General features: G+C 38.5%; 2 protein-coding genes across 5 annotated transcripts; both read left to right on the top strand.

Annotated features, from left to right (window-relative positions):
* Window positions 1-60,807: 60,807 nt before the first annotated feature.
* SLC39A10 (solute carrier family 39 member 10) lies at window positions 60,808-125,032 on the top strand. 2 transcript variants are annotated; one of them, XM_086751334.1, is made up of 11 exons: window positions 60,808-60,888; window positions 100,427-101,497; window positions 102,558-102,759; window positions 107,853-108,022; window positions 109,050-109,268; window positions 110,656-110,776; window positions 112,724-113,092; window positions 114,928-115,008; window positions 116,838-117,028; window positions 121,472-121,640; window positions 122,537-125,032. In XM_086751334.1, the coding sequence occupies exons 2-10, from the start codon at window positions 100,436-100,438 to the stop codon at window positions 121,628-121,630; spliced, it is 2,574 nt and encodes an 857-aa protein (XP_086607460.1). In that variant the 5' UTR covers window positions 60,808-60,888; window positions 100,427-100,435; the 3' UTR covers window positions 121,631-121,640; window positions 122,537-125,032. The 2 variants fall into 2 exon arrangements, with proteins under 2 accessions (XP_086607460.1, XP_086607459.1); XM_086751333.1 differs by lacking the exon at window positions 60,808-60,888 and adding an exon at window positions 82,389-82,524.
* On the top strand, window positions 123,463-138,584 carry LOC104482202 (baculoviral IAP repeat-containing protein 5.1). 3 transcript variants are annotated; one of them, XM_086751336.1, is made up of 6 exons: window positions 123,531-123,578; window positions 124,015-124,067; window positions 125,297-125,384; window positions 136,809-136,918; window positions 137,376-137,490; window positions 138,100-138,584. In XM_086751336.1, exons 3-6 carry the CDS (start codon window positions 125,328-125,330, stop codon window positions 138,286-138,288), a joined length of 471 nt encoding a protein of 156 aa, XP_086607462.1. In that variant the 5' UTR covers window positions 123,531-123,578; window positions 124,015-124,067; window positions 125,297-125,327; the 3' UTR covers window positions 138,289-138,584. The 3 variants fall into 3 exon arrangements, with proteins under 3 accessions (XP_086607461.1, XP_086607462.1, XP_010121928.2); XM_086751335.1 differs by lacking the exon at window positions 125,297-125,384 and having other exon boundaries at window positions 123,463-123,578; XM_010123626.2 differs by lacking the exons at window positions 123,531-123,578; window positions 124,015-124,067; window positions 125,297-125,384 and adding an exon at window positions 135,709-135,846.
* The last annotated feature ends 5,595 nt before the right edge of the window (window positions 138,585-144,179 follow it).

The raw sequence follows: 144,179 nt of genomic DNA, 5'->3' as shown, positions 1-144,179 counted from the left end.
GAGGTATAGCCCTTTTTCTCAGGAAAAGAGATTACTGGCCTCTAAAATCTGCGGAAATTCTGCTGTCAATACAAAAAACAAGTGGTCTATATGAGCTTGGATGAATGTAATCTAAGTTTGTTAGAAGGCCCCAAGTAAATGAGATCAGAACAGTATCTAAAAAAATGCAAATCATACCAAAATATTTAACCATGTTACTTGTATACTTGCTTCACTAATACACTCTGTTATCCAACATCACCAGTGTTATTTTTCCCCAGAGCTGTGCTTTTTTGCAAAGGCTACTCTGAATTTCTAAAATGCTATTTGGAATATATGGACTTTATTGTTGTCTGGCTGATGCCTTCCATGCAAAGAAATATACCTTGAATGGGATTTTTTCTGCTGTACTATTAAGAAAAGCAGACAGAGCTTAGGTGATTCATGGTTCGTTCTCTTTCTGCATTTGGCTGTGCTAGTAAACCAACAGTAAATATATATATATATATATATAAAAATATATATATATAAACTGCAACCTCAATGTCCTCTGTAAATTTTTTCCCTCTCCTCTAAAGACATATTTCTATGTATCTTAAATTGAACTTGTAACTAGGTAAATCAGCCTGTCAGCAAGGCACAAAACAACTATCCCAAATTTCAACACTGAGTTTGATACCTTAGAAACAAGTCTACCATTTGAGAATTTACAAAAAGTTAGTGGGAAATGAAGGCCACTGTTCCACTGAGAAAGGTTACAAGATGGACAAAAACCACAGGGAAACATTGGTTCAGCATTTTGTCTTAGGTGAGAGGCAACAGAGAGCTAGTGATTTTAAGGAGAGCTCACAGCCAAAGAACTAAGAGGGAGGAGCCTTCCTTTATTTCTGAATTTACTCTCCCACAAGATGCTGGGTATTTAAAGACAAACACATTTACCACTTGTCTATATGTGAAAAATACAATAAGGCAAAGAAGAGTGGAATACTAGAAGCCACACTAAGTAAACCTGAAGTGATTTTATAGCAAAAAATTCCAATTTGGCCTCCAAAATATTGAAGTTGCAGAAGAATCATAAAATAAAATTTAGGAACTTCTGCTTAGTGCAGCTTCTGCTGCACTATTGAAAATCAGTTCTGTAGGAAACTGGGATGTTTTTTACATGATTGGAATATTCATAAGTCGGTGACTAGTACAACTAAATCTCTTCTAAATGAGATCCTTATAGATTTACAATGGATGTCTCTCAATGGAAGTTGCCATGGTTACAGCACAATTCTGCATGGAGCACACTTTCATCACAAATTGTTGCACATTTATATACAAATAGTTTGAACACATTTTTTTCAACTTCTTTTGAAATGAGAGCTACAAGGATAGTCTTGAAGGAAAATTCCATGTTTGTGCCTGGGCACAGTGATGGTCCAGCTGTGCTCAGAGTCAGTGGATAATCCAGGATGGGGAGGAGCTCAGGAGGCCTCTGATCAACCTCCTGCTCAAAGCAGAGTCATCTATCAGATAAGACCAAGTTACTTTGGGCTTTATGCAGTTGGATTTTGAAAGCCTTCAAGGTTGGAGAGAGAACAATTTCCCTGGGCAATAGCCCTGTGTGCAAGAGATGGTACTGCTGCGTTGAAAAGTCTTCCTCTTTCCTTCTTGTGGCTGGGGTAGAAAGCACCTTTATACCATCTGTCCTGGGAGAAAGACCTTACTGACTTGTACTCAGTCAGCTTTGCACTTTAAGCCTCTCCCTTTCTATTTTCTGCTGTCTTGCTCACAGTATGGAGTACAAACAGTAGAACCCTTGCTCCAAGCTCCTTTCTTGTAGCGGTGCTCAAGGGTAACTTCAAAAGCCTCCTTGTGTAAAGACAAATGTCGTCTCAGTGGCCAGTTGTCCTGCTGAGCAGGTGCTATTAAAACCATTTTTTTCTTTATTACTCTGCTGCATTTTATTGTTCTTCCTGCATGAGACTGTGCCATGCTTACTGAACAGAACAGTAACTCCTGTTTAATCTCATGTCACAAAATGCCTAGTATTCAAGAGATCTTCTTGCTCGTCAGTGTGGGTACTGGATGATCTATCAATGTGTAAGATAAAATTCGACATCTAAAAACCCATCTGTCTATTTTTATCCAACAGTCTTCATGGTTGTCAGTGTCTGGACAAGTCTTTTTTTATAAGGTTGTGTTAAAGTACTGAGGATTAGTTTGGGTGAAAGGCTTCATGCTATAATTTTAGGTTGAAATAAGACATTTCTGAAAATTTTGCTTTATGATTCAAAGGAGAAATTGAAAGAAAAATTGAAAGAAATTGCTAAGAAAAAGCAAAAAGGCAGGGCATCATTGGTTAGGAACTATTAAGCTGGCAACTCTTATGCAATGCTTTCTTTAACTGATTGCAGTACTCTGGGAAAATATTTTGTTTGACTTTTGCTTGGTGAGTTCAATGGTCAGCAAACCATAAAGAATGTTGTCACTCTATAGGTTTTCATTATGCCTATCTGCAATGTCCTGGCTCTTCAGGTAGCCAGAGCGCAGGCTTGCTGGGTTGCTATGGGAACTGCAGAAGGCTTATGCGGGATCTCTGGTGCTGTGATGTGACTAGAGGTGCTGTGGAGGGTATAGAGTGGCAAAATTTATTGGTGAGGGAGAGTGTTTTTGAAAAACAGTAAGAGAAGGTCATCGCATTTACAAATCATATGATAGTCTTAGTTCTTCAGAGCCATCTTGCTGGAACCAAGCCACAAAACCTGTTCTTCATTCATCCTTTCATGATATCCTTAACTCCTGTAATGGATTTCTCCATTTGTATAGTGTCAGACATAGATGTTTAGAATATTATTTCTGATACAACTCTGAAAATAAGGGAAGACTATTTCTTTTCAGTAGTTTGATAAATTCAGAAGTAAACCAGTCTTTTTAATGACTTCGCCTGAGATTCTCATGTGACTAATTTGGCTCAAGGCTGCTTGGGATCATTTAGGAGACAGTGCACAATCTTTTTTCTTCTTCTCCCCACCTCCCTGACCAGTCTCTGATACATAACATAAATTAGAAAAGCCTGCAGGAGGCCTAGCTCTTCTCTGAATCTGAGCTAAATTTTCAACATGTGATTCTTGATGGTTTAATTGCAAGTACAGTCTCAGAGGAAAAGCTAAGTTTCTAAACATACTGACATGTAATGGAAATCAGGCACCAAGTTCTGTCTGTGCCTATTCCTAAATCTCTCTGTTTTGCCTGGTTTTTTGCCTGTTTACAAAGATGTGTCCATCCAAACACTTGGACATTTAATGAAAAATTATCTCACAGTTGTGCTGTGAAGAACCCTGATCTTACTAAAGTGCTTGGAATCAGATTTGTCTCTGTTGAAAACTAAGTTTGCCTTTTGTTCCTCTTTGGAGTGTGAGATTTTTAAAAATAATTATTGAAACAATTCTGCAAAAAAAGTCGGCTTATCACTTTCTGCAAGTCCAGCAAAAACCTCCGCTGTGTGAAACGTTGTTTTCTATGTGTGTGTCTACACAACATGCACAGATCTTTCCTCATATTAATCATAAAACAAACATTGGCTTTGTTGTTTGATATGCAGGGTTTTCAAAACACTCTCTGGTCAGCTCTGCAAATGACCCTTTAAAAATAAAACTCTAAGCTTATTTAATGATCTCACTGTTGAACCTATCATTCATTGGCACTGTTTCCACTACTTTAATGTCTTTCAGAATCTTCCAGTAGAGAAGATGGGATTTTAGTAGAGTTATTTTCTTTACCTTTCAGCAATTGAAAAATCTAATCGCTACTTAAAATCTTCTGGGCTTTTATTAAGTGAGCTCTGATTTATGTAATTTGCCATAAAGTTCATTAAAGACTTCATTAATTTTTCACCAATCTGTAACAGTCTTATCACTGCTGTTCTTATTAGCTGAGATATAATTAACTAGGTTTGACTTTTTAAATTTGGGGGCAAGTCATTTACCTGCCCTATCACCACTTTTATACTAATTACATTTTGCTTTGTCAGATGTGAAATGGTTCTCTTCTTATCCATCAGTTCCAGTGATTAGGATCCTGTATTTCAGAGCAAGTGCTTGTACTGACATTTTGATCTCAGCAATTTATGTTCTCATTAGCTGACTGAATCTTTCACCTTTCCAGAAGAATCACGGTTTTTGATACTCCAATGCCAAAAAAAACCCAAAGAAAATTCCTATTGACCTGTATCTCAACCATCAACCCTGAATGGATTGATGTGAACCTGGAATTCATTTGGTATTTGCCCATCTGCCTCCCCTACAGCTCAGTGGCCTTTCCTGGGAAGAAGGAAATATGAAAACCCTGCAAAGGTATCTTGCATGTCAGACCACAAGTCAGGGCAGTGATTAAAAGCATTTTGCAGAATAGGATTCTTTAGCAATTTTCTGCACTCTGTGAAAATGTTCCACTCCCTCATGCACCGTCGTCTGTGCTGTAACATCACCCATTTGCACTTGACTTCAAATCTCTACCAGTGATTTCTGAAGAGACTGTCATTCTAGTGCTGTTGGGTGTATGGACCCACTAATGGCCTGTCAGGTCAACTGGACCATTCTGTTATGGACCAGTACCCAGTGCCTACCAATTTTAGCAGGCCACGTCTCAATGCATGATAAGCCATATACTTCTTAAATAAATTTGTAGGAGGTAAATAATAAGGATAAGTAGGTATTAAAGGCAATGTTGGGAGGTGAAATGGAAGAGGAAGGAAAAACTGACAGTTCTCTGTTCTACCTCAAACCAAAGATTATTGACCTTTTTCATTCAAATGGCTACAAGAAATTAATAATAAAGGTATTTTCAAAGGAAAAATGAAGCTAGTACTCATTCTCTTTTTCTTTCAGAATTGGTACTTCATAGTTATTTCCTCTAATACTAATTAGTAGCAATTAGGGAAGAAAGATGATCTTGCAAGAGAAACCCTGTTTTATTCAGAATTATTGTTATAGTTTCAAATTTTCTTCCTTTGCTGCTTTCCATTTGTACTCATCCTTGCTAGAGCAATATAGCTGCGTAAAAGGTATCAACCCTATTTGCGTGATAACTCTGAGCTTTCTGCCACCGCAATCTTTGGAGCCCTATGTGTCAAAGGAATGATTCAGTGCAGAGAGCAGACCAATACACTTTGCAGGCACAGAGGCTATTTGACACTGTCCTGGTTCTGGCCAGGATAGAGTTAATATTTACCTGAGCTGGGTGGAGAACTGAAGCTGGTAGCCCCTATGGCTGGGATAGTTAACTAATTAGCTAACAGCTGGGGTTAATTTACCCAAATTAGCCAAAGGGCTATTCCATCCCATCTGACATCATGCTCAGTATATAAGTGAGGAGGGTGCTGAAGGGAGGCTCTCCTAGTTGGAAGAGACTGGATGTAGAGATCTGTTGTGAGCTATTATACTGTATTTGTGTTCCATCACTCTATTGTTTTCTTGTCATTACTGTTAAATTTACTTTTTGTTTAATCTCAACCCGCGTGTTTGTTTTTTTTTGTTTGTCAAATCTCCTCCTATTCTCTCGGAGAGTGGGGGGAGTGAGAGAGAGAGACTGCGTAGTCTGGTCCCCGTTGGGGCTGAACTACGACAGACACAATCAGGTGAACTCTGTTACAGACACAGTGACCTGACAAATAACGTGTATTGTCTCTAATACCTTAAGTTCAGTGGTTTTAGACCCTGCCTTTGTGAGGATTTTGACAAACCGTTCATTTGAAGGACTTCTGGAATGCACAGGTAACTACGGTTCACATGGTGATTTTAAAGCTGTGTCGCTTGTGTTTACTTTTTAATACTGCAGAGAAGGCATGCAGAGAGGCTGGGAAGGACCCTTTGCATTGGCAACTCTGCTCTGAAGCAGAAGTGTATTCTGACATTTAACTGAGAATTTATTCAGGGATAGATCCTTTTAATTTAAACTTTATTTAGCAGCAAAAGAGTGAAAGCATCTCAGTTAACCATACTTTTGACTTTTCCCTCTCAACAGACGGGATATTATTAATATAGCTTGGTTCTAATTCTCATGATTGTTACACATAGTGCTTTCCTCCTGCACAACAGTTTTGATCTGAAGAGCTAGAACAGTCTGTGTCAGCCTGGGAAACAGAATTGCCATCCTGCATCAGGATCTTCTGATCATAGTCTCTGGTGATAATATACTCCAAAATGCAAAAGTTTTTAGTAGCTACTCATCATTTCCAGCACATGAAAATGAAATCAGACTTGATTGAATGCCTAAATTAAAATACCTTGTTCTATTTAGGGTTCTTGATTAATAGTTTTAAAATTATTCTTCAGGTTTTCTCTAAATTAGCAATATTTCCTCTTCAAATTGCTCCTAAGAGGGAGGCCTTATATCTGCACCAAGCAGCATTAACTCCAATGGGAACAAGAGCTTGCTCACACAGAAATCACAGCTTTGATGACAAAGATTTAACCTTCTGATAGCATACATGTCAGATAAACTAACTTCCCTGGAAGGAAACTGCAAGATTAGGATTTCTTATTGTGTACTTGAAACTTTGAATTCACAAAGATGAAAAGAAAACAAACAGAAAGAAAAAAAAAAACAACAAACAAATGACATCCAAGAAACACAGAAGAGGAGAAAAGGAAGTGGGAATTTTGTCTGTTATTTCATGCCTTTTTTCTAATTTGAAAGTAAAACAATGACATTATTGTGATAAATTCTTAATGGCAAAAAAAAAATGAAAGAAAGTCTGTCAGTCTGCAATGAAAAATAAGCAATCTCAGCTTTCCAATTGAAAGAGAATTGAATTCTTTTCATATAAATACAATTTTAGGAAGATTTATTTGCAGTTCCCTTTGAGCCTGATTGGAGTTTCAAGGGCTGAGCACCTCTCGAATCAGAATTTAAAAGCTTTTTAATAGCCAGCATCTTTCAGGACAGGGAATGCTGAGAGCGAGCCTGAAAAGCTGGAGAGAGCTGCCTGTGTTGTGTGCCGGTTTGCGAAGACGTTCTCCAAGGCTGAGAACAGGCACGCAAGCCACAGGGGAGGAAACACCCTTACTGATTCAGCAGCGCTGCTCTTTGTTTTCTTTCCGATTTATATGTGCAGCCCTGCATCGTTCTAGCCACTGCGCAGCTGTGCTTTATCTTTTTGGATGGCCATACCAGGACCTGTTGCTGCAGCAGCTGACCAGATGAGGCTGAGGTTCTCCAGCAGTGACTAGTCCTTTCTGATGCACTTGGCTGTGTGCCTGTAACCCCTGGTGCTTCTTTTTCCATATACCTCATGAGCTCCCAGGCAGTTGCTGCCCACTTTTCCCAGCTTCTGCTGTCACTGAGCTCATGCTGTCCCATGCCTTCCAGACCGGGGAGATTTGTTGCACTCTGCTACCTGTAAGGACCCTGTCATTGCTATCTTAATCTGCTTCTTCCATCTGCTCCTTCTGTACTTCAGAAGCCCTCTCCCGCTCTAGACCATCAAGAAGATACTCCTCGCTGTCACTGCTGTTGAAAATAGAGACGTGCACAGTCTGAATCTTGCACTTGTCAGCAAACCCTAGCTTGGTGATTCTTCTTTTTATTTTCCTTTTTCTCGAGTGGGTATTGCACTGGTGGAGATTTGAGAGTGACCCGAGCAAGCGTTGGAGGATTTTCCACGTCCCGCATTAATCTGTTATTCCAGCCTTGCACTTGTCTTGCGGACAGAATGACAATCAACCAAATTGCTTGCTGATTTCACTGAGGCACACCCACATAACAGACAAAAATTCTTTACAGAATATAAAAAACTAACAGACTCTTTTGAAACAAGATAGATAAAGGGTGGTCTTTAATGGGAGCAGCTGATACGTTATTCTCTCTAGCTGCTGGCTTAACAGTAACACGTTCTTTCTCCAATGAACGCTTCTCTTCATCTTCATGAAATTTTTGCTTAGCCTTCTTTGGTACCCTTGTGAATATTTTAAACTGTCTTCTACCTGCAGTACTCCTCCTACATATTATTTCCCCTAAGATTAGTTATCAATTTCCATGCTGCTCATCTGGCAAATGTCTTGCTCAGAACAATCGTGCACTCTAATTCAGAGAAGCATTTGATGAGGCATAAGCTTTGAACATGTGCACAAGTATCCTGTGAACCAGGATGCAGTAAAGTAAGGGAACAAAGATCTGTCCGTGCACACATGTAGATTTTTCTCAGTATCTTCTAGATCCTCTATGTTTTAAATGTGTTTTGTGCTGGGACACAAGAGCAGAATAATTTTGGAGGACAAACAGGATATGGAGCCTTGATCTTAGTAGAGTTGTTTGGAAGGAACAACAAAACTTATTTATCTGGACGTGATAATAACAGATGAGTTGCCACCTAGCCTTAAGAAAGTGATGAAGAGCTGGCAAAGCACTTGGACTACAGAGTGGGAGGTAATGGGAGGTAACTGGGAGTACAGGATAAGTGGAGGTGATAAAGGGAGAGCATGTCTTTTTGTATGTTTGGTCATCATTCAGAATCTGGGTTGTGTTTCTTCTCCCATCCTTATGCTGTCTTCTAGATGTAAGGTTGAAAAGAGTACTTGGATTTCCTGTGAGAATTGCCTTTCGCAAGAAATTTTAGGAATTTGAGAGAATGAACTGAATTTGAGGCTTTGACTTTTTTAATTCTAATTGAAGAGAAACAGAATATCAATATTTTTCATACAATAGAATTCTGCAAAATCCTGAGGTGGCTATTTTAAGTACTGTATATTTTGGCAAGACTGTCTTTCATTTCAATTCAGGATAAAAATAGGATACAGTCATTTAAATGTATTGTGTGACACAGACATTTTAACATCTAGTTATTTGTTGAACAGCAAGTAAAAGAGTGACTAAGTTTTCTGAAAGTATTGCAGAAACAAAAAAAAATATTAGGAACATACTAAAAATAAGCTAATTTTTGTGCTTCTGATTCACTGATTCATTTTGACATGGTGCTGTGCTCCCTAAGTGGAGCCTTAAGTTTTCCTGAGTAAACCAATGGTGAAATTCTGTGGATGGAACTCAAGATTACAAGATACTTTTTAAGCTAATGAACTGGTGCAACCTTCAAATATTTGGGGGAGAATTGTTGCATATACACATATGTCTGAGTTTACACAGGTCCTGTAGTCCTGAAATTTTCATGCCATGCAGAAACTTGTCTGAATATAAATGTCATCAAAATCTGGTGCATTCAAATCACAGCTTCTCAACTGAATGTTATTTCTGTAAAAAAAACTGCTTCAAAACTCAGATCTAAACACATCTAATCTTTATTTAGACTCAGATCTAAATTTCAAAGCTAACACCAATCTGTCCTATTCTTAGTATTCTACCCTTAGTGGATCCATCTCAAATCTGCAAGAAAAATTGATGATATTTTTAAGTAAATACTAATCACATGTCTGTAATAGTGCCCAGTGCTCTTGATTTTGAGAGCCTTCCTTTAAATATGAAGAAAAAAAAAAATTTTTAATTCTGTCCTGAGATCAAATTGCTTCTCTGGCTGAGCTGTGTTTGAATAATCAATCTGTTGCATACAGTTCTTAGAGTTATAATTTGTGGCTTTCAAAAGTAATTTTTCTTCAAAAATTATGTAAATCCCTGTACAAAGGATTTATTTTTCAAATGTCTTCTCTTTGTTTTTCACAGTTGAAATGAGAAATATTTCTATTTTCTAGTGTGCCAGAATAATCTAGCTTTTGTGTCCTCTAAGATGGAACCTACTTCAACCACGTGAACGTTTCCCTGTTCATATAAACAGGAAGAGGTGCAATGCTGAGTTCAAGTTTCCAAAACATGAATGAGAAGACATTTTTAGAATTTTTTTCACTATAATATACAGTTCTTATAGTTGCTACTTGCATGCACATATGGAAATAGTGGCCAGTAAAAGACAGCAGAGGTGTGATGTATTTGCATGTAACAGATCTTTTCTGTTCTCTTCCCACAGCTATATTTCTTTGGGTTTTAATCTAGTGCCTTAAGCCCCTAACCAATCTCCAGCAGCCAAGAATTAAAGCTCTGTAAAAAATGCTTCCATTTCTCCTAAGTATGGAATTTCCCCTAGTCTTGCATATATTAGCTTAGTGGGTGGCTTGCTCTTGGTGTGTTTTTAGAGCTGTACCTCAAAAAAAATGGTGATCATATAAGTAACAAAGCAACTTGTGGAAAAGAGTGGGAACAGAAATGCAATCGTCTCTCTGATTCCCTATAACTGAAATCTAGAGCCTAGTTTCAGTTCAAGGCAGTGGGAACGTCAATGTTGTAGTAGCTTTAAACTCGTCTGCTCCATCCCCATTTCAAGCCTGCCTTTCCTGACATTTCCTCTCTCTGGTCCTTGTACACATCTTCTCTTGTTTAACACTTCACCCAAGTTCTTGGCCAGCTTCTCTGTGCTCCTGCAGGACCTTGAGATCTGATAACTTCTGCTCCCCTCCAAATTTTCCTCTGTTCTTTGTCCCTTGCCTTCTCATATGCCTGGACATTGCACATTAACACCAAAATAAAATCACCGTTATTTACTTACAGAATAGGCGGTGGTGCAGCTCACTGCTCATCAGCACCGAGGCAACTATGCAAGACTCACTCACAGAAAATAAAGGTAAGTTGCCATTTTAACTTTGCTAAAGGTTAAATGAGCGGGTATCCTGGAAACAATTCTAGGGCCAATTCTGAATTTCACCATGACACAGAAGACTTGGCTGTTTAGGAAATGCAGCTCAAGACAGGAAATACAGCTCTTTGACAATCTCTTGATGTAACGCACTGCAGAATTCTGCCAGAGAGCTATGAAAATAAATACTAGGTTTCTCTTTAAAAGCAGGCTATGAAAAGGAGACAATACACAAGATTATTCCAGCTATACAGCAGAGACTGGTTTTATATTAAACAGTGACAAGCTGCACATATTTCTTAAACTCATTACAATTATTTAAGAACGTGTGCTCTGGTTGGATAAATCATGGAAAACAATGCTCTGTCATAAAGGTAGTCCATGATTAACATTGAATAACTGCTTTTTTCAAGCACCTCTTGCTTCTCCTAAGATAACAGAGGTAGCTACTTACTCTCCATTATACAATTATCAGGATGTAATGCTTTTACAGACCATAATCTAGCTTTTGGCCTTTCCACATCCATAGCTATGCCTCTAATTGAGTTTACTTAGGAAGTGAATTATGCAGTTGTCAGTAACAAAACTGACAGACTAATTTTTCTGCTTCTCAAACAGCTAGCCATGCAAACAGCCATAATATCTGGCAGAATCTTGGTATTTGTCTGTCAGCTCAACATTTTTTCCTCATTGTCTGTCTAAAATACCTTCTATCTCTAAAATAATTTACAGGTTTCTATGGCTTCCCCAAAGGTAGGACAGTCTGTTAAGATGCTATCAATGTGGTGTTCAACAACAAAACCTGATTTAGTCATTGTAGTAGTCTGCTATTTTTTTTAAAAAGGAACCTTATTTACCTAAACCAGTCTACCCAGAATCTAACAGGACTTGGAGCTGCTATTCTGTCTCAGTTCCATTCAGAGAAATTATGTAAACAAATCAGAGGAAGACAAGTTCTCCTCCCTTTGAAGCCAATGTTGAACCTGGAAATGGAGATAGAAAATACAATTTTGTCATTGACTCGAGTTGAAGTAATGCAGATCCGGAAGGCAATTCTAGTTTCAAGGAGCTTTCAAATGGAACTGCAAGAAGGAGCAGATGGGTGCAATGCAGGGACAATATCTTAGAGGAACAATATAGAAAGAACTAGCATGGTTTAGACATCACTCTGGACCAAGGGAAGTGATTAGCATAGTTTTGGCAAATGTTTTCCACTTCTAGAGTTCTCTTTTTTGAGATGTATGCACCAGAAGAGTACCTTCATCCAGTTTGCCTTTCTGGCTGTTACTGCTCTGTTCAGCAAAAATCATGCTTCTGCCTGCATTAACTTCCAGCAGGTGTTTATATTTTTTTGCTTGTATTTCAAAAGTGTAAAAACAATGTGAATTTTAAAACTTAATTCATTGCTTTCCTGGATAGTGCCATAATGCCATTAAATAAAGCTGTTCTCGCCAGTGCTTTAGCTTCTCTGAGATTAGTTTTACAGTATTTTATAATTGAGTTAAAAAATATTTCCAGAGAGTTACAGTAGAACATAAAATCTTCTGTTCATCTAATCTCCTGATCATTTGCAAGTATGATTGGCACTTCTAACACCTGCCAGAATAATAATAACTACCTTTGGTTTTTGGGACACTTTTAGTGTCTAAAATGAGAAATCTTGGCTTCTAAAGAGTTTTAGAAACAATTTCTTTTTTTTTTTTACAAACTTTTAGAAACAACATAGCAAAACGGGCTAGTATTTGTATATAGTGTGTGTGTCTTTCTGAGTGCTGCAGTTTATCTGGCTAACTATAAATGGTAATTAATCACATCAATATTTTCATCATAATATTACCTGCTTTCCGTTTTTAATGCCAAGTAGCTTTTCTGGGCAAGATGAATTTACAAATATCAAATCCCAGAAATTACAAAGCATAATTTTTCCAGACACTGAGCTTTTCCAAAACTGCTAATTCCTATGACTGTAATTAATAAGAGTAGTACTAGATATGGTATCCTTATCATTGAAGTACATTCTTGAATAAAGCTCAGTGTATCTAAAATATTTCTTCAGATTCAGTATATGAAAGTACTGCTTCTAATGAGTCAGAGAATAACTAACAAGCGATTGCAGTTCATTTTACTTGAACAATGCCTCAGCTCAGAATTAGTATACATTTCTTCTAGACAACCAAATGAGATTCCCTCAATAGAACTAAAATCAGAATTTAGTCACACACAAAAACATGAAAAAGTGAAAGTTTGTTTCTTAAGATATTGCTTGTTTTTATTTCATGCCAGTGAACTATGCAGGCATCCAAGAGCACTCAAGTGTGATCATGAAGTATGTAAGTAGTACTGAGTATCAGGGACTTGGGAGAATCAGAGATAAATATGACCTTCAGAGATACAGAAAATTTGCATAGACCAATAGTTTGTACAAGATTTTTTGTGTTACAGAACCCCAGCAAACTGCAAATGTAGATATGATTTTATTATGTAATGATCAACATTAAAAATTCCATTATCAGAGCTAATAGTTTTGTGGTTAGTAAGGCATGATCAGAATATGTTGTTTTTATTGTCTGTACTAATGTAGTCTTTCCATCTTTTTATTAGGAGGTTAGGCAGGTTTGACTTGGAAGATACACATACACTCTGATATGCATGACATTGTTGAAGGTGCTTTTTCCTCCTTAAGATTAAAATGTGGTTTTCCCCAGTAAATTCCCTGCGGTATATACATTTTTGTTTAAAACGTGTAGCTGCTCTTCTTGTTTGAGGCAAAATTGCGAGGCAATTTCTTTTATTTTAATTTCCTTTTGGATTAAACTTTAATCTACATCTGCTAGAGGCACAAGAAACTCCAAAGTGAGATCACTGCTGGAAAATTCTTTTGGGATTTTTTTTTTTTCCAGAATAAAATTAAAGTTTGGGGAGAAGAGAAGAGGCACTCTACTGCAGCACATCTTCCTCTTGTTGCTAAGTAATATTCCTTTAACTTTGTTCTTGGTATAGTCTACATAGACTTTTAAGACACACCAAGAGTGAATATAATTTTTAAACTCAATTTTCCATTGATAACAAGTACTGCATATTTTTTGTTTTGATGAATCTAATATCTAACGCTACTTACCAACAGATGAATTGTGTACTTTTGTCAGCAAGAGATCTTTCCTCTTTGAGCAGAAAACATCGCGAAAGCCAGGTGTTCCCCTCAGCCCTTCACAAAAGAAGTCCAGAGAGGTTCGGTTCTTTTCCTTTCTCTCATTCACCTGTATGAAGCTGTCGTTGGAAATGATGCTCTGTAAAGAGCAGCAAGGCAGGGACAATGACAAAGCACAAGGAAGGGGTATTGCCTTAAAATACCATTTGCAAACTGAAATTTATTAGAAGCCCATTGAAGAATATGACTGAATTTGAAGAGACAAAGAGAACTGGTGGTAGAAAATTAGCATAAACATAGTTAAATCACTATACCAGAGGTGTGTGTCCTCTGTTCATGTAAGAAATGTGCTATCCAGAGATCTTTTTTACTGCATCCAAGCATCCACAGTAGTGGTTGCTAAAATGTCACCTTCTTTCTGCAGAGCACCAGAAGATTGTCCTCTATTATCAGACTCTAATTTGGCAACAGCGATGTACACACACGACTCCTAGGCTTGATTATTGCAATTCATTACAGCTAGGAATGAAGCCATTTGCCTGGAGACAGCTCCAGTTACATCAACCCACTCATTCAGCAGCCAGAGCTGCCAGCTCCCTGCCGTCAACTTTCTGCCCTATTCTCTGCCCTGGCTCTCTGCAAAATACACAACCCAATCCCAGGGTCTGATCTTTCCCAATGGGCATGGGCTGCCTCATCAGAAACCATGACCTGATCTAGTGGGGGATGTCCCTGCTCCTTGCCAGGGGGGCTGGACTAGATGACCTTTGAAGGTCCCTTCCAACTCTAACCATTCTATGATTCTATGATTCCATGACTGGAGCTGGCACTGACTGGTGCCTGTGCTGGCACCAGCTGCTGAGCACTGGATGCACCTGGAGGTTGAGCTGACCCCTCCCTTACAGATAGGCGCTCTCCACCTACTTTCCAAGTCAGCTCCTGCGTTCTTTGCTACTTAAACCGCCCACTGGAATGAGAATGTTTTGTATGCACTCAAAATGAGCAAGATCTCAATCTCTTTCTTCTGAAGAAGAATATTTAGTTAATTAAGATGCTGAAATAAAACTGAGCCATTTATAGTTATTATCTAAATTATTATTATATGTCAATGTTTTTATCTGAAAATAGTATCTCATGGTTTTGGGGTTCATAAAAGGCTGTGCAAGTGCTGCTTGTCGCTGTTATTATACAAACATAGATTCTGTGATCAGAGACTCCTGAGATTGAGTCGCTGATCACACAAGATGGACCAAAAGTGTCTGACAAGAGCTAGTGACAGATGTCTAAACAGAGTGGTGAAATTGGGTAAGCATAAAGGGACAGCTTCCATGATATTCCTTCCCAGTTTCCTACAGTCTCTTCCTTAGGAACTTCCTGAAGGGATTGTCCATACTTTTGTGTTTGATAGACTTTTGGTATATTACATATAAATTATATATATTATGTAGAAAACGGTTATGAACAAATAGTTGTTCTTGCCAAAGACATGACAAGAATAGACATAAGCATGAGACTACATTAGTATAGTAAAACAAAAAATAAAATTGAAGGGTCATCAGATCCACAGCAAGCCAAACACAGATCAAAACTTCAGTTTGTTTTCTTCATTCTGCAGTCTATATATGTTCTATAGCTCTGTTAAGGAACGGAAGCTCCCTGACAATTTTCAAATTCTCTCCTAGGAAGGAACAGCAGCGAGTATATTGATGCTGGTTACACACACAGTTCAGCCATGCTGAAACCAGAGCAAGACCAAGGTAAACATTGCTTACAGACACAGCAAACCCCATTGTGTTAGTAATGAATGAAGAATTGCAGTCGTAGTTCTATCGATAATCTTTATATTCCCCATATATAAATATCCTCTCTTTATATATTGCTGAAAATAGGAACGTGGTATGGCTGTACTAGGTCACACCAGAGGTAGTTTCTCTTCCATCTGTGATGCCAAGGGAAGAACGTAGGAATAGATGGAGTGTATGTATACGTACAAGTAGTATTTCCCAACCTGCAATCATTTGCAATCCTGGGGCATTTTGAGATTAGCATAGTCTTGGTGAATGTTTTCCACTTCTAGAGTCCTCTTTTGAGATGCATGCACCAGAAGAGTACCTTCATCCAGTTTGCTTTTCTGACTGTTACTGAGCACTGAGTAGACTTTTTCATACAACTGTTGTAACACCAGTATTTCTGAGTCATAATATTCAGCCTGGAACTCATCATTTCATGCATGACTGCTGTGCATAATTTATTTAATTTATTTATATTCAATTTCACCTGCCATTTACTTGCCCAGTTACTTAATCTTGTTAAGGTTCTTTTGCAATTCTGGCTGTGTTTTTGCAAATTACGAATCTCAGAACAGACAGGAAGTATTGTATGGATGCTGAAAATTAAAAAAAAAAAAAAAGCCATAATAGAAATGCCATACAATGAAAAAAATAAAGTGTATTCGCATTTTGGGAAACAAATGGAGATTATGTAAGAGCACAAAAAAAAAAGCAACAGAATTTGACGGATTTCTTCTAAAACACAGAAGATAGTTTATGCAGCATTACAAGAGGAGTAGATGTGATCCACTATGTTTGGATCAGCTTCTTTTTAAGTAGTAGCACAAAGAGTTAAGTTAGAATCTGATAAGAAAGACCATATTCTGATCACATTAAAGGAAGGCGTACTGGAAATCTAGTGAATGGCCTGTCCCATTTTACCTACTCCACAGCCACTGGTCTTCAGATGGTTTATCTCCAAACTTCTGGAGATGTTTTATTACTAATTTTCATACTGGTTGTAGAGAAAATAGGCTTTAATATTTAAACCCCAATCTTTTGATAACCAAAAGAGTTGTAGAAAACAAGTAAAGGACAAACGATGGGATCTTTTTAAAAGATATTATTGAATTTTAGCAGGTAGTACACTAATTCCTTGGAAATGTGGCCATTAAAGGCAACTCCCTATCACAAAGCTCAGACAAATACAGTTCTAGGAAAATTGCTTGCTTTTCACTGTGTAATTGGCATTTCTCGGGGCAAGGATTTTGAATCAGTGACCAAGTAGAAATATCACTGTGACACCAGCCTCCTTAGCTACCTACATGTAACGACAGATGCTCAGGTGAAGCGTGAGTTAAGTTTCTCCTTTGATTGGACAGGTATTATAGCACACAAGCAGGTAAGAGGTCTCTTCTGCTGTTTGGCTGAATTTCAGTGATGACTGGGCCAGCTGTTGTGCAGCCTCCTGGCAAAGCCTTGCGCAGCTTACTACCAAAGTATCCCCTATCGAGGCGATAATAACCAAAGGCTAGGCTACACTAGGCTTGAGCTTGGAGGGTAAGACTGCAGCCATGGAAAAGCAGCTGTTTCATCATTGTCTTCCTCAGTGGCTGACACAGAAGGGAAGACAATCTGGGACATTGACTGCAGTAAAAATAGTCAAAAGCAAAGCTGAAAAATGTCAAGTGTGGACTGTGAAGTAGCTAGAGAAAATCAAAGTGCATTTTAAAACGTTAAAGCATGCATACTTACATGGTTGGCTGGATTTTCTCCTGAAGGCTTCGTAGACATACTGGAATGCAAGATTTCCTGGTTTCCTCATAATACCTGGTGTAATTTATTAGGTTGCCATCTATGCTGTTAGTGCTAGAAGCAGGATTGAATCTGGAAGCAGTGTTCCTTTAAATCCATATTAGAAATCAATATCCGGAAGTTTTTTCAAGACTAGAATATGATGTGGTTGTAAAGCAAACAATGGAGCAGCAGCATGAATGACAGCTTTACTAAAACACGAGGCTTCACCTAAGGCCAAATTCATGTGTAAGTGGAATAAAATTGCCAGTAATTATCTTGGTCATTAATGTTTAATTATGCATTTCATTATGTAAAGTTCTTATTGTAAAAGGAGTTCACTAGTAACAATTAGAGTGCCTCTCTTCTAATTTATATGCACCTGTTCTTAATTACCATGGAATTGAAATCAATAGGTACTTTACATTCTACATAATGTGCTGTATACAACTAGGATTACACCTTCAATGAGCTCTGCTGACATTGGATATACTTCTGCTGTTCTGCTGTTCAGCACCACACGGTTATTAGCTGAAGATCAAGTTAACTTAACATCTGCTAAAATATCATCCTCTTTGTTCTAAAATGAGGTCAAATCATATCTTCCCATAACATCCAAGTTTCATATTGAAGGCAGAAGTTATCTGAATGAGTATTAAATTGATCTTTTAAAGCCTTTTTAAAAGAATCCTTTTTTTTCTGTTTTCTATAGTTTTTAACTTCTCGGCTCTAGAGTCTCTGTCACTATTATATACCACTGCTATACATAGTGTACATAATACAACTTTTAAGTTAACTTTCACGGCATTCATTACCATATGACGTCCTGACAGAAATAGTTGCTAGGGATAGTAACTATGCGCCAACAGCAAGAAAGCTTGCCTCAGACATTTCATGTGAGACTGCAGACTAAAAGCCCATTATCAATTCACTGCTCACACATACCGGTTCGACTCTAAAAATAGTTCTTATTCTTTGTAATTTTTCATACAGAGACAGGTGTTCTATAGAGAAAGTCCAGTTTCTATAATATTTAACTTTAAATGGGTAATGGTGCTTTCTCGTGTAATTAATGAAATTTTTTCTTGATACGTATCGGTGATTATATTTAACGAGCAACCCTTCAACAAGTAAGCAATCCTTAAAATAGTAACCCTTTTAACTTCAGCAAAGCATCAGTGAGGTTATAGAGCCGTGCCCTAAAACTACTCGGACCCAGCAACAAACACAGGAGTAGGAGGAGAACCCTCCCAAGTTCTCTTTCTCCTCTGGCATTTTGGTTTTGAAATCATATAGTCCACTGAGATTTCAAACACGTTGCTACTTCAACCCATCAAAGTTAAGAAATGGTTTGTGGTAAATTGAACCTCAAGCATACCGGGCACCTGGAGGAAGCTAGGTGTGACTTTCTAGATTGTATCTGATTCCTCAATTGTCAGGCAGGTATTAGGCATGCTCTAGGCAAAATGTGCCTTAAGATGTGCTTCCAGGTACTAGACCTGTTCTGGTTCAGTTTAGGCGTACTCGAGTCAGACCGAGCAGACTGCCTTTCTCTTTCTCTCTTCCCTGGCCACCCTCCCACGTATTCAAGCTACTGCAGCATTAGGGCAATGGCTTTATGTGATGAGTGGTCTTTAAGCCACTTAAATCTCCGGAGTGATCCATGTGGTCACTCATGTTCTAAGCGAAAGGATTTTGAAATATGCTGTCTTGCACCTGTCCCTGATTCACAGTATGCTCTTCCCCTGTAAAAGCAAAAACATGGAAAGTGAGGTAATATCATAGCACCGATATGCTAGCAGGAAGTATTAGAATAGTCCACGCAGCCTTTTTAGCACTAAAAAGAAAAGTGACCCATGATACGCTAATACAGACAAATAACAGAATCAACCTATTTTTCACAGGAACCCAAATGAAATTTCACTCCCAGTTATGACTTAAAGGTATGACATGCCCGTAATAAACTATAGCATCTTTTTTACATGAGAATGGAGTTCTCAGACACATTCTCTTACACAAATTGAAGATTTTCAGTACATCCTCTATTAGATATACTAAAAATTTGCTGGTATCTCAAGACAATGCCACAAATTTTGCCTGTGAGATTCACAAGAAGGTGAAAGAGTGTGAAACTGTCTTCATAATATGAGTCTAGCAGGAGGAACCTTCAAAGAAAAACTGAATGATGTAGCAAATAGACAAAAAGCATAAGAACAAAGCAGTAATCTCAATTGTGGGGAAGTCAGGATTTGGATCTGAATACTTTACTTCAGTCTCAAGTAAACATTAACAAACCAAATTCACACTAGCAAGCAATAGCTAGGGCTCGCTTCTAGTGCAAATTAAAGGCTATTCTTTAGAGGGTTTTTTTTCTGAAATATGATTTATAGATGCTACATCTGCAAGGCATATCTTAATTGCATTGCTCTGATGGTCTGGCTTTCATGTACATTTTTAAACATGAAGCTGACAACCCAATAGCATTCATTTAAAATGTTTGTTTAAATTACTGGTTTACATCCATTTATTTAATTTTTTTTTTATTTAAAATAGCCATTCAAATGAACAGTCCTGAAAGATCACTTTGTTCAGAAGGATAATATCAACACTGCAAAAATGTCCACAATGTAATTACATTGTCAATGTATTTTAAATTAGGCAGATAATTACAGTTTATCTTCACAGAAAAATACTCTAGACGAAAATAGTTGTCAGATGTAATCACATAATCTACTTAATTCTCTTGCTCAGAAGTGGCAAATGTTGTTTTAGGTCTTGGTTTAGTGCTTGCGGAAGACCAAGGAAGATAAGCGGGTAACATCCCTGCACTGGACAAGCATTCCTGCTTTTATCCTCCAGTTCACTGGAGACTGGTTGTTTCTATTACTGGGCCTTTCCTTTGTAAACTGCTAGTTATATTGAACTGTGTAGCAATTTTGTGACCTGCACAAATTAGGTATTGGTCTCCCATTCTCTTTGTATAGAATCCCAGCATTGTGATGCAGCACAAGGCTTTTGTCTGGTTTGGGATCAATCACTGAGACACTGCTGCTGTAAAGTGACTGGAATTGTTCATTAATCTTTCAGTCCAATGGTTTTATCTTTCATGAAGTAAAATTGATTTCCTTATCTGAGCTTGCGAAGAACTGGCATGTGCACCTTTCTTGATTCATAGCTCAGGATAGGCAGTAACGGAGAAGCTATGAAAGCAGCAGCTTTTAGGACACCAGAAACAGCAGTTTTAGGTGCAAGAAGTCTGTTATTTACTCCTGGGTGGACTGCATATTGCAAAGTAACTAGATAGCACTTTGAAAATAGGAGAGTATTTTTACTTCTGTGATGACAGAACGTCTCTTCACTCATAAATAGATATTTATATTTTGGCAAATGAGATCCTTGGGGAGCATTAGCTTTTTTTACAGATAATGGTTTATTTATTCTCTGCTGAAGAGCTTCACGGCAGTTTATATAGTACAACAAATCTCTTCAGTTGCAAGAAGGATAAATTTATTCCACTGTGTTTGAATCAGCTGGTAAAATGAGAAGAAACTTTGAGTTGAACTACTGAATAATTTATAGCTTCTTTTTCAAGGACCAGCAGACCCAGGAATAGACAGCATTTCCATGTTACCTATTTACTGGCCAGATGGTAGCAAGAAGCATTGGAGATCTGATTAATATCCTGTGGTGTTTCTTACCAGCTCCATGGTTACTGACCTTTCGCGTACTTCTCTAAACCTTTTGAGATTCTTCTGTTAGTAATATTAATACAGGTAACAGCTGTACCTAATATCCCTTTGGACCACTACAAAAAGGGATCAAATCTTGGATCTACAGTCTTTGATGTAACAGAAGTTCTTGTGAGAGTGTCCTGCCTAGAAACTAGCATTTGAGGAGCTATATTGTTTTCCATTCCTTTCCAATGTAGTCTGGGAATAGCTGTACAATCCTTGCCACCAACACAAATTCTTGAATCAGTGCCTGAAAAAGAGAGTCTGAATTACTTTGTATTTTGTCTAGACTTTAAACTTTTATCCATCATCTACCTCATCTACTTTGCATTAAAAATACAAATTATTTAAGCCTAGAGTATAATTAGTGTTGCAGACCTGGATCCCAGTTCTACATGGCTGCTCTTTGACAAAGCTCTTATTTTGTCCATTTTCTTTTCACTGAGAAGATACTCAAATGGACAAAGTTCTTATTTTGTCTGTTTTCTTTTCACTGAGAAGATACTCAAAGCACTGCATTGATGTTCTGTGGGCAGAAAAGAAACAGAGATAAATCAGGTAGGAATGCCACAATTATTCCCTGGTCTGCAAAACAGCCATTTTTCTTACTGTTTGCTCCTACTTTCAGAAGCATCTGCATTAATAATGAGGGTGTGCATCTAGATATTACTATAGCAAAGTTTAACAGTCACTATGTGTGCAAAGATTGTCTTGTCTATGGATTCTGCCCACATGGTTAGTTAGAAGAAGCAATAAGGAGTGTACTTGCATTTATACAGCATCAATAAACAGAGCAGGGAATTTGTACCACTAATGACAAATTATCACACCCACAAAAGGACAAAAATGTAACACAGACCTTTGATGGTTCTAGATTCTATTCCTCACTCATGTTAATAACATAGTCCTTTATCCCGTATAAATACTTGTGACTACAGAAAGATAAATCTTTTAAAGAGGTGATACCCACCAGATGGTTGTGTCACTGTTTATGGTTGTTTCCAGCAGCTGGAATAAATATCTGATCTACAAGTCAGACACTGTAAAACTAAAAACTCTGAAAGTATGTTTTACCACAGCTTGGAATTGCAGCACTGGAATCTCTGACCCGTGTGCATTTGCAATTTGAGGTCTCCTGACATCGTGGTTCTTCTGTAATTTCTTGTAGCATCAGCACGACTGCGGGACTTAGCTAAGCATGTAAAGAACAAGCTTGAAATAAATACCCTTCATGTCCAACACAGCCAGAGTATGAAGGTCACCTTAGGAAAAGGAAATCAATATATGCCAAGAACAAAGGGCCAGCATAAAATATAACATACTATTATCCCAACGCACAGTGCTGTACACAAATTGCTGTCAACAAATGCTCAGAAATAACAAGAGAGACAGAGTAAAATCCCTCTTATCACAGCTGTTTGGAAGGCAAAGCAACTGGAAACAAACCCATTCCACCAGAGAGAAGTCTTGATCTCCTCCTGTGAAATGGCTGACAACTGAGTTGTCTTAAACCAGGGCAGAGGAGGGGAACCATAAATGGAGTAAGCTGGTTTTTACATTCCGTAGTTACTTCTTTCTTCAAAATAAATGTTTTGCATTTCTTATTTCAATCTTCTTATTACCGTGAGATCTACTATGCATACATTTTTTATATTATAAGCTAGTGGTGTGCTAGATGTGGTTTGTAGGATCTGTTAAAATGCCACTACATGGAGAAGACTCAAACAAGACAAGGTTAATCAGTAATGCCTTTTTCTGGATTACATCTTCATTTACCACATTCTTAACTGACTTTCAAATTGCGGTGGAATTGACTGCAGGCTAGGGTCCCCGCAGGACAGACAGGGTAAATATAGTGCATGAGACATTAACTCATTCAGCTCTACAGATACAGAAAGGCGTAAGCAGCTGTGCCATTCAGAAGGCATTACCCAAATTCCTCTCAGAAGAGAACTGCACGGCTAACGTACCACACAACGTCTACATGAGATTTCAGAGTGCTAAGTGTTTAACCTCAAAAAATCATGTTTTGGTCATCACTTCTGCAGGGATGAGTGAGATTGGGTGCTTTTGGAAGTGCACAAAACAACAGTGCAGTTGAGAAACTAGAACGTTGGCACTTCCCACGTGCTTTGTCAGCCTAACAGAGTCAAGATGGAATGAGGTGTTAGGTGTCATTACTATGGGCCTGAAGTGGAAGGCCTTTATCTACAAATGGCAGCATGAAAAGTGATGGGAAATCCAACTACCAGTGCAAGGTAAATTCCTGCATAAGGGAAGAATATCAATTAGCTATGGCAGTTGTATGAAAACCTTATTAGTTCAATGAATCACATTTATATAGACACTAATAATTATAAGTAAGGCAGTCAGAATAATGTAAAATAGCCCATCCTATAATACCCAGTATGTCAATGTTATTACTATAGAGTTACAATTACTGGAGTTTGATAGAGAAATATGACACACACACAGAAAGTAATTGAGATGAAAGAGCACAGCAAATTGGTATGGTAATGCAGAGAGTGATGAGCCACAGTTATTAGGTTCAACAATTACAAACTTAGAGAGTAAGTTCTGCTTCTCTTATCCCAATGAATAATTGTGCTAAAGCAAATGGTCCACGCTTCTAATATAATTCCCCTACTTCATAAACCTGGAAGGTTTGTGAAACATCCCACCTGGATTTTCTGAAATGCTGTGCTGCTTGTGCTTGAGTGTTTCATCCACAGGAGTAATTGAAGATGAAGAAATTCCCTGAAGTGCTGTAGAATGACTCTGCCCTTTGAAGTGTCTGGCCTGAATGTAGCAGACATGCCATCAGCCTGCCTCAGAGCTAAGGACATTCATGAATCTCAAATAAAACAAACTAATTTTTTTTTTCTGTTTCCCTTACACTACCTCTCCTTTACTATCCCTGGAGTTATCTCATGTGCTCCTGCCCTTTTGAGTGGCTTCTTAGGAGAGAGGTAAAGAAAATTGACTGGCTGTCAAGACAGCATTAGGAAAGAAGAAGAAGAAAAAGGAGGAAATAATCCAGTAACATACAGTAATGGTCATGTTTCTACATTTCAAAGAGGAAAAAGCAGGACAGAGGTTTTGCATAACCAAAATAATTGCCATAATAAGGAACAAGTCAAATCCAGAGAAATACTAAAAGTCTAACATGCAAGTCAACCTGGTGGCACCTTGGTATGATTTACGTCAGACAACATTTCCTGGAGAATAATTTCCATTGAAGAGGGACAGGGAGAGGCTCTGCTTGTGGTTTAAGGAGCAAAGGATACTGCCTGACTCGGCTGGCTTTGGAAGTCAGCTGAGTGAGATTTTATGATTAAGCAGAAAATGGACAAAGTGAAGTGCTTATATGGTATGAGATGCACCAAAAATCTTGTTGAGCTTACACATGCTGTGAGCTCTCCCACTTATTTAGATGTCTATGACTTTTCTAAAAGCCTCATCAAAACTTTCTGGCCTTACTGCACTACTGATTTGTGAGTAGTTATCTGATCTTAAAATAGTATGAAAAATGAGGCTGACCTAATTTTCCACACGCCCACAACATCCAGCAATTAATTCTTCTGTTCCCAAAACAATCTTCCCCCTTCTAGTAGCACATGTGTTCCTTCTGCAGCTTTTTCCTCATGCCACCTTCCTTAATCCCAGAGGGCTGCAGATCATCAACCTGACTGCTGCACAGAGCAGGAAAAAGTGAGAGAAGAGAGCATAAGATTTAGCGTGTCAGTTAGGGGCAGAAGCAAAAAAAAAAAAAAAAATTGTAATGAATGAAATTGTACCGTGAATGAAATGCTTTCAAAGAGAGAAGGAAACAATTTTTTACATGTTTGCAAGTTCAATTTAGTAATTAATACTTTACATAGATATTAATAGGGGAACAACTAAAGCTAGATGAGACTGAGAATGCCTGTTCTGAATTTGAATTTTTGTAGGCAATCAGAAGGGCAATTAAATAGGATAATCTGCAAATAAGGAGGGAAGATAACAGCTTAAATATTCACTGAAGTAGAGCCTCAAAATCCTTTGATTTGCAGAACCTCTCCAGTGCAATATTTAATAACTTTTGCAGCATTCCTAGGATTTACAGTTGGAAATCTTTAGATCAGAGATTTGTGCTGTTTAACAGTATCAGCTATGAGTCTTGATATAAGAAAAAAAACATGTAAAGCTGGGGAGAGGGAATTACTGCTGGGACATATGTATGCATTTTCCTGCCACTGTAGGAACACACAGATTATCAGCCTGGCTCACTTTGTCTCTGGAAGAAATTCAAGAATTCATCCATAGGCCTTGTTTTTCCATCTGCTGTTCTTCAAAGGTATGTAAGTGAGCTCTGCCAGCATAAAACTTTCCGTGAAAGCATCCTGCCCCATAATGTGTACACCATTTTCCAGACTGCTTCATGGGAGATTAGCTGTCGTGTCTGAAGGGAAGGAGCAGTGGCAATTACCTGTTGCATGGCCACTCCAAAAAATTGTATCCTGGGTGAGATATTTCACAAACACCAAAATAACTCCTTGCTTGTGAGGAGTGTCTTTATGTTTCTCTGTGCCAGTTTAACTAGAATGTGATAGCACTAGCTGCTACTGATAAAGCCAGATCTATCATATGGAAAACTATAAAGTACTGATCCAAGCGTTTAACATACATCTCTTTGGATACAGACCCATTCCTAGGATTTAGTGGAGTGAAATAAAAAGTTGAAATATACTTTATATTAAAACAAAGTCAAAGTAAAAAAAGGCATTACAGTCTCTCAAATGAGCTTTTTAAGCTTGAGAGCATTTTTCAGAATTCCATTTCAGAAACAAAAAAAAAACAAATCTTAAATTTTTCACACTAGTTCACATCCAAAAGGGACCTAGAAACCTTTGAATGTTTCATATGATAAAAATCCTTTTCCCCAACTAGTTATATTTTAATGTTACTCCTCCCCTCCTTTCCCCTCCTCCGAAAAAAAAGAAATTAATAATATCGGTCATTGAGGTATTCATACAAAAATTAAAATGGAACCTCAGGCTTTTATAATATTATTATGTATGCATTCCCTTTAAAGTCTGATCCAGTATCCACTGACATCAAAGACGACTCCTTTTGAATGAGACGAGTCACTGATGAGATTGGATGGTGTTAGTCACTGAAATGAAGATGCTATGTTACCAGACTCTCTGCCCATATTATGACTCCCAGGTGAAGACCCCATTATTAGTCTGTGCTTACATCAGGCTTTGCAAATTACCACAATACTATGCAGCTAATGTGGTATATTTTGTCTTTAATGTTTAGATCTCTTCAAAATTTTCTCTCTGTTGCTGTCATAGTTCAGCCCCGATCAGACCAGACTACGCAGTCTCTCTCTCACTACCCCCACACTCCGAGAAAACAGGGAGGGAAAATATAAGGAAAAACGGCTCGAGGTTTGAGATAAGGACAGGGAGAAATCCTTAAAGTTACCATCACGGGCAAAACAGACTCGACTTGGGGAAAACTATTCATTTATTACTACAAACAGCAGGATAATGAGACAGAGAACAAGATAACCTCCTCCCACCCCTCCCTCTTCCCGAGCTTAACATTATCTCTACTACCTTCCCCTCCTGAGCGGCACAGGGAGGAAGAGGGAATGGGGGTTGTGCTCAGTTCATCACATGTTGTTTCACGCCGCTGCTTCATGGTTGGGGGAAGAACTCCTCGCATTCCTCCCCTGCTCCATTGTGGGGTCCCACCCCTACGCCACAGTCCTTCGTGGAACTGCTCCGGCGTGGGTCATCTCTTCCACGGGTGCAGTCCCTCTAGAACAGCTGTCCCAGCGGGCCCTCCACAGGCCACAGCTGCCTTCAGGCATCCACCTCCCCCGGTACGGGGTCCTTCACGGGCTCCAAGTGGATCTCTGCTCCTCCGTGGACCTCCACGGGCTGCAGGGGGACAACCTGCTCCACCATGGTCATCACCACAGGCTGCAGGGGAATCATAGAATCATAGAATCATAGAATGGTTAGGGTTGGAAGGGACTTTCAAAGGTCATCTAGTCCAACCCCCCTGCAAGGAGCAGGGACATCCCTGACTAGGTCAGGTTGCTCAGAGCCTCATCCAGCCTGGCCTTGAACATTTCCAGAGATGGGGCATCCACCACCTTTCTGGGCAACCTGTTCCAGTGTTCTATAACCCGCATTGTAAAAAATTTTTTCCTAATTTCCAATCTAAATCTACCCCCCTCTATTTTAAAACCATTACCTCTCGTCCTATCGCAACAGGCCCTACTAAACAGCCTTTCCCCATCTTTCTTGTAGGCCCCCTTGCTTGGCCAGGAGCTGCATTACTCCTCCCCCTCCTTCTGAACTGACCTTGGCGTCTGCAGCCGTTCCTCACAACAGGCTGGTAGATGTCTCTCAGGATCTTTTTTACATCTTATTTACTTCTCATCTCCTCTCCACTTCTTGCAGCCGGGCTGGACCGAGTCGGGCCCAGTCGGCTGCCTGGCGAGAGGCCAAAGGGTGAGGCCTGCAAGGCCCATGAGGCCTGCGCCTCCCCCTCTGCGCCTCTGCCCCCACTCAGCTTCTTCACATCTTCTCTCCTCTCTTTTTTTTTTTCTGTTTTCCCCTTCTTAAATACGTTATCGCAGAGGCGTTATCACAGGACATTCTGCTACCAATTGGCTCGGCCTTGGCCAGCAGTGGGTCTGCCCTAGGCCTGGCCAAGTCCCCTGAACAAAGGGGAGCGACTTCTAGCAGTTTCCTACAGAAGCTACCACCTTAGGCCCCCCCCTACTAAACAAAACCACGACAGTTGCTAAGAGCTATATGTAAAAGTACTTTTAGTTCATAATCAGGCTGCAAAATTTATACATAAAAGGTATTTCTCTTTTGAGTAAGCTTACGTAAGTTGAAAAAAAATACAACAAATATCAGTTTACCCATAAAATTAGCACATGAAGCTTTATGCTTCAAAACAAAATGTCATAAATACAGAAACATAAGACATTTGCGTAACTCAGACAATAAATTTCATGTCATCTACTGCCAGTTTTATCAGTGTTGTGTTAAATGATCCTTTCCTGTATCTCCTTCATTGAGCCCTAATAACATTTGTCTTTCTTTCTGAATTGAAATCATGTTAGCATGACAAACACTAGAAGAGAAATCTGCTGGGTGATTTATGGGAATGATTTATGAGGAACTTGGTACAGCAGCTTTCAGTGATACCTAATCCTGGAACCTTAGCCATGACCTTCATTAACCAGAGAAATAATGCCAATTATTAAAAAATATTAACTTCAAGTGAGAAATTTTACTTAAAAGAACTAAAATAACCCCAAAAACAAAATGAAAGAAAAGCAGTTTTGGGAAAAGGAAACAGGAAATCTGCTTATGAGGGAGAAAAAAAAAACAATTTCCAAACTACAGTTGAGCAATCATTGCAGGCCAAATTCTGGATGCCAAAAACAAGATGAAAACCCCAGATGTGACATGACAGTTCCCTAAAGATCATGTCACCAACAGTGCCACTGTGCCGTGACAGTTGGATAGCCTTCCTCAATAAGCACTGAAGTTGGGAGGTGTTAAGTGGATCAGAAGCATTCTGTCCTGCCGGATCGCTCCAGTGCCCTGCAGAGCACAGACTCCAATGTCACAGAAAATAGAATCCTGTTCTTTTATACCAGGGCTGTGGAAGAATGGGGGTTGAGATAGCACCCATTTGGGAGCCATTTTGAGAGGCACATCAATAAACTTGAGAATGCATGGGCAGCTAGAGCTGCTCTTTCATATGGCAGATGGGTATACTGATACAGTACGACATTAGGCAGATTTGTGGGCTCAAAGACTTGGCAGTAAAGGAGGATGTTTCTCCTCCTGGAGAAAAGTATCACTTGGATAGTAAGTCTGGTGAGAACACTGGTTATAGTAGTTATCAAATCTCCCTCTTACTGCAGGACAAAAACACTCCTCATTATGCTCTGTGTGACAGCCTGTGCTTCCCTGAGGACTGTGAACAGAAAATATGTACGTGGCTGCAAATCCAAAGCAGGCCCTTCCCCTCTTGTTTCGGAGGAGGCACAGAACAGATGAGACTATGGCTGTTTATTCCTTGGCTGTGACAACTTTGCACACCATCATGTACTTGCTGTGTTTGGTTGCTTTCCTTCTACCAAAAGAAAGATGTTTCAGAACTGTCGAGAGTAGAGTACAAATTAATCCATCCCCCATATGTTGCTATTTATATTTATATACTTTTAGGGCATCCAGCACATCTGGTTGTGCAGCAGGTCCTTGTTGTGTTCAGTTAATATTTTGCTCATAAACACTTAAGTGCAAACAAGTAGATATTGCCGTGTCTGCACTTATAATTGCTCACTGTAATTTCACATCAGCTTCTATTTTGTATCAATTTTCTATGCAACATATAATAGTATCTGCTCATGTATTTTGTGCAGACTGTGTAGCAAGAAGCTTGATCTAAAACATCTGCAGTAAGACAAGATGATCACATAAACATTATTTCTTGCAGAGGTTCTATCTATAAACTACACTGAAGTAGATTTTCCCTGCACCAGCACAATCCTAACTTTGCATTTACCTTTTATCATCAAAATGGAGAACAAAGGAAAATAAAATACAAGGGGAAAAGTCAAATTCCCAGGCATATAATCATTGTGTTCAGACAGAAAATGACAAAGCTCTGAAAGCTATGTCCCTAATCTGTAAACCTGTTCAATAAACTGCATTAAATATCACTGCTGAGTACCTGTTTATGTGCCTAAATTCCCAGTAAGCCATATGGAAAATTATTTTCTAATGTGGAATCGCCAGAGATTTCTGATAGCAAAAACTCCACACGCATGCTAAACTGTTCCAGAGTAATTCATGTAGTCAGTTATTTGCAATTTTCAGAGCCTAATGGATACAGTAGACATTTAAGGGATAGCTCAACTTCAGCAGCAGCATTGTGCTCCCTCACATTACCCTGCAAGAGAAGCAATGGCATACAACACAGTCTCGTAAAAGATGGTATAAATTATCCTTGTAGTTGAGATATAACCTTGAAGGTTGGTATCCATACCCAAGCAATTTCTCCTCAATCGTACCCTTTAGGCATTTTCCAAGGGATAGGAAAGTTGCTCAGTATCAGACATGTTTCAGCTCTGAAGGTACTTACATGCAGTCTCACCTGCGTATAAAATATAATACAGATGCAGCTTGCCATCAACATGCAAATAGCTTCTGTCAGCAAACATGCTAATTACAAAAATATGTGTTCCAAAATTTTCCCTGTTAGTTCCTTAATGGACTAAGCACATTAGCTGTTTTCTCATTACATCATTTTGGATATGAGAATGAGTGCAAGTCCCAACACAGGTTTCACACACTAGAGAGTGCAGATTATAAAGGTTCACCTAATACCTGAAAAATTTCACAAATAGAAGAGTAATTTTTACACCGGAAAATGCTCTGAATGGAATATCTGTTAAACACTTAATGCGTGCCCCTTGGAAGCACTTGGATCCCCTCTTACCTTGTAAGATTTTATTAATAAAAATCTAGTCAGTTTATATGATTTGTAGATCTTTCTAGTTCAGAATGTTCTTCAGCATCCCCAGTGGAACGTAAGCAGAAGAGTTATATTTTTGTACTTCTAGATGCCTACGAGGATTTTTCCCTTTTATTATGATCCACCAAACTGGAGTAAGATTCAATTAATAAAACACACTCTTACCTCCAACTGGCCAATAATGTGATAAGTCAGAATATCAGACCCACTGGTGTAAATGCAAGCATGTCAAAATTTGAATATCTGATGACAAGTAATACATTGGCTTGTATAATTTTAACCAAAATATATTAAATTTGTGGGGGCAATTTAATAAATTTTTTTCCAAGCAGACTATAAGAAAAAAAACTACCCTGCCTTCTGCTGCTGCAGTAGCAAAAGGAATATTTACCAAACAGAAAGCAAACTCGAGGGAAGAAGGCTCTTTTTCAAACCTCAGAACGTGGCTCTATGTACCAAAGTAAACTGAGGACACGGTACTGTTAGCCGCTGGTGAATTCTCTTCTTTAGTCTTTTAGAAGTCTGAGGATTAAATAACAATAAAAAATCGATGGATCATGGGACAGCTTTTGTTTCAGATGGTTACACCAGAGAGCAAAACACAGCCATATGACACTGAGTTCGATCTCAACTCACACTTTAATCAACACTCCCGTACTTGGTGCCCAGGCTGAGCCTCACTGAGAAGCAAAGGTTCCTACATACGCAGGCACCAACATGTCAGCAGCTCACAGCTATAATCACCGTGTCTTCGGCGAGGGGAGGGAAGAACTGTGAGAAAAAAGCTTGGGGCCAAAAACTGCCTAGAGCCCAAACACTGGCAATTGCTTCACTTTTCTGTTAAGGACAGAAAGGAAGGTAGGAAGTCCTGTTATATGCAAGGAAGGAAAAAAGTCCTGGAGGCTCATTGGTGAAGTCTATGAATTGAAAAGTACTAATTTAACACATGGGTAGTAAGTGGAATGATGGCATCTCTTCAAATGAATTCATAAATTAAAAGGTATTTCACATTCTTAAGGGAACATTTTGTTGGTTCTAAAGAAATTAACAAAACTGAAAACCTCTGAGTAATACATTGTAATTGAATTCGCAGGTTATTGCTGAATGCTTGTGTTAAAGGAGGAAAATAACACGTACAAAGGTTTTGAGCTTAAAATGAAAACTGTAGCAAGTCATTCTCAAAGACAGTTGGCAACTCTTCTAAGGACACATTGACTGATCTGTGCCCACATAAAAGAGCCCATACTTAGTGCCTTCACTAAATTGAAGGATATTCCAAGAGGGTGCAGAGAATGTGGGGGAAATGTAGATTTTTAAAATCAATTTTTTTAAAAATGCCAAATATTTCCTTCTGCACAGTTATTGTGCTCAATACAGTGAAAGCCGGGTGAAATGCACTGCATATGGAATAGAAGTCAGACTAGGTGAGCCTTTCTGACCGTAAAGCAGAGATACAACTTCACTGAGTTTTATGGGACTCAGTAACAGAGACATCTGGCCAAAACAAGTTTTGTGAGAGTATTCCTTTGCATTATAGTTGTGTATTTAATGAGACTTCATACTTTTACTGTAAATTAGTATCTGTATCAAATTGCTTTCTTTACCAGTTGTTTTCCATCTGCTTCTTGCTCCTTTTTGCTTTGTATTTCTCTTCCTTCGTATCTTTTTCTCTAATTCCTTGTCCTTTTCCACTTTACTGTCCCCAGCTACTTACTTTCTTCCAGTTTTTACTTGCATATCACAATTCATTTCTCTTCCTGTTTCTTTCCATCATCATAACTAGAAAATAGATACTGATAATGTGGCATTTTGCTGCTTTGCCTGCATTACTAACATTGTACAGCTGGGAGATTGACACAGGTAATAAATAATTTGCTGGTTTGCTAGTGCACCTTTAATGTTATGTGTCACTGCTAAAAACAGAACAGAGATTTTCTGCATTATTGAACAAAGCCCTAACTTAACATTTTTCTTCTTTTTTTTACAAAACTGAAAGATCTTGTATTACAATTATAAAAATAGCCTACTGTTTCAGAGATATATGTACCGTTTCATCAGTGAGAAATCTGAGAGAACACTTTTGGAAGGCCTCTCATTCCCTACCTCTGCTTTCGAGAGGCACCCACATTAGATGCTGCTCTGCACGTGTTCAAGTTAGTCAGTAAGCACATTGGCACCACTGCCATTAAATGGAAGCTCTTTTACAAAACTACACCACTTCTAAATCCACTCCCACATTTTTCATACATCAGTTAAGTTTCATTTCTGTGGTTTTGTCCTCTGCATTAGTTTATCATGCCATGCCCCAAACTATGAGTCGAGCTGGCTTCCAGTGCACTCTCTACAGAGGATGCAGAAGACACAGAAGTGTCTCACAGAACTCGCTGATCACGCTGTGATTTATTATGAAATAATGAAGAAACTGATTGGCATTAGTTTCAAAGCTTTGAATCAGGCCCTTTGAGAATGGATGAAATTGGGTTGTATGATATTACGAGCTAGCAGATTAAAAGAAGAATTATTTAATTTTGTGTTGTATAACAAAAGATCCTGAAGATATTTCATTTGTAAAAAAAAAAAATCAAACAGCCATTCCCCTGTTTGGGAAGGCAAGAAGAGCAAGGCAGCCATTTTACAAAGCTGAACTATTATGCTTCTAGCCAGCTTCCTCATCTATTTTGTAGTGAATTAAATAATTGTTTATACATGTCACATTCTCACTACAGGATTAAATTCATAATTATTCATTGTACAGCAATTCAAAGTAGAAACACTCACTGAAAATATGAAGGATCTAATCAAAACTATTTATAAATAATTGGTATGAAAGTAATTTTTCTGTACCAAAAATTTATCAGTGGGAAAAAGGAAACTCTCTAAATTATTTGTAACAACACAAATAATAGTTAACACTATTATTAACAAATAATAATAAATTTGCTTCTTCTGTAACTTTTATTGTTGAGAATTAAAGTACACGGATATTAAGGGCCTTGCTTCATGGCAGTCACAGATTTTATCGTGCATGAGAAACTGTCTTGTCTTTAACTTAAACTTTCATGGCATCTAACTTTTCACTTGAGCCTGCACAGCATCAGCACTTTTGTTTCATATGCCTCTATGAAATTACAAAAAGCAAGCCATTTTATTTTGTAAATGAGCATTTATTCCTCTTAAAGCAAACGGTTGAGGGTACACCTTGTACATTAGTGCAATTACTGACCTAGTCAGAAGAAATTAATTCTGCATTTAAACTAATATGCTGCAAACAGCAATGAATAAGGGCACCCAAACAGCAATTTAAATGCATCCATTTTTGTGGAATGTGTATTGTAAAAGAGAGAGTTCGTATTAGAAATAATTTCCTGCCCAACTCAGCATCTTTATGTTATCTCCTGTGCTTATTTACTTTTCATATCATTACCACTGTTGCTTTGCCAGATTTTTTTTTTTAATGATAACATCAGTTTCTCTCAGCCAAGTATCTTATTTTCTGTAATTGCTTCTCATATTAGAACTTTTCGGAAATTAATGGCAATTTGGCACTAGTTGTTGAGGTGATGCTGAGGGGTGAAGCTGAGGTTAAGTGAGTCCAGAGGAGGCCACAAAGATGATCAGAGGGCTGGAGCACCTCTCCTGTAAGGACAGGCTGAAAGAGTTGGGACTGTTCAGCCTGGAGAACAGGAGGCTGCAGGGAGACCTTATAGCAGCCTTCCAGTACCTCAAGGGGGCTGATAAGAAAGATGGGGAGAAACTCTTTAGCAGGGCCTGTTGTGATAGGACAAGGGGTAATGGTTTTAAAATAGAGAGAGGTAGATTCAGACTGGACATAAGGAAGACATTTTTTACACTGAGGGTGGTGGAACACTGGAACAGGTTGCCCAGAAAGGTGGTGGATGCCCCATCCCTGCAAACATTCAAGGCCAGGTTGGATGGGGCTCTGAGCAACTTGATGTGATTGAAGGTGTCCCTGCTCCTTATTGTCCTCTGTGCATAATATAGGCATTCTTTCTCTCTGGTGAGACAGTTGTGTGCTGCTCATTAGAGTTAATTCTCAATTATTTTTTTAATATCCATATGATGACTTTTTAAAAAACTAAATCTATTGTAAAAAGTAAAGGACAGTGTTGTTAGAATTATATTATGCAGAGAGTAAATCAGGATTTCCCAGAATGACATTCATAACATTTTTGCACTAAGAACTGACTTCTCAGAAACGAGATCAGTTTAAGGCTAAATAAGGTAAGAAACAGTGATTTTACATTTTTATGACTGTTGGACTCAATAGTGCCTTTTTTCATACTCTGAACAGTCAGAATTCAGTGATGAATGCAACCACTTTTTTGGAAGTTTAGCTTAACCTGTCATTTACTTTGTTTAAGATGGAAAAATGATCTCTTCATAGTTGGGATAGAATAGATGAGAGTTACACAACTGCCAAAAGAGTAATGGCAGATTCAGAAAGCTGATGATGAAAAGACATTGTAGACATTGAAATTAATCCTGCCATCTTCTCAGAGCTGTGTAAGGCTCAGATTAGCCCTGAAGATGGATTCATTGTCCCTATTTAGCCATCTCCTCTCCTGACCCTCCCCAGATTGCCTCCACCTAGAAATATCTATGAAGGCTGTAGTAGGTATCTGTGCTGATTTTGGCTGGGATAGAGTTCGTTTTCTCCATAGTAGCTAGGATGGGGCTATGTTTTGGATGTATGCTGAAAACAGTGTTGATAACACAGGGATGTTTTAGTGACTGCTGAGCAGTGCTTACGCAGAGCTAAGGCCTTTTTGGCCTCTCACCCCACCCCATCAGCAAGGAGGCTGAGGGTGCACAAGGAGTTGGGAGGGGACACAGCCGGGGCAGCTGACCCCAACTGACCAAAGGGATATTCCATAATGTATGACATCATGCTCAGCAATAAAAGCTGTGGGAAGAAGAAGGAAGGGGGGGATTCTGGGAGTGATGGCATTTGTCTTCCCAAGTAACTGTTACATGTGATGGAGCCCTGCTTTCCTGGAGATGGCTGAATATCTGTCTGCCAATGGGATGTAATGCATAAATTCCTTGTTTTGCTTTGCTTGCATGCACAGCTTTTGCTTTATCTATTAAACTGTCTTTATCTCAACCTACGAGTTTTCTCACTTTTACCCTTCCGGTTCTCTCCCCCATCCCACTGAGGTGGGGGTGAGCGAGCAGCTGTGTGGTTCTGAGCTGCCAGCTGGGGTTAAATCATGAGAATATCTTATCTGTTCTCCTCTGAATGAGATGCCAACAGGCAAGTTGAAGCAAATGAAGCAATATGACCAAATATAATTTAATTTTGCATGGCAGTGCCGTGAACTCAGTTCTGTCCTCAGTTACACCTGTATAAAGCCAGAAGAGTTCCACTTACAAGAATCTGACTGAATTAAGAATTTGATTGATTATTTTTTTATATCAGGTTAGGAGAAAATGGCACAAAAGTGAAGTAGGAAATCAGTGTCTCCCAACAATCCTTTCCCCACTGTGTTCCCTTACAAACTTACAAAATCAATATTCATACCCTATTGTGTATAAACTGGAGGCTGGGAACACTGAAGGCTTCTGGAATAAAAGATGGTGAGAAGGTTCAGCGACTATTTAGAAGCCCTCAGAAACAACACCTACTGAATCAAAATATGTTTATGTTATACTGCTGACATGTATGGGACACCAGCTGGGATATGCACCAGTCCATCCTCAGACCCAAACCTCCCTTGAACCCACGTTGTGACTCATGGTCAAATGCATCCTGTAGGCAAGCTTGAGTACTTGCTGCTAAAAATCTACCTATTGCAGCATAGTTTGATAAGCATGTTGCTCATCATATATTCCATATATTCTCTCTTACAACATTCACTAGCCAGCATCAGGAAGAGAAAATATCCTGTCGTAGTTCAGGAAGAGGGAATATTCATGCTGCTCCATTTGAATTTAGATGTCATTCTGAACCATGTCTTATAATAGCCCCCACCCTCTGCCAGTGTTTATAGGCAGCCTACGAACACTAGCCTCTGCATCTGGGCTTCTCATCAAGATCTCTAAAGTATAGGAGTGACATCTGAGCTGTGAGGAAATTTGGATCACCTGATACAGTCCTAAAATACAGTTATGCAATTTGTGTAGCATAGATCAGCAAACCTAAACATGAAGTGCAATCATAGGAAAAGTCTTCCCAGAGAGAATCTCTGGGTTAGATTTTGATCTGATTGATCTTATGCTAATATAAGCTAATTTTCAGATTCATTTAAGAAGGGTGGTTTTAATGTCTCAGTATTCCCACACATACTTGGCTATTTTCAGAACTACCTATACTACATTTTCATTGATTACAGGGACCAAACACAAGTCTGCATACCTTTGGTACTAGATGTACAGCAGCTGTTTTTCAGGATCTCCACTCCACATTGCTATAACAGCAGCCTGAACTGAAGCTGCCCAGAACTCTCCTCATCTGCCCTGAAGCACATGATACCAGGTTCTTCTCCAGGAAGCCGAGGCCTAGAGCCATTGAAACCAACCTTGCACTGCTTTTGCATGGGTGGAGTCCTGCCCTGGCCCCTTCAGTCCTGACATCTTTCTGAAGTTTATGTTCTGGAGGTAGTGATCTGAAGAGACCTGAAACAGCACAGCAGCTTCAGAGTTGTTCGAGGCGGGAACCTCCAGGAGCAGAGTCTCACTGCAGAGAATCCGGTAGGGATCTTCCACGGGCTATAAATGGTCATCGCTCCCTTGACAAACAAAAGTGAATGTCCAGCCAGCTCAGCCACAGAATAGCTCTGCTCTTCATAATGCGGGGAACAGGAAAATGGCCCACTGACAGCATTTTATAACCTTTGACAAGACAAATCTCCATCCTGCTATTGTTCCATGTGGCAGACTCCTCGCTAGACTGCAATGGAAGTTTGGTGCTTGGAAAGACAGGGCGCTTGCCCTGAAGAACCCTTTGGAGTATGTCAGTGGCAATGCTTTTTGCAAGCCTATCTCTTTTTATCCAGCATTAAGAAAGGGTCTAAGATATTTCATGGTACTGTGGGACTTAATTGCTTGTATCTTTTTTTCCTCTGACTCCTTCAAAACAAAGAGTGTTATTTCCATGTATCCTCACAGGCTATACCCCATTAGTGATCATCCAGGCCACAGCTGTATATTTATTTCTGTGTATTATTTCACACAGTCTCTCTGAAGTCTTTACTTGTAAAGTCATTCAGTCTTCTGAAAGTGTGAGTAAGAGGCTAGCTGATTTGTTCCCAAAGATAATCTAATTCTGCAAGAAGTGTCTGTGCTGGTTTTTATACACTACTCTTGCCTCCAAGGACAGCAGTACTTTTAAAATCTCAGTGTTAAAGCACGTCAAAGGCAGGAAGGTGAATCAACAGGGCACTCACATTATGATGAGATAACTCAGTGCTTTCCTACTGCAGGATAGCTATTTCATGATCTTTTGCTTGCAAAGGGAAACAGCAGTTCTGATTAAACACTGTTTTATCTGTGCTCTTTGTAAGTATAACTCAGTGAAGATGGCGATGTGATATGGCTGCGTTTTGAAGGCTTGTGCTTAAAAGACATATATCTTTAAGGCCTGTGCCTTATGTGGATTCTCTCCTAATTAAGAACACCTGTAGAGGCCTGACCAGACCCTGTGGTTCAGCAGCAAAACTGCCGAAGGGCTCTGAAAAGGCAGAAACTTTGCATTGTCTTTTAGCCTAAATTATAACAGGGTTCAAGCCTGTGCCAAGCAGAATAAAGCTATATAATTTATGAGCTATGAGGGCAGCTCTGGGCCCCTCTGCGGTGATTTTTATCAGTACAGTAGCATAAACAGTTCTTCCTTACTTGAAGATTGGGAACAGGGAGCACTGGAAGGCCTGCCGTATAAAGGGGATCCAGTCTGCGCTAGTACCTACGTAGCTGACGGATGTTCAGGTACGTGTGTTTGCATTCCTCCCCTTTTTTGAGCGATGGCTGGGGAAGAGGGTATGCTGAGCTCTTCTGCAGGGCGCTAGAGACGGAGCATGGGCTGCATGACTACAGAGATGCAGTTTGAGGACAGCGATTTGGTTTTTTTGCTGTTAAAGTTTTAAGCCTGTTAGGGTCTTTTCTGCTTTGTTTGATTCATTGTCTGCCTTTGTTTTGGAATGCTCTGTTGTGCCAGACCTCACCAGTGGTGTAATGGGACTACCCGCCATAATACAACCTGTACTTGGCTGTAACGATGGATTTGGGCCCTTGCTTTGTCTGTGTTTTGAAGAAGTCTTATTCCTATTCTCAAGCAGATGTTATGTAAGGACTGGTCCTTGACTCAAGTAGAAAACTATTAGATGTAAGCAGTGCATACAGAAAATTATTTTATTTGTTTGCTATATATTATTAATATAGTAATATATAAACCATAAAAGATGGTTTGTAATAAACTCAAAATTACTGTCTAGAACAGAACTCAAACTCTGACAGAAAAAAAAAAAATAATATGTTGAGGTGCTTTGGGAGACTTAAATAATAAGCTGTTACTGCAGCTGCATGTTGTCTTCAGCAAATACTAGGCAAGAGGTGAGAATAGCCTAAAAATATCAGCTAACTGGAAACAGAACTAAGGCAATGTCCAGTTGACCCACCGCCAGGAACAACCGGTAGGCTCCAGGAGCATCTGGCTTCTGTTTCTGTCTCAGCAGGCTGGGGTTTTTGTTGGAAGTTTGGGAAGTTTTTTGTTTCTTTTGTTTAAACTGTCATTTTGACTCTGTTATAGGAAAAGGGATGCCTTGAAAATCTTAGTGCTTCTTGTTGTTGCATTTATTTCTAGTAGGTTTTTCTCCTTCCTTTGCACCTCCTGCAAATGAAGTTTACAGTGTAGTGAAAACTTTGAAGTCTTGCGTTGTTCAAAACTGCATCTTTAAGTACATAGAGTTAAAGGGAATGTACCTTTACCTGAACAACAGGGTAGTCTTAAGAAATCTTGATACTAGCTGGGATATTTATTTTCCTTGGGCATCTTATTCTGAAATTTGCTTCTGACCTAGCTTCTTCATGTAGTCACATAAAACATGTGGCACATCCACCACTACGAGATATGAACAACTCTTTTTTTCCCCCAATGCTTGCTTTAGGAGGAGAAGGGAAAAATCTGTTCTGAAGTAATAGAACCTGGACTTTACTCAGTGCTTTCCTTATTCAAGATGTTCCAATTTGTTGTGTATCTGATGAAGCTAAACAATGGAACCAATTCTCAGACAGCATAAGCACAGTGTCACAGTATATCGATGGGCTGCTAAGATGCGTAGATGTATAGCTGCACTTACAGGCTGCATTTCTTGGAAAGAGGCTAACTTGATGAAATGTCAGAGGAAACCCACCTTATTGAAGTATTCTTGCTACAATAAATAAAGACTGTATGTTAATTTTGACAGACCTTGGTTTATGTAATTTTATAAAAGGCAGCTTTGCCAGCCGCTGCTGTTCTGTATTGTGGTAGTCAACTTGCAGCAGCCGCCAGAGCTTTCCAGTCATTTCAGTACTGCCCAGAAAAGTCTGACTATGCCATCTCTGCTAGGAATAGAATTCAGGCAAATTACCAGACCTTAAAACAGCTTTGAAGATCTCCTAACAGGTTTTGGGTAACGCTCTATGGGAGGTCTATTTAATCAAGGTGTAGATCAAATATTCTTTGGGACATCAACATTGCTAATCTGTGTAGATGTGGCAACCTACTGAAACTTCTGAAAGTTCCACCAAAAAAACCCCCATTATTTCAGTGTAAGGAACCAGTTTTCAAGCAATGTAAATAAGCACTGTTCCACTAATTTGCCGCCTAAGGATCTACATTCTAGGATCAGTGGTACACAAGCAAGGTCAGTGACAGCAGGTTGCCCAGGACCATGTCTGGCTGGCTTTTGAGTATCTCCGCAGATGAAAACGCCACAACTTCTCTGGATAACCTGTTCCACTGTTTGACCACGTTCACATTTTTTTAAAAAAAAAAAATGAAGAGGGAAAAAAAAAAGGCTGTTCTCTTGTGTTCAGATTTAACTTCCTATTTTTTTTTTATCTTGTGCCCGTGTTCTTGTTACTGGGCACCACCTGTTACTTTACAGCTTGTTAGCAGTAACTTCACTGAGAAAGGCAGTTGTAAAGCAAGTAGCTCTCTGCTGTTCTGTTATGTCTATCAATTTCCCCAAGGTCCAAAGCAGCATCTGCTTCAGTAAGGAAGACCCACTGAGTCTCTCTGCTGTAGTCCACACCAAAGACAGAGGTTTGAAATACCTGTATCTTTAAGATGCTCTTCTATACTTCAGTAATTTCAAAGCTGTAAAACTTGCTTTCCTGAACTGACTTAGAGTCACAACATTCCAAGCATGAGCTGTCTTTCAATTTCATGTTGACTTTTTCAGTGTTTGTCCGTTTAAAACCTTACAAAGCTTGCAGTTCTGCCTGAATTCATTAGATAATGGAAACAGTTCATCTAAATCTCTGCAAACTTTGGCTGCCACAGAGATTCCATATTGCGTATCTCCAGCAAGAATAAAATATAAAATGACATTAAAAGCCTTTGGTTTTGGTTTCTGATGGTTTACTGTTAAAACAGCTGCAATAGTCAATAGTTGGTGTCTTAATTCAAATTTTAAAAAAAAAAAAAGAAACCTCTTTGAAGTTGCTCTATTTTTTATTTTCTCTGTAATGTTACATGCTGACTGCTGCAGAGGGAGGGGTGGGGAGATACATTTCAAGCTCAGCTTGCCAGTTGCAGCAGAAGGGACTTGTTATTTAAAAGCTTTCTCTTGATGAAAAGCTGGAATTCTGCCCTCATAAAGCACTGTCAGTTGACATAACGCTCTTGTGCTGCCCAGTTATGCCCTATAAGTCTGGGATAAGAAGCGCTTCTTCCTATATGATTAAGAGGGAGACTCTTAGAAATGTTTTACATCATTATGTAAGAACTGAGTCAGGCTGTTGGTTGTCCTTGGACTTGAAACAACCAAGGCCACAGTTCTAGCCCGAACATGAGCTCGGTGCTCTCATCTTGGAGTTCTTCAACATTTTAAGCCATTATGGTTTATGACTAACTCGGCAGCTTAGATTGGCACCGTCTCAAAGGAAGGTATTTCCCTGCATCTGGAAAAAGGTGGACGCAGTCAATGGCCTTTTAAAGCATAATGCAAGAAAACTATACAACAGCTAGAGGCATCATGTGTAGGTAGTTTAATTTCTTCAGCATCATTATCCTTTTAATAGGTATGTGCTAGTATCATGAGTCTCCTTTCAGAAATCCAGTAGAAAACTAAATGCTTCACTAGTTCAGGTCAATGACTTCTACGGGATGTGTACTATTCCTTGTTGTATATCTAATGCAATGGGTTTGTTTTGTAAACAGAAGATCAAGGGTAAATTTATCTTGTAGGATCTGAGCATCAGGAAAAGTTAAAGTAGGTTTTGATTAAAAACTTTTAATATGTGAAGTATCCTATCTAATACTGATAGGGCTGTTCATAGTGTGATTGAATAATAGCATTTGTACAAACAACACCCTCAAAATATATATGTGTATAAAAATATATGGGGCTAGTTTCACTAGGTGATTATGCAGATTCCAACAACCACTATGACTCACATTTCATTTTTGTTGTACCTTTCTGCTCATTGTGAGTCTGTTTAGCTTTGATCCAGAAAAGTAAAATGAGCGTTTTAAACAACAGAAGAGGAAAAAATATTATCAGATGGTTTTGAAGCTTTCCTGTTCCCCATGACTAGATCAGAGTTGTGCCTCAGAGCAATTTAATGCTATATCAGAAATGCTTTGTCCCTAAAATAAAGTGTGCAAGTTATAGTAGTTGAGATGGTCACCCTGTTTATCACTGAAGCACAGGACACTAACCCAATGAACGAGGCAGCATTCTCCTTAAATATTTGAAGGCATATTGCTAGCTGTGGTGGATTTCTGTAATACCTCATGGGATGTCTCCCAGAAATAGAAGAATGTGGAATATGATTCTTCTATTTTTTTCCCCTACATTGTCCATGTTTTGCCACCTGACAAATATCAGCAGTTTGTGTGTAGGTTTTCTGTTGCTTTGAATAGGTCTTCATTAATGAGGCAAATCTGCTGGTCAGATTCCAGGGTATATATGGGTCAGGAATACTTAATCCTTGCTAGGTTGCCTAATATCTATCTAGACATTGTTTGTTTCAGGATTTTTTTTTAAATTCACATCATTACTCACCTGTGGTGGTCCTAGCACCTGACCAAGAAGCCTGTAGATCTCACTTCTTCTCAGCTTGTTTTCTGTAATATTTGCATTTTAGACTCAGTGCTGCTAGCAGAGAATTGAGTTGGAGTTAATCACAACTAATACCACTATCTACCAACCTCTACCAAAATGTTCTGAGGATTTTACACTTCAACGAAGCCTCTTTCAAAGGCTATTTGTGCTTAAAGTCAGGTTACTGTGTGAAACAGTTCTTGTCGTAGGACTGGACAATGGAAGTCTGCCAAAATCCTTCACTTCAGAAGCTTCTGTTGGAAGTCCTCTGTCTTGACTTGGTGCTGGGGGCAATGTATGTATCTTGTTGGTCACTGTATTGCTGTGACTCTTCTCCACATCAGATAGAATAATAGCTCACTAAACTGAGCAAGCAAGCTCAGAAACACTGCAGTAGACCTCACACCACGATGTGTACTACAGGGAATATGCATTCTCTAATGTGAATGGCCAGCACTTAAATGAGAAGGTAAATATCTGTCTAAGATAAGTGCAGCGTGTTGGTGAGTACAGAGGTAAGCCCATCCTGGAACAAAGCGGTGCCTGGTCGGGTAGCTGCTGAAAGACTGCTGATAGCAGACATCAGGAGCGTCTCTTCATGCAAACAAAAGCCTTGCAAGTGAAAGTAGTGCTGTGACCTAAAAGGCCAAGAAGTCATGCTGAAAAAATACGAATCTGGAAGTCATCAACTTGAATCAGTCTGCCCTTTGAGGCAGGAAGGGCAGCAGGCTTGGGAAATTGGAGCATTGTGTGCTGTAAGGACTTCAGGGGAGGGAATAACTTTCTGTGATGGTGGAAGATGATCTGGATATGATCTGGATGCTTCCTATAATGAGGTTGGTTTTGGCTGGTTGAGCAGCTGCCTACAATCACAGCAATACTACACTTGACAATCAGCAAGTGTCAGTACGGTCACCAGACAGGCACAGCGTATCTTCTGTTGACCTTCTGTATCCTGTTAAATCCTTAAGAAAATGAGATTAAATACAGCAGTGTTTTTTAACTAAAATAATTTCTTAGATGGCTAAAGGAAAACAAGTCCTGCTGCTAAAACAGGTGTCGCAGTAGTGAGGCATCATCAGGAAGGTGCACAAAACCAGGACAGGCTGCCAGAACAGAGCAATGCCTGGTGCTGATGCTGCTGCTGACTGAGCAGTTGCGTCAATGAGGCAAAGGGAAATCTGTAAGAAATCACTGGATGGCTGGGATTATACTTGTTCCTAGCATCAAAACCTGAGGAAAGAGGGCAGGAAATATTTGGGGATATGGAGGGAGGCAAACCCATTTTGCACGGAAACAGCATGTTTGAAGAGCAAGCCAAAAATGCATTGGGCATGGACTATGCAGCATGAGGAGGCATAGCTTCATACAGCACTGTATAGTTTTGGGTTTTCTTCAAAAGAAAACAATAGACAGCTGTCTCCTGGGTAACTATTAAGAAGAGAGGAAAACGATGCCACAAGGACTAAAGAAGCAAATCCAAAGTGTGGGTTCTGGCTGCGTGCACTAAACTGACAGTAAGGCAGTTGCCAGCTTAGGTTGGAAACCTCATTAGGGAACAGGGATTGCTGTACTGTTATAATTGACTTCAAATGCAGCTTGGTTGAATGTAATGAAAGCACTAGGACAACTGGAAAAAAAACTAATTGTACTCTCTGTAAGACTACTGTCATGCTCAACAACTATTTCAATTTTTATTAAAATCTATGGATTCCTTCCTTCCTTTACTTAGGCACTTCTTGTATAAGGCAGCTACAACCCTTTCTCTTTGCAGTTTAAAAGTCTAACCCTGCAAACTTGCTAGAGAATTGCTTTACTCACTTCTCCTTTCAGTTAAACCATAAAATTACATGTGCATGAAGTAGCTTGTGTGTTTTCCAGGATCAGAGCCATCCCATGCTAGTAACTCTAATCTCACAAACTCTTCAGTACCACCATGGTCTCTCTTCCTTGGACGTTTCCATTGACGAACATTGCCTATTCACAGTAAGCTCCAGCACAGTTCAACTGGAGCTGCTCTGGTTTTGATCCATTACGCAAACAGAAATGTCAGCGTACTTCCCTAAATGTTAGCTTTGATTTATGATTTCTTTTTAATCTGTGCTAATTTGGGGCTACTTAGCAGTAATACATATCTTAAAAAAGAGCGTTAGTGACTCAAATGTTGTTGCCAGGTTTCTGTGGTTTACTTTTGCCCATACCAAGCATTAAGCAATTAATCTCAAGGTCTCAGGCATAGCAAAACAAAACAACCTCTCAGATGTGGCTTACTGTCAGTTTGAAAAAACTTTCACTGGCAATGAGGAATTTGAAAGAAAGAAGAACAGAATATTTAAAAACAATAACTATATGACAAAATGCTTCTGTAAGCAGAAACTCAACTTAGTATTTGAAAGATTTTTACCTGGTTTCTGAGTATTCTGAAGCACAGATAAATCATTTGATAGGTCAAATGAAAGATCTTGTATGAGTTGTCTAGGTACATTTTTATAACATCTTCCTGAAAACTACATTAATTTTTTTTCCTTTAAATATTTTTCTCCATTTGAGAAAGTTTGATAGATGTGCCTCAGGTGAAAAGTTGTCTTTGAAACTGGTGCCAGGTATTGTACAGATGAATTAAATTGCCTACAGCAAGTGTTGAGTGAACAGTGGGTCTTCTCCCAGTAAGCACAGTGTGGCACAAGAAACATGGGGAAGTAGAGCAGAAGAAGCTAAGGGTGTGGGTCTGAGGGTAAGAGTATGGCTTCTGTTTTTTCTAACAGAATTGTTCTGTGCTGCTAATGAAGTATTTTTAAACCAGCTTTTTGTAACACCTCACTAATGTACCCTGCCAATGCTGTAAATGCCCCAATTAACATTTTGGAAGTGAGGATTCGGGACTATTACTAAGGGGAATTCCTCACTGGAGATGAGCCTTCTCTCCAAAAAGCAAGGAACGTACTTGCTGTGCTGGGGAAAGAGCTGTTCTCTCCTTCTAACTGTTCTGCTACTATTTAACAAAGCAGAAATCCCACTTTTCTCCTTCTGTATGAAGCAACGGACACTCCTTTCTTGCAGTCTGTCTGCACCACCACTCTCCTACTTAATACATGTCACCCAAACAAAGCTCAGCTATGTTGTTTCCCAAACCCCCTTCCCCTGTTTCATGTCATCTATTATCATAATCCCATTAATTTTAAATACTTGGTCTCTACGCTTACCTCTTACCTTTATACCCTTAGGGATCTTATCTGTCCTACACTTGTAGGCCCACTTCCTTTTCTCTTGAGCCCTTGGAGTGCTTTATGCCTTTCCATGTACCTGTTTACAAGCTACTTTTGAGGGCTCAGTCACTAGAAGACTAAAGACTGAATCCAAAATTAACTAAATATAGCTGTTCCACAGGGAAGCACCTTACTGATAAGGCCGTCAAATTACAGGAAAAAATAGAGATGTAGAACATAAGTCCTGTACAGCCAAGAGCAATTAATAGTATTAAAACAATGACTAAACCAGCTGGGTAACAAAACAAGTTTCACTATAGCCAGGAAAAAAAAACAATGCAGCAAACTACCTAAGTAGTGCTGTTCAGGCAGCGTTGTATTGCCTCCTACCTAGGTAACTCAGATGTAGTCCGGGCTTTTGCCTGCTGCACAAAAGGCATGATGAGGATGGGGGGTCCCTCAAGGTAGATGGCCAGCACCATGAACATTGTACTAGCAAAACTACGATGATGGTGGGTATCCACTGCAGGTGGGACAGGAATGATAGCAGCTTCAGGAGTGGGCAGAAACTCGGACGTTTTCCAGAAGACTAGGCTGTTCCTTTCTCTCAACTCTGACTCTCTATGTACCCTCATGACGAGACACCACAGGGTCATGGGCTGGAAGAAGGGGTTGAGGTAGCCAACAAATAGCAAGTTCCATATGAGGGATCTGGCTGTATAGGTAACAACCCTTGAGAGCAGTGCAGTCACAGTAATGTAGATTGGCAGGAACCTCTGAGGATCATCTTGTCATCAACACTGAGTCCAATCAACCATAGCTTTGTCTATTCATATCCTTAAAATCTCCCTAGGCATGGAGATTCTGCAGTCTCCTTGGATAATTTGTTCTAGCACTGCACAACTATCCTCCTTGTGAAGCTTTTCCTCATATCCAGTTTTAATCTCCCGATCTGCAATTTGTGACCATTGCCCTTTTGTCATATCTTCTGCCACTACTGTGAGCAGATTTTTCAAGAGGTGAGAAAAAAAGCTATTATTTTCCACATGGAAGACAAAGAATGAACTTGTACATGTACACTGTGCGTCACTAGGAAGTAAGAGCTAGAGTAACATGCCACATCAAATTCACCACTACTTGTGCCCATAATGTGTATATGCCTAGGAATCCCACCACTCTTCTCCACCTGAATTCCTGATTTAAAGCTGCAGTCCTGTGGTGAAGAAAACTCCACAGATTCACTTCATTTAATGGAGTTTGTCAGGAGGCAGGAGGACAACAGTAAATGAAGAGCCAGCTTTATTTCTACAGCTGCCATTTTAAAGCAGTATGGAAATGATAGCTGAAGTGACAGTCTTACAATTATTTTAGTGAGTTGTAGTGGAGAAGCTGTGGAAGGCAAATCATGAGAAAATAGACGGTAATAGAGATGCTAGGTAAGAACAATAAGCTGCAAGATGCTATGAAGTCCACAGTTAAAATACTGGCTTGGGATAGGATGGATTGAATTAGTTAATGTGTGTTTTATTTTAAATGTAGGCATTCATTTGCATATTGCTGAGGTTAGGATAGGATTTAGAAAATAAAAATCTGTACAACCCATTGTGCTGTTCTCTCTTTGTTAACCTGCGGAACTAGAAGGAGGGCTGGGGTTGGAAGGCATACACAGTTTGCATTCCTGTTGCTGAATGTAAAGGTCACTCATATTTTTTAAGTTATTAACATCAGGGAAATAAGATTTTACACACATGCACAAAAAGGAGCAGAGAAGCTTGCAGAGTAGTTTCCTATGCAATTTTGCATGGGACCTGGCTAGTACAAGGGCTAGCTTGTTCACAGTCAAATAGCTTATCTGTTCTTACAGACCCTTCCTTGACTTCCATTTCATTTGATTCCTCTTCAAAATACTTCCTGGTTTTCTGCCTTAAAGCTGAAAATCTTTTACCTCCTCTTCCTGAAGGTCCATAGAAACACAATCTTCAAGAGCTTAGGAATAAAAGGCTGCTCCTGCTTTCAGTGCTTGCCCTGGTCCAATGTTAGCTTCACTAGGAATGTCCATCTTTGCCCCTTGACTCTGAAGAACTATGAATAGACACAATCAGTACTAGGAACTATAAGGAACCTGGGCATAATCAGCAAGTGTAAACCTGTATCGCAGTCAGATACTAAGATGGTGAGGCAGGGGTGTCCAAGTGGCATCCGTGAGCTTCTATCAAAAGCTTATAATCTGGCCAGACTTGGGTGGATTTATTTATGTATTTATTTATTTTCCCCTTGGAACAGCACAGGATCACTCCCTGAAACGTGTTCCTCTTACTTTCACATTCCATTTTAATATGTATAGTCTGCAGAGTGAGGCATAGAAAAAAAAGTTACCATAATTCTTGGTAAATTGCTAGAATTGACAGAGTTTTACACACACACGTTTTAAAAAAACAAACAAACAACCCACTCAAACTCCTCCATGGTCATGGAATATTTAAGCCCAAATGGCTGAAATCTTGCAAAACAATTGTTAAGATTTGCTTTTTGGTTTTGTAATTATTGTTACAATTAAGCAACTGTAAATACATCTCGTGAGAAAGAAGTGATGAGCAAGCATATTAATAGGTATTAATGCTACAAGCTTCGCCATGAATCCATTAGATTATGCTTTATCTGTGGTATTCACTTCCAATGTTATGAGACTGGTTAAGCGAGAAAGACAAATTAGATTTGATTCTTGGAGGGTTTAAATCTTAACATCTGAAGTGCAGGATGCTTTTGAAGGGGTATTAGTATGTTTTGGAAAACATTATACAACACTGTATCTGTTTCTCTGTAAATTCACATCAAATGTGATTAATCTCGTAAAACAGTAATAATAAGGGGGTTTTTTTGAAGTGTTACGCTTCAACTCAGTCTCCAAGTTGAAAGCCAAGATAGGTTCCTTCATTCTGATTCATCATCAGTAATAAAATGTATGTAGGTCAAACTAGATTTTCATTGACAATTGCATAATGTTGTAGAGTTGCTGCTGGCTGAAAAGAAGAAATTATCCTCCCAGCCTCCATATTTTTGGTGTTTTTTAATGAAGAACAAGGAAGAAGTAAGTCTTCAGCATATTCGTGGCTGGACTTGTAGAGCTGACACAATAAAAATAGCCAAACTCTTGCATTAGTAAAGAAAGCTATTAATCTACCAGAATACAGCCTTCATCAAATGCATGAGCTGAATGTAAAGGTGAGAGAAAGTAAGATGGAGTACCAGATACTCTGAAATGTGGTATTGCTATTGATTGGTGGTGTTGGACATGCCTACACAAAATGGTGCAAAGGTAGTGGAGATGGTGAACAGCTAGACAGTAGAAAAGTAATAATCTCGTCATGTTCTAGAAGTGACAGTGTAGAGGCAAAGACCAGGAAGTCAGCCAGAAGTAACATAGTGGATGTATTTTCCTCTGTAAGTAAAGCAATAAACAACTGGATTTTTCCGAATAAACTCTCCAGAGGTAATCCTACTGGTCCACCTGACTACACTGTGCATAGGTAACACTTAAGAGGGTCAACGTGCCTTGTGTAGATTTCAAGCCTCTAGCTACAATTTCTGTTACTCAAAGAACATGGCTTCTTATATAGCCTGTCTAATCACGAGATTACAAAACCCTAACTGTTGTTGTGTAGGAAGTAAACGTTCATCTGCAGAAATGAAAACAGGATGTAAACTAGCACGTTCTGCCGCACCAAATGTGCTTACAGGAAAGATCCCCTGTGGGACTGAACACAGCTTTGGGCTAGAGGGAAGCATGATAGATGGAGCAGTTCGTTTCCCCTTCTCTTGCCAGTTTCTTGTTTGGGGTGCAAAGCTTTGAGCAGTCATATACTATATCAGATGCAGTGGGGAGGAAAGGAGACATGGAAGAGATCTTTATTGTAAGAACTGAGTGTAGCTACGTTTGTTAATCTCTAGCAGTACCTTGTCTCTGTGCGCTGTATTCAAATACTTATTAGCATCACAATTGAGCCAGATGTTTGGTTTAAAATTGGTGTAAGGAAATTAGGGGCTGGAGTCAAAAAGCTTCCAATTCACAAGTTGTGGGAAAATAAATAAGGGATAGTGGAGAATGAAGACAAAATCAGGCCAGTACAAAAGTACTCTACAGAAATCTCAGCACACAAGCAACGCTGCATGAATCTCATGCGGAGCAGGAAATTGCCTTAAAGCTCTTAGGGCTCTTTCTGCTCCAGTAGTGGAAAAGGAGACAGGAGGAGTATTTGACCTCCTTGACCCAGAGGTGGTTTCAGCCTTGCTGCTACTTCAGCTAGAGGTGATCTAGTGACATGAAGCTTGCAGAAGATGTAGTAACATAGTTATGGTTCAGAGAGGAAACAGACTTCTCTAACAGAAAGATAATTAAGTTCTTAAGGGGTGGCAGTTCATGGTGAAGTAAAGGACAGACAGCAAAACACAAGATAGATAAAGGAGAAAACACACCTACAAGTGTCCTGATGAAGGGAGAAGCAGCGCTGTAGGTTGACTTTAGAGAATCTAAATGAGTAAACACACCAGTGAAAGAAATCTTATCAGTGCTCCGCTGAAGAAGCAAAAGTTTTAATCAGATCCTGATACAAATACAAGAAATGGAGCAGTCGGAAGGGATGGGTTGACATATGTGAAATCAACACTCACTCCCTCATTTTCCACTCAGATTCCTTTACTTCTGCTTTTGCTTGCCCTGTCTCCCCTTCCCAGTGAAATTCCTGTAGTCACAAATGATTAGTCAATTTTCCTTAGTGTCAGTTCTGTCATGATCTGATCTTCCTTTAATCTTGCAGCTGAGAAACAGTAACACGGTGGCATCTCAAACATGTTTAAAAAAACAACCAACCAAACAAAACCATGCATGAAGATTATCCTAGCTCACATTAGTTCTGCTTGGTCCAAACCAAAATATTCAGTACTAGATAGTGCTGAACCTGGTCTGAACACTGGTTCACTCAGTTTGCTTTTGATTCAGTCTCTGTTACTGACAGTAGAATCAGCTCCTCTCCATTGATGCGTTTTTATATCATTAACATCTAGCAAGCTAGCTGAGATCAGACCCCTGTTTTTTTGGTTTTTTTTTAAATACAATGCCATACACAAAGCAAGACTGTAGAACCTTTGCAAGACTAAGATCAAGGATAATCAACCTGTTAAACAGTAATCAACTGTTAAACAGTCTGTGGGGGAGTAGGCTGCTCCCTGAACATCTGAAATAAGTGAAAACAAGTCTTTGAACTGTGGTTTCAGCGCAAAATAAAATTACAGTATTTTGCAAATAGCTGTCTGTCAAATGAATCACAGTAATAGTCTACATGGACACACTTCATCCCTCCCTATAGTGAGGAAATGCAGCCTAGGCAGAGCTCGCATGAAAAAATATATTGTGTCTTTGGAAGCAATCTGCTTTGATGAAGAAACAGTGATAGTATCAAGAAAACTGAACAGACAACAAATCATTTTATTGCCTCTACAATGTAAAACTCAAAAGAGAGCAGAGAGTCTTAGAGCAATAAATAATAAATAAATTTTGGTGGTCTTTTGACTAAAACACAAGCCAAATATTCTGGCAGCACCCCCAAAAGCGAGTTCTGAAGCTTCCAGAGATATGGTATGAATTTTAGGATCAGAAGATGTGTACAGTGAAAAAGGAAAGTTGCCTTTTAAGCTGAAAACTCTTAAGCAAGTGAAGTTCATTTCACTGCTTCTCTTTCTAGTGAAGAAGGAACATGTCATTTTAGACTCCATGAGAAATGTGGGGCCTTCAAAGGAATGGAGTGTGCAAGGGACTGTGCAGTGAAAATCCAGCATGCTTCGCTGGGGAACAGATGGGTAACAACTGGAGCTCATAGCCTTTGAAGACTTCCGTCTAGGCTTATTTTATTCACACAAATGATCTTTTTTTTTTTTAATTTCACTAGGGTACCTCATATGTAAAGCTTAAGTGAGCCTGTGTGTGCAAGGGAAATGTCTTCTGCTGATGCTGCAGGCACTGACTGCTGCTGTGGTGGAGCAGAATTGCTTTCAAGCCTGTACGACTGTGTTTCATCCTCTGTGTGTGTGCACACTATGTGACAGTGTTGCCTTCCTGAAAGCATTCCAAAGCATTAACCCATTTCTGAGAACACTTTATTACTCACGTAATAGTAAACATGCAGAAATGTGGAGAAATGAGCTGCTGATCTACAGGTTAAAAGATTTAATAAACAGGAATTTTCACAGTCAAGGTAAAATAAATATTGTGGGTCTTCAGTAACAGCAGATTGATCTTACTCTAGTGTGAAGCCTCACCGTAGTAGTTTATCAGTATCATGAGCTATTAACAGCAGTAATTCTTGCTAGAGTTGCACTGAAAAAGGTGAATAAACTTTAGTAATTGGGCCTTTACTTGAAATGTAAACATGGGATTTAACAGCTTGCTGGCACAGATTATATACTAAAATGAAACTGAATTGTGTTGCTTCTTTAGAACATTAACTGAGGTTAACAAATGCTGTATGAAGAAAAATAAATTCCCCAGAATTCCACTGTCAGCAGTTTAAAATGCATTCATCACTAGTCGTATGTGACAAGTGTACAAACAACTAACTCCAGCTGGAACAGATCTAGAAGATGGGTTCTTGATTGTGTTGGTAGGTATCAAACATTGTTTTTAAACTGAATTCTGAACCCATCTTCCCAGTGTTGCCATGCTATTATAAAAGTAAGGCCAATTATTATATAAAACTTACAGAGCATTTGTCACCCTCTAGATGTTAAAGAATTTTAGCAGGTGATCTATTAGATTATGACTTCAGGATGAACAAGGTATGAACTTAGTACTTAAAAATTTATTTATTTCCAGCTTTTGGATTCCAAAGGACTTAAAGCAAGGAAACAACAACAACAAAAGATATCATGTCCTGGTTTGTCATTTAGTCTTGTCTAGTGCCAATAGCCATTACCATTCCTTCAGCTCCTCTCTACATGTTCCCAGCTGCGCTGATCATTAATTAAGCCAAACATGCTGGCTGTATTTGGAACCTTTGTAGGAATAATTCAACCCTTAATAGAGATACTTAATCATACCTTCATTCTTGAAATCAGTCTGTCTGTTGGAAATCGCACTGGTAACCAGACCTTGCTTTTCCTTTTTACTTTTTCCTTTTTCTTTATCTATTATATAAAAATAGTTTTAGTTTATTTTTTGAGTAGTGATACTTTATGGATGTGGGTTGAAAAGTAAAGGTAATATTAAAGGTCAGGCAGAATAATTTAGGTCAGGGAACTGAATTTGCAAACTTAAATAGTGCTGGATTTAGAGGGGTTGATTGGGTTTTGCATGCTTTGTTGTTGTAAGTACTAAAATGCCCCATAGTGTTTGGTTTGTTTTTCTATTTCACAGGTAATATTTTATGGAGAAAACTTAAGAGCCCAAATAGCTTACAAAAGCATACTGCCCAACTGCATTTAGAATTGCCTGTATCTGTACAACACAGTGGGAAACTCAAAGGGGCTAGTTTTTGAGTTAACTACCTGAGCCATGTGATCTAGCAAAGCTTCCAAAGAATGAGAAGTATGCTTAAGCTGGTAATGACTTGTTTCATCTCTTACTACCAAAGCAACGTAGTCGGTGTTGGTTTCTCAGAGTTCATCTCTGAAATCCACTTTATTCTCAATAACCTGGAAAAATTCTCCCTTGCACTTCTAAAGCAAAAATTTAAGACTGAGATTTTTCAGAGTCCAGTGAAGCCCAAGTGCCCAGCGCCTACTGAATTATTGTGGAAACAAAACAGACTTTCACAAGATGCTCATTTAAAGACACATTTGACTTTACTGTGGCTGTAACTGCCATGACAGAAAGCTCTGATGTTTACAATAGATCTCAACAACCTAGTTATTCTCAGTGTTGCATCTTCATGTCATTAATTCACTAAAGAATTGGGGAGTGAGGGGAAGGTTTCCTTTGTACTCGTTATCCAGCCTCTGTTTTGGAAGTTGCTGTGTATTGAAACTGCCAGTGGCTGTGGTGTTGATACCTTCTACATCATAACTTATTCTGCCACGGAGGACATCTCCCTTAGTTATTCTATGGTGTAGGTTTTGCACGGTTTGGTTTTCTGTTTCTTCCTTAGTGCTACTGGCTTGTTTTCAGTTTCACTTATGGCCTGTAATTAGCTGTATATTTTCAGTAGCTTGATATGGACCTATAGTTAGCTTGGACTCTTTTACCATCATAATTTGAAGTATTTCATCCTTTGCTCTCCTACTATAATTTCTCCCAAATGAGTTCATACATATGTAATTTGATAATTAGATATAATATATATTCTATAAAGGTGGCAATATAACCACTCAGTTTCTTCTAGATTCTTCACTGTAAATACATTTATTCTTTGTAGTTTTGGGGCTGTGGTTTGGAGGTTTTGAGTTGGTTTTCTATTTTGTTTTAATGGTCCTGCTAATCTGTTGTTGTTAAATCCAGATGATGCTGGCACATGTGACAGACAACCTTTGAATGTTAGTGAAGCTATTTCTGTCTTCTTATTTTACTTCCTTTCTGTTCAACCTCACTAAAAGCTTGTAGTTTTCCCACTTATGATCAAAAGAATGTAAAAATTTTTAAACTCTTTCCTGCTATAGATCCTGCTCAGATCTGAAATATGATATGCTGCCATCATAATAGTAGGGAGGGGTTATTTTATTGTCTTCATTGGCCACATCAGTACTGCCTTACTGCTCTGTAACCTCTGTCCTCCCTTGCATCTGTTCTCAATTGATAGAATCATTACTATTTGTAATAAAGTTCAATAATCATTGATGTAGACAGTGAACATACCTCTGTATCTTCAGATCTGTAGCTTGATCCACTTCACAGGTGACTTCCCACATGGTAAATGATGCCCAACTCTATGTAGAGCACTTCTCTTCAACCCATCATTTGACACAACTGTTTTGAACGGTAAAGCTTCCTGTATCAAAAGACATCAAATTAATGTGTTTGCATGTTTGTGTGTGAATGTCACTTGCTTGTTTGCTGTCTTGCAAACACATACATAGGCTATATTACATCAGTTTTTATGTTTAAACAAATTACATAAAATTCTCAGTTAACAATGGTTATGAGCTGCAGAGCTCCCATCTATAGCTAAGATTAACACACCTCATAGCTAAAGAGTTGCTTAGATTTTGTTTGGGCCCATCTCAAATAAGTCCATGCTAATAGCAATTTTCTGGCTTTTTTCTGCTGCCACTCTCCCAAAGCCTTTACAATACTTGTTTTCCTCAGGGCTTGGGAGGGAAGCGATCTTTCCAGCCAAACTGCAGTGTTAGCCATTAATCTGCTGTTGGGAGGAGCCAAAGTTAAAACTCTGATTCTCCGCCCCCCCCCCCCCCCCCCCCCCGATGATTTCCTGACTTTCCTTCATTCTTTATTTCTTGCTTATAATCCCAAACCTGTGCTTTTGGATCCACTGAGCACCACAATTTTAAGGATGTAAGAGAGCCTAGAAAACTGTTGAACTATACAAGCTTTTTACCTAGACTTTGCCAAGCTACTTTCCCTTTGGCCTCGGGCCTAGCGTAACCATGTTATGATCTCTTGGCATGAAACTGTGTTTCTGATAGTTTAATTCTTCTGTGAATGACTAACACTTCACCAGAAACTTTATTTAAGCGCAGAAGAATGGATGACCTTCAAACAAATCATTTTTCAATACATGAGAACCTGGCTGGGAACTGTACCAGAAGCACACGGAGCTGGGCATTGTACCATGAGCACCACCGCTTCCTTTTATCTTGCACCTCCTGTCGTCCTTAGGCCCCTTCTGGTCGGCATCGCTGCAGCGAAGTATCTCTAGCTTATTCTTTGTGAGAACAAAGGGCTTCACAACCTGCTTGCAAACCAGATTACTCCTTGCAACCTGTCAAAACGGTTCACCAGGTGGTAGTTTTCTTGCCAAAAGGGTGGCTAAGCTCAGCTCCTGGGTTCCTGTTGACTTCCAGACTCACCAGGAACTGCCCTCTGAGTTCTGAGTAAAGCAGAAAGATGCATCCTTGACTACCAAACATTTATTACCTACCATTACCCTTTAACTGCTTGTTGATAAAATAGGTAAATGGCTGTAATGCTTAGGGGGAATGCCGAACAGGAAAACAAACATTTCCACATTCATGTGAGCTGTTTCCTTGCTCACAAAAGCCTATATTCCAAACACGATGTTAGCATGACCTTTTGATGCTAATATTGCTGCTTTCTGCATAGATGTAAACTAGGCTTTGCATTACTGTAGGGAAATACGTGTCTGGTCTGGAAAGGGAGGCAAAAGATATCAGCAGTAACCCCTACACAATTCAGAAACCCCATTTCCTCCAAACCATCAATAACCTAGCATGCCAGCAGCTTCCTCTGCCCAGAAATTAAGTTTTACTGGGACAGCTACTGACTGTCAATCAGATCAAACGAGAAAGCTGCTGGATGAGAGGAGGTCGATATGGCATCCTTCTCTCCTTGAGAATCTCCTGAAGCCTCAGATTTCAGTGTGGTGCTGTTGCTGCTGCTGGGCATCACAATGCTGCTTCGACCCCACCATATGCCAAGAATTACTCTGTTCCCTTCCCTTCATGCAGATTAGCCGAGCTCGGATGCAATGCTGCTGAGTGAAGCAGCTCCAGGTATAGGCTCTGTGGAAATGACTTTGCCCTCAGAAAACAGTTCAGGTTTTAATTATGCTGTATAGCTGAGTTCCTAATTTAGGTGATTAATATGGGCCACTGTTAGTCACCTTGGTGGGAGATGGTTCTAACAGCTTGGGATCTTACTGAACCTCAGTACTTCTGCTGGAGGGTGTCCTGGTGAAAAAAAACAGAGAACACTTAAAATTTTGGGTTCCTTCAACACTGGGCTTCCTGGTCGTGAAATGCAGAGGTATTGCAAAACTTGCACTTGACAATAAGTATATTAACTATCAAATGGGTACCCTGTAGCATGATGTTCTTTCCAATAAAACAGGCGGTAACAAAACCAGATTGCGTTAGATAGGGAGTGTTCAGCAGCCCAAAGTGGATTTTGGCAGGAAGAACTCCACAAACAGTAACACGCCCCCTCTTGCAAAGAAAAAAAAAAAAAAAAGTCAGAAAAAGACATGCAGTTGTTAATGACCATATGTAATCAGAACTTTGATCTTGACTCCAAGAAAAGGCACCTCAAGCCATTAGCTGGTATCTCGAAAGCAGGCACAGGCATTGGTTTAATGATGGCACAGACTAAGCTGAAGCATGTTGTCTGCTGCTGGTTCTCCCATTTTGCTTAGCCTACGCTCACGCACTTAATCTACAATATCCAAGAGGCTGTTTGTCTTTTACTGATAACCAGAGACCCCTACGGTTTTTAAATGCATTCTACAAAACAGGTGATAACCCTCTGTTCTCAAGAAAGGATGTTCCATGGCAGTAAGAGGCAGTATGGTTAAATTAGAGTGAATACCTCTTCTCAGCCCAGTTTGATACTGTCTTTATTAAATAATGCCTGTCAGACTTGGGTCCTAGAATTCCTATTGTGAGTACAAAATCGGCAAATGATAAACAGGAGGCCATTGTTTTTAGTGAGTATTTAGCATTCTGTAAATAAGCTTGGAGGTACTTGTGTGTACCTCACAGAAGTTATATCTGAAAACTGAGACCACATGAAGCTGCAGAATATGAAACTAAATAAACCTAAATACTTACTGGTATGAACATACAACAGCTGCCTGCAACCAGGAGTGAGGAGAGGGGAGGTGGGAACAAGGATCCCTTGAAAAAATTTGTTCAAACTCCAGCCAAAACCAAACCAGCTTATGCACAAGCTAGGATTTCAGTGAGGATAACAATTTTGGTGAGGAACACCGGCTAAGCCATCCCTGTAGCAAGCATAGAACTCATGGGAATTGGTGGGGGAAAAAAAGGCAGGTATTGCCCTATTCAAATATCATGATCCTGATATTCAGCTCATGATTCATGAGCTGAATAGCTCAAACTGCATCTGAAGTGGGAAAGTTTAAATGCCACCAAAGCTATATTTAAGTTCTTGTCCCAGATCATATAATCACATGATCAACCAACAACAATCTGAAACAGTGACTTGCATAGAACAGCTATTCAGCTTTTCTTTTTTTTTTTTATTCCATTCACACCAAATAGCTTCTATTTTCTGCAGTCAAATATGCTGTGGGGTTTTGAGTAGGTTTTCTGTATGCGTACTTTGGTGTTTAGGGATTCTTTTAAGTCTTGCCTAAGAAAATGTTAAGATCAAACTCGAGGCACTCCAGTCTCCTGTAGTTTTCATCATTCTAAAACTAAGGCAAATCCCTAGTGCTTCTATAACTTAATTTTCTTCATCCTTTTTTGTTTTGGTCATAGGACCAGGCATACTGATTTGCACAAGACACATCCTGTGTCCCTTTGGGGAAAAAACGCAGCATGTATCCTCCTGCTCCTTACCTGTAGTGATGTTCTCCCTCATAACTCTGGCTATTTTAGGTGTATCATGAGCAGAAAATGTGTCTATTTTTATATCCCATGCAGTCCCATCTCTTGAGTCTTTCTTATTATCAAATATCTATTCATTGGTCCTAAATCATTGGTTTACATTTATCTGCATTAAAATGTGTGTCACTCATTGCCTTCAAGGGTTGTACATAAATTAATCTCCTGCATCTAGCACTTTTATTTTTCCTGGTTATTGCACCACCTAGAAATAAAATTATTTTTCGTTTATAGCAGATACTTGAATGTCTATCCCTTAACTGTTTCTTGGTTCAATCTGTCAATTTTTGCAATTAGATTGTGTTGAAGTCCCGTGAGTTTGACAGAATAATTGTAATCAGAATGTTCTTCTCCTTCCAGACTTGAGGGACTTAGAAATTGGAAAACTCACCTCTTTTTTTTTTTTTTTTTTTTTTAAGAGAGAAGAAGTTTCTGACCATTTTCTAAAAAGAGCTTTAATAATTATTTAGATAGAAAACTGTAATCAGCCATTTGTAAAAAAAAAAATTGTAAAAAATCAGTAATTTGTAAAAAGCTGTATCAGCCTTACCCTGTAGTAAAAGTCCAGCACCTAGAAGGAAGTTCATATTTAAATGTGAATCTCTAGTGAGCTACGTGTTATTGTTTTCTGTCCTAGGAGTCCACTTGCAAGAAAAACCTTTGAGCAGTTCTGCTAACTGCTCTGTAATCATAATGAGTTTTTACTTCTGAGAGTACTAAAATATTCTGTTTGTAGGTATGTTCATGTTAATTTTTCACATAATTTTTAAATCCTACCATACTTAGTATAATTTCTTGTAATAACATTAGATGTTCACAGCAAAACATTAAATTATACAGAGCATGCACCAGTGCAAAAATGAAAGGTAAATTTTATTATCTAAATTAAGTCTTGATAATTAATGCTGATTTGTAATCTTTCCCTAATAGACATGTAATAAGCCTTCCCAGAACAGTTGCATCAGATTTCTACCATTTTATCCAACTAGGGGAATGAAATGCTACTCTTATTTGACTCTATGATCATATGATTAAACACCTCCAAAGCCCACTGGTGCTCCTAGAAGGACTTACATAGGCAAGTCTCTCACACATAGGATTGAGCCCTTCCTGGTGGGAGGAATGTCTTCTCCTACGTGCCTCTCTTCTGACTGTGAGACTACATCCCCTTTTGCCAACTGCAGCTGCTCTTCCTCCAGACGGACACACTGCCCAGTGGGTGCATCACTTTCCACCAGCTGCAGCTACTTTGACAGCCACAGAGGTGGGGGGAATTGAGTCTTCCTGGTGTGACAAAAGTGCTTCTTGGTGCTTGAGTGGTAACGGCTTCTGGGGATAATAAAAATTTGCTGGTGAAAATAACTTGATTAGGAGCATCTGAAAACACACTTCAAAATGTGGCACAGAATAGTTTGACTTTAGTTCCCAACCATGTTGCTTTCAAGTAAGTGAAAGCACTCAAATACGGTCTTAGAATGAGGAGAGTTTATTTTATTTCAGTTACCTGTACAAATAATTCCAATCTACAGATCAGTTGCCCTGGTTTCAGTAATGTGCATATTTAACACAGGAAAACACATGTGTCTAAACTTAGCCTGCAATATTGAAGCAACTTATTAAGACAGATATTTAACGTATATTTGGTATATTAAATATGCACAGCTGATAACAAAAGTTCATCATAATAATTCTATTTAGTTAAATGTGCACATTTTCCAGCAGAAACACAAAGAATATTCGTATCAAGTCTGAACAAACTACCCCTAATTACTTCCTGTCAAAACTGATGCAAAAGCAACAGGAAACAAGTTAACTTTCTTAATTCTTTGATACTTAATGTTCTATTGTCTGATCCAAGGGGAGAAAAAAAAAAGAAATAATTTACTACTACTATAGTCTTATTTCTGTAGTGCAGAAATTACTTCACAATTACATAACCATGTCCTCTGCACACCGTGATGTCTTTTGTTTGTAAATCATCTCGAGGGAATCCACGAAGCCGCTACTGGCAGTCAAGGAGGCAGGAATTTTATGTAGTTTTCATGACAAGCATTTTCCCAAAAGTGTTCTGTTTCATGGTCAATTCCTGGTAGTGGTCTCATTTGATAAACATCCTCCACGTGTTTTGGACCTCCTTGTCTATAAAATGTTACCCCAGCAGTCTTCTGTGGCACTGCTGTGGATAAGAGGTTTAGGGAATGGTTTATGTATATTAGAGTAAAATCTCTAGTTTCTTTTCTCCCCCTGTGAAGACAGAATCCAGTCCATCTCCAGGATAGCCAGTAAGTATAACAGGATATTTCATTTATTTCTGTATCCTAGCTGAGCAGACAGTACATTAGCAGACAATGAAATGGTGAAATATAATAAACTTCTACAGAACTGCTAAGAAAGTTGCAGAACAAGAATTCAAGTCTACTCTGATCTCCCTAAATAGAAGTCTGTGGGTGTAAACCTGAGGGCAGAATTTGGTTGCTTTATTAAACCAGGAGGTACAGGAAGTCAGTTAGCTTTTTCTGCCCCACAGACTCTTCATGAAACATCAAGGGGAGCAAAGAGAGAGAATATTCCTTCAGCTTGTGAAAAGGAGCAATAAATGTGGAAATCGAGGATTATATTTTTAAATTAAAATCTGTTGTGGGCATAAAATGCAGTCCCAGGAAGTTGGTTCACAAGTGGGAACCATGATATCAGATGTAATAATGACATATTGGACTACATCTTGTATTAATTCAGAAGTGTTGCAAGCTTTGAAACTTCTTCACCCACAAGAGGGTTGAGTGTTAAAGCTGTGAACATTGTGAAGGTGATATCAAAGCCTGTTGCACTCAGCACCTTGATAAATAGCTTGTAGCTGGGCTAGCAGTGTGTATCCCTTAATCTGTAAAATAGGCAGTTTGACCAGTAAAGACCTGCTGGATGATAAGGGAGGAAAAAAAAAAAAAAAAGAATAGACACATATGAAGCATGTAGCTGCATCAGGTGTGTTAAGAAGTAATGAATGAGAGAAATGTGCTGTTAGTGTGATCATCATCGTTCTTTATTACACATCATAACTTTTCTCACCATTTGTGTATAGAGCATTAATGGCATACACTCAGAAAAAGCTCAAAAAGAAAGAATTAAATTACATCATTTTCTCTCAAACTATTCTTTAGAGTTGTTTTGGGCATTAAACAGATGAATAGAAATGTGAAAGTGGTAGAGCAGAAGATAACTTAGCTTTCCAAAAGGATTCACCAAACACCTGCATTTAAAATGGGTTACAATAAATTTATTGCATTCTTATCAGGCAATTAAAGTTATACAGCATGCATAGAAGTGCTTGGTTTGGTGGGGTTTTTTTTAAGTCAAGAAATCTGTTTTATAGCTGAAAATTTAATTTGCTGATGATGGATCATCAGTAACTAAAGCCAAACAAGGGTTAGGGGTGCCACCTCAAGTTAGATATCAAATCTAGGGATGGCAAGGTCATGGTGCCCCCCAAAAACAATTTTCGGAGGGAAATGGTTCAGGGTGCAGAAGGGGTAGTATTCCCAAACCCATTTTTACAAAATGCTGCAGTGTTTGATTTCCAGTAAGATCTGTCCTTGAATAAACTGCTAGTAAAGTGAGTTATGCAATTATTTCAAGTAGGATTGGCAGGTTACATATGCATGTAAAATATCAGATGGCATGATAAACTGTGTGAAAGAAGCATCAGCCTGGGTCCCGAATTGCTTGATAAGGAAGGGTGTTTTGCATCACAGCAGGTTAAAACTTCAGGGTCCTGGAGCACCATTAGCATAATCTGTCACCTGTCTAGGCAGGTGATAATTGCTCCTGGATAGGCCTAAGGAAAATGAACATTTGGAAAACATAAAGGGGCACTCAGTGGCAAAGAAGGAGGAATTCTGAAGTTACCTGGGACTGAATTAATATAAAAAGATTCTTCTCAGCAGGGTGGAGTGAGGAGGAAGCCTTGAATCTTAATAACTCTCCAAGAAGGATGTTGGTAGTACAAATAAAGGAAGGATTCCCAAAGCTAGGCTCCTTGTATCCCGCAGGATATAAGCTATGCAAAAGGACTGAATCTCTGAACATCTGTGTTAAGAATCTAACAGCATAGTGGCTGGATAGAAGGGAAGTAGAAGAAACTTCTGGTCTTGCAATAAGTAGATTTTGTATGGTTCCCTCTCATTTCTGTCCTCTGTCTGTAAATGCTTTGTATGTCATTCAGTTATCTATTTTGGATTTTGTATAAAGAATGTTCTTAAATAACCTGGGCTTTAATAACTTCAAGACACCTAACTACTGTCAAGGTATTCCACCCTTTACAGATGTGATAAACTTTAAGCTGGGATGCTGGACCATTTTCATAATGTGCCCTCCCCACTCCCCTCCAGTATCACCCTCGGGTATCCTGAGGATAACCAAGCGTACCTCCGTTAGGCGCACGGGCTACTGTAGAGATGAGCATTCAGAGCTGCGGGTCAAAGAAACAGCTTTGGATTGGCAGCATTAGTCAAGAAGCTCCTTGGTATACATTAAGATAGTGGGGCCTGTGCAACTAGTAATGTTTCCCATCACTGAATTTTGGCAGTTCTCTGCTCGGTCTGTCAGCTGCTATGGATGGTATTCCACAATGTATAGGATTATATATGGGTTGTATTTTAGGGAGAAGGTACATGGACTTAGGCATTGAAACATTCACCACATATTATTTTTCAGAGTCCAGTCCTAGGTGATATAGAGGCTTTCAAAACCGTTATCATGTTGCTTAGATTGTGCCTGCATAAATCTTTTAACACATTTACTTCTATATGATGAATATACAGGCTCCTAAACAAAACTAGTACCTAATACTGTGGCAATTATACCTACACTAGCAAAGGTACAGATTAACTAATTGCATGTTCTTTAAAAGTTATGTATTTTCATAACTTTCAGGGCATTCAGGAGCGAAGTCATAATCACAGAGGGGTTTACGGTTTTTTGGTTTTGTTTTTTTTTCTTTTCCTGAACTGGAACTCTACAAACTCAAATCCTAATCAAAATTGATTTTGATAAACTTTAAAGTGTCTTGCCTGTTAAAATGTCTCCTTAAGGTTTCAAGTGCTAGTTAGTCTTTCCCTCTATCAGACATGGGTTTTTTAAGGTCACTGCACTTGTTCAGTCAACAAAACTTCCCGTGACGTTTTCCTTAATCACTTTTGCCGTCTCTTTCTCAATTTCTTTTTCTTTTCATCCCATATTTCCATTTTAAAAATTTATTCCTATTTATCCAATTTACAGCCTCATCTTTATTCCCAGAATATCAATTGCCTTTATGATTTCTTACTTGGTCCAACAGACACTTTTTTATAAGTATTTCTGGTTATCATCTTCCTCCCCCATCATTTTGTCTCTTCTCTTCATTATTCTCTCTCATTCTATTAAGCTTCCATTTGGACACTAATATGTCATTCCAGGAGCAGCTGTATTAAAGAACTAGTCATCATTAAACTATTTTAAAGTAATAGGTATGAGTTGTACTCCTTTCTTCTAAGGAAAATTAGACTTTATTGGCAAGGAGACAGAGTGGAGCTGTCAGAAAGTCTATATTGTGTTTCCAGTTGTGCATCTGTCCTGGTATGTAACTTGCTGGCTTTTTCTTGTGCTTCTAATTTCAACCTCCAAGCCTAGGCATTACAATGCTTTATTCTTGCTAGTGTACTTTAATTAGTTGCATTCATTTACAAGTCTTGTTCCTCAGACCAGTAGAAATGGCAATGCTAATTCAGTATGTCCAACATTGAAGCACTAAGTGCACTTTTAGGTCCATACAGGAAATCTACTAGAAATCAAAGACAGTAAGTTTCTTGAAATTTGAAGGCAGATATATTAAATGGCTTCTAGTTTTTGCCTCCCCTTTCTCATCACTGGTTTCAAGTCACTTTTACTGCCTTTGCATCAGAAATGACTGCAGTAACATCAGAAATGGCAATGTGCTCTTCCTTTTTTATGTCATCATTTATAATGCAGTTAATATTAAATTGAAATGTCAAGTTAATGTTCATTGATCGAAACAAAGTCATCTAGATACCCCTGGAAGAGAGGTCTAGAAAATATTTTTCCTTTATGTTCCTGTTAGTTAAGGCTCAGTTTTCCATTTCAGTTAGGGTGAAAAGACAACATCTTTGAGGTTTTATGCAGATTCAAGGGCCTGTCTGCCCAAAGCTGACTTTAAGAGGAAGATGTGAATCACTGTATCTTCCTCTTCTTGTCTGGGGAGAAGTGGCCTATATGGAAACTCTGTCATACTTCAGTGGTACTGTCTGCCAGTACAGGATGTCTGTGAAGACACTATTGCAAGGGCATCCTTTGCTGTGTCATACAATAAATGTGACACACGTAGGGAACATCAGACTTCCTGCATGTAAGCTGCCATGGGATGCCTGCTCAATGGATGACACAGATTTCCAGATAAAAGCCATTCATGGGTGAAAGATCCTGTGCAATTGCATGTATCTGCAATAACTACACATGAGAGAGAGTTCTGAAGTCTTTCACTGAGAATGGGACCAATGTACCAAAGCTGTTTGTTCTCTCAAATAAGGTTCTGCCTACAGCAGAAGACTCTCTTGGAAAGCATAAAATTATCATTGGCCTGATCATCTCACACCAGTAGATCTTCCAGGGGATCTCCATGTATGTAATGTATGGATATTAAGAGTGTTAGAAAATTTGCCATTGCTGAGGTAATTCTCTATTGCTAGACCAACTTCTTAAACTTTTTGCAGAGATACAACACTGAAAGAAATCTAGGAGCAGGAATCTTGATCTAGTCAGAGCCCAAATATTGGAAAGAGGGACGTGTGAATGACAGATACCTAGAACTGCTTTCCAAGAGCTGTAGGGACACTATTGTACAGTGTGAAAATTGCAAAGCTGAAGATAAAATGAATTTATCATAATCTGTGTCACTTCAAAAAATTATTAAATGTGTCAAATGAGCTACTTTAATGTTCTCAGACACTATTTTTCAAGCATTCTTCCAGCTCAGTAATACCTTTTGAATTTTCCCTAGAATACTGCTTCAGCATACCTGCCATCCACCATTGCAAAGGGGAGGTGGGAGCAGAAAGCTTTTTGAGACTGCCAATTCCTTCAGGCACCTGATTCAGGTGCCACCCATCTGTTCCAGATTAGTTTCCATTTTGCCCCTCTTCAGGTTATACCTTTTATTTTCTTCTATTAAAGCAGTGAACATATAATCATGTGCATTTTCCACCTTTTTAATTTTGTCTGAAACTGATTCTGACCTTTTGGTTTTAATTATCATGAGACAACCTTGAACTACCTTTAAAAACCTTCTGTGAAGCAAGCCCACATTGTACATCTCCATTGTATTTTTCAAATTGAGGATTCTTGCCATCCAGTCTTCAGATACATTTGAACAGCACCCTGAAACAGAGGTTTGTAGTTAACATCGACTCCCTCATCTCTCCAAAAAGTCTTTCTATAGTACAGTATATCCAGTGAATAAGAACCCAATTCCAATTCAGATGTGGGGTAGCTAGTAGACTGTTACCCCTTCAGTTCTCTCAGGAAAGAAGCGAGGGCAAGGCAGTGCACCTGGTTAAGAGCATTAGTTGTTCACTTTGTGCCTTTCTTCTATTACGATTTTCAAATGTCTCCCCATTGTTATAAGCACATTGGGCTCACAAGAGCAATTAGATTAGCAGAATTTCAAAACTCGTGGCTTTTTATGACTGTACCTGGCTTGTCTTGGCCAAGAAGAATCACTGTTATGATTCCACCTGGATAAAAGATCTTACCCACCTCCTCAACTATTTGTTCACTATTGTCTCTATCAGTATGTGTTCCCATACCCTCTTCCAATTTCTTATCACTGATTGCTAGCTCTGGAGGAAAACAGCAAGAGGCAGCACTAATGGGAGAGTTAAATTAGCCCACTTTCACACACCACCTTCAGTAAATCCACACCTGAATAAAAGCCTTCAGTAGCCAAGAGAAAGAACAGAAGGTTAAGACTTGTAGCTCAAGAGAGGCAAATCTGTGACTAACTCCTCAGATAAAGGACATTGCAGGTATTCCCTGCAATGATGCTCTGAGTCCATTTCCTCTCTTACTGTAGGGGAATGTCAGATGTAATGCTACTTGATCCATATCTCTTTGGTGTAATTACTGGCTTAACCTTACCCCTTCCTCTCTCATACAAAAGAAAGCACGTTGGCTTTGCATAGATGGGATGTGAAGCGCTACTCCTGTTACTGCAAGAAGAAACCTCATGCAGACAGTGGAATTAAGCTGGTCTAAAACACAACATCGAGCATCTTTAACAGAGAAAGACAGATTACTGCTGGAATTAAACCCCCACTTTTCTGCTTGAAAGAGGTTTTCTTATTCCTGTATTTCATTCTCTGTCCAAAAATTCAGCCTGAAAAACTCAGACCTTTACCAGCCTGTCATGATGACCATAATCAAAGCAAATTTTGTGCTTTTTCAATGCTAAATAAATAAAATTACTATTTCTTCTATTTATTCTTGAAGCGTTAGGTAAGCTATTATTAACCCAAATCACTACATTTGAAAACATTAAATCATTGTCTCCCATAAGTAAGTGGAAGCCATCATGAAGAATTCACAGGACACTGAAACAGAAAAAAAAAAAACAGTACTTATTGTTACCGTGTACATTTGTAGATTTTGGGGAATGCTGTTGGCAGTGTTCTTGTGTTTCTTAGAGTAATTATAAATACTTAAAGAGAATTTTGGAGGGGATTTTTTTAATGCTGCAATTCTAAATTTGCAAAGTAAATTTAGTGTGTAGCTTAGAGATGAATATATGAATAAATGTTCTAAAGAAAAAAATAGAAGAAAATACCATTATTAATTTTATTTAATGTGCAAGCATTGAGAGGAATCCTAAAACCAACCAGTAACTCTCACAACAGATATCCCACTCTGGAAAGAGCATGGTAATTTATACTTGACAATACAAAATTAAAACAATGTATTTTTCAAATTTATACCAGATAAATTGATAGGCTATCATTAATTTTCAGATTATTAATCTTTAATCTATCTGATAAAACCCCAGCCTTCTAATAAAGTGGGCTAATCAATGGAGACAGTCTATTAACAAGCTGAATGCTGTGTACCTAATTAGGTTTGGCTGAGCTAACTGCCCTCTGAACGTGTTTTCCTGTGCTTCAGCTAGAAAGCCATCCTCGGGGCACTGCTAGTCTTCTGTTCCTGCTGTGCTGCCTTATCTAGTAAACTTCCACCTCTGAACTCATTAAAATATTTTATTTCCTTAATTACAAGATGCTTGCTCCATTCTTCTGCAAGACTACTTACCCTGATTCTATCTCTGCATTAAACATTTTTAGATTTGGGCATTTCTAAGCATTAGTGAAACAGAATCAGAATCCATTTTGACTGTAAGTGGGGAGATCTGATCCCTGGAAAAGGAGCTGTGCTAGCTTGATAAAGCTAAGAAGACATTCTTGTAAGTCTTCAGACATTGCTGGAGTAGCGATGACTTAGACAAACACCTTTTCCATATCGATGAGAATTATTATAAACTGCCTTCAACACATTAAGCATAGAATTGCAATAGTTAGACTCAGGGTTTTTTTTACCCAAATTCAAGGGAGCATCAAGTTTTGGTTTTTAGGTAGGATCGTAACATCATGCATTGTAGCTAGAAAAGTGGCACTGGGCTTTGATTCAGCAGAGTCTTTGGCTATCAAAATCTGTAAGTGTTTTGGTCTTCTGGAAATGGTCACGACTTCACTTGCCATACTGCAGAACTTGATTTAAAATACTTTTTAAAGATCATTTAATCTTGCGAAGATGAATGAACAGAGCACTGCTGCTCCTTTGGGCATGTGCTCATGAAATCTCAGAGCACTCATTGCTGGTTCAGGCTTCGTGTCTCCTGGGGAGAGGGTGGTGAGTTTCTCTGTAGTGTTTTGTTTGCAAAACAAAGTGCCTTTTCTGGTAATACGCATTACCCCAATTCCAGGACTAGGTGCTGGAGCTGAAGTTACGTGCGTTACAGATACAATTCGTCGTAAACTTAGATGGTGCCAGTCAGCAGCTCTAAGTGTAGGTTTTGTTTCTCGTAAATCTAGAACCAAGAGATTTTGTCTAATTTCTTTTTTTTTGGGATTTTTTTTTTTTTGGATGTTGCTGTTGATTTGAGACTTAACAAATTGTTAACATAAACACAAAGCAAAAATAAGAAAATTATCTGAACTTCTGAAAAAAATACAAGTAACCATGCTTTTGGACATACCACAATCTCCCTCTGTATTTAGTTCTTTTATGTATCCTTTTACTTACAGTACTATGTTGTTTGTTTATTGTACTTTAAACTTTTGTGCTTAATTTATTTGTAAAGAATAGGCAGCACATGCGTCTCAACACGTCTGTAGCTTCAACTCCTGCCTTCTTGACCATGTCTATGGCAGCAGCTTCATTCACCTGCTACCCTTGCTGATTCCAGTTAGACTTTTCCATCAGCTGATCTGCAGGAATGGGCCCCAAGAAAGCAAAGGAAAAAGTTTCTACAAAGTGGCAAAACAAGAAGAGCTTGCTCTTAAATTCAATGTCTTAACTAGATCCCCTCAGCACAGAAATAGACAGACACAGAATTGTCATTATGAGTAAACTGGACTTAATTATAGGCTAATAATATGAACTTGAGCAGATGAAGGCAAAGCAGAGAGGCAATGTATGAAGGCAGACAGTACATAATTTCTGGAATATCTATGCTGCATGCTTTTCTGCAACAACTTCTGGCACCTGAAAGCAATGTAAACACCTTGCTGCTTACAATGAAATATACTCTGTGATGTGAAATTTTCTGTGATGGCTCAAAGAAACTAAAAGCTAAAACAATTTCCTTGAAGGGGTGAGAGGGAAGGGAGCCTTTCTTCATGGGCAAAAATTCCTATGGGAAAGAAACCAAGCCATGCCATTTAATAATAGCTGTGCATTACTGCTTAATTGCAGATGTTGGATTTATCTTTTATATTTCTCTCTTCCATTGTCATTAAAAAAAAAAATCTCTATTGAAACTGAAACTTGAGAAACAAAACTAACTTTGAAGTTTAATCTAGGGTTTATTGAAGTGAGCATATTAATTTCAGTAGACACTGCATCAGTCATTTGGTATACTGCTTTTCTCCTAGAGCCACGTAATATTTGAGAGCACTATACAGAGACTTCTCTGCATACTAGAGAGGCCTAAATGTTACTATCAAATAGAGAAAGAAACAATGTCATCTTGAATGACATACTGAATTCAGTTTGTATGAAGCATTTCATAAGAGTAATTTGTTATGTTGGTATCGTGGTTGCTATGGTGTTGCATACCTGGCAGAAATCAAGGTGTGTTTTTTGGTTTTTTGGTTTTTTTTTTTAATGTTTATGCAATGCACCTAAAGAAATAATGTCTTTCAAAAAGCCTGGCTTCTAGGACTTCTCCCGAAACAGCAGAATCTGGAACAGACCTAAATGCTTGGTAGTCTCACGGCAGGAAACACTCACTCACCCTCCTTATTCACACACACATCAGCTTCATGTCCTGCCACACTCTACCTTCCATAACAAATGCTCTTGTCCTAATTTGGTGTATGGTCACAACCACATTTTTCAGTAATGATTGTGACATGCAAAGGACGTGATTCAGCAAGACCCTAAAAGATGTGCCTCACTCATAACACATTTACCTTCCCATTGGTTTGAAAGGAGCTACTAAGCAACTAAGTGGAGGTAAATACTTAGCTTGTGTAAAGCCAACAACATGTTTTAAACTCTTGAATTAGAGCCTGATAAAGGGTAAGTACCACGTTCCTTTATAAAAGTCTTTTATCGTCATTTTCAGGGGAAAAAAATTTAAACCAACCAGACTTCCTGGAGGTTTACTATGTGACTAATGGAAATGATTGCTTCAGGGTAATAGAAGCCAAATAATCTCTTTTCCACATTCTCTTCGAACTCTACCAGCCACAAGCACAATGAGGGGCGGAGGGAGGAAAGCCTTGCATCCCGTTGTCTCCACAGGACTTGCTGTTCCCTACGGAACATCAGTGTCGGTTTTTCCAATGACTTACAGTTTTGTCAGATGGAAAGCATCTTTCTCTCAAAGATAATGTATATGTTTTGAGTGTATGGGCAGAGAAGAAAATTGTGTTACTCACGTACGGCTTGCTTGTTTTTTAAGCGCTTCAGTAAACATTGCTACCTTGTAGTTTGTGGATGCCACACAGTACCAAAGACTAAATTGTATTAACTCCTATTTTCAAACATGTCAACAAAGTAGTACTGCTATAGGTATCTCAAAATTCTGTACAACATTTTTTTTTTTATACCTACTTTAAAGCTAAAGGTTGAAAGTTCTCTAGAAAAGTTGTAGCAGTCAGCTTTTCTGTGGAAGGTTTCTGGTGTCCGGTTTGGCTCCTCCTAGAACATGACAAAGTGAAACTAAAGGAAAATATCTTTTGCCTCCTCTCTGAATTTACGCTAACAATGTGCTTTTTTTTCCGAAAACAGGACGGTCTCAATACCATACAAATATTATTGCAAAGCTTTAATCCCCTGAAAATTAAGTCAGGCTAAAGCAAATAAAGTCCACTGAGGAGAAGCTATTTTTATTCGGGCATTAACCCCAGCGGCACTGTGAAAGGCCATTCCAGCGTGTGTCACCATCCACACGTCAAATGGGAAAGTGTTCTCAAGCTGCTTCTTCCTGTGTGATAATTGAAGGAAAACTGGTTTAAAACTTAATTTGGTGATGATTATTCCTTATCAGTATCTCAGGAACAGAATACATGTATATTGTATGTCCTTTGTGTCACCAGGGCATGGCTGGCTGAGAGCGATGCTATGCAGTTACAGTCAGTGGTTAGAGACTTCAAAGGCCTGCAGGGAGAAGAGTGTCTGGGCAGTGAAGAGAGGTAGATCGCTTAAGTTTTACAGTTAGGCCCTTATCAGCAACTGATTCGTTTTTCTTATTGATTCCTCTGTACTTGTCGCTATTCAGTTACAAACCCACTCTGGCAAATGCTGTCACAGAGGAACCATCAGCACTAGCTTCAGCACTATGTATCCTAGCCTTTAAAAAAAAAAAAAAAAAAAAGCCCACCAAAAAACCATCCCTCAAATGACAATTTGGCAATGTCCTAATACCAACATGACTTCTGTGGAGCTGCATTGGTCTGCCAAATTCCCAGTCTTGTTATTTCCTCCCTGCTCAGCTTTCTGAGCAATTGCTGCTCAGGTTATGTTAGCATGAAGACTCTGTCTCAAGCCCTCAGGAGATCATTGACTTTTGAGATGAATGTTTCTGCTCCTGTGCTGTTTTGCAGTGCAATACAAGTGGCATTAAAAAAAAAAAAAAAGTTGAAAAAGTTGCAGTAATTTTGACCCACCCCACCCTCCCCTGCAAAAATGGCTTTTCTCTGCATTAAGGTTTTAGATTATAATTAAAACCCTTAGCAATAACCTCTGAAAAATAGCCTTCTCCTGCTTTGCTGTTTGCAGTAACTGCAGCTTGCACCCTGCACACATCTTTGTGCTCAACAGTTAAAACTTTTGTGCAGTAATATGAAGTGCCTCCTGTGAAAACAGCAGCTCTAGTTTTAGAACTGGAGCACTACCATAATATTGGTTTTACTAGCTCAGGCTTCAATTTCAATATAATAATAAATAAATAAACCCCTGTTCAAACAGCTTCTTAAAAATACAGTTGTTTAAAAAAGAAACTGTATAGCCAGCAGCTATTCCTGTTAGAGGGAAGTGACTACAGGCCATGCAGTCTCTCCCTCCTGTAAATGAGGAAGAGGAGAAGGAGCGAAATGACAGGAGCCAGACACTGCTGTCCTGAGTGATGAAGCTGGCAGTCGACATGGTGTAAGTGGACTGGTCTGCTCTGTAACGTGTGCCTGCTGCTCGCAGGAAGGGGTTGCGTGCAGTAGTTTTGGCTGCGTCATGGCTGGCAGCTCATGTTCTGATTCATTGCTATTTAGAAGCTGCATAATCAAATCTGGGTTTGTCTCATTAGCGATAGCTGTGGTACTGTTAGTATCTTCTGAGATAATGGGGCCAAAATTTGTATACCTGTATTTCAGGATAAGAAGTGTAGATTACATTAAAACCGAAGCCCCCTTGGAAAAACAGCAATGAGTTCTTAGTCATTCTTAGTCTATGAATTTGACATACCCTGTAATGTAAATAATGTTATCCTGTAATCACACTGTTCAAAGTAAGTACTTGTTGGTCATTTGAGAGAAACTTAAGTAAAACTCCGTGAGCTGCTTTTGGGATGAGAATTTCCCTGAGTTTTACCTCTGCTTCGCGTGGGAATTCGGCAACGAGCCAGCCCAGCCCACGTACGCGTGGGCCGGGGAGACCCAAGCAGTCTCTTTTCAAGTATCTGGCTTGCCTAGAATACGCTTATTCCAAGCTTCCTTGCAAATTATTAGGAGGTACTGTCTTTGTTTTAACTTCTACTTATTTTTAAGAAACAACGTCTTGGCGCTACTGTGTACAACTTCCTTTTTTTCATTATATCTATATTGATTTGCCAAAGGATCTTATGTTGTGCTTCAGAAACTTATTCTCAGACTTTTAATGAACTGGAAATTTGATAGATTACAGGCTTTCAAACTTCAGATTTCACTTGCAATTCATCCAGTCGATTTGTCTCTCACATGTTTAACATTTAATTAATAAAAAAGATGTGAATGAGATTACAGCGTTTACCCAGTAACAAAGACTTATACTAAACTATCTGAAAAAAAAAAATAGAGGAAGATGATTCTCTGAAGTCTTTACTGTTCAAAGCAAGGCTATGATTCAAACAACTGTGTTGAGGTACTAGGTTTAGGTAACTATGTAAGTGGTGTGATAGCCAAAAGTGACTCACTTTAATATCTGAATAGGGTGAAGCACCATCATGGGTGATTCCCCCCCCCACCTGCTAAGAAACCTCAGCAGTAACTTATACAGAAAAACTACTCAGAAGCTACACAGATACACTCCTTACACGTTTAGAGAAAGCCTCCTGTTGGACGCAGTTCCAGAAGCAAGCACATTTATTGAGGGATGGCACCATGATTAAATGAAAAAATAAATATCAGTTCACTCCCAAGACCTTGACTTTTGTCCCCCACCTGTCCAAAAGGCAGTAGTATTTGTTTTCTTTTTCAAATAATTTTCAGCCTTGAATTACATCACTGTGTGCTTGTGGAGCATTTTGGTATGGATTCAATAATGTTAATCTGTTACAAAGAACAGCTTTCGCTGTTCAGCCTTTTATTTCAAATATTCTTGGCATGCACTGTTTTACCAACAAAAGGGATGAACTCAACACTCCTATGTTTTTCTTGGAGAAGTCCACAAGAATTTCAGTAGAGCTATGATAGAGGCTTATCTGGGTTTACCCTTTGTGTATATGGGAATGAATTTTTAGTTACATTTATAAAGTGAGAGGTAAGAGAAAATAGAAGGTTATCTGAGAGGACTGAAAAGACTTAAATAGTGTGAGTGAAATCAAACATTTTCAAGCATAACTTTTTTCTTTTTTCTTTTTTTTTTTTTTTTTTTCCCCAATTTCAGTGTTGACAAAACTGGCATTAAGTTTGTCTCAGACTGGTTTGCTTCCCCTGAGTTCAACGGTCTGCTAGTTATCTCAGCAATGTTAGTCCAACCCACCCATTACAGAAATGGCTTTATTTTCTCTCTGCTTGTTTACTGGCATTCCCACCCTTGAATCTTCGCAGAGCGCTCTGTGCTCTAATACACACCCAGTACTTCACCTGACACGTCAGCAAAGACGAATGACCACATCCCCCCTTCCACAAGCAGTCTCACTAGTCCCATGCTCGCTTGAGGAAATGCTTCAAAACTTCTCTTCCTCTTCTGAAGGATCACAGTATTTGTTCAGCACAGTGTTACTCTGTCCTGCTGCTATAGCTTGCCCTAGGTGGAGTTACTACTGGTTTACAGCAACAGGTATCAAGTGAGGTTGCCTAGACATGCAGCTGAAAAATAGCAATGAAACAGGCATCCTCATTTCTGTGCCCCTCTTCCCAGCTTCTAGCTGTGCAACATCCACATGGCCTGTCTCCATGTAATTTCACTGGTATTAATCTCTGATTTTCACATTTCTTGTCATTTAGACCATATTCTATGTGTCCCTGTGCTTCACCTTTTGGTGTATCAGATTAATTTTAATTTTACTCTCTTCTTCATAGCTGCTTATGCTTAAATTCACGTTCCTACTTGTGTCATTAATACTGTAATTACCATCTAACCGTGCGAAGCATTTTGGGGCAGCAACATGGAAAATAAAGCAGCAGCACCTAGGAGTACTATCAAATGGTTGTACTGAAAGGTGTGGAAATCGGAGTGTTTTCTACTGCCATTCATGCCCCTCCTTGATGCCTCCTTATTTATTGTCTGTAGAAACAGGGAGTTTAAGCATGCTTTTCTATCGTGGAATACAGGTGGAACAAATACAAAAAAGTCAATTATGGGGAAAAACCACAACAACTTCAATACATGCCAACATTTCAAAGCCAAGGTCATGTACTTACAACACTGATGGCAGCCTGAAGGCCAGTATCCTACTGCTCCCTCTAATTCCCATTTATGTAATTACCAGGCATGGAAAGAGAAACACAGCTAAGCTTAAGCTAACTCTTTCCCTAAATTGTGGGCCACTCATCAATAATTTTGATTTTTAGAGCCTTTCTGTTGATTTTAGATTTTGCTACAGATACTGTTGATTTAAAGAAAAACAAACAAAACAACAAACAACATGTTTTGTAATTTGGTTTATTTCTGCAAACAATATCTTTGTTTTCCCTGCCAGTGCGTGTTCTCGTCTCCTGTCTTCTCTGTAGGTGTCTCTTTGAGGCTTCAGATCTGTGATGAAAAAGGGATGAGGCTGTACAAAATCTCTGTCCATTCAGTCAAGCTTAAGTTACTGAAGCATGTCCACAGTAGCTCTGGTTCCCCTTTCCATTGCTGAAATTTCATAGATGATCAATCCCTCCTGAGCTACCTAAAACAGGTATCTAGTATCTTAAGGATGTCTTGGCTTCCTGATTCTGCCTGCTGATAATGGAGGAATTGCAGGAGTCTAAAATGTGTCATTTCCACTCCCATGTGCAACAGAGGTGAAAGAAATGGGGAACATCACCCCAGCTGCCTACTATAATCCAGCTTTAGAATAACTACGCTGGTATTACTCAGCTAAGTCTAGGTCATATGTAAGACTGCCAATCAACAAACTAGTGGTTAAAAATTGGCAGGAACTGACATAAAAGATACTGACCTTCACTTTCTTACTTTAATCTGCTCACTGATTCTTTCAAATAATATCAGGGAGAGTATCATTAAACTTTTCCATCCTGTTGGAGAAGAGGGCGTAAAACAAATTCATCAGCATGTAAAGAGATTACATTAACGTCAATATTTCCTCTTTCGTGAGGTGGGTCAGTTTTGGAATCGATCCAGTTTGCTTTCATAAATGTAAACCTTCAGAGGAATTTTCAGTTTACCCCACCCAGCCAACTAACACAGCTTTGTTTAATGTTTTGAACCCTGCCTGGCTCCAGCAGAGAATATCCCATATTTATTGACACAGAGCTCTTCTACGGATATGACCGTAAGTTCTTTGTGCTCAGCAGTCTCACTCCAGTCCTGTGCTGAAGGAAGCAGCTGACTGGCCTTTTCCTCCCATCATTACATTTTTACTGTGTTGTCCTATTAAAAAAAAAAATAAAATAAAATCTCATAACCCTATGAGATACATCAATTAATCCAAAACCTATGTTCTGCTTTCTTGTTATGAGAAGGAAAAGTTGTGACAGAGCAGTATAAACTACGCACATGACAAATCACACAGCATACTGTCTGGGTCATATCCTGCGGTATGAAGACAAGATCTTTCTGCAACCACTGCAAACAGGTGTTTTCAACAGGCAGAAAGGGAGGGAGAAAAATAAATAAACCTGAGTCTGCAAGAGAGGAAGAAGGCTGTGACACACTGTCCTCGCTTTCTAATATCTTCCATTTTGAATCTTATCCCAGCCCTGCTAGCAGCAAGTCTCATGTGTCTCAGATCCGATGAAAGGGCTTTTGGCTGGTTTAGACAGTAGGACTGGCAAGGTGTGTTTAAAACAAATAATAACAAAACAGAGACTCATTTAATAAAATAAAGTTTGCCTAGCAAGACTTTTCCTGTGGGTAAGGTATACTAGCGTTCACTAGCTTTGCAAAATTAACCAAAGATCTACGAGTCGTATTGTCTTTTTTTTTTCCATATTGCATAAAAAAAGCTTCGTGTGAAACAACTACTTCAACTGTTGCTGCAGCATCACGCCCTTTTGCCTGTCTTTTGATGTTTATGTAACCTTAAGTACAGAGCCAGTGAAAAAGGTTTGGTTTGTTTTTTTTTTTTCAGTAAAACTGTCAGCTTGTGTTTAAAAACAAAAGCAAAAACGCCTAGCCCTTTCCCACAAAGAGACCAACTCAAAAGCTTCTGAAACAAAGATCTTTAAAACCTGTTGGTTTTTTTTTGTTGTTTTTTTTTTTGGCAAGTTCAAAAAAAAATCATGAGCTTCTGTTTAAACTAATTTCCTGACAATATTTACACTAGTACCATATTTAAAATTATGAGAACTCTATCATTGGTATCAATACTTTTGCTTCAAAACCTACGCATATGACTATGCATATATATATATATATGTATGTCCAAACAGATAAGTATGTACATGTTGTTGTAAGAGAAGAAGGGTAATAATTGTTTTTAAAAAGAAAAAGAAAAACAAGCAAACAAAAACCCCCAAAAGCTCAGGTGGATTTCCCTTTTTGTCCTGTCTTACAAGTACAGAAACTTTCAAATTATACTTTCTGGTTGGTGCAAAACTAGCGAGATCTACTCTGAATTATCATTGGAATTTATACAGTTAAACCAACTAGAACTAACAAAACAAATCTGCCAGGCAAAGGCTTAAACAAGATCACCCAGTTTAGCAGGAATGTGAAAAAAGCAAATATAGTCTCTACTGAAAGTACCATTTTTACATACGGCCTTGGTGTTACATAAACTTGGGCTTTAAATTCATTGCAAACAAGCCAAGTCGTCTTGAGGCAGTGAAATCCCCCAGAGGACATCACTGCGTATTTCCAAGCATGAGCTTTAATCACAGAATCACTGCTTGCGTACTTTAGCTCACCATGATGCTTAAACACCTTCACTTGTGTCCTTGCCATAAGCAAAGTTTTTGCTGCTTCAGCACCTGATCTCAGTGCCCTCTTACATAGCCTGGGAATGAGTACGTACCAAACCACTCCACCAAAGAGTGAAGGTGCAAGGAAATCTGTGTGATACAACTAACCACATATGGTTATATAATCAGTACATTGGTAACTTCAAAGCAGAAGAGACAACTGCGAACAGGTCATATTCTGACATCCTGATTAGGAAATTATCTAATGAGGAAAGAAAATCTCTTCTAATGATTTACTTATATTTCACTTCAGCAGCTCTTGCTGGAAAAGCTCTTAGTTAGTTCTTTTCTCACTTCTGAGCAAAGCCTCCTGTAGTAAAGCACTTCCACTCCGAAGGAATTTGGTAAAATCTCTCGGCTTGGCAAGTCGGCATCGACTATAGCTGTGCCCCGTTAGCCATTCCCTCCCCGAGGTTCATTCTGCCACTTGCAATCTCCATTAATCTCTTTAGCAAGCTGAATAAAACTTGTTGGCCATTGCCAAATAAGAAATGTCACTTCTAACTTTGATTCAGGCTCTTAGAATGAATGAAAGGCAAGGACAGAAGCTAGAAAAATGTTTTAAAGAACAGGAAAGAAAATATACATGTAACTTATACACCACAAACCCAGCTATGCTGGCATTCAGACTGCTGTAAATTCTGACTAAATCTTTGGACAAGATTATTTCAAATAAAGGAGGAAGTTGATGTTTCAAGCCATCATCTTGTTTTTTTTTTTTTTCTTGAGACGACAGTACTTCAAAAGTAAGAAAATTAAGTTGGGTTCTTCAACCAAAAAAGCTGAATTTGCCAGAGACTTGTGCTTTAGGGGGTAAATAAACAGCAAGGAAAAACCTGCTTCTAAACAAACTACTTTTGTGTAGACATATGTATGTCAGCCTTCTATCCCTCACATGCAATTGGGTTGTAACAAGGGAGGACGGGAAGAGAAATCAGCACATTAGATCTGTCAAACTCTGTCCGATCCCACGTCTTCCCTTTGGGCCTGCATCTCACAACTGAAGCACGACACTCTCTCCTGTCTCTTCCTCTGTCATCTTCTGTGCCAGCACAGCAGGCTGACCTAAACGAGGGTCTGCTGACCAAATGCGTCAGGTCCACGGGGTACTGGAAAGAGGTCATAGCACTGTACTGGAGTTGGAGATGTGCCTCTGGACAGGACCTCATCTTGAGACAAGCCGTGCTAGCAGCCACAATCTGCTTTTCCAGCATTATCCCCCAAGCCCTCCTATATTACTTAGTAGGATATATTCCCTTTCTGCAGTCCAATGTAAAAGTGTGTGCTGTGCAGTGTTACTCAAAAAGTAAGTGCCTTGTGTGAGGAGAGGGAAAGAAAAAAAAAAAAAAGACAGTTCTGTTCTAAAAGTGTTGTAACATATAATTCTCTTTGAAGCTTGAAAAGTCAATCTGGATTTGTTGCATGCATTTGTGTTACCTCAAGCTACCAGCACTCTTGCAGCGCTGGCTGCCGTGCTCGGTTGTTCCGGTTTCCCTGCAGCACAGAAAGCCGTTCCACGTGCTTGGCAGGGAACGATATTTCTCAGCTGCACACTTCTCATAGTAATGCCTGATTTAATAGTTTTTGTTCTGAGTTTCTGAAGCTAAGGTACAGAAACTCATACTTTCTTTTATTTAAGTATTGATGTGCAGGCAGTTCTTGTGCTAAAATATATGGTTAAAAGTAGGGAGAAGTAACCTAACTGCAAGAGACAACGTACAACTATAGGGAAAATATTCTAGATACAAACAGACTTCTCAATGTATCAAGAGAGAGCCATCCGCAGACTAACTGGGAAGGTTATAGCCTAACTCAAGATAAAAATGAGACTCTGGTTTCCTAACAGGAAAGGATACTCAATCTCATAGTGCTGGCAGGCCTACTAATGGTCTCTTCTGGCTTTGAAGTACACGGATACATGTTACAGTGTGTCACAGCTGGAGAGGAGGACTTCTCCTGCATAGAAAGGCCACTAATACAGACTTTTTTTTATTGGTATACCTTGTTTGGGTGAATCTCTGGAAAGCAGTTATGTAGCATCAGTACCTCCACAATAAGACAAAGTTGCCTTCAGAAAAGCTTCTTACCCACCTACCTAAATTTTCTAGGTTTTCTAAATACGGTAAAACTAGTACAAAATTAATCAATACTGAAATTTTATAAGGACCTTTCTGTATTAAACTTCTTAATTTAAATTCATCCATTGTAGTGCTCTTACTAGAGTTCTTGACTTTGGTTTGTGAGATTTTGATTATGAGATTTTTACATTATTTGAATTTTACTCAGAAAAGCTAACAAACCCCATATGTTCTATTTTATTACCATATACAATTCACTCAGGATAAACTCTGAGGAAGATACAAAACTCTGCACTTTTTACATTCTTTGCACTCAGTAGTTTTCTTTCTAGACCAAGTAGCAACACAAATCAGTCACACCACGTGATCACCAGTGTGTATTGTGCTAAGTGTCTAATGACCAATGTCAGAATCGGGTCTGTATTTTATCTGCTGTACAAAAATTCTGAGAGAGAGAGGACCTACTTGGAAGCAGGAATCATTCTAATCATACCAATGATCTGGTGCAACAGTTTGGTATAATCATAATCACTTTAACTGTCCATGAAACTTGACCTGCGCAGAGGCTGTCAAATTTCTGGGCTAACATGGTTTGTATTCAAGGGATTGATTTGGTAAGGTATTTGGAAAAAAATGAGGGAGGGAATAAAAAAATACTAAGGACATAAAAAGGTCTTGGAGCAGATTTGAAATTATGAAGTCTGTCACTAGGATGTGAAAATAATGGCAAAAAAAAAAAAAGAGGACTAATTGGAAAAGTTCAGTAAAGATTCAGCATCACCAAAAGATTGGTGTAGTGTAACACACAAAGTTGATGTGGTCTCAGGTCTAGAACTGTTTGATAGGTGTACGTGTCTTCCTCTTCATCTGTGTGACATTACTTGCATTATAATGAATATTTGTCTTATCTAGAAAAGTTTACTCTGGTTTTCTTTTCACTGTGACTTCAGTTTTATGCTTACGTGGTTTTTGGAGTGTTACAGATACCAACTTTATTTTGGTTTCTAAACAAACACTATTAATCCTTCACATTTTTAGTATTTAAAACTGGTTTTGTTTTCTAGGGATATGTCACCAAGCAAATATCCACATCATGAGGCTATCGGGGTGGATAACCAGGTGGATAACCAATGTTTGCATTGAGATAAGACTACGGATAGGATTGGATACTAGCTCTGCCAGGCCCGACTTAGGGTAACGCTGGTGTGAATCATCTGGCTTAACAAAGGGACAAGTTTGGAAAGGATTAGGTGAATTAGTTCAATTTAGTAATCTGAGAGTCTGAAAGAAAAATGCATGCCTCCGTAACAAATAGGGAGGAGGTCAGTTTGCTTGTGGATTGAAGCCTGCTATGGAAACATCCGTTATTTTTTGAGGAAATGTGGTGAAAATTGTATGCAAATTTCTCAGAAAGAAAAAAGAAACGGTCTAAAACTTATCTGAAATGTCCCTACAACTGCACTTCAGCCTTTGAACATACTTTCTATAACCATTACAAATAAGCTGGTTTATTTTAAAATAGCATTTGATGTGAAGCGCTCCTATAGATTGTGTGTCTTGCGTTATAAACCAAGATGTCTACTGATCCTCAGTGTCCTTCTAGTAAGGGTTCTAATTTACCTGAGGTATTCCTTTTTTGTTGTTCTTTAGTTTTGTAGCTATTGTCTAGGAATCAAATGTATTGTGACAAGGGGCTCCACCTCGGAGAGAGAGCACGTTTATCATCCTGATACAACAGCTTTTGTTTCATGAATAAGCCTGACAGGATTTTCGAGAGTTAAATACACGGGGCGTAATACTCTTGTTCTCGGAAGGGTATCTCGGTACAAAAGGCAAGCTCTGGCCGCGAGATCCTCCTTCATTCCTGAAAGACCCACATCTCCCCATGCTGTCGGGAGTGGCGGCGAAGGCCTAGCCCCGGTGCCAGCAGCAGGCCCGGTTCTGCGCCGCCGAGGCAGGGCCCAGGCCGCCCGCCCGCCCGCCCGCCCGCCCTCCCGCCTGGGCACGGCCGGCGGCTCCGGTTCCCCTGGCTCCACCGCCGCCCGCCCGGGGAGCCGTGAGGCTCTTGGCCCGGGCCCCCCGGCCGTTGTGCAGCAGCCGACCCCACTGGAACAGAGGCCCCGCTGGCGCTGCCCGGAGCCCGGGGTCCACAGCCCTCCTGCCCCGCGGCTGCGTCCCGCTCCCCGCCTCGGCCGCCATCGCTTGAGTGATGAGCGCAAGCCGCCGCAGGCAGGGGAGGGGGGGGCAGAGAGGCGCTACGCCATTTTCGTAGTCCGCGGTGGAGCAGGGGAGTGGGGGCGAAGCGGCGCCGGGGGGAGGGGAGGAAACGGCTCCGCATTGGGTAAAGCGGGCTGCAGGGACGCGCGAGCAGTCCGATCCGCACGGTGCGTAGGGGTGAGCGTGGAGAGCGCGTCGGGGCTTGGCGTAGCCGTGGTTGGTGAATAGCGCGGCGGCGGCGGCAGGAGCTGTAGGGAGGAGGGAGGCGCCGCGGCGGTTTGGTACCGAGCGGAGAGGGAGATGCACACGGCACTCGAGTGAGGTAGCTATAAAACCCCATTTGTTTACATTCCCTCCCCCACAACCGGCCGGCGCGGCGGTGAGGGTGGCGGCTGGCCCCGGGCTGGCAGCGGCGGGTGTAGGGGGGGGACGAGCGGGCAAGGGTTTCGGATGAGGAGAAGGAGCCGGCGGCGATCGGCAGTAACGGACACCACCTTCCCCGGCATGCGGAGCGGCGCGAGGGAGACAGGGCGGCGCGGCCGCCGCCGCCGGGCCTGGGGGCTGCGCGGGTGGGTGGGTGAGGGAGGCCGGCGGGGGTCCGGGGGGGCGGCGGGTGGGGGGGGCCGTACCCGGCCTCCCCCCCGAGGCAGCGGAGCACGAGGCGCTGCCGCATCCCCCACCCCCCCCCCCTTCTTCCTCTGGCTCTTGAGTCGACCACGCGGCAGGTAAATCCTCCCCGCCCCCCTCTCCGGTAACGAGAGGACTGGGACGTGGCGGTGGCTGCGGAGCTGTAACTGCCGCGGTTGTTTTGGGCGGAGAGAGAATGGGGGGGGGGGGGCGGCAGGATGCGGCGGTTGGTTGTGGGGCGGGGGGCGCCGCGGGCTCCCGCTGAGACCGGCAAGCGGAGGAGGCCCGGGCGGCCCGGCGCAGGCAGGGCCTTGGCCGGGGAGGCCGCTGCCGCCTGCTCCTCACTTCCCTCTCGCACCCTTCCTCTTCCGAGCGCGGTGCGGGAGTGCCCCGTCCCCGCCGAGGGCAGGGGGAAGGTGCTGCGCGGGAAGGACCGCGTACGGGGTTGTGCGGGAGAGGCTGCGCTTCGGCCGCGTGTCTGTAAAGGGCGCTCGTAGTGTTTTGCCGTGTTGGGGGAGAGTGCGGTGATCGCGGATGATGAACAAGCCAGGCGATTAAATCTTGCTTGGCTTGAAGTTGCTAATTAGCGTTAACTGCAGAATTGCACTTGGGCTGTAACCTACACGTAACCTTAAAGAGAAGAGAGGGTCGAGGGATTTTGTCACCGGCTGTAGTGTACCGTACACAGAACCCGTGAGTGAAAGGAATTGATTTACCGTGCTCGACTATTTCTCTTGCTTACGCTACATCCTTTTGAAACATACTTAACGTTGAAACTTCGGAATAAAATTATGCTTTAAAATCTTTTGTTACCTTTGTCTTTTTTGGGGGGGCTTCTATAGAAGTGTTCATACCTGCTAGCTCTTAAACTCTTGGCCCTGAGTGAGAGTTGCCTGAGTTAGAAATAATTCTCGTTTTTAGCACTCTAAACACTGTATGTCTTTAAGTAATAATCGCTACTTTTTTTATTAAGGTAGGATGTCCTACGGTACTTCTGACAGGATATGTGATAAGTGAAGCCTGATACAGCATTGAGAAACGCACGCTGGAAGGCCTGGTTAGTTTTCAGAAATGTGGAAGCAATTGCCGTCTAGTTAGTAAAAGTCATTCCTGGGGTGTGTTCCAACTGGTATGCTCTCATGTGTCTTTGGGTGGTGGTAACTGATAAAATAATAAAAAAATCCAAAACGATTTCTGTACAAATCGGGTATGCTATTAGAATTTAAAAATTCAATTTCAACAGAGAACTCCCTTGGATTTTCCTTAACTTAATGTGCTTTCCATTAGCTGCACAGGGGGAATGGGTATTCTGTGTGGACTGGTGAGGCATACTACTCAACTCCAAAGCAAGATTTACTTACTAATTGTTACTTCTGAGGCTAATACTCTGGTATGATAATGTAAGAAAATAATTTTAAGAAGTTCTGTGGTTCCCAAGAACATTAAGACCAGTGTGACTATAGACTTTCCTAACTAGATTTTTGTTCTAAACTGTTAGAATAGAATGGGTATTGTCCTGCGGTGCTTCTTTTTAAACTACCTGCAATGCTTACGTACTTTAGAGGGAAAAAAGTATGCAGCCGTGCAATCTATTTCTAAAAGAGAATAAATACAACCTGTATATATACTGTGAATTAATAGTGTCTGTTTTATGAGATTAATGGTGGCAGTTCCATATGGGAATGTACCTTAGTATCCATAGAAGGTGGATGTAGAAGGATGATACGTAATTGCCTGTCTGGAATAAGCAACACGAAAGAAGATTCTGCCTACGTAAAAAAAAAAATTCTCCAAACCAGTAAGGTTTGTTTTAATTAATATTCCTGCTTTCATGTAGGTCTTTGTGCTTCCCAGCTTGTCTTAAATAAAAGCCAGGTGCTAGGTTCAGAGTATGTATCCAGTCATAAAATGTGCAATTATGTAAAAGTTGTGGTTTAAAATGGCACAAATACACTCACAAGCTTAACTGTCTTAACGTTTGTTTTCCCATTAAAAAAAAAAAGTCTAGTGAGAATTCAGCAGGAGAGTACTGAGCATGTATGGCACTTAGGCGTTACCTGTTAATTTTGAATATTCAGTGGGAAACCTTAGTAAGTTTTTGTACTATTTTGTCCTTGTGTATTTTGACTTACACAAATAAGGTGAACGTATACACGTGGAAAAATGGATATATCCAATCTGAGGTAGATTTCCTTTGTGGTTTTCACTGAGTCAAGCAACTGTAATTTACTTCTATCCATAACGCATTTTCTACAAAGCAATGGCTGGCTCAAGTAGGAAGAAACTTTTAAGTAGTACCCAGATCACATGGACTTCAAGCTTGAGTGCATGTAGGCCCCAAAGGAAGTATGCTCGGACTTGTTTGCTTGGGCTGTCCAGTTTTAACATCGTTTGATCATGATTGTGCCTATTGTAATGACTGTTATTCCTGTCTCTGTCACAATTTTTAAAGAAGTGGAAGTTTATTTTGAAGGTATAATAGGCACTTGATAAATCAGTGATAAGATAAACTGGTCTGGATTTGGAGTTACATGTTTTCATCAGATGGAATTATTGAATTAAAACTAGCCAAGCTACTTCAATGCTAAGCTCCGTGAAAGTTTTCCTGTAAGTTGTTTCAGTCCTTAACTGTGGTGAAACTTGGTGGAAAGATTGTGGCAGCTTTACAAACTGAATTGGGTATGGACAGCTGCAACTGCATATGTGAACAATGAAAATTATATCAGAAAATAACATTTTCTTCACAGTTTGATTATCAACTGTCAGAACATCTGCTATTTTATAGTATGTTTTTGGAATTGTCAAATGGACTTATCCTGACCTTTTTCTTAACACATTTAAAAATGTCAGTGGAAGTTTCAAAAAAGGAAAGCTGAATCAGTTCTTCTATTCTTTGTGGAGGTATGCTTTTCACAGAATTGAGTGTTAGATACAGGGAGAGTTTGGTGAATACCAAGGATTTATGCCTTTCAGGAAGCAATTTCTGTTCTCTTAATGTGAAGAAAGTATAACTTCCTGTTTTTCTATGGGAGTACAACTTAATTAAGAGAGCAATTATTTAAAACAATATTATCATACGAAAGTGTTCATCTTCAGGGTGGGCTACTGAAATTATCTTAAATGAGAACTAGTAATTTTAGCTTGCTGATAAAGGCCTGAAGTAACACCTGATACAGAGAGAATTTAGATTAGTTTAAGGTCATTCTTAAATTGCAACTGAGATGTTATTTTAAATACAGCTAGTAAAGTCTGGTAAGGAAAAGTGTACAGATTAGGCAAAGCTAATAAAACCAATTCTTTTTTAAGTTTCAAAAGCTGATTGAAGTGCTGAAAACCATCTCCTGCCCACATTATAATCTAAACGAAAGAAAGGTCTGTGCTGCATCAGTACACCTAGTCAAAATATTTTATGTGCTATTGCATCAGTGCCATTTCTCCAGGTTTGTGTTTTTTTTTTTTTTTTAATTGTGTATGTAATAGAAATCTGAGGAGTAAAGAACTTAAAAAACATTTGTTTGAAGTCACTTGTGTTTTGTTACCTCTTGTGATAATCCAAACCCTGTACAGGTTTTAATACCCAAAAAGCTGTAAGCCAGCATGAAAGCCTGGGAAGATGATGGTTTCCTGATGTTGGTCTCAAAAGCTTGGGAGAAGGGATGTTGAAATTATACATAGGGTGGTGTACTCATGCTGAGGGACGTGGTTCATTACACTGGAAATGTTTTCATCTTCTAGGTTTCACATTGTGCTGCCTCATGTTCTCTCTTTCCGTTTTTTAACTTCTTTGTCTATTGCTGCAGAGGAAGAATGACTCAGCTGTTATCTTTTCTCTCTCAGTTTTTGGTGACATATGAGCTTTGTTTTCATCTGGCTATCACATTTTTTACAGCTTCCTGCTTTCCAAAGCAGTAGGATGTGAGTGAAGAAAATCTGCTGGTTTTACTAATGCAAAATTTGACTGCTACTAAAACAGATGGACCTGGTACAGAAGTTATACTGCATTGTCTATTGGAGAGCCTGAATGTAGCTGTATTTGTCTGTTACTACTTCTCTGTAAACAAGAACAGAGTGAGAAATACTCCTGAACAGACCTTGAATGTCAGCAAAATAAACCTAGCAAGCTGTGGATCAGTTTGCTTGTGTTTATTAGAAATTTTTGGCAATGAAGTTAATAAAATTAATCCCAAAATTTGGGAGTTACACGGTTTGTTTGGTTTGGGTTTATGTTTTTTTTGGGGGGTTTTTGATTGTTTGTTTTTGGCTTTTTTTTTTTTTTTTTTAGAGCAATCCCAAGAGAAATAATTTTAACTTCTGAAGAATGTAGTCTTAGGATAAAGTTTGCTATAGAAACTTCCCCCTCCTTCGTCTGTATTGACAGTCACATAATCTTAATATCAAAGTATCAAGTATGTACAAAGTGTGGAATATTAACTAGAGAGGAGTTAGAGCTCTATAGCTTCTGAACTGTTAAAAGGTACAGAAAATTTATTCTGTAAGCATTCGATTTGGTGCTTAAGTGAGAAAGACTTCTGTAGTCATTGATATTAGCTAGCTAAATCGATCTAGAATTGAGATGAAGTCTGCATAATACTGGAAGTTAATGAATAACTGATCATGTCTGAAACTCATTAATCAAATGAAATCCTATAAAAGTATTCCTGTGGTTAGTCTTTTTGTAAGATAAAACGTATATGTGAGATAAAAAGTTCTTCAGGTGGAGAATGTACGAGGGAAGTTTTATGCAAGATGGCAGGATTTGCATAAAATTATACTCCTCAACAGAGACTTTGTGCAGTGTTTCTGCATGTAGTTTATAAAAGCTTTAAAAGTAGTTTCTCATCACAGCTCCTAGTAAAAGACTACTATAATAAAATATGAATTCCAGATAGGTGCTGTCATACAGTTTATATATAAAAATAGATACCTCAAGATTACCTGGCTTGTACCACATCCATAAACTGATCTTTGTGCATTTTTATTACTGCAGTGTGATGATGATTATCAATGGACAAAAATAATACGTTGAATTCTGAAGGGTAACTCCTAAGTCATAACTGATTTACAGCTGGTGACTGGGTATGTATAAATAGTTCCTCTTTTAACCAAGATGATAGCTGATGATAGCGTGCAGCCATACTTAGGTTGGAGTATTAAAGCAGAACAAAGGAAAAATATATGTACTCTCCAAGGTAGTCTCCTCAAATATGTGTTACTCAATGTGATTCGTGACGTGGATTTTTTTAAAAAATAATATATCTTTGTTAAATTTGTTTTGCATTTTAAGTACGACCGAGTAACACTGTGTCTCAGGTTGACTGGTTGTAAGGTTGTTAATGATAGTAACCATATGTCATCTGTCCAGGTGAAAGCTGAGTAACTCACCTTGCCAAGTAACTAACAATACCACAACTGAGTGTTTCCTGTAATGGGGAATAGTGAACAGGTATGCATCTCACTGTGACTGAGTCTTACTGTGCCACTGCGGGCGCTGCTTCCTTCATACCGTGTACAGAGCAGTCCAGAAGAGCTTCTTTACTGTCAAGTGGAATAATGTTCTCTGTTCTAACAGGTTATGATGTTCATTCTGAAGGCCCTGTGCAATTTCTGTAATCCGTTCCTGTACAGAAAGAGCTCTTCTCGTCAGGGCTCCGCTGCTTTGATAAGTACTCTCGCTCCATGAAATGCAGGCCATGTCGTTTAGGCCATATTTATTGGCTAGTTCTGTTTGCAGAACATAGAAGCATTTTATGTATTGCTGACCTGAATGTCTGTAGAAGACAGCATCTCAGCCTAAAAGTACAATTCTAAATTACACTAGTTTACATTGGAACTTAAGAAATATGCTGCTTGGCTGCAGTCCAAACAATGTGGTAGCCTTGGATTGATACATTTTTATGCTAAAAAAGAAAATACTCCCGTTTATTTGATGCCTGATATGATACGTAAACAGGATAGACTTTCCGTCATTCCTGTTCTGAACTGCACGAGGCGCTTGTCTAGCAGAGGCGTTGTATTGTATTAAAAGTGCTTGAGTTGTCCAGTTGCTCTTAAGACTTTTATCATATATTCAGTAAACACACAGTAGTTGCAGCAGGATGTATATACAGAATTTAGCTTTTTAAAATTGTAATATGCCCATATTTCTGAATACTTGTAATATATTCTAGACTTTTATTTTGTTTGCATGTTATCGAAGAAAACCAGCCTAAATTGCCTCCCATGCTAAAACTTTTTTTTTTTTTGCACAGTTACTGCCTTTGTATTGCAGGTAAGAGACTGAGTTTTGTAAAGTGTGTAGTCTAAATTTATGCATCTGCATTTTGCAGAGTAAGGTACACAGTCCCAGCAGAAGTTCATTTTTAGTGGCTTTGGCCAAAAATTCTCATGCTGGCTTTTGCTAATAGTACATGTTCAGTAGTGGAGAGGGGAATGTGAAGGTTTTATGCTGACTCATACAGGAATGGATTAGGATGGGATGCTTTAATAAGAATGCAGCAACTATAGCAAATTATTATTACTCACTTCTGTTTTCTTTGTGTCAAACTTTGTGGTTCAAATTAATTGCAGTAAAAGGTTATGCTAGGCAACGTAAAAATACTTCGTCTTTGAAGACCATACTTTGTCTTATATTACCCACAGAAACTGCAGTTTTGTCAGTGCTAAGTGGCTGCATTTGTCTGATGAAAGAGTGTGTTATTATGGTACTTTTTAGCCTTTGATGCGTAAGAACATCTCATAGTTTTATTACAGTATAATTTAAGCCAAGAACCCCTTAAAATGTATGGATTTAATATTTTAATTTTTTTTTTATAATTGGACTATAGACAAATAAAAATGGTGTTTTGGAATAAGACAATGTGCTGCTATTGAGTTCTTAAAATAGTAATAAAATTTAAAAATGCAAATTGTCACTTTAGGGAAAATTCTGAGAGTTTCTACAAATAAACTCGTTTACTGGAATTTTCTCTTACTGTAGCTTAATTGCTAACAATAAGTTCAGAATGTGGACATGAAATATGAAGGATTAATTACATTTTATAGACAAAATATTCTCAAAGTGAAACACTGAGAGGAGTATATTCTTGTAATAAAACGAATGTATGATAACTATGAAACAAATACGATTTTTAAAAATTGTTACCCATATCTTACCAAATATGTCCTGCAGTACTTCCAAGCAGTGATAGAATAACAGTGAAATACTGAAATGATACCTCATGTGCTCTGCTGTTTTCTATTCTGTATATGCAGTTATGGTTTGCTTTGATTTACTTTTCTTAACAATAAGTAAAAAGTGATCCTTAAATTTCTACCTCAGTCCTGTTACCAGTAACATACTTTTTACATGTTAGGTTTACATTATAAAAGTTAAAACTGAATACTAGCAAGTACATGTAGTTTAGTAATAGATTTATAAATAGTGAGCTGAGCTTATCAGCCAGGATAATATTTTTTAGTATTTTTACTTACTTGTTGTGCTTTACTTTGAGGATAGAGTTATGTTGGCCAAAGATAAGATGCATTGTTAGCCTTGCCAGATTCCTTTTGAAAAGGTATTTCAATCTTTATTATTCAGGTAATCATGAGATTACCCGCTACGTTGATCGGGGGACTGTGGTATAGCATTAGCTAGATATAGATGCTAAATAAAGGCTTCAGTGCACAATAGACAACCTGTGTATTGTATTTCACCTTCTCAACCTGGCCGTGAGGTGGCCTGCTAGGAAACAGCATGTTTTTCTAGTCGCTAGATGCCATAAAAACTTAAATGACTATGAAGAGGATCAGAGGATTCTCAAGAAACTGTTACACATGTAGAAATAAGAGAAGTAAAGCCTCAGACTTTTAACAGCACGCAAATGTTTAGGTATCTTCGGTAGTGATTAACTGGAATCAAATCTTTGTCCTCAGGATTAAACTCTCACACTGTTTATATTTAGTGATATTTTAAACTGAACTATTTTAGATGTTAAAATACATTTGGAGGTGTAGATGGACCGTAACTTGATCCTTAACCAGTTCTTCCAGTAGATTTTAGTTTTGCTGATGTGTATCAGTTTGATAGATTTCTGTCAGTTACCCTGCTGGTTTAAGCAGTCTTCCACCACAAGTTTGTGAATTAGTTAAACACATACTTTTAAATATAGTTGTTTTAATTGGCTTGATTTTGTAGAAAAGATGTGCAACTCTGGTCACATAATGCATTTACTTTTGATAGCTTTAATATGATCACAGTCAGGTGTTTTTAAGGTGGCTATGATGTGCTCAGCAGACTCTGGAAGGGCTGATGTACTGTCAATTACAGTAGCAAAAGGAGAGGGAAGGAGAGGGGGACATTTTAAGTTGAACCTGTGAAATAATGGTCAAAACCAACTATTGACCCCTTCATTTTAGAGGCAGAGTCTAATTTTCATTTGGTTTCAGCTATGGGTGGCAAAGAGCATAAAATGTCTGTCTTGGAGAAATTTGATAACCCGTAATTTCAGTGGTAGGCTGCCAAACCATTTCTGCTCATCAAAAGAAAAAAACTATAAATACTTTACACCACCTTTTGCAGAATGTGCCTCTTGATTAGTCAGGATGGTCTTGTTCTTCCAAAATACTGGATTTGTTTCGAGGTACAGTTACTGACTACTTGTGTTAAAGGTTAGAGACACCAAGTAGCTCCTCTTCTTTATTTTTTTAAATTTTTTTTTTCTTTGTTGCTTGTACCTTAGTATGAGAGTAGAAACAATTTTAAATTTTAATACTGGAAAAACATCACGATTTTATTTACTTGCTTATTAACTAAAATTGACAGGTTTCAGGTAATTGAGAGGATGTATCAAAGTACTAGGTTCCTGATTTAAAAAAAAAAGTTCTTTCATTACAGAAATGGGTTCTAGAAATTACATAGAGCCTTGAGAAGTAATAGAATAATGTAAAATGAAGCAAATGCCAATAGCAAGGGAAAATAATAATGAAGATTAAAGATGTCAACAATCCAAGGAGTGACATAGGAAACATCAATATGGTAGTCATCCCACTGAGAAGGATGGTGACCACAATAGTATTGAATCAAATCAGCAGTTAGTCCAGAAAATCCTTATAATTAAAATTATAATGAAAAGAAGAAGACATGGTTACTCTCAAGGAAAATTATAGGGAAGCATCCATATTTCAGGAGAGGTACTAGAAGAAGAATGTACCAAATTACAGTTAATGTAAAAGCCACGAACTGATACTAGATCGAATTATAAGGCCACACAACGTAGCCTAGGTTAGATATATCTAATTGTAATGTAGTTTTAGAAGAACTGATAACACAGTCTCACTTTCTGTAGTATCTCTCCGTGCTTGTCTGTGTTGCTATTAGAACGTACCTGCACTTGCAAGGTGGTGGGCACAGGGAAGTACCTATACAGAGATTTGTGTTTTAGCCCAGTAGTATTTTTAATTTGATTGGCTAAGAGGGCATCTCTGCATTTTAGATTAAGTCTCTAAGGATTCTGCTTCCTTTCCCCTTTTCTGTCTCTGCTTCTGCAGGAAGAGTAATATTGAGTATTAAATACTACACTTTGATTTATTCACTTCAAAGTTGTGTCCCTTGCTTTAATACCGTGTTAAGAAAGGTTAGCTGTTCATCATGAGCGGTGATCACAAAGACCTGTAATGGGTAGCCATGTAGATCTTTAACAATAGTCTTGCCTCTCATCCAAAATAAATGAGAGCTAGGCAGTGCCATGACTTCTGTTGAGGTCTTACTTGCAGTGTGATGGAAATTACACATTTTGGCTCAGCTGGGCGTTTTGGTGGATCTGCCTATTGAAATAGGTACGACTATTTTATGTCACAGGTCGGACTGGTTAAGTGTTATTTCTGAATCTGCTGAGATGTCTTTACAAACACTTTTGTCTCCTACAATTATTGAACAAAGAGCTTCAGGAGCCCATGAACTCAAGATGTGAGTGGTTCCAGTAGTTGTCTGTTGTCTCCTAAATTTCCTTTACACTCATAGGAAAAGAAGGATGTGTTCTTGCCTAAGAAGAGTAGTAGTTCTCTTGGTTTGTACTCTGACAGAATGAATTTGCTGAGAAGAATTTGCATGGGATATTGACAGAGAGCCTTATGAAAGTCTGTGATTTTGATTTGTTAATTAAATCTCCTATTTAAAAATACAGATTTTAATCAATGGTACATGTTGTCAAGTAAAAAACTTGCAACCTCTAAATTCTAGAAATGGACTTTAACAATCCTAATCTGCCAGGCACTGATTTGACATAGCATATGTAAAAGAAACTTGCCTTAGTCTCATTTTTCAATGGACTTTTATACTTGATAGCCTTTCTAAATTTATTTATTTTTTTTTTTAAGTGGGAGTGGTCATCAGCTTAATAGTAGACAGGTATAATTCCTTTTTGGACTGTGGCTGTGACGGAGGGTTTTTTATTCTAATTGTGTAGAAATTAAACGCCTATCAAAGACATGCCTTTAATGCCTTTAAGCATACTGCAAGTATTTTAACAGAACGCAAGGATTAAATAGGTATGGTGGTTTAAGGTAAAGGAAGAATAAAAACAATGCAACTAGTTTAAACACTTTATTGCAAACATTATTATATTCTGTGTTGAAGGGGAAGGTGGAGAAATTATTCTTAAATGACTTTCAATAGGAAATTTGTCCACTGCTGTTTTTTCAGTGTTATTTGAGTACATTTTGAGGTGGCCAGTTGTGTTATTTGTGCTATAGTCTAAATACTGTTAGGCTGCGGATCAACCAAATCTATAAGCTGCTGTTGCCACGAAAAGCAGGATTGCTCTTTTTTGTTTGGACTGTGGTGTTTGTGCAGCTGCACAGTGAACCAGATAGGAAAAGTAATCTTTTTTTTTTCCTTTTATAGGCTGTTTTTCAGCAGAATCTAGTTGTACAGCTGCACGGTGAACAGATCAGCAAACAAATGTGCTGGCACACAAAAAGGGTTTGGTGGGAATGGGAATGAATGAATGAATGAAGTGGTGAGGGCGGGCAGGACCACTGCACTAAGTGCAACATCATGTTAAAATATCTGTTGAACTTCAGCCTTAGTTCTAACAAAAACATTTGCTTACTTTCAGACGAAAAGTAAAATATTAAAATACAAGTGTAACTGGCTCATCTTCTGAAGTATTTCGTTCTTACAAGCACTGGTATCTTAATAGGACCTAATTGAAGGGTATAATATTGTCACAAAAGCAAACCAGCTCCATTAGAAGTTTTGTGCATTAACAGATGTTTTATGGACTGCATACAGTTTATATATGGAAGACTGAAAATTAATTCTTGGTAAGCAGAACTAATACTTACAGAACCTCAAACTGTTTTGATGCTTTTATAGCCTAGTGAGCTCTGAGAAGAATCCTGTACTCAGCAATTTCTTAAATATAACTGTCCTTTTGAAGAAGGCTGTCCAGTTTTTTCCATTCAAAATAAAATAAATGCCCCTTTCTTGGATAACTGAGCTAGTAGATTGCTACTGTATTAGTTTAGGATCACTTTCTAGTATGCTTGGGATTTGGCATTTCAAATACTTCGCATTTCAGATTTTTTGAAAGTTTTTATCATGTGTTCAGTTATGCAGAAATGCTTTCTATACTATTTCTTATCTGGTATTAACTTAGCAAATATGGCTTGGATCAATTAGTTAATGGTCTGTTCTTACAAAGTGCCCCTCCTACTTGGCTGTAGATTTTCAAATGAATAAGTTTTACTGAAATCCACAAACTTGTTTCACTGAAATTGAAGAGGGAAGAAAATACAGGAGATGGGTGAGAACTAAAGTTAGAAATTGTTAATTGTAGCTTGTTAGATCTGTAGCATGTTTTCCTATTTGTATATCCAGAAGCTAATGTCAGCTTAAGACTGATAGAACAAAATGAGTTTATTATTTGAATAAATGCTTTTATGGCTTTCTTAAAGTGTCTTTCCATAACAGCAATATATTAATTTCACATTAATAATTTTTTAAAAATCATTTACCTTGAAAATGTGCACTAGATTAATAGGACTTTATAGTCTGATATTTGTTAAAAGCTTGAAATTTAGGAAATAAAGAGTAGGTGCATTTGGATTTTCAGATTCCAGCCCTTTTTTGAATGAATATGAGTATGAAGTATTGCACAGTTGTACTCGAAGTGGTGGGGAGCTGCAGGCATCTCTCCTGCATGTACATTGGAGTAAATACCTGCAATATAAGAAAGAATTTTAATCTTCAGGAATTTTAAGAAAGACTGTCTTTATGTAGTTAGTAGCTTTATTTCAAGAAATATTTATCTATTAAAAAAAAAAAAACCTGCAGTTTCTCATAGAGCCATTACTCTGAGCAGTTCTTAATAGAATGAATAACCTAAGTTCTTAGTTTTGCAGTGCTGAACAGAGAGAATATCTTAGTTTGGTAAGAGTATTGCTTTGTCTTTATTTTTAACATCTTTTGTCTCTCTCAGTTCTCTCTCAGCTGAAGCATGTGTTTGGTATTTTTGTTTGGTGTGAAACTTCTGCTTGTCAGTGAACTGTTGCTATGGCACTTTAGTCATTGTGGCATTCAAGCTGATTAACTACTTAGAGGAGTCCAAGATACTTTTTGAAGGTCTCTTCTGCAGATAGGAAAAAAAAAAAGGACAGAACATTCTTCAGAGAAAGCAAGGAAAGAAATCTGGACAAAAAGGGAGAGAAACAAAAAACTTGGGAAGGAGCATGGGAAGGGGGAAATCCAGTGCATTTCTGTTACAAATGTTTCAGGTTATTAGATTGCTTGGGAACTGACAGAAGACGACTGGGAGGAAGAAAGTTGGTCACTCTAAGATATTCTAGTCAGCATTGTACATAACAAAAAATGCTGTAGCATGTGGGTTGCAAACACTAAAATGATAGATTTGACCTTCAGTTGAGTTTGAATTTTGTATTACATTATTTGAATCAAAGTTTGTTGCTTTATGTAAAGCCTAACTATCAAACTAGTTTCCTGGTTTCAGTGAAGTAGTTGGTGATAAATAAAAAATGTCCCCCAAAATAATGTTTGTATTCCAGGCTTTGAATGAAGTCTTTTCAAAAATAAAGCACTATAAAAGAAGAACAGTTGAAATAGTAGGCACTGTGGAGATATTTCAGGAGTCCAGGGGAAACCCCAAATTTTGTCAGAGGTGCTTATAGTTTAATAGATGAAACACCATAGGCAGACAGTGGTTTAGCAGAGAGGTAATTTGAGTTTTCTATACAGAAAAGATAACTCCTTGCTGATGTACTGCTGAAGTACTTTGACCTCAAGCCTCTGATTTAAAAACCTTGCATATGGATGTGCAGTCAGCACTGCATTTAGTACAACTGATTTGCTTATTTGCTTGCATTGAATGAGGAGGGGAGGGGATGCATTTGGCAACACTGTGTGCATTTTCTGAAATGTCAGTTGGTGTGGCAGAACTATTTATCTCACCTACTGTAAATTTACACATTTGTTCTAACTTTGCAGCTCAACTTAGGGTAGGGTTGTCCCACTGCCTGAGCGCATCCTGAAAGACTTGTCTTGTACTTGTTCGCAGTTCAGTGAAAGGTGGGAGATGCTGTCATTTCCAGCTCTGGCCTATGGGTGTTGTAGTTTCTTGCCCAACATATAGCTAGGAGATGTCTTCCCTCATGTCTCACCCTTTTGGGTGCCCAGCCATCACTGAGCTGTGGAGGGAAGGAGGAGAGGCAGCGGGGAATCAAATGAGTAAATAAAATAAGGCAAAGGCTGACAGCAGTGATAGGCAGAATTTTTTCAACTTTGGTGTAGCCTTGTCCTCATGCTGCCTTTCCATATTCTTGTGATGGGATTCAAGAGTCTTAATGTTCATATATTGAGACCAGCTGTATACAGTTCTGTGCCACTGAAATGTACAGAATTTGGACTTCAGCTTCCCAGTATTTGACACAAATGACTACTGCCTCACCAGTTAAAGATGACAGCTATTTATAATTGCCTAGATAATAATGAAGTTTGTTTAAAAAGAAACAAATAAATAATCAACTTAATAATTGCTCTGTTTGAGACTTTTTATGATGGCTATGTTTGCTTTGTAAGCATCTTTCTTCTGTAACAAGAATTACAATGGAAGATACAGAAGATTATGTAATAGAATGTTAAAAATACTATGCTAGGGTTATAACTATTTTAATTAAAAATTTTGAAATTGGTCTAATAATGCTCAGCTCTTGTGTTTCAGCAATGAATTACGATCATAGGTTACAAATTATTTTAACCATTAGGGCACAGAGAAAAGGTACCATTCAAAGCTGTAACGCCACAATTAGGGATGCATGACTGAAATTTCAAAGTAATGTATTGGTAGTATTGTATGAGACGGTCACATGAAAAAGATCATGAGATTGTGAAAAGGATTATGATCATGCTTTAGTCATGAATTTCCTGGTAGAGGTATTTTAGTCTGGATCGTGCTTGTTTAAATGAGAATGATTTGACTTTGCTCATTTTGGTCGTGTTACCGTTATGTGGCAAAGGGGTAGAAAAGGTCTTGCCTACAACAGTAGTATCCTTTGAGTAACTGAATTTTACTTAAACTTGAGATGCTGTTTTCAGTACTGAGAAACTTGAATTAAAAAGATACTGAACAATCTGCTAGAGCATTACAGTATACTCCACATACTTACCTGCTGCTGCTGTCTGCTGTGCAAGCATATGTAAGTTTGTCTTCCTCCCAGGGCTTTCGTTTGTCTTGCACGCACCTTAACTGCTCATTCCAGATCCTGAACCTGCTTTTCGCATCAAGTAACACTCAACATTGTGAATCCTCAGTTGATGAAAATCAGCATATTTCTATAGAAATGTGGAGCTCTGTTGATCTGTCCCCAGCTGTATTCCCGATCCAGTACCTTTACTTACTGCCAGAATGTTTCTTCTTCCTGGGATGATGTAAGTCACAGAGCCCAGGTTCTGGCCCGTGTGAGAGAGAGCGTATGTCCTTTGTTTAAAGGGTACGGAAGGAGTTTCCAGACAGTCACACACTCTGAGAGCTGACTCGGTCCAGTGACTTGGATAAAGATTTGCAACCTGTTTCTTTCTACTCCACCAGTAACAACTCTGTACTTACCTGTTTCCTCAAAGGATAATGAGAAAAGCTTCTGGAAGGTGCTTTGAGATGCTTTTAATGTTTCTGTACTAATCCCAGTAATGTATTTGTAAGAACATTAAGGACACCTTAGAGTCTGTGAGTGAAAAAGACTATATGAAAATAATATCTCAGTATTTGAGGATGAACTCATCATGCTGAAGTATTTGAAAAGTTTGTCATAGCCCTTAAATCAGTAACTGGAATGTAGGTGATTGAATTAGAGATGAACTGCGGTCATTCCAGACTGACAATGGAACAGTTGTTTATAAAAATAAAACAGTAGCATACAATGGTGACCCATTGACCTATCTGATGTTCCTGGAATCAATTTTGATGCAGATGCCTTCATTTGATGGATATTATTCTGATCTTTCTTTTGCAATATTGATCCAGTTACAAATGTAAGTTCTGCTTTTTTTTTTTTTTTAATCTTGCAAGCGTTTGACGCTCCAGTGAAAACTGAATTTTCATCTTTTGTATTTGTCGAGATTAACAGGAAAAACTTTTTCCCCCAGTGTTCTGTGTTAACTCATTTATTTGCTATATACAGGCATTAAAAGGTAGCCCTTTCCTTTTTTCATCTCTGATTCCTTTTGCCTGTCAACTATAGGAGCTTCCAAGAGTTTTTTTTTTTTTCTTTTGGTGCAATAATGTGGTTGCAAGTGCTTAAGTGCAAAACATCAAGCTAGTATTTTAGGAAATTAACATGGACTTTAAATGTTTGTGGTTTACTGCACAGCACTTTCCTGAATGATTTCACAAAGCATGTTTTAGTTATCAGCTGGGGTGGGCTTGAGAAGGACAACTGAATTTACCATCTCTTGTCTGAACGTCAGTAGTGTTTTAGGATGCATTGACCAGGTCACTTGCATCTTTGTGAGTGGGGGGTTGGTCATCAGTCTAAGCAACTAAAACTGCTTTCAGGGTAAGAAGAGATGAAAGCATACTTCACCTCTTTTAGTGTTACTTAACATCTTTGCATTTGCTGCAGTGTTTTAGTAGCATCTGAATATACAGAAAGCAGGGTGGATGGAGCTCTGCCTTTGTCCTTTCTCTCAGCTCTCATTTCCTTCTCAGTCATATTTTAAATTTAACTGGTTATGTGTAAAAGCCTTACTTCTGTACTTGTTTCCTTTGTCTATGCTAGCCATTCTGTTAAACTGTTCAAAGTAGTAATTCAGCTGTTCAGATTCATTGGGAAGCCCTGTGCTGCTTTCTTTTTGTTGTCTGATCCTTTGCTGATAGGCGGCTTTGGTTTATCTAATACATGCATCTAGCAGGACTGTTGTAAATGTTTCACATTTTATTTGTTTGATACTAAACAGAACAAATTAAGTGTTACTAGAAAACCCTAGCATTGTTTAAATCATTAAAAAAAAAAACCAAACATGTATTTTAGAGGTTGTTCTCTATCCAAAATAAGTCTCTAGAAAATCGAAGTCATAAAGTACAGTTCTTGGCTTATCTTTAGCTTTCTAGTTTGAGAACATTTTTACATGAACTTGGGCTTCTTTTTCATAAAAGCTTCTTTTATAATAATTATTTGAGTTTTGTATATATATTTTTTTGCTAGCAGATGTAAACAAAATAAAGCTGTCATATTTTGTAAAATAGTGAATTGTTTTCAACTCTGAACACAAGATTGACTTCTGCAGTGTCTTCTTCATTACCTGATGTTGAATAGTAAGTTTCTTACATTTAATACTAAATTGAAAACCACATTTGTCTAGATGATACAATTTCTGAAAATCAGTACTACTTTAGCTAGAGTATGTCAACATATTAACAGTTGCATAAATGGACGTTTTCCATATGACCTTACTTTTAAATTCAAGTCCATGTAGATCTTTGAAATCATTAAACTCACATAAGTGAAAAGTACTAAAATAGGAACATTTAAGCAATACATTGAAGTTGGTTAGTTACAACTTATTTTTAAATCAGTAATTATCAGTCAAAATAGGGAATTGTGCAGCGTGTGTGTTAAGACTTTAGCAGCACATAAGGGAACAGATGATGTGTGGGTTTTCAACTGTATTATCTGCCTGTCATCCCCATAAATAAGAAAATACAATATTATTGTTTTTAAATAATTTTTATTCTCTTGTAAGTTGTGTTTTAACAAGATTTTCAGTATTATAGGTTGTCATAAGCATAGATGCTTCTGAAGATACACACAAAAATGTTCTTTTATGACTGCCTGTAAATGCGATCTTTTTCTTGTAACTGCTTCCTCTAAGTATGGTATGTAAGATTGCATCTCTAAAATACACAGAGCCTAGCTTACTGTTGGATAAGAAAAGTACATTAATACCATTTCTGCAGTAAAATGCTGTGATTGTTATTCTGTTAATGCCAGTATCTAAAAAGATTTGTGAGTCATTCAATTGGTACAAATAATTACCAGACTGATACTCATGTAATACAAATGTTGAGATTGCTTTTACACCTAAGTTCTTTCCCTTGTGTTTCTTGTAGGAAACAGAGATGAAGGTACGCATGCACACAAGATTTTGCATCATTTGTTTGCTGACATTTGTGTTTCATCAGTGCAATCATTGCCATGAAGATGGACATGACCATCGTCCTAAAGAGGAACATGTACACTATCATAATGACTATCAGATCTCAAATGCATCCTACTTCCAGAATGGAGGAACAGAATCTGTGCCGAGTAAATTTTCAACGTTGGAGGCTGAAAATGAACAAAAATACTATATTGAAAAGATTTTTGATCGTTATGGTGAAAATGGAAGATTATCTTCTTTTGGCCTGGAAAAACTGTTAATAAGCCTTGGTTTAGGAGAGGTAAAAGTAGTCATGATAAATCATGATGATATTGGCCATGATCATGTTTCTCACTTATATGCTTTAGAAGTACAGGAAGGAAAGCATTCTCACTCTCATAACCATCCTCATAGCCACTCAGATTCAGAAAACCAAACTACGATTGGTATGGCTGCAAAGCGAAATCATAAATGTGACCCCGAGAGAGATGCAGTAGTGCCATCAGTAAAGGATGACGGCAAACACATTCATGACCAGAGTCGCCATCACCATCATCACCACCCTCGTCTACATCATCATGACCATAATGGTACACATCATTCTCGTAATGATTCAGTTGGTCATAGTGAGCATGGAGAACAGAATCATGAACCTTCAACAGAGACAAACACAACTCAGGATCAACCAGAAAGAAAACAACGTAAACAGAAGAAGAAACAAAAGAAGATCAGTGAGACTTCAGGAGATGCTACACGAGATTATGCCCCAGATCATGATCCAGGTGATCAATATGGGCACAATCGTGTTCATAAACATGATCATGTACATGATGCATCTCACTTGCATGTACACCATCATGAACACAGCAGTGATCGTTCTACTAGTCATGGACATCAAGATTCCAGTTTAGGTAATGAGGATGGACCCCACCATACCAGCAAGCGAGAAGCACCTCATAAGCAGATTAGCGTAAGAAAACATGCTATTTTTTCAACACGTAGTCATAAGGATCATAATGAAGATGAACGTGATCGTGAAGAGGTGAGTATGGAATGGAGAACTGGTAAATTGACTTTTGCTGTTGTTATATAATAATTCAAGATGTGTACCTACTAATAACGCAGAAGCACATTTGTGACCATTGTGTAAGAGAGGTAGCAAAGTGAAAATGTTAGATGTCATTGCCACAGTTCTGAGTTTACTTTATGGGGTTTCATTTCTGTCTACGCACTGCTGATACTTTCTGAGATCTATCTTCTTGCCTATTTATCTATATAAAGGAGATCCTTAAAGCTTTCTGACATACCCTGCTTACTGAAGGGGTTTTTTTCCCCTTCCCTTCCTTCACACACACACCTTCTTTAGACTTTTTTCTAAAGAAGAATCTAAGATAATTAACATTTTTTGAAACTGCACAGAGATACTTTCCTAAAAGAAACACCTGCATCTTTTCAACATGTTTCTAATTTCTTTCTCCTAAGAGATTGTGAAGCAATGTAGATGTAGCTTCTGTAGCACTGTGCTCAGTGTAAGCTCTTCCATTTCTCCCTTCAGCATCCATTATTTCTGCCAGGACCATAAATATACGTTCCCTTCCCCCTTACAGTGAACTACAGAAGCAGGACATTTTGATATCATGGTTTTAAACTAGAAGTCAGGATAGGAAAGGATGGAGTGAGTGCCGAGTTTGAGGTTTTAAACTGAACTAAAAAGTGAAACTCCAAACACAAAGGTTGGTAGGTAAAGAGAAGTGTTAGAAAACCTGTTTTGGATTTATGTTCTTCTTTCCTGTTGCTCTTTCTTCATTGCTTGTACTGTGTAATGCTAGGGAATATGGAAACTCATTTTCGTTGACATTTATAAAAAAAAATTACGTAGATGCTTGGAGACTGAGTTTGCAGTGCAGATTTTATTATTGTTTCTTTCCCCTCATAAACCACTTAGATCAGCTAAGACATATTTTAGCACTGGTGGAATGTTGTGGACAAGAGTTTCTAATTTCTGCTTGTGCTCCCAAATCGTATGCAAAATTTTCCGTAACTGTAGTTTTTAACAAAATAATTGCTTTCATGTTTAATTTGTTTGTACTATTTGCTTGCAGTGCTTAAGTGTTACCCAGCTGCTACGGTACTATGGTCTGGAAACCAGCTCTGCAATATCTCCTGAATTGTTTATATACCTGTGTCCTGCTTTGCTATACCAGATTGAGAGAAGGCTTTGTATTGTGCATTATGATGAGCTTGAAGATTTTATGAAAAGTAAAAATGCGTCAATTGAGAATAAAGATAAAACAGGTGCATCAGGTAGGTGTGTAACATCTAAAGCCTTCAAAATGATTTTGCATTATAAATACTAACTTCAAAGTTTGCAATGTCATACGACTTAGCATTGACTGTGGAGTAAAGGAATGGTTGAAATTGAACATACTTATTAGAAGAAAGCTGAGACAGCATGCTCCTTTAAGTCACGAGGCTTAGCATCCTGTTGGTGGTATAATAGCTTCTCCTAAGTAACCGTGGCTCAGAGAGGCATACCTTTCTTTCTTGTACCTTTTTATCCTTTTTCATTATTTTCACTTTTTATTTTATATTTGCTTAGTTTTATTTCTTTTTTTTGTCTTCTGTCATTGAGGCCGACGTCCTGTCATTGGGCCTATGGCCCAGGCATTTTGTGCTGGATTCTTCCCACTTACCCTTAGATGTTGGACTCTTTTGTAGTGGGAACATAGGCAAGGTTTAGAATCTTTGGAGACAAAAGGATGGATGAGCAAGTCCACGCACAGTTTGGATTACTTCCATCATTTAAAATATGTTATTCCTTTTTCTCTTTGTGTGATTGAGGTGGTCCACACGTTTATCTCAAAGTTGGAAAGTTGTGTGTTACTTTAGCAGAAATTTTCTTAATTAATTTGACCTGGACTTATATCATTCAGGAACAGAGAACAGCACCTTCATCACAGTTCATTCCCTGGAAAATACGATTTCAGATGTTACTGTTTTTATATTCTAGCAGTGATGCAAATTTGTAGAATTGACATACAGATTTTTTTTTTGGTGAAATTAAGAAACATAAAGACTTAAACAAGACACAAGAGCATTTAAATTGCCATTTCTGACAACAGTTCCCTTTTCTGACATCCAGTGTTAATTATTCTATGCTACTCCTCTCTTAAGCATATGAGAACTATTCAATCAAAATCCTCTGTTGGCAGTTTTGATTTTTTTTGTGTGTGCCTTGAGTAAAAATTGTATACTTTTGTTGTTGTTGTTCTTCTTCTTACCAGATTCTAAGTTTAAAATATTTTCAGTGTTGTTAAAGCAGTTACTTTTAAGGGCGGCATCCATTGTGATTCTGTAACTGAGCATACATACATTTAAAATATGTTTACTATGCTATCTTTCATAAATTATAATACAGCTGTTGACAGATGTTTAGCTATGGTGAAATGTTAAGAATATACAAAATCTTGGGTACAATGTCCATGTTTTGAAAATAAAAACATTGGTAATTGTGGATATGGCCTAGTACATAGGTGCTTATTAGCATTGTTACAAATAAAGCTTGAAGTAACGACGTTCTCATAGATGTTAATAACTGTTGGAAATAATGCATTGCTGGTAATCTTTCTTAACAATGCTGGAGTCATTAAAATAATCAACTTGTTATACATAAATCTCCTATAATGACACAGCTAGTCTCTTTTTAACTGTTCGAAGACTGCTGTAAACCAAATACACTGTGTGTTTTGTGGGGTAGTCTCATTGCAATGAGAGTTGACCCCTGCCTTATTACCAAGAGGATTTGTAGAGTAGCTCTAAGCATTTTCTGCCAATTAAAATGTTGAAACCGTGTACAAAACTGTCATGTTGCACATGGTTTAAGCCAGTTTAATTAGAAAGTTTCTACAGATGAGTGCTTCTTTTTAAAAGAATGCATTTTCTTTTCCTGTAATGAGTAAGGGAGTTGATGAATAACTCGGCTTGAAGACCTTTAACATTTTAAGATACTTAATTTGCAAAATTAGTGAACCTTATTGTGAGCATTTAACATGTTTTGTAGCATCTGATATCTTGAGTATAAATAACACATTTGCCAGTTAATTGTAAAAACTTGGTTTTTAACTTATTGATATGGCTCTGAAAAAGTAACTGCTAAAACAGGTCAACTTGATTAGATAATGATAGATCATTCTTCATAACAATTTCCTATATACTGTTGTATTAACTACAGTGAGACTTCAGTTGATGTAATAATCCCTTCTTAAGTACGGAAGTGAATCACAAAATAACAAATCTTAACTGGTATATGGGGACTGTGGGAGGCGTAGGACAAATGTTAGTCATAGAGTAACAACCTACAGGTTGTAGGATCCTACTAAAATGAAAATGTGTGCTCACCCAAGTAATGATAGAAATATTTGCCAAAGATGGGAGCATGCCGACTTTTTAAAATTTATGTGGTTTTCTTTAGTTTTCATTAAAGCTTTCCAAAAAACTTAGAGACCAGTGCTGCTTCTGTTCATTGATACTAACCTGTAAGGTTTCCATTAGTTCTGATAGTGCAGTTTTCTAAAGCAAAGTAATTTAATTAACTGGCGACCAAAAACTCACGAAGCCATGTTGAATTTTTTTCCTGTAATTTACAAATAGTTTTGTCACATCTTCTAATAGAGGATTTTCAAGGGCTTGTACGTGCAAGTGAGCTTTCACAGTGTACCTGTTGGAAGAGGTGGTATTGTTATCACAGAGGGCTCCTAAACAACTGAAGTTAAAAGGAAAGGTACAACCTACTATTAATCCAGCTAATACAATTGATACAAGTAAGCAGCAAGCAAATTTTTTTTTTTAAGATAGAGATCAGTTAGAGCTTTTGATTAAAAGTATTTCAGATCCCATAAATCTTGTAAATCTGCCTGTGCAGATGCCAGTCTTCCCTGGAGCTTACCATTCCCTGAGCTCAGGAAGGCTTTGCTTCAGTGGAGTTTTCTGTTAGCTTGCTTTCATGTTAAAGCCTGCAGATAGCTAACTGTTCTCAGCCTTCCGAGGAGTCTACTGTACTGTCCTTCTAGTCTGCTTTAATTTACAGATAGCTATCCAAATCCGGTGCGAGAAGCTGTCTTTTGTTTGCTACCTGCTGTTTGAACAGAGGTCCCTTAGTGGAGAAATTGCTTGGTCACCTCCCCTCTTGTTTTTTTTTTCCACAGAAATATTTTATAAGCCAGTGCATAATAACTTCACTTCATTGACCAAGCTTTATACAGTATTCCCAGGAGGGTTATACACCAAGATCTTTTATAACATAAGAGCTCTTGCAGTGTTCTTAATATTGCATATTAGTTCCACTTCCATAATATTTTAGTGTTTTGAACACTTCAGTTGAATGAAATCCTTCAATAAAAGGGATTTAGTCGTAAGTCTTCCTTACTAGTTCTTTTTATTTGAGGAGTGTTTGTACTTATATGTAACTGTGGGACCATGCTCAGCTTTTGTATGTAATATATTTTCTATCTTTGACTTGACAGCAACCTTTTGCTGATAATTTTGGTTCCATACCATTTTTTTAAGAGCTTAAGCAGAGACAGAAGCTGACCACCAAGATCTGAGAGATGCACAGATTCTGTATTCTAATTCCCGTGTGCCTCATCTTAATCATGGTGCCATGTTTAAATACTGTATCATTCATAAGAGTATGTAAGCCCTTCAGAGATGCATTTGCCAAATCTCTGCTATGATATATGAAACTTAATCCAGTTTGCATAATCTCTTTTCCATTTTTCTCCATGTAAGGCTGTTGGTCATCTGACCTGGCACTTCAGTCTGGACATTATGATGTTGAGATCCAATGTCCTGCCAAATGGCTGTGTAGTTTTTATTTGGGCTACTTGTGCATGTATGCGTAAGTCAGTATTGAATTACAAGTCCACATACGCTGCTTCTTTCAGCAGAGCCTGTTAATCCAGAGTACGTGATTGAAGTGCTCTGGGGATGAAACAGGGCTGTGTAGAGGCAGTATTTTGGTCAAAAGATAAAATATATTCATTGCTTCTCTCTTCTCCTTTCCCCTCCATCCTCCCCAGTTCCCAGGATGTTTTCCCCCACTTGATCAAAAATGAGTGAACCTTCATAGGTGTAAGGAAGGTCAGATCACTCACTGAAGTATGGAGATGCTAATGATTTTAAGTCAGGAGTTGTTAACTTTCATTGAAGTTGGCAAACTGTGTAGACATTTTTGATTAAGAATGAAGCTAGAAAAAAAATCTGGAAAAACCTGAAGCATGTAGGCTGAAACTTAAAATAAATAAATAAAGTTCAGATTGAGGAAATCATGTTTGTGAAAGATCTCAGCCCAAACAATTAATGTTTGTAAAACAGGAGCATCAACTATTTCTGTCTTTGGGACTGTGAAGATTTTGAACTATATTGTTGGAATTAAACAGTTTTAACTGACTGTTCTTTGATGTTTCTGTGATGAGAAGGAACAAGACAAGTGACAGAGAAGCAGAGAGAGGGGAAAAAAAACCAACAGTTTTTAATTCTTAGCCTTATTGATTACTTGAAAAAATAGAAAGAAAAGACATTTTATAAGGGTGAGATGCTGACTGCAAGAGCCATGTTTCTTTGCTTATAGGGTCTGTTTCTTGTGTAATTCTTCCTTTTCCATGCCTTATAGAAATTTGCACATCTTCCCTAATTAACAGGATTACGTTGAGTGTACCATATCCCATTGTCACTTTTTCTTCTAATGACAATAGAGGTTCTCAGAAAAAATACATATTGCTTTTTGCTGGAAGCATGTTGCTTTCAGCTCTTCAAGCTCTTATAGCATTTGATTTTAAAATTCCTCTGTCAAAGCTTGAGTCTTACTTGTTTTTCAGTAATAAAAATGTATGTTTCAAAGCACCAGGTGAAAAGAATGGTGCCTAACTGAACACGTTACTCCTAACAAAGGAGAATACTGACTCTAGTTAAATTTTGCATCACAATCGTGTTAAAACCAATGTTCAATATGAGTTAGTGCTCATAGAGACCTAGTAAGTTAAGTGGCAGAAATGTGTTTGTTCTAACATGAAATCTTTTGCTTTTTGTGTTTCATTAAGGGCTACAGAGCTAAGCCTGGAACTTAACAATCGGGAAGAATTGCTGGGCTCTTTTTAGCTGATTGTCTTCTGATGTCTTTCACTAACTATATTGTACTGTACTGTGAATAAGCCTGTGTATTTTTTGCTGTGGACTTCAGTACTGCCTTCATATTTTTCAGCAGCTTTTGAATGAACAATCACACAACTTAGGTTAAAGGAAAGTCACCTTCTTAAGAGCTAGTCGAAATTCATTAATCAGTCCTGAAAATGTTACAATTATTGTTCTGATAACCTTTCTGTATTCATTTCTTCCCACAGCCTGGTTTTGCGGTATCATCTCTATCACCGTCATTAGCCTGCTTTCCTTGCTAGGTGTGATCTTGATTCCCATCATTAACCAATGGTGCTTCAAATTTCTTCTAACTTTCTTGGTAGCTCTGGCTGTAGGAACAATGAGTGGAGATGCACTACTCCATCTGTTGCCACATGTAAGCATTGTTTCTTTACCTTTTATTCTTAATTGGAACTGCATCTAGAATTTTCAAATAATTGTTTGATGAGTATCAACAAATAAATGTTCACTGATGCGCATGTGGATTGGTTTGACTATGTGAGGGATGTCCTGAAACAGTGTTTGAGACTGTTAACAGAAGGAAAGGAAATGTGTGTTTCTTTAAAAAAACTTTTAAAAATTAAAAAAAAAAAAAAAAAAAAAAAAAGGAAAAGAAAAGAAAAAAGGTAGTTGTGTCACAGTATTGTAAAACACCAAATGAGACCCAGAAAAGTATTTTAAATTTAGCAGTATCACTGTTTCTTATCTACTGATGTTTCTGTATCAGTACCACCTAAAAGTATTTCAGGGGATTAACCTTCTTGGTTACTAGTATTTGGGAACAAAGTCACCTCTGACTTAGTGATTCAAAAATTGTCCGAGTTCCTGGGAAGGTAAGATTTGTGATGGTATACTGTAATTCTTAGAAAGGGAAATGTTTTCTAAAATTCTCTTAGCAGAAATACTAATGTTTACATGTTTTCTTTGTGTAAATTTTAATACAAATTTTTTATCTTTTTTAAAATTTGTATTTCAGGTCAGAATTAAAGCTCTAATTGACTGTAATAGTTAAAAAAAATTATGAAGTTCAGTTGCTAATGGGAGTGTAGAAATGGTAATTCCTTATGACATTTCTGAGTGTCTCATTAGCATTGTGACAGCAAAAAGCTGAAGCTAGATTATCTCCCCCTCTCCCCATAAAAATTTCCCAGAGGAATATTTTTTTAATTGATTAGAGTAATGAATAGTCTAATGAAAAATTTCTATGGTAAAATGTGTCTGTATTAATTAAAAAAAAAAACAAACAAACAAAAAAAAACCCTCAACAACTCACAGTCCAGCTTTTAAAATCTTGTAATGCTACTTTTCTGGCAAGGTTACATATTTTGTCACCTGAGCTCAGAGCCATTTCAGTCTCCTGATTGCACCAGGTCATGCTGTGTTGTTATTTTCTATCCTAATAGTCACATGGAGGCCACAACCACAGTCACCACCATGGCCAAGGTCATGTTCATGAACACCGACATTCTCATCGACATGCCCACGGACATGGAGTACACACTGAAGGCTTTCTAGAAGAAAATGATCCAGTGCTGAAAGGCCTTGTGGCACTTGGAGGCATTTATGTTTTGTTCATCATTGAACATTGTATAAGAATGTATAAGCATTACAATAAGCAAAAGGTACGCACTGAAATTGCATACTATTTTAAAATAGGTTACCTGAACTTAGCTTCAGAGAGTTGAGAAATTGTCTGATTTTTTTTTTTTTTTATTTTGTGAACATGAACAAGTGCTGCTAATCTGCATTCTGTTTGGTTTTATGTGAGGAAACACTTTTCTAAAAGAGGTTGCTTTTCTTAACAAGGTAATTTGGGAAGACACAGTAGAAATTTGGTGGGTGAGGTTGCAGCTTTTTGGCCAGATATGTTTGGAGGCAGATCTAAGTAAAAGAGATTACAGCTTTTTCTCTAAAGCACTGTGATTTTTTTTTGCAAAAATATGAAAGGCAGTATGTAAGAAAGAGCTGGTAACAGTATCAGACGTTTGTCAGACAATTTACAAGAAATTTAACTGTGTATTATTAGCTAATGATGCTAGCGTAACAGAGGTATTCAGCTTTTCCACGTGAGGAAATGCCGAAATTTTTGGACCTCCTGCTTTCTGTAAATTGCCCATCAAATTTTAACTTCTTTCCCTGAAAATGATTGGATTTTCAGGGCTTAGGAGCATGCTGTATTCACGGTGGTGGTATAAAAGGAGAGTGAGTACATCAGTGGGAGTGTGACAGTAGGTAGAAATTCAGCCCACCAAAGAGTCATTTTCTTTCAACAGTCATCAGAAATACACTTTTAACTTTTGTCTACATCATTCAGCTTTGAGGAGGAAATTATTTTGGTGAAACTGTAACTGCTTCTCCCAAAATGAGTATGGAAAAATTTAAAGTTCTCTGTTTCACATCAGACTTGCTGCCTCAGCCGGGCAGGCAGCAAAAGATTTTCTGTGTTGCAGGTGACATTTCTTAGATCTTCTGATAAAAAGGTAAAAGCTGTCACACTGGACATATCTTCTTTGAGATGAATTAAATAATTAAATCCCCTAGGCTGCTTTGGCAAATCTATGATCTCTGTTGTATGGGCTGCTGATAGGAAAGTAGCAAGATTTTATCTAAAGGAATCTATACAAGGAGTATAAAACTTAAAGTTGAACAAAATAGAGGAGCTGTTTTTGCTACATGCTTGCTTGCTGGAACAAAATAAGCAAATATAATAACTCTACATACATGTGTTTCTGGGCTGTCAGAGCAATCCTTGTCATGTTGTTACTGAAGTGAAGTACTGTTTGTCTGTGTTTGAGTGAGAGTTGGTCATAAGTAGCTAGGAATTTCCACTGGGATAGGTAACATTGCTGAGCCTTACAAAGATGAATATGCTGTAGTCACATACTTCTGTTAGGCATATTAAGAGAAAGTAACAGTCTATTTTGAAGAGATTTTTTTACAACATTGCAGTTTCTTTTATTTCCATCCATGTCCTTTTACAAACCAGATGTTACCTGTTTCCTGTTTCAGAGTAAGCAGAAATGGTGCAAGAAAAAGCAGACTGAAGAATCACCAATTGGAAGGAAACTTTCCGATCACAAATTAAATAACAGACCAGATGCTGACTGGCTTCAGCTCAAACCCCTTGCAGGTAGGCGTTTATTTTCAGAATTTTCTCTGATTATGAGATTCAAAATAAAAGCATGTAGCATGTAACCTCTTGTACAGTTTTGCTGCTATTATGCAAATCATTGTTAATAAGACTTAATAGGCTTTCCCTATTAAATCCTATTTTATTTTGTTTTCCTTAGATCTGAGAGCACTCTGAACACTTCCTAATATGCCATACAAATGGTTCTCAGAATTCTGAAGTAGTCAGGTTTTGGGTGGCTGTGGTTCTTTGGGGGTTTTGCTATTTGTTTGTTTTGGGGGTGTTTTTTTTGTTAAGCTGTGCATGACTAGCTCAGCCCTGGCAAAAATTAGATCAAAAATCAACACACACAACCTGAAAGGGAATATCAGTTATGCTTTGAAGATTCCACTCTCTGACCAATTACAGTTTGGCTGAGAAGGCTAAACAAAATTAATTTATTTTCAGAAATACAACCAAGTATCCTAAATATTCCTCAGGTATCCAAAACAACTTTCACATACTGTTTCTTCATGGCAGTCTGAATGCTCATGCAGTATGTACCCATAAGGAATGCCGTATCGCCCTTCTGGAAGGAGTGGGGGAAGGGAAAGGGCTTTGCATCATAAACTTTCCTTTCCATTGCCTGCATGGCTGCTGAATTAATTTGTTGATTACGAATTCATAGGCTATATTTATACAAATGCAATTTTGCTAATTTGAATGCTTTGTAGAAAGGAAAGTTAGGATTGTAGCCTTCTCCACTCAAACAACTTAAAATGACATTTGGGACATATTGACATTGACATAGAACATAGAATGACTTTCAGCTGTGAAGATGGTGGTACATATATTTGAAATGTCTTCATTTCCTTTTAACGGGCCATCAGAGGAATTTTACTTCTAATAACATGGAGTACGTACTAGTTTTGTAACACTGGTTCTCTGAAAGGCTACTCTGCTGATCAGTAATTCATACCACAGGCACTGGAAGCCTATGCTGAATTTGAATTTTGAACTGCAGTACCACTACCACTGACCTGAGTGGCCATGCCATTTATTTTTATACAGCCTCCAAATGATGTTTAAGAGCCTGTTTATCTAGAACTCTTTGTCTGCTGCTTAGGTATTCTGTGCCTTATGTTTAAATTCTACTTATTTTTGTCTCTGACATACTTTTGTTGTATTATTGTGAACTAATAAATTCATGGTCCAGAACTGCTTTTTTTCCCACAACTGATTTTGTTTTCTGGAGCACAGGTTGCCAGTTTCATTTATTTATGAATACTTCAGAAATATTAGTAGACTTAAAATTGATGCATGTATGCCTTCTGCATTGTTTTCACTTTGTATTTCTTTGTACAAATAGCTTTGCTAGCAGAGTAATGAGCTACGTTGAAGGAGCTCAGTGTATGACACAAGCGTCTGTCACAAAGATGCATGCATTGCAGAAGCAATTTAAAGATCTGTTGTATCAGTGGCAGATCCTGGTGTGCTTCAGTGAAGGCTAAGTTGTGACCTGTATCTGCATGCAGAGAGAGTAGCCAGGTTAAGGTTTCCTTAGCCATTCAGATTCCATCTGCAGCATATAAGACATTAATATCGTTCTAGTAAATTTTCTTTTCCAGTGTTGAACTGTGAACTTCGTCAGTAGCAAAATTAGAAATACAAGCCTAGAGTAGGCTAAAACTGACTTTGTGTGCCGTGGATACAGTGCTGTTGCCTTGTAGTAGAGACTACTTGCTATATATGCTGTACGTGCAAATTAGTGAAAAAATCAGGCAGTGAGAAATAGCTTTTTTTTTTTTGGTCTGAATATTGACAACAAAGTTACTAGATTGGTTTGTGTTAAAATAGGTTTTTTGCTTTTGCAAAGCATTTAAATTCTTAGCTCAATGATGCAGTGGTTGCTGGTGATATTTTAAACAAGAACTAACACAGAGTCTCTCCTAATTGGCTTCAATGTAGGAGCAGATGACTCCGTTTTATCTGAAGATCGACTCAATGAAATCGAACTAACTGACTTAGATGGCCAGCTGGAATCCCCTCCCAAAAACTTCTTGTCTGTAGAAGAGGACAACAATATGCACCATTCACACAATGATGTCTCGCATGCTGCTCAAGACCATGATCTTCATGATTCAGAGTATGACAGCCATGGCGAAGATAAAATGATAGCTAGAAAACACAGTCACCACTGGCATCACAAACATTCCCATCATTCCCATGGCCACTGTCATTCTGGAAAAGACCTGAAAGATACTGGGATAGCTAATATTGCTTGGATGGTAATTATGGGAGATGGCATTCACAACTTCAGTGATGGCTTAGCAATTGGTAAGCAAAAGCACTGAGTGTTTCTCCACAGTTTCTTCCTACCTTTCTACTTACCTTAGTATTTTACTTACCAGTGATCTCAGGTAAGGCTCCCAGTTAGCTCCTGTGGTTACTGGCATTGTTTAATCTCCTTCAGAGTGGAAATTAAAAGGTCATCAGTTGTAATAGTGACAGAATATTAACGAAGAGAAGACTACTTCCACCAAGATTATTGTATTGGTAGTAACTACAACAGCAATCTCTGCCAAGTAAAGATAGGTGCAGACGAATGTCCTTACGAATTATGGAGTACATGTAATGCACATTTGTTGTTTGAGTCCAAATATTTGCCTTTGAATAATAAATAAGTGCCTTTCAGTCTTATTTATTACATTTATTTATTATTATAATACTATGTCTTTTAATACATACAATTTATACAGTACTTGTAAATAATAAATGTACTATGAGTCACGTTACCAAAATAATAATTTTTAGAAATGCTACTTAGGATAATTTACTTTTTGTTTGAGCAAAATATTGTTTTGGCTTATGGTAAGTGTAGATTTATTTCTAGGCAAATGTAGAAGAAATTGAAGTACCAAACAGATTTTATTAGATTTATTAAATCAACTTTGATTTGATTTGAACTGTAAAACACATTAACTTGAATATATGTTATACAAGTCAGAATGATGGTGAAAGTACTGAAGGTGCATACTTTTAATTTTTTACTAAGATAGCTACTAAGAGTACACAGGGTCCTGAGCTACTAGCAGAAGGAGTATACCCATTTTGAAGGATGGGGGATAAGCTTCTTGTTAGCGTCTGGAGTTAACGATGGAACCTACTACAGTTTCTCCACTTTCTCCAAACAATTCCTAAAGAAACTAAACTCCATCAAAATTAATTTTTTGCTTCATTTTCACGTTAAACAGGTAAGGTATTTAGAGTGTGACTTCTAAGGCCAAAAAGGATCACTGCGCCATCTGTTGAGAACTTCAGTGTATTGAAACTCCATTTCTAAATATTCCTGTGTCAAACCCAAACAGCTGATTCTTTGGTAAAAAGTAGATTTTAGAAAAGCATGTTCATCTCCTTAATGTGTCAAGTTATCAGAAATCCAGAAGAAAATTAAATTTCCTCTCCATCTTCAGATTGTGTCTTCTTTCTACTTTATTTTGCCTATTTTGACTGCTCACTGCAGGCTCTTCTTTTGCCTTTCTCTGCTACAGTACAGAAATTTAATACCAGTTTTCTAATCTCAGAATTATTTAGAGTATGAACTTAAAGCTGAATGAATTAAATTAGCTTACACAAAAGTTACTGAAAGAGGTTTATGCCAATGTTTTTCTCTTTATTTTGTTGTCTTAACATTGCTGATATGTGCTCTACAAATAAGCATAAAGGAAATATAAATAGTAAAGGATTATGGGTTAAATACTAGTTTGTTTTTCCAGCCTGGCAGGAGAGAGCTAGACTGTTGCTCATGTGCATTAACTGTCCAGACACACTTGAGAATTCCTAAAAATGTAAAGTGGGGCTATTTATTAGCTTGTTGCCTTTATGTCTCTGTGTTCTCAGAGAGTTATGTTCTCCTCTCCCAGCATTTGTCTTTCAAATAAACCAAGTAATAAGTTATGCACTGGTAATGCACATCCAGGATACTTCCAGTATTTTCAGTTTAGATACAGACATAATGAAAAAAATATTACAGCGTGCATTCTAACAGAAGGATGTAATCTCTGGAAAGTCTCTTGATTAAATTTTCTGACTTGAAAATAGTAAAATATAATCTTTTTTTTTTTCTTTTTTTTTTTCCTTTTTTTTTCTTCTTTTTTTTTTTTTCTTCCTAGGAGCAGCTTTTAGTGCTGGACTGACAGGAGGAATTAGTACATCTATAGCAGTATTTTGTCATGAACTTCCTCATGAATTAGGTAACTAATGCTATAAACTCAATATGTTTGGTCTCCTCATCTGTACAAAGTATGTATCTAAAAGCTGTTGTGATACTCATCCTGATAAGCATAATGCAATACAGATGCTGCAAGGGTGACCAAAACTTCAGAGAGTAATGGAGCAATATTACTTCAGAGTCCATAATGAGAATATGAATGCAGTATTATTTTGGCAGGTATCTAGTTACAGCAGTTCTGCGAAGCTATTTGACAATGTTTTTTAAAAGTTCTTAGGCACATACAGTTTACCTTTTGGTGTTACATCTGCATTTTATAGAGGGAGTTTCACAGTAGCCTGTGTGGCATTGTCTTACACGAAGTTAACTAAAGTTACATAAGTAAAATAAGTTTACCAGGTGAAATTCTTTGTGGAGATCTTCGGAAGATGCTTTGTACCAATTGTTGCTGAGTCCAGTAGGTGTGGAAGACTATTTAGGGTGAAGCCTGTAGGCATTGTTGCCAATGCCATTGATTCCTCCCCCCTAACTGAAGCATTTCTTCTTGTGGTTAGCTAACCATGGTGAAACCTGTTGTTTTCCTGTGAGCCATAAGGCAGAGCACATGAAATTTTACTGCATCCTGAGACTTACAAAAGAGCACCTAGAGAGAGGAGTCGTCGTCTTTTCTTGACAGTAATGTGAAATTGTGCTAGATCAAACTGTGTATGTACTCACAGCTTGCTTACTTGATGAGCTGCTAGCTCTGAATGATCAAAAGTGAGGTAAAACAAGTACTTCAAATACTCTGAGAGGTGATGAGTGAAAGCGTTTTATACAGGCAGATACTAGATATAAGGTAAGTAATGGGCACAGATGGGAAATAATAGAGCAGATGTTCATGGTTTGACAACGGTGCTGTACAGTTGTTAGTTAAGTGAAGCTGCAGTATATAGAGGATTGCAGTGTATATTGTCGTGCTTATAACTTGCTAGGTTAACATGATTAATTTAACCTTGTATAAGAAGTGAGTAGTTCACTGGGTGTATTTTTTGTTTCGATTCTAGACTGAGCAATTAATTTCTAGCATATCTGACATGAGAATATTACATTAATTACCCTCATGACTGCATATCATTTTTCACTCCTCATATTCACGAGAGTTCAGTTTGAAGGGAGTAAAACTCTCAGAGTTGATTGCAAGATGAAAATTTAGATCTTTATAGAATATCTACCTGTATCAGCAATTTTAGCAGAACTATCCTGAATTCAAAGTAAAACAGGTTAACCTGGCATGTCTTAAACCAGCAAACTGATTCAGCATGGATGTGAATTCATTCTTTCTGAACTTAAGTCTTCCTCTTACTAGTACTATATTTCTCAAATTCATTTTCACCTTCAGTGGGGACTAATGCCTTGTTATCCTCCTCTTGAATTTGCAGAATGAGGTATATATAGCTAAGAGGAATTTTCACAAGTATTGGTCAAAACGAAGCCTCTCTTTTTATGTGCCAGGAAGAACTTCTCTGAAGTAAAGACAAGTTTTTATGCAAAGGTGTATTCTCTGTGGGAGGACCAGATACAGCCTTCTACATTTGCCTTTAACCATTAATCACTATTACATTTCTGCCAATCAGCATGATGAGTAGGCATCTTTAAATCATATTTTAATCAAGGGATTGCTGCACATAAATACAGTTCTTATAAGAGTTATCATGTCATATGTTGCCCAGTCTTCCTCTGAGCCTCTGTAGCAGCATCTTTACTTTGGCAATGCCTTGTATTGGTGAGATAGTAAATGTAGGCTAATTTATCTACTTACTCTCCTGAGAAGCACTGATACTAAAACCCTGTGTTCTGTCTCCATTTTAGGTGACTTTGCTGTGCTTCTTAAAGCAGGTATGACAGTAAAGCAAGCTATTGTGTACAACCTCCTGTCTGCTACGATGGCTTACGTAGGGATGCTGATAGGCACGGCGGTGGGACAGTATGCCAATAACATCACCCTGTGGATCTTTGCAGTCACTGCAGGCATGTTCCTCTATGTGGCACTGGTTGACATGGTAAGATTATTATAATTCCTTGTCATTTTTCCATTCCATGCATAAAACCAAGGACTTGAAATGGCATCTGCAATAGAACTTTTTTTTTTGTAACACAAAATATCTGTAGACAGTTGCTGGCTGTTTCTGTTCTACGACTTTTTAAAATGTTGGAGATACTTTGAGAGATGTAGTGACGTTTTGTAGTTGCTGGCCTATTTGGGTTTCTGCTACCAAAGTCCACCAGTGACTCCTGTTAAAATACAAAAACTACAGGGGGTCTGGGAAAGACACTCACACTTCCTAATAACAAAATTAGTAACTTCCCACTAATAAAAATAGAATGATTCTTTGGTTTTGTGGATGGGGCATTAGATGCTGGAGTTCAATACAGTATTTAGAATTGTTCTTCACTAAAATTTAATCTTCATATATTTGATTCTGGAAAGCTTAGTCTGATAATAGTAGCTGATAATACATAGCTCTCATGGTGAGTAGCTATTAAAAAAATTATCTGGTGGAAAAATGCTGCTGCTTCAAGGACATTATAGGTACATTGTATTTAGTGTGTGTACACCATAGATCCAGATCCTTCAGGCAGTAATGCAGTTGTGCACATGGTATCAGTCCATATTTCAATCCTAATTTATCTCCTAAGCAGCTTCAGAGCTGCATTTAAATAGGACAATTTTCTCACTTCTTGTCCTTCCCAAGCACAGTGATGAGATCATTTTTTGGTTTTGGGGTATTTTGTAATGCTCTTTCTGCTTTAATATACAGAGAAGATGATGTGTCACTTCCCTGGACTTTAAGGACAGATCTCATATTGTATTAAATTATTAACCAATGAGACTAGAGATTCCAACCTACTTAAAGCTTTAACTCACAAGGGTTCAGACAGATTTTTATGAAGTGGCTCCCTGGATTTCCATTGCTTCATTCACAAAGTACTCTTTCCTAGTACAGTCATCTAAAGCAAAGGCAAGCTTCCTCACAGCTGTTGTTATTTTCCTCAAATAGACTAGCCATCTACCTATTATCAGTAGATTGCTGCTTGGATCACGTAGTTTGGTGACTTACTGCTTACAGAAAAATACTGAAATGTAACTGGAATTCTGGCTTTGAGTGATGTTCCAGTAGAGATTTTGTTTAACCTCATAGCATCACTGTAGACAGCTGGGTTTACTGGAATGAGGACCAGCCTGTTTCAGTTTTCAGTTGTGGGTAAAATGGAATATTTTCCTGTTCTGAAGTATTTTAAACCATGCATTTTCTTCAGCCTTCCAACTTTCTTCAGAGATTTTGTTGCCATATCTGGCAGCTCTCTTAGCCTCCACCGCTAGTTCTGCTCTCCTGCATACGTTTGTGCTGACTGCCCTGTTTTCAAACCACATTTATTTAGCAGCTTCATCAAAAGTTCCTGGTGCAGGAATGAAACGTGTGATGTTTGACTCTCACTGGCTGACTTGCTAAAACAGGCAGGCATCTGTCAGTTACTTTAAGCCAGAGACACAGACTTTGAGTTTCAATAATTCTCATTCTCAGAGCAGTGTCTAAGAAGCTGTCAGATGTCTGCTCTGGTGTGGGCTGATTGTATTATTTCCCTAGTGCTAACTAAAGCAGCTGGCATTACGAAGACATCTCTCCCCTTTGCTGCTGTGGCCAATGTTGCCAGTTCCTAGCCGTGGCTGCCGAGTCTGCTTTCTGAGCCTCAGTGGTATCACTGAAGCATTAGTGAAGACCATGGAAAGTGAGCGTTAAGTTTCTGCTGAATTTCCTGGTATCAGCAGAAGCTGTCCTGGCCATTCTGCTCTCCAGTAAATTTACCTCTGCAGTTATTTCTGTGTTCAGTACTACTGCCACACTGGTGCTTAAGAAATTTAGAGTCAGTAGGGCTTCTAGCTTGCTTCGAGGTGGCACATCTGAGAACTTTTTCTTAAACTTAGGTTTGGTTCTGAAGATGCCATGTTAGTCTCGTTAGCAGTCATCCAATGGGAGCTTGAACACAGGTCAAGGCAGGACACAGTGGCAGAGGCTGCTCCTGTAACCTTCATCTCGTTCAGTCCTGCTTGCCGTTAAGGTCTTTATGACTACGACTTATGGAAGCCAAACATTGGCCATCACACTACAGGATATTTCAGTTTGTTATGGGGCACTTTAATTTGTGAATATACTTAGTGATGAAGTGGCTCTGATCCATTGGAAGGTAAATAAGTCCTATTCAGGGCTTGCCAAAAATAGAGTATGTAGTTGAGAGTGATGCTTCATGTAACTTCACATGTTCTACAGTAGCCTATAATTACTGAAATATCCCTTGCTTGTAACTCCTCTGGCTGGTACTTATATCCAGTGCTTATTTTGACTGAAGACATCATGTATAAAGGAAAGTAGTATTTTCATTCTTTTATTCCTTGTTCTTTTCCTCAGTCATCACAGTAACAGCTGAATGCTCAAAGCCCAATAGTCTGATTAAACAAGAGCTGGAAGGATTCTGCAGGACACACTTGAAACTGCACCAGATTTTTGTCTTGATGCTTCCATAATCTCCTTCCCTCTCAAAGACCTTATTTTGTTGTTATTTGACACTGAATAAGAACAGATTTTGATCCCTCCCTAGCTTGACAGGTTCACATAGGTGCAGTTTTCTATCCATTCCTTACTCCAGCCCATTGAGAATGGACCTTTTGGTATTTTTGCATCTGATTGTCCTGAAGTTTGTCTAAGTATGTGTTTCCCAACAGTAAGGATACTCAGTAAAAATAAATAAGTATTTTGAAGACAGTGATGAGGAGTGTACCCGTAGTACCGGTCACTGTTAAATAACCTTTTTTTTCTATCTTATAGGGGTCTTTTATTTTGCTGTTCAGTTCCACAGTTTTGGAGATAACATGACAGCTGTCACTAGCTGAGACTTCTACTTTTACTCACCATGCTCTCCTTTTTCATGTGCACGACCAGAAACCTTGGAAGTTGTGGGAGACAGAGCATTGTGTTCTTCCTAGATTTTGAAACAGATGCCAGAATATTCTTTGATTATTCTTAGGAGCATCTTTAGATTTGGAACAGCAGTATTATGTCTCTGTAGACGTTGATTACAAAACTTGAATTACATGCAGATCTCCCATTCAAAAAACATTAAGGTGAGAATTGGCAGCAGCAATTCTAGCGCAGTTCTCTGATTAGGTTTTGTATTCCTTGGTGAATACAGCTGTGATTTATTAAAAAGAAAATAACTGCAACAAATCTTGCCTGCCAACAGGAGAGCTATATAGCAATCTTCAGTAGCATAAAGTCTGTGATTACTTCATTTGTTTTTAATGACTTAATGGTACTTTGTAGCTTGGTGTAGTGCTTGCTGTTAAGCTGCCTGGTCTATTGTATAGGTGATAACTACTTTTCACACCAGTATGTTTTTTTTAAATTTAAATAGTAAGTCAAATTATTTGTCAGCTTTATCTCTTTGAAAAACAGTAATACAAGACCAGATGGGTAATGTATTTGAGTTTTTAGCAGATTTGATTATCTGATAATTTGTCATTGTCTGTTGTGCAGTATTCTTCAGGTACTTGGAATAACCAAAACTGTTCTAGACTGTCTAATGAAGAGTAATAGAGACTTGTGCTGTGTACTACCCGAAGTTTCCATTTTGTTCTGTATTAAGTTTTCCGGTACTACGTATGCCTTGAAGGAACTCCTTCATTTACCTCATGCTTTCTTGAATTAATTTATTTGTAAAACATTTTAAGTTATTTCTCTTCTGTTTGGGTTTTTCTCTTCTGTTGTTATTTCTCTTCCGTTGGGTTTTTGGGGTTTTTTTTGCATCTTCCAATTCCACTATTTGTTGCTTTTGTCAGTACTACTTGACTTTTCCTCATAGGTGAGGAATATAAGGAATATCCAGAGCTTTCAGCATTTTTTTATAGCTGCACATAGAATTTCTCTTGAATCGCTTGTAACTATTATTCCCATATTTAAAAGGGAAATGTATGTGAATATGTGCAAACATATAACATGACAAGTGAATGGCTAAGTTAATCAGCAAAGTAATTATAAAGCGTATATTTATAGTAAGGTAATTACTGTAGCAGTAGTCAAAACTTTTTATTATGTTTATTTGAGCATGACTTAACTTTTAATTCAGTAGAAGAACTTGCAAGAGCAGAACTCAAAGAATGCTGGGCTGGCCCTTAGCTTGATGAGTTTGAAGTTCAAGTAGAGGTGTGATGCAGTAAAAACTCCTTAAAAAAAAAAATCAAAAGGAAAGGCATTTTTAGTTTGTTTTGTAAATACATGATGTGATCATGTTTTTATCAAATGTTTAGGTAGAGTTTTAGCAATGTCTTGATGTATATATATATAACTGAATCCTGAAGTGTTTATTCTTGATAATATCATCTTGTAAACTTGTCTGTGTATAAATGGAATAGAGGTGAAAATAACTTTGTACATTGTTTTTCCTTTTAGCTTCCAGAAATGCTTCATGGCGATGGAGATAATGAAGAGCATGGTTATTGCCCCGTGGGGCAGTTCATTCTTCAGAATCTAGGCCTGCTTCTTGGATTTGCCATCATGCTGGTGATCGCCCTCTATGAAGATAAAATTGTGCTTGACATCCAGTTTTGACCTAATTCTGGTAATCACTGTAGTTACAATACCATTACTGTATGGCTTTCAGCCTGCACTGTTTCACTAGAGGCATATTGCTCAGAGGAGACACAGTGGCTTGCACTACTTACACAAGTACAGTATATGCATTCCTGTGTAGATTAACTTCTGCTTTTTTTCTAATTCAAATCAAATGAGATTACCCCATGCATCTTCTAAACTGAAGTGACTGACAATTAGGAAATATTAAATATGAGAAATAAATGCCAAGTTCAGTGTACTATATAGGATGCACTGCTTGCTTAAGAAAGAAAAAGTTCAGTGAATGATCTGCTCATTTGGGAAAATACCATTTTATTAGTACGTTTGAACAGAGCCCAGAAAATATTACAGCTGAAATTTATACATCTGCAAGGAACCTGACTAAGCTTTTAGTGCCACCCGAGTCTTAAGTAGCAGGTATATGTATAGATAGATATATATAGAGAGATATATATGCATGTATGTGTGTGTATATATTCATTCTGTGCTGATTCTTTTGCATAGTGGTGACTTGAAGTATTAGATCTTACACCACCACATGACTGGAAACCATTGTGCTGGTTGAAATTTAAAAAAAAAAAAAAGAAACCAAAACCTCAGCACACTCTTAAGTTCATAGAGTATTCATTAAGCTGCGCTCCATCTTCATGTGTAAGAAGGCAGGCGGTTGCAATATACGCTGCAGAGTGTTATGTTCTGTCAAGGATCAGTTGGATGATGTTTTCCTAACTAATATGTATTTGATATTTGTTCCTTGATATTAGTAGGAAAATGCAAAATGCAGTAGAATTGGTGTTAGCCTGGGGAAATCCCTGATATTGGAGTTATTGAGCCATTTCTTTTCTTTCTTTTCTTTTTTTTTTTTTTTTTTTTTTTTTACAGATGCTAAACATGTATTGTGTGCCACTTGCAGCATAAACTACTGAAGAATTGTGGCTGTGAATTTGTGCAAACTCTTTTAACAAGACACCATATGGGAATTTCTCAATTTTTTAAACATTTATTTTGGACTCTTTTCTCCTCTTCATGTTAACACAATCCAAAGTGCAAGATGCTAGTTACTGAACTGGGGCACAAAGGTTAAATTATACTCTGTGTATGTAGTACTGGTGGGTTATTTACAATACTGTAATATCAGATCAAAGTCTGTTTCTACAATGCCTTGATACCAGACATTGTAGCACCAGCCATTTCTGGCAGTAGAGAGTATGTAAGAAAATTTCTACTTCCAGCATAAAGGAGTTCATTTCTATGATATTTTTTTATAATTTTGGTATTTAAATTAGATTGTTAAAAAGCAAATGTGATAGATCCGTGGTATGTGTAATCTGGAAGGATAGACTGAAAATTTGGGCCTTAACTTGCTGGGATCAGCTGTCCTAGATCGGATTGTGCTGATATGCTTATATTGCCAGACATGAGTTATTTCTTCTTGTACCCATCTCCTTAAAAAAACTGTGAGTTTGTGAGGAGTGCAAGTTGATGCTGTAGTACCAGTCCTAAGCATGGTAGTAGCCTGTTTTAAAACATGCAGTTTGTCTTCTTTTACGTGTATGCCAGGTAAAAGCTGTGTTTTGACTCTGTGCCGTAAGTTTTGTTTCGGTCTGCTTGGTGCAAGTGTAGCTGCTAAAAAGACTGATCCTAACACCTTTAATGAGAGCCAGTTGGTATCTTCATTCCATTTCAAGTTAATGTGTGTTTCCTGTGGCCCTTTACTTCTTGAAGCTTCGGTGGTCAATTTAGTTTTTACTGAGAGCAGCTCATGTATTTTAAAGATATTGGTTGGTTCTTGCCAGTATTTCTTCCTAATGCAGTATCAAGAAACAGTATTAAGGGTCCACTTCAAAGCAGGGCGCAGTTTCTTCAGTGAAGAAGCCAAAAGCCCAGAGTTCAAGCATGCCACCATTTGATGCTTTGAATTCAGGTTTGTTTTTTTTTTTTTTTTCTTCTTTAAACATGTTTACTGTTGGACCGTAATTAGCAAACACACTGTTGTTAGCTTCAGATTACTGAAATTCTGCAGTGTAAAGATCCGGGGGTGACGTTTTTTTCATCGTGCCCATGTTAGGTCACAGAGTATTGTTTTCAAAGAGACTTAATGGATACCTTCCGAGGATCTATGTTTAAACAACCAATGTTTCTTATGTGTTAAACTGACCCTTGATTTTCCTTTTCTGTTAATTCTGTCGAGTATAAAGGGTCATCTTGTGGTTGAACAGATATATTGTCAAATCATTTTTTAAAGTTTATTTCTTTTAATTCTTTTCAAGTGAAGATTTCTATATTTCAGGTAGTATATCTACTTTTGTATTAGTTGGAATATGGTTATAGCGTAATACACTGCCTCTTTACGAAAACAGTTATCTTCCTTCCAAGACCATCTGCAGACAAGGGAAAAACATGGTCCTTGAAGGTAGGTACTGTATTTTTCATTAAATATGAGTTGTTTCCTTTTATTTTCCGGTATTTATTTCAAGTTATGAAGAGCAGTGTAACAGCTGTGACTTCTATACTATATGTTTCCACCAGTATTGAATTCCAAATAACTCTAATGTATGCTTTTGAGTCATGTTACAGACAATCTGAATTCCACTACATTTCTACTTGATTTCAACATTCCATTCTGCTTGAGTCCAGAGTCTCATTTAACTTGTATTTGTTGGAGGGCATAAATGTTACTTGTATATTACAATGCTGTCACTGTGTGACATCCCATATGGATTTTGATGTAGATCACATTGCACTCAATCCGCTGTGTTTATGCTTAGAAAATATTGTAGTTGCTAGATGCAATGTGATTTTTTTTTTTCTTTTTCTTTTTTTTTTTCTCCTTTCTTTCCCTTCCCATTAACAATTGCGCCTATGGTTTAAAACATGGTTACAGTCCTATAAGATAATTTGCTGAGCTATCACTCTTTTTGTTATAACTAAATAATTTTTTTAAATTTTATAAAGCTGGAAATAGAATCATAGAATAGTTTGGGGTGGAAGGGACCTTCAAAGGCCATCTAGTCCAACCCCCCTGCAAGGAGCAGGGACATCTCCAACCAGATCAGGTTGCTCAGAGCCCCGTCCAACCCGGCCTTGAATGTTTCCAGGGATGGGGCATCCACCAGCTCTCTGTGCCAGTGTTCCACCACCCTCAGTGTAAACAAAAATTTTCCTATGGTCTAATCTAAATCTTTATCCCTCTATTTTAAAACCATTACTCCTCATCCTATCGCAACAGGCCCTGCTGAAGAGTTTCTCCCTGACCAAATGCTGTTTGATCAAATGATCAAATGCTGTTTTGTTCATTGTCAACAATGTTGTGTTCATTTTATGTATGTTCCTTATCAATAAGGAGCCTTCAGAAAATAAAATTATTCAAGGAGCTGATATTTTTGTTGGCTTTTATAAGGTTTTATTGTGCACCTTTATATTTTTGTATTTTGCTTCAAATCTCATGAAAGGCACAAATGCAACATTGTAAACACTTATTTTGATTCCTCTTGTTATGTGGCATTTCAGGACTGACATGCATCCCTTATAAGTGATCTGCAAAATGCACCTACCTCCATAACTTGCAATAGGTTTATGAATTAAGCTGACATAATAATGCCACACCCCCTCTAATCCAGTGTTCTTGCGGTTTGTCTGAAGGGAGAGTCTGCGCGATGCCAAAGTTGATGGAATGGCCTGTAGTTGTCAGGATCCCTCTTCTTTTGCTGGTCTTGAACACTCAGGCCAGGTAACTTGGCTCTCTTTTACATGGCTTTAGCCATATCTGCAGTCAAGAATAAAATAATCCTTTTCATTTCAGTTTTAAAAAAAAAAAAAGTAGGGAAACAGTCTTGGCTTGGCCAAAGCATTTTGACATTGTTGGTTTTTTGTTTTGTTTCCTTCTTAACAAATAGCCCTGAAAAAATCTGTTTCTTGTTTCCTCTTTCTTAGCAGATTGCTTCCTCTCCCAAAATATGCAACACCGAACTTCCTGTCACTGTCACTATTAGCAGAGAATTCCCAGCTTCTCTCAGACACTTAATTTCTATTTCAACACAAAACGCTTCAATTTTTTCTTTTTAAATTAAGAATTACCCTGTTATTTCCTTCAAGACTAGAACTTAAGAGTATTAATTCTACAGTATTTGTTGTTATATAGTATTATAAAATGTCACTAAAATGGAAGATATTGACTGCAGGTACTGTATCATAAAGGATTTTTGGATTACATTCTCCTAGCTTCTTCGTTACCCGTTCCAGCGTGCTCCATCCAAAAACCATCTCTGAATGTAGACTCCCAAATCAGTTGGGAAAAATACCGTATTACGCAAAAACTGAAAATGTCTTCTAGCTGGGAGTAGCAGGTAGTGCAACGCACGTTGCTAACTGCCAGTTGATTTTGTGGGACTTTTTGTCAGTTTTGTGTGTGCCAAGTGTGGATCAAACAACTTTGAGTATAACACAGTCTTATACTGTATTACAGTTTATTATGATTGCAATTCTATAAAGATGTATAAAGTTACAATGTCCAGCAATAGCTGGACAGTGTCAGAGGTTAAAAATCATTCCAAAGTACAGGACACTGTTTTTACAGTTGTCATGGTTATAAAGTTTTCTGTATGTACTACATATTGTCAGCTTTAATGTTTCAAAACTTGGAGATTTGATCATATAAACAATCTTTCACTAGTTAGTCTTCACATTGTTTCATTGCTTGTTTTTCAACTTGCCAAGTGCTTATACCTTTTTAAAGCAGGTCATTAAGGGAGTAATCTAAAAAAAAACAAAAAAAAAATCTTTACATGTTTAAAAAAAAAAAATTATTTTGACATGTCATGATAGAATGACAGCTGTCATTCCATTAGCTCTCCAGAAGAAAACAATAAATTAACAGCAACATCTGTTTTTCATCAACCTTGCACCTTCTTGTTCTGTAGACTGAAAACTGTTAACTTCTAAAACAAAAAATAAACCTACCTCAACAGAAAATTACTTGAAACTGACTGGATGTGGCTCTCCCAGGCAATGTGCCAAGCCCTTCTTTTTACACAACTTCCAGTCAAACTGACCCTCAGAGAAGTATTTGAAAGAGTATAAAGAACAGTTCAATTTAATCTGTCCTTTTTTCTGAGAAAGTGTGACCTAACAAACATATCAGCAACAGGAACAGTAAGTAATCTATAATTAAGTGGTTTGATAAAATAGGGCTTTTCTGCCCTTAGAGCAGTCCTCTATTGCACATTGTGATCATATCCGTAAGATATTTTTCTAGGGATAGTTAAAGTAGCATACCCAGCTTCTCTAGTAAATGTGTGGGTTTCCTTGGCTTAGGAGAATATCCATCTTCAGACATGTATGCTAATGAAGTGAAATGGGGGGGTGAGGAGAAGGAAGGCAAGCTAGATATCACTTGAAGTTTGATCTGTTGTAGGAAGTTTGGGGTAAGGAGTGTCCTCTGTTATTTTATATTTGCATGCTAATCCAGGAGGTGAACTATGTCAGCAGTTCTTAAGGACTTAAATGGTATTTTCCCTCTTCACTTCTTGAGCATCTCATGGGGAGCAGTGCAGTTGTGTATGTTTTCCAGCTCAATTCATTAACTTAATTGCATAACTCTGAGTCTGCAAATGAATGTTAACTTCTGAATACATCAGCAAAGGCAGATAATTGTGTCATGCATTTACTTACCATCTTCAGGAGCAATTTCGTATTCCTTATCTTCCAGCACTTCCTAGTCAAATTCTAGTAGGTTTATTGGAATGGTGTATTTTCTGGTATAGTTCTGCTGGGCACCTGTTACGAAGGCTTGAGTGAAGAAGAATCCTGAAATCCAGAAGACTGGTGGAGGTCCATTTTCATACCACAGCTGCAGCAGCAAAAGAGAAAGGAGAAGAAAATTTTAAAATTGCCTTTTAGTATTTAGTAAAGCAACTATCTTCTAGAATAACAGCAGAAGTAATTTCTCCCTTTGTGAATCCAGGATTTTCTTTTCTGAAAGCACTGGAATTTTGGATAGCTGCCATGTCTTTTTAAACAGCTTGTTTAAAATGTCACTATGTTCTATTAAAAAAAATAAACAACCAAACAAAAAACCCACCCTCAAACAAAAAAATGCACACACAGGAAAACCCCAACACTCTTGCCTGGAAATACTTAGCTTATGTGAACAACTTAGTCTGAATAAATCTGGTAAATGTGCATCATCCTTGTGAGCTCATAAAATGAGTGTTCAGTTCTCCTTTTCTCCCTCATTATTGAAGGGTGTTCAGCATTCACCTTTGTTTCTGTGCAAATGACAGATTTTTTGCAGGCTGTTTTCTCTTTGAAAGGGTCATATTTCCCCTGCAGGGCCAAAGTCCTATATCGTAAGTGTGCACATCAAGTTGAAGATGTGGAGGGATGATATTCTCTTGAGGAGGAGATGTGGCCTAATTAAACTTCTGTTGATTTGAGGGGATGGGGGGGGGGGGGGGGGGGTGTTTGGTTGGGATTTTTTTTGTTGTTGTGGGTTTTTTTTTTTCTTGTTTTTTACTAGCTTACACTGTGGAGGCCTCTAAGAGGCCCTCAGTAAATTCACTTCAGAAGGCCAATTCTGTCACACAGTATTACTGACAGACTGCAGCTCTCTTTATGAGGTGTAGGGTACGTGGCAAAATGTAGTCTTCCATTAGAAGCTGTGATGAGCAAACAGCTGCATGAAACAGCTGCACTAATGAACTGAACTTCACCTGCCAGTTATTCAGTGGAAGTAATTTGTGTGTTCACTTGTGGAGATGTCACCTGACCTCAACAGACAAAAATAACAGGTGGCATTGAACGAATCTGCGTAAATGGGGTGTGCTCATCTGTAAGAACTTCAGTCTATTAAGGAAGTAATTCAGAGGCTTGAGTAAGATTTACTCAATCCATAGTCTGGAATCTTGCCTTTCATAATGCTGTTCACCACTTCTTGCAGTTCAGCAGACATCGCTATTAGATCCTAAAAGAGATTTTAGAAAGGATGATGTCAAAATACTTTGCCTAACAGCCTTCCTTTAACGATTAAAAATCAACATAGCTCTTTGTCCAACAGATATTACAGACGTCTACCTAAATCAGACAGGAGCAACACTGAGAACAAGAAGAAAGGACGTAATGGATTTCATTAAAAGTTACTGTGGTCTTCTGTCTGATCCAGTAGTTGGTCACTGGATTGGTCAGGGAAAAGTTCTGTAGCCTCTTTTGGAGAAAATTGCCCATACTGGAAAATTCTCCCTTGCTATCCTTCCTCAGAAACATGGTCTTCCCAGAGCACTTCTGAGTTTTACTAACTGTAAATGCTCTTTTTTATTATTATTAATATTATTATTTAAAGTTTTCTCAAAACTCTGTGACATTGCTGCAAGTGCATTATTCTAACGTGGCAGACTTTTCAGCTTGTAGTTTGGCTTTAAAGGGGGAGAGGGGTGGAGGTTGTTTTGCATTTTGTTGTTGTTTTGGGTTTTTTAAAATTTTTTTTAAATGCCTCATCAGCCTTAAGCTATAATAAAATAAAAATTACCCAAACTGATTTTTTCCTGCTTTTTTCTGTATTTTGCACAGCTGTGGCTTTTGACACCTAATGAGAACAAACACTGGCTTCAGACTGTGGTATCTTAACTGGAATCCTCATGGGCAGTAATTTGCTATTTGAGGTGTTGAGGAGACCTTTCATCAGTAGAAATTGTATGAGGTGCTTCGGTCTTTCATGCCAGTGAGGCAGAAAAACAGATGTGAACCAAGTTACTGCTTGTCTGATTTGCTAGCAAATCTGTAGTTAAAAGCTTTCTGGTTTGGTTTCTCTACAGTAGGCACAGTAGTACTTTTATATTCCAATGTATTCCTGTCAGTTGTTCCTATACAGAACAATAATTCAGTGTGGAATTTGGATTCTTTAAAGTGTTTGACTGACCTACCGGAATCAGACTTCAGGGGCAGTTCTCTAAAGTACTGGCATTAATAGCTAAGAGGTTGAGTCTACGTTCTAAGTATGCCTTTAGAGGTTATCTTCAGCTCACCTTGAATGCCTTCTGGATGTTAACACAGGAGTTAACAGTTATTGTCTGCAATGCTTTTAGTAAAAGTGGTTGAATATCTTCTCATTGCTTCTGTGTCAAAATTCAGAGGAAGCTTGTTCAGGATGTCACCTGTGACTTCATGAACAACTTCGTTGGCAGATTTTGCACCACCACCAGATGCTCAAGACTAGAGAGTGACAAAAACTTGGGTTTATTTTGAGAAAAAGAAAGAGGACTTAGGAGACTGAGTAGTTAAAATACAGGAAAATTGAGCTGCTATAAAGGGATTGTTTAAAAGATCATTACAGTTCCAACCTTCTTCCCCTGTGATTGAAATTAATTTGTTTCAGAATTTCCTGTATTACTGCATAAGTTATTAGCTTAGAACTAAAAATCTAGCTTCCTACAGATTTGTCTTTTTTTTTTTTTTTTTTCTTTTTTCCTGAAATCCTGCTTCCACTGTAAACCAATCTTTCTCCCCCTGTCCCTGATATATCTCAGCACCACTGACTGGACAGGTGCTGCTAAATGGCTCAGAGCGGTGCCAAGTCCTGTCTCACTGGCCCTCCGTGTCCATCTTCCTCCCTATATTCAGCTCTTCATTGTTCTCATGAAGCTTACAGCAACTACAGCATCCCTAGATTGAACCTGGTTTACAAGCTGGACTGAAACTGGCCAAGAAGTTGAAAATTGTTAAAAGCTGGGGAGAGTAGAAGATGCGCAAATTGACTGTACAAACACAGAAGCTACGTTTCCTTAGGAAGACAGGAAAAAATACAAAACCAAAAAAAAGCCTTAAAAGATTCTTAGGTAGAACAGTCATTCACTAGAATGGAGATACAACCCAATAAGTGACAGTGACCGCAGACTGAGGCATATACCAATGTTAGTAAAGAAAGATCTGTTTTTGTAAAAAATAAGCAGTTGGTAATTCCATTGTTCTGGGATACTTACATCACCTTCCAGAGGAGCAAAATAAAGGCCACTTGGATCAAACTTGTAATCTACATTTGTAATTATTTCCAAGGAAATGAACATGTTTAGAACACTATGGAGCATATGCTGATCCCAGCCTTCAGTGATTCTGCCACCACAATTGCGTTCTCCAGTCATACACCGAAGAGCAACGTATGGCACCTCCTGAAAAAAGCAAAATGATGATCTGAGCTGCAGCCTAGCACTGCTCTGGACAGCCATGCTGGTATCATTGAAATTTATCTGGAAGTCATCCAGAATTCTCACTAGGAAGTTTAAAAGTTGTTCTTTACTTCTGCTAGTTCATGCTTGTACCATTTATCTCATCTTCAAATACTTTAATAATCATCCATCAAGTCACTGAGCATTGCTTCTTTTGAGGAATAACAGCACCAAAAATTTCCATAGTAATGCAGCTGGAACTCCCTGAGTACAGGCTTATGACAAACTTTTCAAAAATTCTGTCTACTTGTTTGGCTGTACATACTTCTAAAATAAATGTACAGTGTCACAGGGCTATAGCTGTGCTCATAAATTTTATTTTTAAATTTTTTTTAGAAAATAAAATCAAACATTTTTAAAGTCTTGAGATTGAGAGAGGCTGGACTCCTCTTAGGTGCATAAAAGGATCAAATTATGAGTGATAAGAGAAATTATTGGCAAGAGCGTGTGATGCACTGAGAACTAGGGTAAAGCAAACCAGTAAAAAAAAAAGTACCAAGCAATCTGTTTACTACATGCAAGCTGTTATCTTTCAGGAAAAAAATAGCTTCCCTCCCTGCCAGGCACTACATTTGCACATAAGCTTTGGTCCTATAAGGGGAGGACATCCCCTCCAGACTCTCCTTTCACCTTCCTGCAGGAAAACAAACGCACCTGCATGAAGCTGCTTTCTCATGCTGAATTGCAGTTTACCTGTCAACCACACTGATACTCCAGGCTGGCAGTGGTTTGAAAATAACACCCCCCTCCTGTCCCCATCCGTAACTTTAACAGATTCTGGCTATAGTGGGTTCTTAGCAAGCTGGAACGTAAAGAAGTGCAGGTAGACCTTGGTTTCTGAGTCACTGGCCCTGCTGAGCTGCTGCCGTGGTAGCGCTCGGCCTGCTTTGATGCACGCGCTGACAGTCCTAGAAAGTGCAAGGACCGCGGCCGCTGTGGGAGGCTGCTGTGCCTCATACTGGTCGAGGAAGCCGTGCAGCTGCTGCACACCGATGTGCAGGTTGGTCTCCTCGAACTCGTATGGAATGTTCTAACCCAGTGGCCCAAATTGCACCAGTGCCTGGAAGAAGCAGAGGCCGTACAGCAACATCTTGAACTCAGCATCAAAACCAAATGCAACACTATTACTATAATCTTTTTTTAGACCCTTGTTTTAGAAAACATTGTTCACACAATATTTCTGCTTCCTCCCCCCCCCATTATCAAGATAGATTTCAGGCCTTTAAAGAAAAACTTCAGGTAGGAACTTTTGTTTTTCAATTGAGACCATTTAGCAAAGTATATGACCTTATTTAGAAGAATTATATTAATTATAGAAAAATACTGTAAAATATGCTTATTTTGGAAAGAGTTGTTAAGATTTTTCCCAGTCTTACTTTTTTTTCAACTAGAGAGCTGTATTATTAATGCGATACCACAAAATCTCAACTGAAGGAGTAGGAGACTAGCAATAAAATAAACATTAAATTTACTTCACTATTGCCAGTAATCAAAACCAGTTTTGTTGCAGTGTAAGGCAATTGTTTAATTTGGGAGAGTGTTTTCCCCCCAGAGCATACAGACACAGTCATCAGGGTCTGCTTTAACTGACTCACAAAGTTACAGTACAACATGACTAACAGGTTTTCTGCTGCTGTTGCAAAAGTCAGGATCAGATACTGGATCCATCAGGCACAAATGGATTATATTGGCTGGTAAACCTCTGGGGGCTTCACTAGTCATCTTCACTCCATTCTGAAGTGCAGACACTGGGAAAGTGGCAGATGCGTAACTGGTGAGCCAAATTCAGAAATCGGGATGTGTGGAATCAGGGTTGAGCTCCTACAATGAACACATATAAAAACAGGCAATTGGAAGACACAATTCATTAATATACGCCTCAAGTGCTATTATTAAAGCAATTTTTTTAAGTGGGAAAATACACCAGTCCAAAGTTTAATTTCTTAAACGCTTATATGTGATTATAGTGAAAGTCACTGTTACGAATGACAACTTCCCTTCTACAGTTGGTGTATTTTTATTCAAGACTCCAGTATTTTGAACTAAAATTTGTCCTCTCTGTGCATGTTTGTGAGATACAGGAAAAAACCAAGTGCAAGCTCCGTACCACAAGAGCAATGGAAATTTACTGTCATACAGCTGCTCTGGGAAGGGCTACAGTAACAGTGTGTATACAACAGAAATGCACTAAGTTTATTAAACGGGGTGAAGAAAGAAATGTACACTAATGCCTCTTTGGAAACCTATAGCTGTTCAAGAGTAAAATTCCTTAGCATACTGCTTCTCTGCAGCAACGGACACACAATGAAGGCTCTTGGTCTGAAGAGACTCTTGTACTGCCTGAGATTTACCATGCAAGGAACGGGCCTGACCCACCATGTTTGTGAGCACTTTCTACTCCAGTAGGCAGAAGGAAAAAGGCAGAATCCATGTGTGGCGATTACCCTTGTGTGATAGGAATCATCATGAAGTACGCTAAGCTGGCTTTTCAGTCGCCTGCATGGATCAGACATGACTTCAAAGTATTTGTAAAAACAAGATAATTTTTTTTTTTACCTCACAGAGTTTTTCCAGTATTAGTATCCATGAGCTTTCTAGATGGCAATTTTGTAGAACTATTCCTTCCTTTACTGCCTTCTCTATCATTTTCATGGTTATCGGGCCTTGGCCTTGACCAAGTGACAGAGAACTAAGCTCTGTGCCACTGTATCCCTGCACGTTATTATGTAATAATAATTACATAATAATTATTATAAGTAAGAATAATACTGGGTAAATGCACTAAAGTTTGTGGTTTGAGAGTCTCTATGTATTCTTGAAAAATTTAATATACACTGTATTTTAAAACAGTTTAATTTTTTTTTTCATGTTGTTCCAGTTGCTAAAACCTCTTATCTGTTTTCCAGTGAAAAGTTTGAACTACACATCAGTTTAATCTGGAACTGTAAAATTCTGACAGTTTCAAAATACTTGTGAAAATAATACGCTCTTTAAGGATGCAGACAGCCTACTGTAAAATGCAGGACACATTTACAACTTAGTGGTTGGAGACTTGAAGTATGTCTGTCATTCTCAACAGCACAGAATTCTGACAGAATAGTAGTCAGGAAATGCAAGAAATACATCTAACCAGAAAACAGCAACTTTCTAGTATTGTAACAGTACTCTTCTACATAAGAAGTGATTTAGGCTGTTGGGAATTTTTTCTTTTAAATACCATAATAATGACAGTCAAACCCAACAAAAATCCATATTTGAAGTCTGAGGTGTAGATGCTACCTAAGATCCCATATTACTACGGTGGTTTTTAATTAAGTAATATATTACACATAATGCTTATTAGGAAAAAACCCCACATTTTCAGATAAGATTCCTTACAATGAATGTTTAAACCATTATAGATTTCTTCAATTTTTCCATTTTCCATTTGAGATTATACAAACTAATTTGTGAAACAGATTACAACATCACTACATTATAAAAATCTGCCAAAAATATTTAACATACAATTTCTTACAAACAATAGAAAAATTATTCATTCCTGAAAACAATCCACTTGCATTAATGAGTGCTTTGTGTTAAAGAGAACCATGAGATGAGTTTTAACATGTTTTGGGGCAGTTAAAAACAGGTTTTTGAGCTTATTTTGGCCTTTCAACTTTTACTTAAATAAAGTTTCTTGCTCCATACAAACATACACACGTACACACATACACACAAAAGCATCAACTGTATTTTAAAAGTCTGGCGATATTAAAATATCTGATCATCAGCAAACTTAAGAAGGGCTGCCATGGAGTCAGCACCAGGAGAAAGTATAAATATCCGCGGTGCACAAGAGTGACTATCAGAAAATGCTTTTGACAAATCAAATGGAGATGGCTCAAAAAATGGACATCCCATTGTTATGAATGATAAAATCCTGCACCATTGGTATTATCTAAAAAAAGGGGGAAACTTAAAGTGTCCTGATTTTGTGTAAGCATTAACACACATTACTCTAAACATTTTAATATAAATTTCAAGGACAGTATTACTGCATATAAAATTAGATACAAGTACAATCCCAGAGGAATCAATGACTTAGCATGTGTAAATCTAGACAAAAAAAAAATAGGGTCTAAGCACAAAGATCATAGAATCATAGAATTGTAGAATGGTTAGGGTTGGAAGGGACCTTCAAAGGGAAATCAGGAGTCCTATGCAAATGATCCTTAATGGCATTCCTCTCACCGGATCTGGACAGACTGATTTGCTGGTATAGGAAGCCAGTTTTTTTTTTTTCACTTACTCCATCTGTATTATGGAAAGGATTTCAATTTTCAGGTCTCATAATTCCACACCTTTTAAAGGTGTTAAGATCTTGGCTTAGAAAACTGCTGTGTGCAGCAGCTTTGTACACACTGGTGTTTAAACTTCCTACTGAAGTTAACTGGGCTCTGTACCAAAATGAGAGACAATTTATAAAATGACAGCTTAATGCTTTGCTCCTGTAAACCCTTACAGATAAAAAATATACGTAAAATTGTTGTATTTGTAACTAGAGGTTTTAACTTCTATTTTTGACATTTCAGTTACAAAATTTTGAATTGTCATACTGCATTAGCATAGGTACTCTCACTTAATAAATATCTAGTATGACCAAGTACACAGAATGTGATGGGGGGGGAGTTCAAGTAGTTTCATTTCTCTTTATTGTCTTGCTCATAATCTCACCTGGTTTTACTTACTTTAAAACTTACCCTGCTTGACAGGTGCAATGTGTCACCAATTAGTGTAATGCCTTAAATGTGAGAGCAGGAGGGAGGCTCTGGGCTGTAGTAGTTGCAGGCTTTGCAGATGGAGATGCTTTTGAAAGAGCTTAGTTTGGCTTCCAAGCTCCTGACTGATTTTAAGGATATGTATGAATATGAGAACCGTTTAAAAACCTTCACAAACTGGCCTTTTATAGAGAACTGCAAATGTACTCCAGAGAATGTAAGTCTGAAAACAGATATTTTGACTATGCCTTATTTTTTATATGCTGCTCCTGAATGTGAAGTCATTGTTAAAAGTATATTCATCTTCAAGAAGAGCTGTGAGCTTCCACTAAGCCTGAAGAGGATAAAAAGTTGAATACTTCAACTTTCCTCTGTTCCCAGATCAGAAATACTGCAGTAGGATGACTGTCTTTTGCGTGTTCAGTTCACTAGTCTAGCTACAGAACTGAATATAGTTATTGGTTTCATTTTTTTGCTCTTGTTGCTTAAAAGTTAATTTATTTTGTTATGTAGTTGTTCTGATTGCAAACTTTCATTCATAAAAAAGATTACGTTAGAAGAAACAAGTACACATCCAGCAGGAAGGATGAAGTAGCAGAATAATCACTACTTAAAACTCAGAAATTGAAATTATTTAAGTTTTAGAAAACATAATGTGTATTTCCCTTCAGGGTTTCATTTGAGCATTAAAAAAATCCACCCGACTTCTATTTTGTCATACACACGAAACTTCCAGGCTGGATCTCAGATAAGTCATACTGCAAGAGTTATCTGAGAAGGTGTGAAGTTTGATAACAGAAACAAACTTACTTAATTTTTAGTGTTCTGACCAGATGTGGTTCTAAAGTGACAGAAAAACATGGGAAGTTAAAGATGTAGCATTTTACTCATGTAATTTATATTTAAAGGTTCTCTGTCTGTGGTATTATGCTATGTTTTTTCTCTGAAAATATTGTTTAAATCCTGGCTATGGCAGATCTAGCTTATTCCTTGTTCCTTTAGCAGTTGCTTATTTACCTGTTTGCAGCCCTCACACTTAAAATGTATTTTTCAGCCTGATCTGTGCTGATAGACACTGTGAGGAAAGGCATTATCTGCAAGCTCTCGGAAACAGCTTGCTGATGTGAACATGAGCAGTGTGTTGGATGAGGCTCTAAACTTCTACGCTGTCCCCTGCAGATGGCAAGGGCGGGTTTTATCCACTGCCCAAACACAAATGAACCAGATGTGGCAAAATGCTTCTTTTGCTTGATAGAACTGGAGGGCTGGGAACCAGATGATGACCCACGGTAAGCACAGATGTAGCAGTGTTCTTGAAGTTCCTCTAAACTTCTTTGACAACATCCCCTCACTCAATATAAAATTACCAATTTCTCTCCAGTGGTTCACAAAACAAAAGTTTCTTACCCAGTAACCTTGAAATAGTTCATTTGTTAAATACAACTCATGCAATTCTTCATAGTTCTTCCATTTTGCCTCCAAAGACAATACTTCTGATTCAACAAAGTAGAAAATATTTCCGAACATTGCTAACTAGGTCTAAATCTTCCTTCATATCTTCTTGGCTTGCAGCTAGCTTTTATCTGAAATCGCCTAACATCTATTTCGTATGTTTTCTGTATGATAGTTTTTCTACTGATAGACAGCAGAAGTACTGAAGAGACCTGTCTGTTCAGATTTCTCTGTCTCTTGAAATATAACTTTCATGGCTTTAATATCTGTTCTTATTCTGGGTTTATGTGTCAGGGAGGAACATACCAAACGTCACAGCTGTGGCTTTTTATCCCTTACTAAGCACTTTGATGACCTGACAATGGAGGAGTACTACATGCTGGAGATGACACGGCTGAGAACCTTCCTTGTAAGTGTTAACCAAATAATCTTAATACAAGATTCAAAGCTAGAATGTAAACAAGAACATCCATCTCCAAGATTTCAAAGCATCAGCAAGGCATGATTGTGTAAGGCTAGAACATGACTTATTCTGAAGTGATGATTTAGATGCATTATTGGCTAAGAAATCTGCACTTTTGTTTAGTCTATTGCCTAGCTTTTGAAAGAACACCTGTTTCCTTTAGAAATGTTTTTCCAACAACTCATTACAGCAGAGAAAATACCTTGGGTGCAATAATCAATCAATCCAGGAAGCTATACAATGAGCAGCTCTTTCTCAGGAGAGATGAACAACGCATGTGAAAAGACAAAATTTGATCAGATTATTGCTTCAGTTTTACATGTAACTCAGTCTGGGGAGGAGTTTCTGAATCCAGTGGAGGTAGGCATATGAAATATCTGCCGAACCACTCTGCGCCATTCGGACAGCAGTACTGCTGACCATACCCCAAAGCAGATTTCTAAACCAGAGTTAGTGGCAGATCAGTGGGTTTTTGAGGATGGAAGTTTTGAACATAGTTGAACTAGACAGTTAAATTGCTCAACTGAAAGTTTCAATTTTTTGCTTTACTTTAAGTGCAAAACTGGCAGAAGCATAATAAATGCTTTTGAAGAAGAAGTCACCGCAACTAGGCAGCGTCTTGTGGATAACTTTGTCTCCAAGCATCGGTATACACCACCGCTGCCAGTGCCTCTCCATGCTGATCCATCTGCCCAACATCCTGAAAGCTCACACTGCCAGTCAAAAAAAATCCAGGAGAAGTGAAGTGTCAAGTCTAATTCTAAAATTTCTCTTCTTTGTGTGGTACCACATTCGTATTTTTATCTGAGTACTAATATAATGCTGAATGGCTGTGTGAGGAAGTGTAGAGAATTCCTTCCATAGGTTCTCTGGAACAGAGCTTGTAATTGGACTAACTCCTGTCTTTCACAGTGTCTTCCATTATGGCTAGGTGAGGACTACCAGTAGTCCCACTAACCTGTGAATGTATGCCTTAGCAAATACGTATATTCTGGTTTTTAGTAGGCTGACTTTTTTGGAATAAAGATTCATAACCGTGAGCATCTATTGTGATCTGTGCCACATTCAAGCCTTCCAGCTAGACAGACTCAGAACAGTTCTGCTTCAAAACACTTTCCACAGAACAAAATGGGTCTGTGTGTCTGCAATAACTGCTACCTTTAAGCACCTACATTATCTACACTCCTTACCATTAACTTATCTTCCTAGGTCAAACAAAATTTACCATAGTGACATCCATCAAAAAAGTTATGTAAGCAGAAATAGCAGGTGTACTGAAAAAGGAAAGTCACGAAGTTTGTAAGACAGTCTCAAGGACAAAGAGCTCTGGAGAGCTAGGTATGTACACTGAAACTTAAAAAAGGCCAAAGGCCTACCCTTCTGTTTTAAAATGTTTTTCATTACAATTCCAAACTTACTGGTTTTTTTAAATCTCATTAATTTCTAATCTCCTTATGATAGGCTGTGGTAGAATGGTTGTACACAATACAGTTGAAATGTGTACTTGCAAGTACTTTTGGTTTCTAAGATGGACAGATGTTTCTGAATCAGGTGCAAGTTCTGTACGTACTTTGTCAGGTCTCAGGCAGTGAACGATAAGCATCCTTTGGAACTCCTCCAACTTGTCTTGCCACTCTGCAGGAAAATCCTTATCCTTGGAATCCTAAAAACATATATATTTCAACATTCTTTAAAGCATTTGTGAATTACCTATAGTGAGAATAAATCATCTTTTAACTTGAGACATCAATCCATGATGTATTTTTACTTAATTACAGAAATGGGGTAGACATGCTTAAAGCTTTTTAAAAAGAAAAACCTTAAATATATGTTTATCTAAGAAGCTTCTCTTATAGCAGAGAAGTTACAGCAACTTTTAACTGTTTCAAAGATAATAACCTGAAGTTCTTTTCTAGAAAGTAGAAAAGGAATGAGCTGGAGGAAACCTGAAAATGCACATTATCTCCCTCTTGCTGTTAGAACTAAATTATAGTGTCAGTCTTCAGTATTACAATGATAGCCATATAATCAGAGACAATCACATTATAGTATTACATGATAACTATGAGTTAGATTTCACCTGCATGCAGAAATGAGTTCAGGAAAACAAGAATTGGAAAATGAAGTCAATGGTAAATGACCTGTGAATAATCCAGCTGTTAAGCTGTGACTGCAGTTACCAGATCAGGAACAGCAGTGGTTGTGCGATGTGTTAACTTCTTACGCTGAAGTACAGTGCCAGCTCGGTATGCCATTCTGTAAACTGGAATTGCAGTTCTGCTGGGGAGCCCCTTAGGCTTGTCTGTAGAGGGCTGGGCATAGAGGTATGCAGACAGACCTGCAGAAACTGCATTCTGAGCAACTTTGATTTAGCAAATCAAACCACGGTGCAGCTCATGTTCTGCTAAAGATCTGGAGCCTGGCTCCCTCCTGCCTTCCTCACCCTAACTCGTAGGCACTTGGTTTCAGATTGAAATCCAGAATGATGCAGTATTTCTATATTCATAGATGGCAATAATAGGTACCTCAGAATGACAACTATAACAGCTGTTTAGGAGTTTAGCTAAAAATTCCCAAGCTTTGTGGAAAACTGAGTGAATTAGGAAACACTGAGGAGTGAGTGTTGCACTGAAGATTGAGTTGTGCCACTGCGCCAAAAACTCTTCACGTCTCCATTAGAGACGTGAAGTACCTTTGAGATTAAGTCAGCCAGCTGGAGGAGAACTGGATTTCAGCCCCTACTCCAAGGTATGCAGTACAACTTTGAATAAAAATATATGGAATCCTTGAATTGGGCAGTTTAGGTTAGGTCTCCCCTGCTTCTGGAAGCAATCTGATCTACAACAGTAGGAGGAGAAAAGTGCATCTCAGACTCCTTTGAAAAACATTTATATTCAGTGTATGATTGCTGATGACAAAGTGGTTCAAGTAATACTCATTTCTGTGCCCTTTCTAATGCACATTCACACATGCATGAAACGGCCCTTTATTTAAATTTGTGTACAACTAACCTAACAAGAAAAAGAGCTGGTTGGGTATTACTGGGGATAACTATACTGGTGATTTAAAAAAAAAAAAAAAAAAAAAAAAAAAAAGCTATCAAAAAGGAGTATTCCTCAACACCCATTAACTAACATTTTTGAAAATTTCAGTGCATGCACATTAAAGTACTAGTATTAAAGCTAGGTAGGTAATAAAAGTGTTTTCACATGACACATAAAAGGTAACTCTTCTATATCACAACAGTGATAGATCATGCCATTCCTTTTGATCTAGCACTCAAGTTTCAGTAACTGAATGTTCCTGGTTTCCGAGTTACTGTTTATTAGATTCTTTTTCAGTTTACTGGTGATCTGATTCTATAGATCTCATTTTATTGAGGGCCACTTAAATGAAGGAATTTCTGTGTTTCAGTTTAGCTATGTGAGTGCACAGGTAGCTGTCACGCACATCTTGAACCTTTACTTTTGAAAGTCAGCACCTTTCATTTATGTTAGGCATTGCTTTAAGAAGCTATAATCTCAAAGTGCATAATAAAGTAACCCCCTCCCTCAATCTCTTTTTCAAATGCCATCATTTCTCTGTTCATTTTCCAAGCAACTATTTCGCAAAAAAACTAAACTAGTTGTATCTTTTTGTAAATGCCCAAGGAAAGCTTTATCTCTGCTATTTGCCTGCTTCCTGCAATCTGGGCAACTGAAGGAGCTGCAGCTGCCTTAGTTTCTTTAATGTCTCTCATCACACATTTATGAGCATTTCTAAACAAAAATCTGTTCTTTTCCTCTCTGGATATTTTAAGCCCGTTTGTTAAGTAGAAAACATTTCTAAATCCTTGACATTTACAATGAATAAAAAACAAAATTAATATTTTTGAAATGAGTGCAAGAAGTCCTACGTCATTTGACTGAATATTGGTGATAAATTTTCATCATTTTAAGTGAGAAAAGTGGTTCTCTGGACTACCACAAAGGGACAGTCTTATCTGAATATTGAAGTTGTTATGGTCTGACATATAGTGCAAGTGGAAAGCACGGATAACTTTTTACATCATCTCTCAGGAGGTACATGTAAGATGAGTGCTTTGCATATCAAGAAGCAGAAGGGAGGGAATATGGTAAAGTAAAAATATAAATTAATAGTAAGATTAAAGATGAAGCAGGTGTCTAAATACGGAGTAAAATTCATCTGAAGAGCTTAAATTTTTAAGGAAACAGATAAAGTTATTCATTCATGCATATATCATCAGGTCAATGTCAGAGTTGGAAATAGAACACAGATCTCCTGAATCCCACTCTAGGTGCCTTAGAGGGCTGACAGTTTTTTTGTACACTTATCCAGGAAAGCAGCATGCTACATAACAGCATGAAAAGGCATCCTCAAAGCATGGTAAGCAAATATACAGAATGAAAGGGACAGTGATTGCCTTAAGTTTAGCAAATTTCAGTATCACCTTACCAATCCAGATTTTGTTGCCTTTTTTTCCACCCAAATTCAATTCAAATCATGACTTGCTATTCAGAAGCCACTTGACAAATTGCCAATAAACTAGGATGGCAGGTACACTTACCTTAAGCTAGGAAGCTTCCAGAACCATGTGGCTATTGTAGAGTCTTCAGCATAGGAGAACGAACATGACCACAGATCAGATTCAACCAGGGTGTAAGTGGAGCATGCCGGAGGGTGAGCTTGAGCCAGTCCTCCTGGGAGCAGCGGGTCTGCAGCTGAAAACTCTCCTCTTAGGTCTGGATGCCACCTAAGGGAATTCCTCAAGGTTGAGAGCCCTCTCTATCTTAGGTGAGTGATGGCACAGTTTGGATCATGGCAATTCCCAAGCAACATTTTGAGCCTGTGGGTTGTTAACGATACTGGAGTGTTAAAGTAATTTTGCTTAGAAGTATAGCTAAGTTTGAATTCGTTATCAGTTTGTCACAAATAAATCCGATCTCAGTTTATCAAAGTCCTGCAGCCCCAGGGGCATGGTCTGCGTCACATGAAGGAGTGAGAGCCTGGCCAGGATTAGTTAAATGAATGGTTTAACTCTTGAGCAGAGGTGGGGCAGCCGGCTCCCCCACAGGAGGGGAGGCAACTGATTGCTGTGATCTTGCAAAACATCAGTTCCTGAGCGAGTGGCAATAACCCACGGCTGACCAGGGCCAAGCTCACTGGTGACAGTGGTAAAGCCTTTGTGATAACGTATTTAAGAAAGGGAAAACTAAAAAAAAAAAAAAGAAGCGGCAAAGGGCGGCGGGGTAGCTTGGTCTGGAGCAGGGCTACGCTACAACAGTTCTTTTGGTGCCCAGCGTGGGGCCGTGGCATGAGGGATAGAGATATTATTAACTGGGAGCCATAATGGGCCAAACCCAGGCTGAACTGAGCCACAGAGTGAAATGATTGTGGGGAATGAATGCTGCTCTGACTGTGGTGAAGGGATGGAGGGCTGGATGGTGTGTAAATTGTCCACTTTTCACTTGATGTTGTGATGATATTATTTTTATTTCAGTGTGGGGAATTATTTTTTGTTGAGGTGTCTACATTTTAATAATAATTCATAAATACGAGACTTGCAGAGGCGAGGGGTAGAATGTGCTGGTTTTGTGCAACGGGGGGTCCACAGCGGCAGCTTTTGTGAGAAGCTGCTGAAGTTTCCCCTTTGTCTGGCGAGGGGCAGGCAGACAGCTGGCCAAACAGCTGGCCATGGCCCAGCTCATTGGCGAAAGGGACAACGCCTCTGGGATAACGTATCAGAACAAACGGTGCCAAAGAGCCAGGTTACGGGACAGTCCAAACACTGCCAAGGGAAGCAGGAACCGGTCACATGAGGGTTTCTGCTTGCTGTGGCCATGTGGTCAGGGAAACAGCAGAGCACACGCTTCAGGGCTGGTTCTGGGGCACGCAAACCCCTTTGGTCCATGTAGTGTGAGCTCCCAGCACTCCCCATGGGGCGAGCGGGCGTACCCGGGCCACCCCCTCATCCTTCTTGGTGACGGTCCCCGTGGAGAACCTGTTCACCCTCCACTGTGATGTCACTGTAGTGGCAAGCGGGCCAGTGCCTGTTCCACAGAGTCTGGAGCAGTGCCGGGCGCAGGACCGAGCAGGAGCAGGCTCCCTGCCAGGCTCTGGCCTCTCCTGCTCTTCCCACTGGCAACGGGGAGTGTTCCTCAGGAATACCCGACTGACATCGCGGTCTCGTCCCTGACTGGAGGGGAATCGCAGAACCCTGCGGCGAGGTGAGCAGCGTCAGGAGGAACAGCGGAGCCCGGGTGGTCTGCAGTGGGGCTGTGGGAGGAGCAGCTTTGGGGTGAGGGATGCGGGGCCAGCCCCGTGCCCTCTCTGGGTGGAACAGCTCAAACCATCTGTTCTTTCCGTGCTTCTACACCCAGTAAGAGAAGGGTGTTTCGCCATGACACTACTGCATGTGCTGTGCTTTTATTCACTGCGCTGCCATCTGTGATGGTTTCCTCATGTCCCAAACAGGCGAGCAGGTGCTGAGGAACGGTTAGGGGGACGCAACCAGTCCCTTACTTGGGTTTCATTTCTCGCCTTGGCAGGCAGGCCTGGCGCTGCGGAGGCTACCTCGTCCCCTTCGCAAGGTGTCTGCAGAGCAACCGGCGGAGTTAGCTGGAAGACATGGGCTC

Source organism: Chlamydotis macqueenii, chromosome 6 (genome assembly GCF_036417535.1).
Source record: "Chlamydotis macqueenii isolate bChlMac1 chromosome 6, bChlMac1.mat, whole genome shotgun sequence".
Taxonomy (NCBI): Eukaryota; Metazoa; Chordata; class Aves; order Otidiformes; family Otididae; genus Chlamydotis; species Chlamydotis macqueenii.
The sequence above is the reverse complement of the archived record's forward strand: the minus strand, read 5'-3'. Positions and strand labels throughout refer to the sequence as shown.

What these genes read in the sequence shown, in the direction of transcription:
- SLC39A10 (XM_086751334.1), top strand. Translation starts at nt 100,436, where the DNA reads ATGAAGGTACGCATGCACACAAGATTTTGCATCATTTGTTTGCTGACA. An exon ending in AGATAAAACAGGTGCATCAG is followed by an intron (nt 102,760 to 107,852) that starts GTAGGTGTGTAA and finishes TTCTTCCCACAG; the next exon opens with CCTGGTTTTGCGGTATCATC. An exon ending in TCAGCTCAAACCCCTTGCAG is followed by an intron (nt 110,777 to 112,723) that starts GTAGGCGTTTAT and finishes GCTTCAATGTAG; the next exon opens with GAGCAGATGACTCCGTTTTA.
- LOC104482202 (XM_010123626.2), top strand. Translation starts at nt 135,709, where the DNA reads ATGGAGATGCTTTTGAAAGAGCTTAGTTTGGCTTCCAAGCTCCTGACT. An exon ending in GCAAATGTACTCCAGAGAAT is followed by an intron (nt 135,847 to 136,808) that starts GTAAGTCTGAAA and finishes TGTCCCCTGCAG; the next exon opens with ATGGCAAGGGCGGGTTTTAT. An exon ending in CACGGCTGAGAACCTTCCTT is followed by an intron (nt 137,491 to 138,099) that starts GTAAGTGTTAAC and finishes CTTTACTTTAAG; the next exon opens with TGCAAAACTGGCAGAAGCAT.